We start from the raw sequence: 144179 nt of genomic DNA on the forward strand, positions 1-144179 counted from the left end.
GGGAAGGAAATGGTTAATAGAATGTGCAAATCAACAGTTGGATTTTTTCCTACAAGATGTGGTGGAGACCAAAATACAAACAGGCTCCAAAAGGGAATAGATAAACTCATGTAGTAATGGGCTATCAGTAATTATCAAACACAGTTATCTGGATGAAGCTTCCGTTTAAGAGATCACCAAAACACAAATTGAAATGCACCCTAACTATCTCAGGGGACTCGCTGTGGACTAGCTCTAGCCTGGTGGGAGGTCTGGACGCCCATCAGCAGCCAGCAGGCGAGAGGTGCCCGGGGAACACCTCTGCTGGTTTCGTTTCAGCTGAGAGGACTCCAGGTCCTCTCTTCCAGCACCGCTCCGGGGCACAGACCGAAGTGCAGGAAGATCAGGAGATTTGCTCCAAAAGCGCGCTCCTGATCTGAACCGCAGCACTACTGAGGATTCGCTGTTACGCAGTTATGGATGAGTGAGTACCTTGAATGTGGTGGATTCGTTTTTCTGGGAAGCGAAGGATGGAAGAAAGACCATCCTCTTCCCATTAATATCTATATGGGGGTCAAGGTGTGATATGCATTTAATGCATCTAAATACAGCAAATCACTAAAACATGTAGTGACACTGTGCAAACCATAGAGGTGCGTTAAAGGTGACCATGTATAAGCTCRGGGTGTGTGTGTGGGAAATACGCTTGTCGCTCATGGCTGCCCCAGAGGCTTGAAATTTTATTCCTGCAGGAACCTGATTTCATGGCATGTGTGTCTCCTTCTGATCCAACAGCAGAAATCTTAAGGGTCATAAAATCGTAAGGGTCAAGTGTTCATAATACATAATACATAAAATCATAAGGGTCAAGTATTCATAATACACTTGGCTGTGGATTAGATTCAGGCTTTGAATTTCCTTCCTTTCAAAGCAACTCAGCATGTAAAAGCTATCTTGCTTTGATATACCAGAAACGGAGAAAGAAAATAGAGGAAAACCTTAGAAATTCTGAAATTTGGTCCTTTTTCAGTGAAAAGATATACTGCTATTTTTCACAATTGTTTTAGCTGTCCTGCTCTAAGAGCACCTCACAAAATGGCTGGAGTTTTAAAATTCAGAATATAGGTGGGAAACAGTGCTTTTCTCCATTAACCAGCTGCAAATGCCCCAGTGACAGGGTAGGACAAGAGCTAGTCATTTCTCCTGCCTTGTGAGTGCTGCTTTTTGGCTGAGTGCTGCAGTGACTTGTGTCAGCTGATGAACATTTATTTCTCTTCAGCTATCACGCGCTTCACTGAAAAGGACAAATCTCTGGTTCTTTTAAGTGGCATGATCCAATACTGACTTCGATAGTACCACATTACATCTGTTTGAAAAACTCTTAGAGAAAAATATAAGACAGGCTTAAAAGATTTCCAGCAAAGGAGCACAGAATTCATAAGGGTTAACAGTAATTTTAAAAAGGAATCTTTTTGCAGCTGAGATTACACCAAGTTACAGCAATAGCCACTTCTGTCCCTGTGTAGCTCAGAGCCTGGTTTTGACATGTTTGATGTTTCCTAGGTATCTGCAAGTTTTTGCAATGGTGTGTCATGTAATGATTTGTGACCAGATATGTGGCTTCAATAGATGCACTCAGCAAGGTAGCAAGTTGGTCTGGGCTTCTTGCTTCCTACAAAGAAGAAAAAGGAGCAAATGCTTGTGGAGGCAAGAGAGAGATGCACTGGTGTTGGTTCTCATGGTTTTGATCCTGGTTCCCAGCTGGTATTAGTTAGGAAATTTTATTTCCAGATCATGTATTTTTATAATAATTTYACCCTTCTTTCTTTCTTTTTTTTTTTTTAAGAGTCTCTCTTCCGTGATTGCAAGACAAATTGAAAATGCAGCCAGAATAAAACATACAGGCTCAGGCAGCAGAAATCAAAGAAAAAGATATTAAAATATTTATTTAAGTCTTAAAAGGATTACATCAGTGGTTGAATTTTGTGGCCTGAACAAAGATCTCTTAAATGCTGCTCTTCACTTATTACCTCTCCTGGGAACGTGTCACTACAGAGCTTGCGACGTGCAGGTCCTGTGGTTCAGTGGGAGACCTGGCAACTCTCTCCTGCAATTGTGAGAAGCAGAAACTCGCACTGATGTCTCATTAAATTCACTGCTAAGTCACTGGTGACTTAACATGAAAATCAGATGCTAAAAGCATTTTAGTAGTATTCAGTTGATTATTACACATAATACACATATTTACATCAAATTGATCACATTGCTAGAGAAATGTTAGGAGGTGGGTACAAGGTATGGACAACAGGTTATAAAACAAAACTGACTATTAACCTTCAGAATTTTATTTTAAGAACCTAGTCTGGGGAAATCAAAAGGTAAATAAAAGAGGAACAGACCACAGGGTAAACCTGCAAGATTCCTGCCTGCTTCTCAGTAGGCAAGCAGTCAAAAAAGCACATTAAAGGTTGTTGATGAGATGCAGTATTCTGAAGAGCAGCTGGTTTGCAGAAACAGTGATTTGAGTTTTGCATTTTCTCTCAGAACGAAGCACAAATTTTATTGCAGTCAGCATGGAAGAACAGCATCAGCACTAATTTCCCTGGGACAGAGATGTTCAGATCCACATGGCATGCCAGTTCATTCCAGCCTCTGGGAGTCAGCAACGCCTACTTAGTTTTTCCAGCTCTTCACTGGAGACAGACTGATGCTAAGCATAGCACGTATCCTGACTGAATTGTGTAATAACTCCTCCAAAGCATCGGGCAGCACTCAAGGTTCTTATGAATTTGTTTTTACAAGCCCCTATCAGGGAGAGGACTACTGTCATCACCGTTTTGCAGGTGGGTACCTATGGCACAGGAAGATGAAAGCCAGCCACACAATCATGGCACTGTTTCAGCAAACCCATGGTCCTTTTTTGTACTTGGAGCCTGTGGCAAATGTATAGTCTGAGTTTGTCTAATCCCAAGTGAGGTGCTAACCTGACTTGAACTGCTTCATTGGAATTATACTGGAATAACTGTCTTGCAGAGATACATCATTACGCATAATGAAACAAAGATAAAATAGTTCAGCAGCTGAATAATTCTGATAAAATTCTTCAGTTAAACTCAGAAGTGGCTTAGCCAAAACAACTGGGCAAAAATTAGAAARGGAAATGTCACTTCCAGAGCATGAAGTTACCATTTACTGAGTTACCGGAGATGGAGAACGGCCCACAGTGCTTGCAGGACGACGGTGTGCACTGCCTCTGAGGGTAGCGCTCTTGTCTGAGTCATGATGTCTGCTGAGAGGCATAAAGAACTTCAATCTACTAGTTACTAAGGAATCAACCAACTGAAACCCTCACAAGTAAGGCRTCTGAAAGAAAATAAAAAGACAAGCAATATGCCCTCACCAACATATCACATATGTTTGGAAAGAGGATGTGAATGGCTTTTATATTAAGACCAGTCAGAAATTTCAGTCACTCCATTTCATGTCTGATCAATAGGATTTCTCCAGCTCTCGATAATTTTATTCTTTTGTCAATTGTGCGAGTGTGTTCAGCCCTACAAATACACAAAACTGTGCCAAACAGAAGGAGGAAACGCACAGCTTGACGCTGTCTTCCTACTACGTTGTTTCCATGCAGGAGAGAAGACCTTTTTCCAGCTTGATGGCATAGTATTGTAATTCACTGTTGGAATAAATGCATTCTCTGCTAGATATTCAACATTTCAAAGAAGGAGCTGAGGAAACTCATTTTTACCGTGGTTAAAGGATTCTGAGATGCTACTGGGCATCCATTTCCATGGTTACTGCATCAGTGTTGTAACTGGCCAGGCTGACTGTAAAGAAAAGACATGGTTGTTGACTGAGTCTAACAAAGTTTTTTGATGATTCGTAGTGAAATTATATGAAAGGGAATTAAGTTATTCTGTGTAAAAAAAAGAGACTGTAAAAGACAACACAAAAAGATGCAACAAAACCCTCAATATTCAAAATCTGCACCTTGCATTTGTAATTCACCTGTGTAAATGCATGCTTGGTGCCTCTGCTATTGCAGCCTCATTCCCTAACACCTCTAATCTGAAGCACAGACGTATTCCTGAGCTCTGAAAAACCATTTTATGTATCTGATTCTGAAACATAGTTTCTGAAAACCCTGCTCAGATGCTGATGAACTTTTGAGGTTCCCAGGACAGTTTTATCTCTCTCAGTAAAGTTTCCTGCGCACCTGAATGTCTTTTTCTTAATGCCCGTAAGTCTCACTCTTGCTAGTGCAGAACAGCTTGTTAATTAATGTGTCATAGGCCGTTAAGTTTTCCAAGTTATTCCTGACCTGGAGCCAATAAATTTTGTTTGAATAAAGTGATATAACTTTAAAACCATTTTTTCACAGCAGCTATAAAACATAGTGCTAAAATTTAAAGATCTGACAATTTAGGACTTGTTAGAGTTTCATGTTTCTTAGGAAATGTAAATCATCACCTCCCAGGACAATAAAACTCTAATCTTTCTTCTTGATGGTTTGTATGCTACAAAATCTTTTTTTGTTGATAGTCTACAATATCTCTATCGAAACATATCTAATAACCTAAGACAATATTCTCACCCTGTTGTGCTGAGACCAGAACAAATATATAGTTAATTTATGCAGAAGCCAAAGATGTAAACAAATGAAACAGATAAAAGGAATATTGTTGTCCCATTTATAGATGCACAATGAACATATTAGAGTTTTTTTAAAAAAAGGTATTTAAGTTATGTTCACATGACTGCAAGTGACTGTGGTAGCATGCATTTTAGGTCATACCACAACTCACCCAAAGCCACCTTCAGGTGAGGTTTAAACTAATCCATTCTGTTTTAAGATGACACCAGCAGAGGAGTGTGCACATGGTCAGGTACTGTGCTGCAGCTGAGGTGCAGTGTCTTCAACTCGGACAGCTCAGTCGCTGGGTGGCCACAATTGCGCAACGGGAATGCTCTTTGGCCACCCAACGTATGGAATCTCCCCCTAAAGGATTTTCCAGCTTCACCCACAAAATCCATAGGCAGGAATAAGTATTAAAATGCCAGTTCCAGTGCTTTAACCTCAGAGAGAGACTTTTTTCCCCTTCGGTTAATTCAACCAAGACATTGAAGAAGCAATCTATTGAATTGTCTGAAGAAGAAGTGACTGAAGAACTGAAGTAAAAGGTTAAGTGTGCACCTACAATGCTGCAAAATTGTCTGATTGGGTTCAGTTCTCACCTGGAAAGTTGTCTGAAAGATTCACTGTTTCTACCTCCCATCTTCTGGTGCCTATTTTTGTACACTTCTATTTCCTGACTCGGATAGTCATTTTGCCACAGTCTGAACTCCAAGTTCCTTGTCCTTGCAATTGCAGGAAACGACTTGAAAAATAGATCTAGTGGCTCAAATACTCAACAGAAGGCCAAAGAAAAGATTTTTTTTGTCTAGATCTCACAGTTTTAAAGACACAGTTCTGCGCCTGATTCCTGATTTTTGAACATTTAGGGTTAGAGACAAGCTCTAGAATACAAATACGGGAATAGTTCTGCTGCGAGCTCTTTACTCAGAGACCAGTGTATCCATTACTTATAACTTCTGACAGATTTTTACTCTGTGGAGAATTCCTCATGCTGCCTAGAAAATACCAGAAGAACAGCAGATCACCAGCTCCGCTGCTAAGATTTCATTCCCAGTCTCAGTGCAGCCCTGGGAGCTCCTGAGCAGACAGCTTGTTGGACTGGACTGAATTATTTAAGCCGCAGCTGTAATGTGCAGTCTGGTCCATGATCCTGTATCCTGCTGCATCTCATATGAGAAGGACTTACAGGCTGGAAGCTGGGAGAGATGCGTCAGGGTCATGGGAGACAGTCGTTCTACCTTTTGTGCATAAACTGTTGGTAAAGGACGAGCGTTGTGTCAGTTTGCTGCCTGGCTTGTTGGCCACAGTGAAATCTAACCCCCACCGAAGTGTCCAGAGCAGCTGGCTGTGCAGAGGCTATATAGGATGTTTTTGTATAAAGGATGACTTCCTAGTGAAATGAGGCAGGAGCACCTACACCAATGCGGTTTGCTCCCAGGTGTGAAGTCCTGCCTGGTGGTGGTGGCAGGGAAGTGGCAYGCTCCTGTCCCCTGCACGGCCTGCAGAAGCCCAGCGCGGCCCTGGGCARCCTGACGAGGGGCAAAGGGTTGTGAAGCAGCTTTCCTGGGGCAACRCAAGGGATGGGGACATTTGGTCCAGGGGACCAGACTGAAACTCATCAGAATTAACCCCGCAACCACACACACTGTAGACAAAAAGGGCGTCACCGCCAAATGCTCTGATGTACCAAATTACTTGCTCGTGTAGGCATTGCTACTGTGGGCCATGCAATAACTGCAGACGTCCTTATTTTTAAAACCATGTCAATTCCCCACTCTCTGAAAGACTGTTTGAATGACTGTGGTTGTGTTGTATAACCTCATAGTATCCTATTTTCCCATCTGTAAACCAAAAATAGTAGTGCTACACCTAAGCACAGATGTTGTGAAGCTAAAAATAATTCAGAGGCCTGGCTCTCAGCAAGAGGTAGAGTTCAGGGCCATTGCCTTTGATGATGCTACTCTCATATCCATCCCTGTCTCTGCCCTATTGACTGTTTTCTCTGATCTCTCTCCTTTGTAGTAGTTCTAGGTGTTAGCTATAAAATAAATGGCAATATATTTTCAGAGTGAAGGGTGAAGCCAATATCTCCAAACATTCAAAAATCAGGAAAGTGATAAAACCCCACAAGATTAAAAAAAAACAACAAAAGCTGAATTACTTTCATTTACCATCTATTTTTTAAATATTTATATGGATAAATATTAATGTCAGCAAAGACTGTTAAATAATTTGGTGTGATGTTCTGAATGGTGGAAGCTTAGACTTTCACCTCAGGACTCTTGGTCCAAGCCTAATAGCATGTTTTCAATAAAAGAAGCCTTCCAGAAATGCAGTCAGTTCTGTTAAGAAGATTTCAAGAGATGCAGAAGAGTCTCAGTTCCACACTAAGGGTTAGCATGGAAACCATTTAAGGAAAAAATGAGATTCTTTCATTACCAAATATGACCTCAACATCAGGGACTTTCAGAAAACAACATTTTAAAGCCATGAGAGTTGGCAGCTGCAGGAATTTTAAATGACTGCCATTCACTTCTAGGTTGCCTGTGAATCATGAAACAGATGTTTGCACTTCTAATTGCATGCAGGCTTTCCAATTTTGCTCACGTCCACATGCAGCGGACAGCAGACTCAGGAGTTCTGGCCAGGAGAGCACAACCTGAGACAGGCCTGCGAGTGTTTCTATAAATTTTCTGACTTGCCCTGAGCCATGCCATTGCAGATGGACAAGGTTGGCTGGCATTCAGGACTCCAAACCAGAGCTCCCCTGATCTGGAGGCAAGGTCGTGGCTCCCATTTCTAATTCTCAATTCACTGATTTATTTTTTGGAACACGGACAAAGCATCACTTTATCATTTTATCCTGCTGGTTGAACCTACCTGTGTGAGCAGGACTTCTTGAGCTATTGCATGGCTGGCTCTGCTCCAGTTCCTGAGAGTGGAGGAAGAGTACCTACATATTTTCCCCCTCTGGACTGACTGACTGTATTGCCATAGTGCCTAATCATCTTCAGCATAGTCCAAGCAGTGTATGCTACATGGCAGGTATTAGTTCCCATGCAAATAGAATGAAAAAGACAGCCTTTATGAATAGCGCATTGCAAATACTGCCTTATTTCATGCTTGATAGGTCAAAGTTGCAGAAGCCAAACATATCAGTGTGAGGAGCTCACTTCAGCCAGTGCTGAAACCATATTCACTTGTTATCTTGGTATTTAGCGGTCTGGCTAACACCACACGCAGAATACAAAGTGTGTTATGCCACAAGGCTGTTGCTGCTGATTGATCTTTGGTTTACCAGTGCCACAAAATCTCTCCCTAACCTCCTTCTGCTTATCTATAGTGTGGAAGAACAAGCTGAAGGCATATTCTCATCAGGAAATAAATTTTCATCTCATTATGCAAGTAGATTTTCAAGCTCCCAGTCCTGTACCTCCTCCACATCTTGCAAAGTCAGGAATGGCATGGGTTTTTTTTGAGATATGCCTGTTTGTCTCTGACCAAGCCACCCCTCAGTGCTCCTGGTGACAGTGCAAGCAATCAGAGCCTATGCAAGAAGTGGGATTTTGCATGGGTCTTTTATGTTAAGTTGTGTAATTGATAGTAGGTTTTTCAATGCTATGGGAGAAAAAAAGGAAAAATGATTGCAAGCCTGTTTAGAAATCTGTCTTCATTGCAGACTTTGTCTGATTTTCTGAGTGCAGGGTAAATCATTTATGCCATAGATATTGAATAGTTTTACCATATGATCAAATGAATGTTGTGGACAAAGGCTGGACTTCTCAAAAGATATGCAGGGCTCAGACAGTAACTTGACAGCTGAGGCCCAACAAGTCACTTCCAGTCACCTGAACTGAAGTAACTGCCCATGTCACTACAGTAAGAGGTGAAGCCCAAAAAAGAGGCGATAAGTCAAAATTCAGTAGAAAAGAATACAGATCAACCTTAAGCAGAGCGATAAAGGCTTAAATCACATTACTTTCCAAGTGGGGAGAGCTAATAGATTGTCCATAGTCAATTATTGATGGCCAAGCAACAGTGTTATTAATGTATATTAAAATCATTTAACTTTATATGCTCACAAAGCAGCCTGGCATCTCATTCTATCTTGATAGTCACTGAAGATAGAGACTTGTAGCGAATGATTCAATCTGTCTGTTTTAAAAAACATTGTAAAAATAGACAAAATGCAGCTTCAATCTACCCAGTCCTCTCAGCTGACTCTGCCGGGTGTCCAGATGAGCAGTTCAGGTGGAGACATGGGGAACATAGATGCCAGCATTTCGCTAGATGAATCCTGTCCATACTACCTTGTTAAGGCTCCTTAACATGGTGTATAGCTGAATTCTAAACTGCTTAGGAGCACATGCCTCATTTTGGATCAGCTGATCTGCAAAAATAACAAAAGTCTGGGTGTTTTTCAAAGTCCTGCCTACAGACTGGAGAGCCAGTCCCAAACTCACCCACCCTCCAAAACGCTAGAGGTAAGTCTGAAAAACTATTAACGTAAGTTCATACTGATTTTCAGCAATAGTTTATTAGGTTGAAAGGTACCCAGAGGAAAAATGTCATTTAGTAGTAATCTTGCTCTGAAACAGAATTCAATTATTCAAGGATTTTAAGAGCTTTTCTTTAAGTGGGACTCTTTTTCCAGATTATGCACATTAGAAGCTTTATTTTCAGAAAGTCTTGTACGCTATGCACAAAAAAAGTGTGCACAACTCAGCCCTGATTTGTCTGCACAGTCAATGCAGTCAGATGCACAAGCCATATATTTTCTTGCAAGCACTGAGCATGAATACAAGGAGCTATTATCATTTCATGGGTACCCACGAATGTGGCTTGCCATTTCCGCATTTCTAACCTACCGCTATCACCAGGTCCCTAAGTCTCGCAGGATATATCTGCACTGCTTTTCTCCATTGTAGGAGTTTAAATCACTTAGTGTCAAGTCCTACCTTATGATTCAGGCCACCTGTTCTTTGGATCTGTCCTCTTGTTTATTGCTAGCCCCAAGTTATTTGATATCACTGCCAAATATGATCGATATTGTGCTGCCCTCTTCTCTCCAGCCCCTGAGTCAAGAGAATCACTCTCTCACTCTAATTCAGCCCAATACTTTCCTTTTCCCTTCAGCTTGTGTTTAACTCTCAAGAGCTTTCTGCAGTTGTGTATGAAAGACAAAAATGTAAAAAAAAAAATTCTTCCCCAACAGTTAGAACAAATATCCTCTTTGTCCTGTCTCTTGCTGCTATATCCTCTGTTTCCAGTAAGAGTTAGAGCTATTACACCTGTATTATTTTAAATGGCTGCTTGATGTGACCACAGCACTTATTAAATGGAGCGCTGGCAAGCAAGCAGACTATACAGTGGGTTTTAGGTTTGAAATTGTGTTGGGAGAATTCCTGCAGGCTGGGCACACATTGATAAAGAATCATTGCCTTTCGTTCATAATCTCTGTACAGAATAACTAGCCCCTTCAAAGTTTTGGGGAAATTGTTATTTTCAAATAATTTGTTAGGGAGGAGTAACCAATAGGCTCCTTGTTAACAAGAATGGATYTGATTCTCCATTAACCCCCATCTTATCCAGTCATTTATTTCAGTACAAAGTGAATGTAAATGCCTTCCAAAATCAGAACAGCAGCATTTCTTGCTCACTCCCTGCAGTGGGAGCTGCACCATAAACTGCAGGGCTGCAGAAAATCAGGCCCTTTGGTCCCTAAAAGTGGGAGTCACCACCCTTCATTTTATCCGTCTGGAAGTTAGACGTCAATCAAAGGTCAGTGTCTGGACCCCCTCTCTAGGCCAGGGAAAGAGGTAAGCGCTCCTTATCCTGGAATAGTCCTCTGAAGTCRGTGGGACCTCCTGCCTGCCTGCAAGTGCCTGTCTCTCCCCGTTCTGAATGCGAGCCAGCTACCCACATTTGATGCAGGGAGCCGTAGTTAACTGCACCGTGTAAAAAGATTGGATGTTGCACCTGTATTACCCAGACAGAGAGGAAAACTCTGCCCAGTCTGGTCGAACGAAGGGCTTGTTTCCTTAGGCAGATCCAGCTCAACAGCTAACCATACCAGTGTTTGCACCGGGCAAACCAAGTCTGCACTGGCCTCCGCCAGGTTTGGGTTCAGCTCTGGAAACGCCGGTGTTTCCCAGGGCCCCTCAGCATTTGCAGGCCTGAAGAGGGACCTGCCGTGGGAGAAAAGGACGCAAGTGTCCCACRTCAGAGGAGGACACCGAGTAAACCTTCTCCCATTGCAGTTTTGCCCCTCCTGCTGGTCCCACAGGATTTGGCCCACCCGTTCCCTGCTGTGCTGCATAGGCAGAAAGCAGTGTATGTCTGGATGTCCTTGAACAGTCTCCCAGCACATTGCGCAGTTGTTGTGTAACTATGAACCAGAAGGTACGTGACCTCTGGGCATCTTGGGACAACATTTGATACTGTCCACATGCACTTGCTGGCATGGTTAATGCAGTCGTTCTGCAGCCACTTTAAGCTCCATACCTGTGTGCAGTGCGACGAGGACCAGTGCAGCGGCGTGCTGAAAGCAAGGGAGGCTGAGGTGGTTTTAAAGACTTCTCTACCGCCCTTGCTATGTGCTCTAGGGAAGTCAACATCTGACATACGGCAGCCTGCAGGACAGTCCCTGAGGAAGAGGAAGATTTGCAGCAAGTCTCACACCCACTCATGACCACCAGACTTGGCAACTATGAAAATGAGCTCTTCACAGACGATATAGTGAAGCTGCTCCTAGTCTACCAGGTTCCCCTCAGGCTAGAGAAGGTCTTTCTGGACTAAGAATGAGATCCTGGGTCATGCCTGCAGCACATATGGCCACAGAAATCAAATATGAAGATCGTAGTTAAAGTAGCGTCAGAGGTAAKAAGTGAAAAATATAAAATAGCAATCAGCAAAATATAGTGCACTTTGCATCTTAAAGATGTTACAGAAGGATAGGGATGCATTTCTCCCTTTCATTTCCCGTCACTTCTACGCAGCACATGTAGATAAGGTACTAGAGAAACAGCCTACCGAAAGTCATATGATGGCAGCAAGACCAYAACACATGAGGAAATGTAATCCCGAACCCAGAGCAGGGTGAGACTGTAGAGGTGATTGTAGCTGTGGCAATTCCTTACAGACAGGAATTCAGCCAGTTTAAAAATAGAAGTTGTCAGGAAAAACAGCAAGTGCTGGAGGCAAACAGGTGGCTGCAGCAGATTTCTGTTTGAAATGCTAAGGTAGGGGCATTTCCATCTTCATCCAGCCTTTCTGTTTCTTGAGAGTCAGAGGAAGACTGGAAAGCACATTGAAATCTCTTGGTTTCCCACTGAGCATCCCCTTTCATGGGAAAATGAAGCTAAAGCACAGTATGAATTGTCGCCACTTCTCCAGTCATTATATTGATGTTCTCTTTGCTTCCACAGTTCAGGAGGTTACTTAGAGGCCAGGTACTTCTTATAAATGCAATTTACTGCCTGTGTTAAGTCATACCTTTTTTGTAGTTTCTCCTGCGCTTGGAAACACACATCTGCATCCTACTGATGTTTGCAGCCAGCTGCTTCTGACAAGAAAGGAATCTGGTCCTAAAGTACCCAGATCATGTCAGAAATGGGAGTGGGCAGAAGCAGACAAGCAACAGCCAGAATAATCTAATAATCTTTCCCAACGGGCACTTAGCAACAGCCTCAGTGCCCTTGCCGTGCAGGAATTTACTGGCAATGTCATCAAATAAAACTCAATACATTGCAAGAAGAACAAAGCCTGTTCATTGATTATATGCTACATGCAAACCAATAAGCAAGTCCTACAATGACATGCTTTTGCAGGTTATTCATTTTAAACTGATTGGGCATAGACTTTTGTGCCTAAAATATATCTGCTGTGGTTAAATAAAGAAAGATACATCTTACGGTTTGGATGGCTGTAGTGCACTTCTCTCCATCTGAGCTCCTCATCCTAGGCTCCTGCTATTGTCAATGAAAAGAAAAAAATAGGCAATTTTAAATATGATTTTTATATCACAGATACTGACTTTAGATACTGACTTTAGAGTGAGATAACAGACCTTGCTATGCCTGGTTCTCTCCACTGACTAATAACTAAGCTAGATGGGTGGCTCTGATGTGCTCTTCTCCACCTTTGATCAGATGAACCCCAACAATGAGTAATTATCTGAACCTGCAGTGTTTGCTGGTCCTCTGGGACAATTTCATGGATCTGCTAAAGCCAGTAGTGTTTGATCTTTGTCTCAATATTCCCAGGTAAAACAGTCTTTCTTCTCTTACACATAGCAAAAGTACAGCAGAGGAAGGCCTTGTGGGCAGGCTATGGCTGGGAATAAATAGACCATCTCTGGGCAGCACCATCTGAAGCAGGTCTCTTTTCTGGACTTTTGATTTATATCTGGTATCTTTGAGGATGCCAGAGCACTGCCCCTTCCACTTCCTAACGATATTAAGGACCATAAGAACTGTACTTCACAGAGCACATTACAACATATTGCTAAGAGGACAAGCAGTCTAATATTTTCTCACTCTGCTGAAATAGTTGTTGATAGCAGTATATCAACAAAACTTTTGCCAGGAGAGATTTCAGGCATAGACAAAGCCCCCCAAAATCCTTTCATCTTCTGTAGTCACAGTATTTAGGTGACTAGTTTCCACTTGGCTTCTGCTGCAGATGTATTCTGCTCTTCTAGTCTTTCTCCTGAAGCTTCTTGACAATTCTTTATTTTTCCTTGAAATTTCTTCACTTTTCTAGTCTACATCTGTTCAAGGGGGTCTGGCCTGAAATCAGAGTTTGAGAGAGGATGTGACTGCTTCATTTCCATCCTTTGAGCTCCTCAGGAACAGCAGTTTCCATCACTGGGAAAAAATAGCATTTCAGACTTTTCATTTCATTCCATATTGGAAATATGAAATTTTTTGCTAATACAGACATTTTCAGCTGTACCAGTATGCCAGGGAATTAAGAAGAAAGTTTCGATTCCACAAAATAAGTATTTTCAAAGAAAAATTGCTAGTTTGGGTATTTTCAGCTACAACTTAATCAAATCTATCTCTTCATTCAGTTCTGATTTTCTTTACAATACTGACTTGATGGGATATTGGCTTAAGAAAGCTGTTCACAGAGATCATTTTGCCAGCACGCTGTTCTGTAACATTTGCTAATGTTACTCAAATAATAGCTTTTCTCCAGATAGCCCATTGGTAGCTGGAATAAATGGTAGGATATATATTGTGAGTCTTCTTTCAATTTCAAAGCAAGATTAAGTTTATTTGCTGTTATAACATCTCCTTGTCAAATGGCTTCTGGTCATAAACCATGCTGTAAAAGATGGACTCATCTTCTGTGTTTGTGCAATTCAAAAGTAAAGATCAGTCTTAAAAAGTCRTGATGCAATGCCAGTAATGACCTTATTTGCACACTCAGTTGATTATTTTCCCTGTATTTCTTCTTATGCTAATAAAGTGTCTTTGTTCTAATCACTGGCTTTTCTGTGGCAAAGGTACGAAATGCTGGATGCATCCGCAGTGTAAACCAATGTATTTAAATAAGGGACAAATTTGATTCAGTGGATCTGAAGAGCTTTTCTCCAGCTGATAGAGAGAAAATATGGATATGAGAAATCAAAAAGAGCACAAAGGGATAGAGAGGGATTTTATTCTGTGCATGTGTTAGAGAAAGCAATGTGAGTGCATATATTTGCATGCTCGGGATACACGAGGGAGGGGACTTTATATGGCAGGCAATCAAACATTAGTTTTGCAGTACCCTCTGGGTCTTAACTAAAGTCAATAGACCTCTGCCTTGTGTCTCTGAGTGAGCCAGCCCTGCTGGGATTGTAAAGCTGTCACCTCGCTTCACCTCTGTCTTGGCCTTCTAACGTTTCCAGCACGAGCTCTGCTCATGCCAAGGCTTCACTGGCACCCTGTTCCCAAATCACCATATGAAGGGATCTCCTTGGCAAAATGCCTTCAACCTTTCCTCCTCCTCCTTTCCTTTCTTTTCCACTCTGCTCTCTGCACCTTCAGCCCCCAAGGAAGAAAATTGTCTTTATGACATCTGTAAGTGAAATAATAATTATTATTACTATAATAAAAATTATAATATAAAAATTATAAAAATTATAATATATAATAGCTCATATCTGCCACGCTTTTCAGAACACTTTCATAATGCTTCTAAGTTGGCATCTCATTCTTTTGAGGCAGAGGTCTCCATGGTAGAAGGTGAAAACAAGGAATTTAGGGCAGGTTCTTTGTCAGTCTTTAGACATTTAAAAGTTTGTGTGTTTAGTCTTAACTGGTTGTGTGTGCCTCCTCTATAATTATGGGTCACCCAAGAGAGCAATTCTTATCTCAGATGGGGATACGAATCACCCTACCCAACTTCAGACATCTCCATTTGAACTAACCACCTCAGATTTCTTTTCCGGTCAGTGGAGAGAAATGGAGTATGATTATCATGTCTGCTATAGGATGAGATGAACTGCACCTATCTCTCTCTATTGATTATAAAGGTAATCTAGTGATGACTAGCTCAGTGATAGGTGTCTATATCATAAAAATAGATGTTTGGTGAGTCAGATTTCATCCATTGTGATAAATGCCACTGTTCTCTGAGATTGTTTCTGACACAAGACTCAAGTCTGCTTGCTGGCCTGAGATGTATGCCATGCTCAGACTCTGCCACAAAGTACAAATCAGACTGTGTGATGTTGCCTGGTCATGGATGCAACTTGTAGTTCTTATCTTATGAATTCAGCAAGCTTCATAACTAAAAAGTTTTACAACATAGTTGACTACAGAAGCCACCCAACACCCAAAACTTGTGGGTGGGAGGGTAAGAAAGCAAGATAAAAGAACCATTTTTTTGTTTCCCRACATTCTCCAGCGTTACAGTGAATTTTAGAACCAATTAGCCTTAACTAAGGAGGATAAATAAAAAGAAAAAGAAACAACTGGACAAAAAAAAAGACTTGTAGACTGCTGTAACCCTTGAAAGCCATGTTGTCCCAACAAGAGATCCTGGTGTACCTCTCTGAAGGGATCTAGACTTATCCAAGTTGGGGCCATAACCAGTCCCAGGTAAGAAATGTCCTGTTCTGAGCTATTACAGCTCAGAATTACTAAGCTTACTTAGTCTTAGCCGGTTCACCAGAATCTGCCTTTAGTCTTGCTGGCTGTAGAGGTTTTGGAAAACATTTGTAGGATTGGTCCTGTGCAGAGCCAGGACCTCTAGGTAGTATGAAAAGACATATTCACTTTCTATTTTTTTCTATTTTACAATCTGTATCATAAATTTAGAAAACTTGGCATGACCTACACTGTATTAAAATTAAGTCCTTTTAACTCATTACATTTTCCAGTGAAGAGAAACCAAGCCACCTCTCCTGAATAAGCAGTGTAGAAAATGGCTCATAACTGAGACACCTCATCTCGGCACAGCCAGCAATCTCAGCCTGGAATGATTTGCACCTTAGAAACACTCATCTCTCTCTGTACAAAGAGTCTAGATGACTAGCTTTCATTAACTACTAATTTTTAGACTAATGAAATCGTGTGAGGTCGATCCTGTCCAAAAAGATAAATGTGAACATTTTGGTTACCACCAATTGAATGACTCAGTTTCCAGAGGTCTGACTTGTCACATCTCATTTTCCAGGCCCGAACAGGGAGAATAATGGAGTGTAAGAACCATCGTTACATCTTTGCCCATGTAGCCACTAGGATACACATCTTCTTAAGGTAGTTATTCTCAAATCCCATTTGAGTCCCTCCCGATAGTCTTAGCACCACAGGATTCATTTAGCCACACATCAAAGGGGCATTTTGATTTAACTAGAACAACAGGGGAATAACAGGGAAATAAAATATTATTGTTTCTTCCTGTTTAAAAAAAGATGTCTCAGAAATTATTTTAATGGAGTGGAAGAATAGGTGTCTTTGAAGAATCAAATACATTTGGCTGAATTTATTGCTGAGATGAAAATTCTGATTTAATCAAGCAAGAAAAATGAAATCACATTGAAAGGCAAATACTGTATTCAGAAATCAGGACATTTATTTGTACACAAGCCACAAAAGAAAGACAACAGAGAGGTGGATCTGTGGGCATCCATCTTGATCATTACTTCAGTTTTCTTCTGTCTCTTTCAAAAGATAAGGAGTCCATTTCTTCTGGGTTAAGGCTTACACAAATGTCAGCTTTGCAGGTCAGGACAGCAAAAAGAAAAGAGTAAGCTGACATGCAAAGGAGGAAYACATTTAGTCTTCACAGCATTGTTATGACTCTCTGGAATAATTCTTTTCAAAATTATTTTCATTTCACTTTCACTTTGGAAGTATTCATTCCTTACTGGCTTCTCCTTCTGGAAGAGTAGGTGAACTATTGGCTTCAGTAAGATCTGTGGAGGTTTGACCATCAATTTTGTTAGATTTTCGTCCTTTGGTGTTTTTTTCTGCACAAGGGGAATATTAATTTCTCACATTCTTAAATAAGGTMTAATTAAATCCACAAGCCTATTCAATTTGTGAAAAGATAGTCACTGGATTTGACTGATTTGGTAGGTGTCTTAATTTTCTAGCCCCACAGAGGGAAAAATGTATGCGAAGCTGCTCTGTTACTTCTCCACTACTAGGAAACTCCACCTGGAGCTGTTTTCTTCCAGGTGGTGTTTTCTCCAGGAGTCACATCCAATTCTACAGCCATATCTCTAACATAGTATTACTCTCGAGGTTCCCAAAGGTCCCCATGCTTCTTGCCAGCAGACCAAAGATGAAGCCTGACTCCACAATTTCAAATATATCACTCTCCCCAACAATATGGGTACACCAACGTAGAACAAAACCAATGTGTTTGTTTTATTCACTGTACAGAGAGAAAGACAGTCACAGAAAATGAAGAACCTCTAATACAGAACCATTTATGTAGGCTTGGAGAGTGCAAGAGGTCATCTGGTCCATTCCCCTTGCTTCTCCCCAGTGCAGGGAGAGCTCTACCTGAGCCACGATGGATATGAAATCATATCCATTTCCAAGGGAATTGCTGAATAAGCCCATTTTGTGGTTATTCCAATCTTTCCTTATTCCTCTCTTAATTTAAACTGATTGAATTTATAGCTTTACCAAAAAAAAAGGGTGAGAGGAACTAAAAAGCCCAGAAAAAAAAATTTAAATCTTCTGTTCAGCCAAGTGTCCCAGTGGACTGACATTTTCTTATAAGTCACATACCTTCTTTAGCACAAGTAACTCACAACTGACACACTGCCAGCTCTCTCTTCTCCCAACGCTCATTAACTGACATAGGTGTCTTAATACAGGATTGCATTTGCTCTAATAAGGGCATGAGCAGAACAAGCAATTTCAGACTTCAGGCTGTGTTTGCTATCTAAAGGTCAGCTAGCTGGTTCATTGAATGGATTCCTTCATTTTCTGGGTAGAGTGGACTTTTCCAGACCTTACTTGCTTGCAGCAAGTGAAAGGAAAGATGGGGCATGTTGTGCTTGGAAGTAACCAAAAGATTAGTATTAGCTATTTTCAGAAGTGGGTTTCTGAAAAGCTGGGCATGCCTTAGAGTCCCTGGTACTCAATCCAATCCCTTTGAGAAGTCCATGGGGAGGCCTGTGTTGACTTCAGTAGATGCTGGATTATGCCTCAGTTCCCCACAGARTTATGATGGAGGATCCAAATCGCCTATTGACGGATTTTATACATACTGCCTGCCATCTGCATAAATAAATGCCAGATTTCCACACACACATAAATGTAAAATATTCCTACGTAAGGCCTTCTAATGCACTAAACTATTTAGTAGTGTAAGACATGTAAAGTATGTCACCAGACACATAAAGAGGTAACAAAGCTCTCTTTCCGAAAATTGCTGGGTACCTGTTATGTAAACAGGTTGTGATGGGGTAATGTGAGCAGAAAGGAGGAGAAGGAGGGACTGAGAGTGTTTCACGTAAAGAGGATGGGAAATCTAAATAGGTGACCTGGAGAGAGATATAGGATAAATTTCTGGCTGGAGCCCATCTTTGGCCCATCAGCCAGTTATATTCATAAATCTCCCTCCCTCTAAGGGAAGACTTGGCTTCAAGGCTGAAACTTTCCAGTAGATGGTTGGCATGGTAAAGCTGAGCATAACTGCATTTAAATACCTTTGAAGATCTGGGATCCTGTGATTCCCCAGCTGAACTGCCTGTGATCTGGTGATGGAGCGACCAGGCTCAGTGGGGGCTGTGACACATCTGTCCATAAAGGCAGCACTGTGCAGCCATTAGGGAGTGAGGGAGACGCTAATTTCTTTCGGTCCTTCAGTGTTTGAGGAGTGTCATGTGATATCTGTGCACCAGAGCTCCACAGAGAAGGTGCTTGCAGATGGCTGCAGATTGAGCAGTCCCTGGGCAGCATGTGCTGGAGAGAAGTTCATGCTCCTTTTGTGCAGCACTTTCTATTAACTGTTCTCAAAACACATCCAGAAAAAAAAAAAGCACGTTTCATTTCACACTGAAATTCTTTGCAGCTATATTTTATTTATTTCATAGCTGTGAGAGTGAAGACATTAATGAAGGCAACATACTGGGGAAAGAGAAAAGCACATGTACATTCAGTTGGGAGCATGAAACAGGTCATTTCCATCAAATTCCAAGACTGCAGTGCAGAGGGTGAAAGAGATGGGAATCCTAGTAGGCACACATTTGCTACTCTGCTCCAGTGTGTAGAAGAGTGCAAACCTGGCTAGAGATGTCCTAGAGAAGAGTAGTTGAACCCCTCTTTTCCAGGAAAGGAACAAATAGGATATTCATGTTGGATTTGCAAGTGCAAAAAAAATATTTAATTTTATTTTCCATGGAGGAAAGTTAGAAGCAAAGGAGAGCAAGTCACGAACCTCAAAGTGGAACCAATATTTGCTGGTGGATAAAGAGACAACTCACTCAAGTCAACAGAAGACCAGTGACACAGGTGGAACTAGGCAGTGAGTCTTTCACATCCCAAACCAACCTATTCTGCCTCCSTTGCCCCTCTCATTCAGCAGTTCTCCTTCCTGGATCAAAACCACRCTATATCCTAGAGCACTCATCACCTGCCATATCACTTGGTCAGAATTATGTGGGAGCTGTAAATGAGAAATTAATGCCTCTATACCAGAAAGAAGAGCTGCTTGTGCAGTCCTGCTTTCATGATCCACATTTTCCAGATGTTCGCCCTTTTCCTTTGTCCTACAATCACCCATCTTTTCCTCTCTGCTCCTTCCTTGAGCATTTCATTGCCTCCTCCTGGAGTTGATTTTCCTCCCTCTACCTTCAAAAACAAACAAAAAAAGGAGGCAGGCATTTTAAATGGCTGAGTTTTATGACTGAAGAACACAAGTCTGTGAACTCAGAGGAAAAGGTAAATTTCAAAAATTTCTACAGCAAAATAAATGCCAGATACTGTTGACTAAAAGAAATTAAGATTCAAGAAACTCGCTGCTGGGAAGGGGGTTTTGTTGGCATTCTATCCTCACTGAATTCTCAGTGCTGGAAAATGATGAGCTCTTCTATCAATGGAGATACATCAAGGATTAATTTGGTCTTTCTTGTTGCTTTATAATGTCACATACAGTGGATGTTACATGACACAGCCTGAAGTATGCAGTTTTTTCGAGATTCCTGCAATTACCTGCTGCTTCACACAGCTTAGAGACAAGGTCTGTACAGTGTGCATTTGCATAGGAGGACCTCTGCCTCCTTCTTCCACAAGCTCATGTGTCAAGGGCAGTAGGCTGAACCCTCATGGAGGGAGGTTCTTCATCTCGTTCCAGCCCCATTTATATCGATCTGTTGCTGTGGGACGGCTTGTTTTGGCCGAGGTACTGTGGGAACAGCTTTAGGCTGCCCTTGTAGGACCCTGTTCCTGGCTTCAGCAGAGGCCTCAGCAGAGGCTGAGGGGCCAAGAATGTCAGATGCAACCATGGCTGATTGAACCTCCRGACCTTGTGTGGCCTTTAGCTCAGTGTAGAGGAGGCTGTCTTAAAAGTCAGCTATCCTAATCTAAATTAGATCAAGAACCCCAAACCAGCCAGAAAAATATTGCTATATTATCCTGTGGCAACTATTTGAATAAGAATGTGAGAACCCCCATACCAGCTCAGAACAAACACCCATCTAGCACATTTCTGCCAGGAGCCAGTGGCTGATGCTTAGGAAAAAATACAAGTCTCAGGGAAACAGCAGAGTAATGCTTCCCTCAGTATTGCATTTCCAGCCTCCAGAAATCAGCATTTGGGGGACTCTCGGTGAGAGAGGTTGGATCTGAACTATCATGTTAAGTGGCTTCTGATGTATCTATCCCATTATAAATTTCTTCTGGCCTTCCTTTTAATACTTTCATATATTTTGCCTCCACAGCACTCTGAGGCAAAGAGCTCACAGCTTGATTCGCCACAGTGTGAATAAATGCTTCCTTTGGCGATAGGTGCCAGGTGTAGGAATTAGGTGAGATGACTCCCAAAGAAGAGGTAGAATAGGAGATAATAGACACAGGCAGCCTGTTTGGGACATGCCAGAAAACAATAAAACAGTACTAACCAGTATGTAAAGCAACAGTCTCAGGAGATGCATATTGTAACCTATGTTGAATGTGCTGTAGCAAAGGGGCAGTTTAAGGAGGGAGCTGAAGGAGGAAAGTCAGTCAGCTCTAGGGTCAAAGATCAATTCTCCAGCCCTGGGGCAGGTAGAGCAGGGGAAAACACAGAGGTGCTGTGAGCGATGGAGACTGGCATGATGGTCCTGGGAAAGGTGAAAGTCCAGCTCTCCACATGGGACTGAGGTGGACAGAGACTCGGGTGCAGACAGACTGATCAGTCAGCACTCACCGTGTAGATGTCCTTGGGACCACATGAAGCCAGGCTTTCTTCTACATGGCAGAGGGCTGTGCTCCCTGTCTATGGAAATTCACGCTTAGAGCATTAAGTCCTTCCTTGAAACCAATTATTAACTTAATGTGGGCCCCTTTTCTACAATACAATGGCTTGGAAAATAGATTTTAACTTTGTCCCCTCCACCTTGTGCATTCTTCAAAAGCACTGAAGCCTTGGTATGGTTATTGATTCAACTCCTTAGCACTTGCTGGTTATACAAGGTTAGATGTGTAAGCAGACATTGGCAACTACCACAAAAGCTGGCAGACACCTAATAGCACTGTGTAGAGGCATGCATCTGACAGCCACTACGCACATGCCCTGATCTGGAGTACTGGTTCTCCTGGGGACTGCCACAAACCTACCCAGCCCCTTTGATTCTCAGTTTATGAATGTGAATGTGTTATGTCCATGTGAAGGGATACCTGATGGATGTATCATCAGTCCGCCCATCTCGGGGGAGACATGAAAGGTTTTCTTTCTCAGCTATCCCATGTGTCAAGCTAATTATGCTCTGTATTTGTGTGTATCAGCATAACAGGTAGGTCTGGTTTGCATGTATATGGCCCCTGCCACCCACCAATTCTTCACATCTTTACATCAACCATCATTGGATGAAAAAAAAACCATATGTCATTCTGGGAGCTTTTAGGTCCTTCTGGCTAAGGACCCTAACCATGAGGCACCTTATGGCCCCTGCGTTTTGGTTTTCTGGACACATAGCAGCCATCAACTACAGGCAATTTGCTGAGGTGCTAAGTCATTTTTACCATCTGACTTATGTATCACAAACATAYGGGCCTGTAAGTTTTTCTGCAAAGATGGCAATACAAGGATCAACTGTGATGTTATGGATCCTTCCAGCTCCTGCCCATTAATGGAAGACTTATAAGAAGCACTATCAGAGCTCATTTAATCTGCTAATTTTTAGGTAGAATTCCACACTGAAATGGTTGTTATTGGTGTTTTAAAATAGTGGCATTTTAATAGCCTATGTTTTAACAAATATCCTTTGTAGACTTACTCAGGCCAACTGAATAGTTGCTCCTAACCTAGCCAGACCACAAAAGAGAAAGCTTGGACCTGTCTCACACTAAGGACATGTATGCAGCAGGGAAAGTGCTCTGCTGTGCGTTGCTGATTCCTCCTGGGCTTCAGCAGCACAACAGCCACAGGGGAAATACGCAGTGATTCTGAGAACAGCAAGAGGCATGTCTTTTTGTGAGAAAGAATAAAAGAAGATCTTTTTTTTCCTTTTCTCAGGAATAATCACTCCAAAGAAATGTCTGGGAAAATCCTATTTAGAGATCCCGGTCAAGGCCCATTTGGGGAGTGATATTAGAGGAATATGTAAATGGATGCCCATGAAAATGATATGGTTTCTTGTCTGGGTGAAAAATTGAAGATGTAGCTTTTTTTCCTGATGCTAGATGAGTCTATCCAGTTTATAGTTTCACCAACCCTCTTTTCCACATGTTTTTTACTGCCTGGTGTTTTTCATCTCACATAATTGATAAAGCTTTTAGAGATCTGTTTTGTATTCTTGTGTTACTCCTGCTGTACTCAAAATTCTGCAGAGATTTTTAGGAAGCTTGTCCCTCTCCAGATATGGTTATATTGCATGAAATGGTCACTTCATATGATTTCCCTGCCTGGAGGGACTGTTACACCAGGATTCATCATCTCACTTTGATGAAATGATAGGAATTGCATCAGAACATCCTCTCATCCTGCTGTTACATCTTCCTGAGAAAATCCTTCATGAAACCTAGCTGGCACATGTATAACCCCCCTCGGGTCCATTTACACACAACTGTCAGTAAAACTGGTGCTTTCCTTTATGTGTGTTTTCTTCTTTATGGTAATATAATTCTTTTTTTTTTTTTTAGTAGAGGGTTATTGAAAATAAGCATTAACATATTGATTCCCAGTATATCCAAACTGAGTTTACAACACTGCTGTTATAGGTATCTTACGTGATCAACGCTGAAAGCTGGAGCATCCTCCAGAGCAGGTTTCTTTCTCCAGAAGCTATTCCATGGTACTTCAATAACTGCAGTGCTTGAAGTTGTGTCCTGTGCTCAGGATCGCCTCTAGGTGCGTACGCGCTCCTACGCACATGAGGCCATACCCTCTGAATGTCAGCATATCTGGGCCTGCACTTCATGCCAGCAGGTCTTTGCAATGCCAGACTTGAGAATAAAATGGGGACTGTCCCAGCTACCATAGCATCATCAGCCATAAGGCCATCAAAATATGGCTTTGGATTAAAGTTGAAAAAAAAAAAAGCTGGGTCTTGGAGATTATAGGCACAAGGCACATAGAAAAGTTACAATTACTGTAGGGCAACTGACTTTTTGTTTTTTTTCTTCAAGTGATAGTTCACATATAATTAATTTTACAGGACTAGCAACCAGTTATTGCTTACCTGAGTGTGGGAAGAAAGGTCCTACTTAAAGAATTAATATATAGCAACCTTACCAAATTTAACATATGGTCTAGACACTTTTATGAGTGAGAAATGGGACATAAATGCATCACTAAAGGTCCAGATTATAACCTTGTGGATTTCAGGTATTGATCTGTCATCAAAATAAGCAGAAGAGGCTTCCTGAACCCTGGAGGATTTTTTCTAATGAAACTATAAAAAGCAAGGTGCAACTAATGTGACAATGTTTGGACAGCTGCCTTAGGATCAGATAAAATTGTACCCTCGAATAGGTGCATCGTATCAGCTCCAAGGGAGGCCTGGTTTGCCTGGCTCTGAGGTAGGCACCTATATTTATACAATGGACATTTACATTTAGTCACTTGAATCCTGCCACAAGCCTTAAGGCAGCTAGCAAGCCGGGTGGGCAACCTCTGGATGTCCCTACAGGATGTTCTAGAAAAGAGAAATATGGTGTAAGAGCCAACCATTCAGTAGCAGTGAAAGGTTTTGGTGTCCGAGTGTCTACTGTCATGAAATGGAAGCAGCAGTGCTGTATTTTGGTGTTAGCTAGCCCCCGTCCCAAGAGCAGAGTCACTGGTGCCAAGGCTGTCTATGCCACATGGACCTTCCCAACACAGAGCAACATCTGATGCGGAAGGAGCTGTCAATGCTTGTTTGATTTTCTTGGCCAACCTGGAGGTGGAGATTTCTCCTGGAATACAGAGTGAAAGAAGTCTTGTACTGGAGAAAGTGGATCCCCTCTGGAGCGGTGGGGGTCCTTCCTTGCATTCCTATGGCTCAGAGAAGATGGTCTGCCTGCTAACCGTGACCAGGGAGCCCTGAGCAAGAAGTGAGCGACAAGGACTTTCAACCTGTAAATTTACTGGAACTGAAAACAGCTTTTCACAATAGCTGACACTCGTTCTTTCCCACATGCTGTTTCATGCAGGGAGCCTTTTCCACTGTGGCTGCACATGTCAGTTCACTTTTAGGTGCTTTGACAGAACTCCATACATTAAGTACTTCAAGCTAATAAAAAAAGAAAAAAGTTATTAAACTAAAGTGAAAGTTTCAGCTGCGACAAGTCCCCAAGGAAACACAAGTGGTGTCAGACTGAGACTCCCTGAAATGCCGGAAGCATTTCAAAGAAGAAGATTTATACTGGGGACTCGTCTGCTCACTCAGGTTGATGGAACATATCACAATGTGACTTACAGTGTGCTTTTTCTCAGGGCCTGTGATTTAGAGGAAGTCTGCCCTGGTCATAGGGCTTGTTCTGACAAGGCACTGCAATCAAGGATGAAAAATAGGCATGAGCAGATTGTGGGTGTTCACCAAGRTGTTACTGAGAGAGAAATCATCTTTATGTGCTCAGAGATGGTATCTAAATAAGACCYGAAAAAGTTCTGTGCTGGGATGACTTGGGGAAGTTGCAGAGATTCTGTGGCTTTCCTTGGCATACTTTTGTGCTATTGAAGAAATTATTTTCTAAGGCTGATTTTACAGCTTCACAGGAGGTTCCTAAAAGCTGAGTCACTGGTGAGAAAAATGCCTGATTACATTTTGTTTCTTAGCATATAATCTCAGTTTTATACATAAAATCACATTCAGCCAGGAAGTCGCATGCAGTCTTCCCTGGGCACTTGAGACCTCCAGGCAGCTTTGAGAGTGGGGTCAGATCCTTCTCCAGCAGTATATATCAAATAGCAGCTTTGGTCCATTTGCCAGCTGCCAAGGGTTTGCAACACTGCTCTTTGAAGCTAACAGGCCAGCCTGAGCAAAGTGATGGTCCCTTAGCTGTGGGAACAAGCCTTTGAAGAAGCATTGCAATACAGCAATGGATGGGGAGACAGAAATCTCAGCAGCGCCAATAACCTTGTAATGACTCTTGACTGATAAATGAAGGAGTGCAGTTTCCAGTGCTGGCAAGCAGCTCTGGCTCTGAATGAAGGGCTGGGAAACAGCCCCAGTCTGATCTCCTCACCATGCCTTTCAGAGGAACACTGTGCAGGTGCAAGCCTTCCCAGGCTACGTGACCATCTTGCTTCCGTGGCTATTAAAATAGATCTCCTCACTGGGTGTATAGTAATTACATCCAAGTCCACAATGGATTTTTTTGGAGCTGCCCTCAGACAGATGTATTATCCTAAATCCAATTAATTAGAATTCCTCTCCTGGAGACAGAATATCTCTTTTAATGACAAAGACACATATAACCATTATATAGTAGTTGATTCTTGGCCAGCTTGACAAAAATAGCTTAAAGAGGCTATCTTTACCACAGTCCTTGGTAGACAGAGCCAGAGTCAATGGTCTTGGCTTTGTGGTGATGTAACTCAAGTGCTTGCAGTAAGGTTGTGCCTGATCTAGGGCAGCTGGAGTGGTACCTGAGATATGGCTATATAAAGTCATGCCTCTCTGCTGACTGAAGAAGAACATTTCATGGAAATGCTTTCAGATTATGTCTCTGATATTCAATAAAACCAGACTCAGTAATACAGGTTCCATAACACCAAATGACATTACAAACCTGCTTGAAGCCTTGCTTTAGTTGATCATTCCTGTAAATACAGCAATCATTACTCAAATAGCCTTTTTATTTGACAAAAGCACTGTGCCTCCCGGGGGAATGTTCTTATTCCTAGATAGCATGTACAGTATCTCTCAATCCCCAGTTTAAAAGCTTTCTATTTTACGTATGTAAGCAAGTAATCACGGAACCTGTTATATCATGGTTTTAGCTGTCCAGACAGTGATAACAAGGAAAAGCCCAGAATCTTGTCATAGAGGTTATTTTAACTTTTTGTCAGATTAAACAAAACAGAATAACAAAACAGTGTATTGTATGTAGTGGATGTACCTTCTTGCTCGTGACCTCACTGGCAAAGTTTTTAGCCACAAGGCAAGGTTAATTCCTGCAGCATGCTTGATGATTCATCAGTCTCCAGATCCCAGCCTCTCTTTTTACTGGCTTTTGCCTCCAATTTAAATATTATTAACATCCAGCTGGTTATATTTAAAAGCAGTGTCATGGATGAATCCTAAATAAAGTGATTTCTGTCCACCTTTCATTTTCTTTACTGAGAAATTTTGCATCTGTGACATTTTGTCTCATTAGTTGTAGTATCATACCTTTTATTTTGCTGTGTCTCACACTTATTTGCTTACAGTATTCCAGCCACAGTAATGAAGGCTCTGACTGAATTTACATCTCTTTGTATTGGTATGGGAAGAGTAAGAAAGACAGCGAGACAATGTGATGTCACCCACTCATTTAAGTAAAATGGAGTCTGCATGCACAACGTGACATTACTTCAGCTATATTCAAGCATACAGAAGTGGCTTTTTCTTATGGGCCAAATAAGAACTTGGACAAAGTGAAAAACTCAGATTCTAGTTTTGACTACAGAAAAGAAAGAAGCAGGATTTCTACCTCAGCCTTCCGCAGGTGAARTCTTGCCATTGCTGGGCGATTGCTCCATTTAATGAGTGATGGGACACAAACGACTTCTTTCGCTGGTTTGCTTGAGAAAGGACAGGCCTGACAGAAGTATTAACTGCAGGGGAAGATTTATAGAGAAAGGTGTGTGCAACCTGCGTCCTCCCTGCCACATGCCCCAGGTGGCTGCGGGAATGCTTCACTCCCTTATTTACCAGTCTGGCATTTTTGTGACCTCCCTTCATGCATTGCATTGAGAATTTGGGTTTCCAGCCCAGGACGGGGACTCGGTGCCAGGACAAGAGGCTTRCCTCCTGGCACTGTGATGCCGCATGCTGCAGGTTCCCTTTGTGGTCTCACAGATCCCTCTGGTGGATCTCACTGGCCCCCTCTGTGGATCTCACTCTCTGATCTTTAAGGACCTGCCATGCTGGCTCACTCCCAGTGCCTGCTTCATCCAACCTCCCATCTCTGGAGGTTGCCAGCCTTAAACGCTTTAAAGCAATTCTGGTCTCTTCCTGCATTGCTCTTAACCCTCCACACAGGTGTAAGTACCTACCTCACTGTACATGAGCATAGCGGGAGCCAGATCCTTCCACACGCCACAGAGCAGAGAGTCACATCTAAGACCACGTTCCCAAACTGGATGCACATTGTTAGCATTATCTTTACTCATACCCAGGGTAATTTCTGTTCAAGATAAAGGTAGGAATTCTGGCTAGCTAGTAATTCACAGCATATACTCTTTTAGAGCAACTTTTTCTCAGAAGGTTTAACAGTACATTACAGGCATCTTCATGTCTTCAGCGTGCAATTGTCATGTTGCTATTATACACTCACTAGTATAAAGCTGCCTTTCTGTAAACATGTTTTCCTTAAAAATCCTCTGAGCCTGACCCATTAACCTGAAATACTATGTAGCTAAATCCTTTTAATATCCATTTTACATTTCCTTCTAGAAAATGTAGTATCTATTTTACAACAGGTACATTCTTTCCTTCCAGCTTGCAGAAACCAGCTTCTGTTACACCTTACCTGTCTTTCAGGCTCTGAATATTTTCTTGCTGCATTGCCACACATAAAGAAGTTGCAGTACTCTGTAGAAAATATGGAAAAAGATATTAATCTTTTATTAAACAAACGAATGCATTAAAATAGAAGTAGACTGTTCAAAAAAGCTTCATTAGCTAGGATTAGTCAGCATAAAACCTCACATAGTAGAATGCTGGTATAATTCTACTGGCTTTATAGCGGGTTTACCTTGGATAAAATAAGAATAACTGAGTAGAATTTTAAATGGATTCAGCAATCTCCTATCCAGCAACATTTGAGCTAGAATTAGTCAGTTTAACTAAGCCCTTCATTTCTTTCCATTCACTGCTCTATGGATAGCTGAATTACTGCCTTTTATCGCACCAGAAGAGGGACCATAAAATAACTGATAGGACTAATCAATCTTCTGTATAGCCTGTCAGAAGTAATCCACTATTGACAGAAATGGGAGGCTGAGTTTGCTTTAGAGACAGCCCTTTGGGAATACTGTTATGTGGTCTATTTTATGTCTGATCTACAGAGATCACCTAATAATTACAGTCTGATCTGAGGTCACTATAAGACACAGAGTTTAGATGACAGGCAAATAAGCCACATGCCTGCCCTTTTCTTGCCTTTTGGAGGGGCCGTGTTCCCTCTGAATCCGTACAGGAACTTTTCTCTTGCCACCACTTCTGCTCAGATTCTGCCTATAAGTCCACTCTGCAAATAATGATACAGTGAAATAAAAAAAGATTTTAAAATGACCTGATACAATGAGGTATCTTCCATGATTCAACATGCTGTGCACACACGTTCTTATGCTCCCCAAACACCTTTCAGCTGAAAGGTTTTAAGGACGGCTTTATAGATCCACTGAGATTAATGATGGGGAAAATAGCATTTTTTGACCATTTCCTTCTTTCTCTTCTGTGGTATATGTCACAGAAACACAGAAAACAGAGTGACTGGACCTGCCTGACCCCACCTCTGCCTTTTCCTAAGCATTAAAGCCTGGGATGGTCACACCAGGCTTTATTATTTATTATAATTATTAATTTAATTTAATAATATTGAAATTATATTTATTATTATTTATTATAATTATCAAGGTGACTTTTGTCATTAGCCTGTGAGATGCCTGAGGTTTCCCTGCTGCTCTGTTCAGCAGTGAGGAGGTCTCAGCTGGAATGTGTGGATCCATTCAGAATCATGAAAACAGTCTTCAAATACACATCAGATTGCTGTGAGGAAGAAGGGAATAGCCCCCATTTTTGTCCCATGATGGATAGGGTAAGAAGTAATGCTTTGAGAGTGCATCAAAGCAGGAACAGGTTGGAGAGCAGGAAACACTTTCTATGAAAGCAACAAATGACTGGTATAGACTTGAGGTTGTGGGTGTCTCCACCATTAGATGTCTTTAAGAAGTTACAGAAGCATATATGAAGAATGACCTTACCTGCCTGCTTTGAAAGCAAGATCCCTTCCAACCCTCCAATTTGCTTGTAAGGATCTGTCTCCTATCCCTTGTAATTTTGCCTAGTGGTAATTGTTTGGGCTAAAATCTCCCAGCCTGGGAAATCTCCCTGGGCTTGAGTTTTAGGGAAAGTTTCAGCCCAGGCAAAGACAAAGGCAAAGTTTCAGTTTCCATCACTTCTCTTTTCTGTGTTGCTTATTGACTTAGACTGGRAAGACTTGAGTTTTGGAAAACTGCAGTCTTTACTGCTATTGATCATCCAATCCTAAAGTGGAGCAGCTAATTAAAAAAAAAMCAAAAAACAGTCTGTTCATACGCAATAGCAATATTTACGTTTTGTGCTTATTAAGCAGAAAGACTCTGGGTTGAGGGAAACAACATGAGCCCCTAACAGCTCTTGAAACAAGCGATATTCGATCAAGTGTTGGAGAGGTTCCTTCTATTGCTACTTTTTGCTGGACATGGAAGTCACATAAGATGCCTTTAACGTTTCACTTGCAACTTCTTTTCCCTCTAAAATAAGTGAAAAAGTGACACAAGTGTTGCTCTCTCTCCAAGGATCGATATAGGACCTATCTCAGTTGATTATTTCTGCTACCTTTAAATGCCCTCCTTGCATTTGGAAACTGAGATGAAACATAAGCCTTTGACATCCATTTGATGTCAGTCTGACAGTGTCACTGGATCAGCTGTTCCTGTTGCTGTAGTGCAGTACAAAGTTCCCACACCTTCATCCAGCATCCAGCTTCTGGTTTGGTTTCATGGTAAACAGGCTCTACTTCAGCCGAACACTGTTTGAAGCACAATTTAATTCCACAGCTAGTTAGCTTTAATAATAGTAATTAGCAGATGGTAAAAGTGCACTTGATCTCTGAAGTCTCTGCATTGATTTTCCTGCTGACTACTCGAAGAACAGCAATGCCCTGAAATCCGGACAGGAGTAGAAGAAACTTCTGTATAAGAACAATTATCAAAATGAGGAAATGATATCACCATTAGAAGAAAAATAAACTGACATCTCTTTTTATCCAAAAGTGATTGATGAATAAACGCTTTGGTGATGGAAGGATGATGGTATTTTCACTTGGTCAAATATGGAGGTGAGATAAAGCCTCCTTTTTCAGTTATCTGAGATACATCATTGACTGACACGAGGCAATGCAGTCTGTGTGATGCAAAGAAGATACCTGCTGGGGCAATCATGCTGGGCCTGGGCTGTGATTTCAGCAGGATCACAACAGAGAAAAACAATTCTGAGGCATGAAAGGCCCAAATTTTTTTTTTAGACTGTCTTGCACAGAGCTTTCCCTTCCTTCAAACAAGGAAGACAGGTGTCAAGAGCAGGCAAAGAGAGAAGGGTGCCTGGAGCTGGAAGATGTCCCTCAGACAGCTGCCTGAAAGAGACTTCTGTGTGGGAGCTTGCACCAGGAAAAAACACCTTGTGTATGGGCCTTTGAAGCTTTGGAGGAGGCGTGCCATCACTTCTGAGATCTCCAAACTCATCCTGGGTCGCAGGTCCCAGTGGTTCTACCTATGCACATCTCTAATTCTCCTTGTTACTGCTGAAGAAGCATCCCTAGCTTTCAACACCAGGCAAGGCAGGGACAGCAGCATGACAGGTTTATTTCAGCAAAGCCGAAGGATAGGTAGGTGCACTTCAAGTGGGGGAAAAGATTGCAGAAGAGAAAGGCAGAATAAAGGAACCCAACCTCAGATTGTACCTGACACAAAACGTTCCTGCCTGGTTGTCACTGAGAAATCCCAGGTATGTCTCAGCTGCCAGGGGGAACAGAAAGAGCAGTGCAGGTATCACGACTCATCTCCCTTAATACTGCTGTTCAGTGTCAAATCCTAAAGCCAGCCTGGTGTCTTAGCCCTAACCAAACACATTCCCCGTCTCTCTCAGGGCAGCAGTGACTGAACTTTCTCTTGCTCCTTCTATCAGTGATGGACCTTCTTTCACAGCCTTATTTGAATTCCACTTGCTGGTTCTTCCCTGTAGTAGGGAGGTAGTCTCAGTGATTCATTGCTATATGCGGCCAACTGCTCTGACACCTTTCCCAGTCATGTCTTCTGGAGACAGACCTGGACGTATAAAACGTAAATGTAACAGGAGCTTCCTTGTCCTCCTAGGCCGTCCGTCAGCTCTAGTGTCTTCTTTGGCTGTGACATTCATTCTTCTTTAACAAATCACACATTGTAAGGTATATTCATTGTACGTACATTGTAGGCAACCCAAAGTCCTACTGAGCTTTATCTGTCCACAGAGACTGAGCTACATCACTAATGCAGCAGACGGAGGTGTCCAAACTATTCACTCCCACATCTGCCTGCATACATACAACAGCATGTTCACTGGTAAGTTGGTACTTATTTATTGTGCAGTGGGGTGTGTGGGAAGAAGCTGAAGGGGTTTTCATCGCTTTGGTCACTACCTGAGAGCAAAACATTTTCTGGGTTGTAAATAACTGTGAAGGGCCCTATTGCCAATATTTCTGAGTGCCTCATGCTCTTGAAAGAGTTTTAGCTTCTCCTCACCTCTGTGATACAGTGTCACTCCTCTGATTTTACAGATGGGAACTGTTAAGGATAAGTATTAAAAAGCCAAAGGCATCCTGGGCTGCATTAGGCAGACCTTTGCCAGCAGGTCGAGGGTGGTGATTCTTCCCCTCCGCTCAGCACTGGTGAGACACGTCTGGAGTGCCGGTTCCAGGGCTGGGCTCCCCAGTACAAGARACATGGACATACTGGAGCAAGTTCAGCAAAAGGCTATAAAGATGTTTAAGGGACTGGAGCATCTCATATGAGGAGAGGCTGAGAGAGGTGGGACTGTTCAGTCTGAGCAAGGGAAGGCTTGGGGAGATCTTATCAATGTGTATAAATACCTGGTGGGGGGAGTAAAGAAGATGCAGCCAGACTCTGCTCAGCAGTGCTCAGTGACAGACTGAGAAGCAATGGGCAGTAATTGAAATACAGGAAATTCAATTTAGACATAAGAAAGAAAACTTTTACTGTGAGGGTGGTCAAACACTGGAACAGGTTGCCCAGAGAGGTTGTGCATTTAGGTGAAATGCATATGATGGGTACTGAATTTCATATCTGGCCTACAAAGAAGTGGGTGCATTTGTAGCTAGGACAGGTTCTGGGATGGTCTCACACTGGGTGTTAATCTAGAGTAATGCTCACTTTTCAAAGCAAATGAACACCATTTTGCAGGCACTTAAGGGAGCTTGTTTGAGGTTGGAGAAAAAAATCAGGTTCTGAATGCCCTGGTCCCTGTAAGCCCTGTCACCCCGCTATCAGTTGCACAGCATGAGCGTATGCTACACTCATGAGAGTGCCACGCACACTAACCCTCTGTTCAATAACAATCTCTTTCTTCATGCAGGACATGTGCTGGTTGTATCAGCATGTTGTGGTAACTATAAAAGTAAGATCTTTATTTTAAGGTTTCTAGGGGGTGTCTTAATTTAATTGCAGCAGGAGTAGGCGAGCTCAGCCTCTCAGCTGAGTGGCAGAGCACAGCTGTTCAATCATTCTTATCTAATTAACTTACACTGTGATTAATTGATCCAAATTGGTTGCACATAGTCCCTCACTAGTCCACCTTCTTTCTTCTCCTGCCTGTTGTGCCAATAGCAAAGAGTCAAACTCAGCGTTGCTGCATCCCCATTAAATTCACTAAATTGGTCTAAAGTGAAAGTGGGAACAAAATGGGGCTCAGTATGGTATGTTTCTGGGTTGGTGGGGGAAGACTGGGACTCTCAGGAGGCTGTAGTAAGTAAAATACAACAAAATTGAAAAGTCCAGCAGTGTCTGTTACCTGCTGGGGACGTTTCCCCCAGCGATCCCATTTAAYGAGAACTGTTTCCTTATTTTACAAGATCCCCCAAACACCATGAGCAGCACAAGGACTATTTGCTTCTGCTTCCCCATAAGAAGAAATACTTTGAAAAAGACAACGCGAAGCCAGAGCCATGTACCTGCTCTGTGACAACAGCTCCGGTATCCCACAGGGAGCAGTGTGTCACTGCAAATCATTAACTCAGTGTTCAGTGCAAAAGCTATTGCAAAGGGGAATGACTGTGTGCAACCCTGCACTATTTTTTCTTAATAAAGTGTGGGAATCCAGTCTCCTGCATTAATTACCTAAGCCCTAAGTGAAGGGGAATGATACGGACATTTGGAAAAAGCCCATAGTGGTGAAGGAGAAAAAACAACCCTCAGATTAAATTTGAGATCCAGGCATGCTGAGCACCCATTCAGGAGATGAACATATGGTGATTTTTCAGCAATGCAGAAAAAAAAAAAAAGTTGTTCATTTTTCAGAAAAACAATGGTCCTTGGAGAGGTTTGCAGCTGCAGTAGCTAGACTGCAAAGATTTGTTATTTCAAAATATTAATTTGCAGACACTTCAAAGGACAAGTAACTTTCAATTGTAACTGTATATTTTGAAAATAGTGAAGTGATTCCCAAAGCCAGCACAATATAGCTAGTATAAGCATGGTCTGGTTCGAAACTCCTATTGCTTCACTGGACTTTTGGTGGACTTGGCACAGAAGGGGCCTTATTATTTCTGCTGATGGACCAGATATGAGTTTTCTGAGCTGGAAGAGGCTATGGTGCTACACTTGGTAGCACTGTAGAAATCTTTAACACAGATGATGTAGGAAAATCAAGCTACATTCAATGTGCAGACCACTCAGTGCAGTGAGGAGATGCTTAGGAGCTCCTGAGGATGATATTCAGGGAGTCTACTAAAAACATATTAGCAGCAGGGTAGTCTAAAACCACTGAGGTTACCTATCTYTAATTTGGGCAATACAGCACATGCCCTTTTTCACAGCCCCTTCTGCTCTCCACTGAAGCTGAGATTTGGCAGCTCTTCAGTAGCAGTGATCTGACTTGTTCAGTGCTCTCCCAAAAGTATTCAACGGAGGGGAAGAGGATAGGATGTTAACTCTACCCACACGTCAGAGATTTAAGTGCATTCCTTTCCATCTTTCATCTTTACTTCAGTACATCTCCCCCCCAAAGTGACATAGCGTATCACTTTTGATTAGGAAACAGGAGAGTTGCTCTTATTCCCTTGTCAAAAAGAAAAATTTGCTCCATTGTCTCCCCCCAAAATCTGCTATGCCTTTTTCCTTAAAGGAAAATGAAAAGCAAACTTGCAGCTTGGAAGGATCAGCATAGTTATGTGAAAGCTCTCAGAAGTCTTCAGGTTTTACAGATCATTTAAAAGTGCCGCAGGTTTTACAACTCTTTCTTTCTTCCAGACAGCATGTTCACCAAGCTCCCACCTCCAACACCTTTCACCGGTACAGCTAGAAAAGGGTGGAAGTCAAATGAAAGCGTCTGAGTTGCTAAAGGTGGTAAATTTATTTGAGCAGGTTATGGTTTCTTTTTCCCCAAGAGACAGCCTTTTATAAGTCAGCCGCGGGAGGGCTTGGGTACCCCCTGCTGCAGCTACTACCGTTTTTTCAAAGTTGCCTTTGTGCTCAGCTACAAATCATATCTGAGTGCCCAATTTCACAGCATTCAGCCTCTCTTCAGGATGCTGCAAAGTTGCCCAAATTTTCTTTTTTTTTTTTAAGAAGCAGGCTGTGAGGAGAAGATTAAACCCTATTTAACAGCACCATTCTTACAACTTTGAAAAAAGGAAAAAGAAAATAAAAAAGAAACTTCTGTAGACTAAAAGAGGCTTTGTCCTTGCTATTCTATAGAAAGATAATTCAAATGGGACTCAGCATATCTTTGCTTCCTCTTGAAAGTCAGATGTGTCCGTCTATGCTTCCTCTCCTCTCCTGGTGGCTTGGGAAGAGGAGCATTCGCTGTGCTTGGCAGCTCTCACACCTCCTCAGAGTGCTCTGTGCTATCTGAGACTCGTTTAAATACTATAAAAATAGGTTTATCCCAGGCTTATTTTCATTTGAGACTTAGGGAAAAGGCAGGTATTTGCCTCTGAATGAGTCCATTACCATACAAACAAGTAGGGGGCTGTTTTTATTTCTGGGAGACAGCGTATCTTAATGGCAGCCTGCCAAGAGTTTGAATTAATTTTCTCAGAAAGCTTCCTATTCGTCTGTTTGTTAGAGAAGGCATCAGTAGCAACTTCATGTTGAACCAGTTCTAAAATCTGAATTCCACCCTGTCTAGTCTAGATTACAGAGAATGGGTAGAATAAATGGGAATTCTGAGAAGAGGGAGCGAAGTGAGCATCTTCTGCGTAGCTGGAAAGCACCAGGTCCTAGCTCTGGTGGCTCTTTTGGATGCTAAACTGCTGGTTGCAGCTTGCAATTGGTTCCCTGGCAGCCATCATTTGGTTATTTTGAAGCTGTAAGAAATGCAAGGGTCAGTGTTAACACAAGGGAAAGCTACAGGACTTTAGTTGTAGGATGGGTAGTTGAGTGTCTTTCAGACTGTCTTTGAGTGAGTCTCTCAACCAGTAAATGATTTATTTTCCCCTGCTGTAAATGCTAGGAGTAAATTGCACTGACTTTCTCCCTGCTCTTTCTTGTTCTCAGTGCAACATTTTGCTGAATTGCAGACTACAGTTGTCTTTGTGTGAGCATCAGAAATCACTGGGTAAAAAAAAGCCTCAGTACAACCGCAGGCAGTCCCCCAGAACAGAGATGTCAGTCACAGTTTCAAGTCCACTTCAAAGGGCACACATCAAACAGGCACTTAATGAGGACATGTAGAGCCCATGGTGAACGCAGTGAGTAATGTGAGCAGGAAGGACATGAAACGCCCTCCACACACAGCCGTTCCTCCTGTTCCCGGGAACAACCCATTTCTATGTACCCATTAGACAATGTCTCTCCTCTAAAAATCTGTTCCACCATCAAATTTCTTCTTCCCCCCACCCAAATCAGTTCCCAGGAAATGAATTTCCACACAGTAAGGACGCTCCCTCTGTCCTCCCTGAAATTAYTCCCCATCCAAAAACCCTATGTCTATCTCCTGCCCCCACCTTGGGCAGGCAGCTCTCCTGAAAAGCCCCAGCTTTGTAGAAGCCTTTTTGTCACTGTTGCACAGCGAAACAAGGATGGGGAAGGATCTAGAAAGCCAAATCCTCTCAAGGAAATGGTGGGCAAGGGATATATATCTCTCTGCTTGCGGTTTGCCCTGCTTTCTGCCTCCACTCAGCTTTTAGGAGGCAGGCAAGCCCGGCAAAGAGAATCTGAGACTGAGAAGAAAGGGGACAAGTTCCTCCTGCTCCGATTACTTGTTGTCCTAGCAAGGTTACCCATGCCCAGCCTCACAAATTGCAGCCCCTAAAGAGTTTTGGAGATATGAGCTTGGTCCTACAGAACTGATGTATTTTTAATCTGGTCCCACCAAGGTTAAAACAGCCACTTCCGCTTCCAGTAGCCACATGGGGCAAATACTGCACAAAGCACTGAACTGGGCAACACAACACATCCTACTTGCTAAATCCTCTTCACCCTGCTCCACAGAGGTGGCAGAAAGTAGCCATGTTCCAGGTTTTCTAAAGTATTTTGCTTTCTCTTCCCTTAGGAAATATCTAYGTCACAACCTTTCTCTCCTTCCTATTAATAACTTTCCACTTGAGAGATACCAACCACCTTTCCTTCGGAGATGGTCTAACTGATATGTAGCTAATCAAGCTATGACAAATTTCTCTGCTTGTATTCATCTTTGAATCCGCTGCTTTTATTGCAGATCTGAAGAAACTTTTATGTGCCCAAAAATGGGCTGATTGGTCTAATAAAAGATGGTGTTTTTACTTACATAGACTGTCTTGCATTAATCATTTGAATATTTTTTATTTTTAAAATAAATGTTTGCATGGGGATTTGCTTTAGGAAGCCAGAATGTCTGAGCTTGGTGCTGCAGTTTATCTGCAGTATATGGAGTGACACAGTTCATTACCACCCTCCTCATTAGCCTGGGTGGATTTACAGGCTCCTGCAGTGTGGTAGCTACACTTTAATAACAGTTTTTCTTCTAAAGGATTTACTCAAAAAGTATGACTGCCTATAACTGTGAATTACTTATTCTACAAACAGGAAATGGAGAAAAAGGAATAGATGTTAATGCTCTGGGTAGGTGACTTAAGTTTTGTCCTTTAATGGAACCAGTCACTTCATGCTTTATAAACTGAGTCATAGTAAGTCACTATATAAACTTTCTGGGAGTGATGATGAGATAAGGCACTTCTAGCATGAGGCTGCTCCATTTCATTCAACAAGTGATCAGTGAAAGCACAGCACACGTTATGGACAAAAACTGACATTCCATTAAAAATGTAATAAAAATGATAGATGTGGCTGAAAAGCACAAATGACAGGTAGAATCTTCTCCATCTCATTCATTTGGTCTTATTGTTTATTTTTATTCATTTCTGAACTGAAATGCTACTCTTTTGCAACTGCTGAGACATGATTTATTTAGAATTTACATAGACTGCTTTTCAACTTTTGCAATAAAAGTAAAAGATCAGTAAATTGGATGAAGCAAGTTTGTCTATTGGCCTAGTTTTGCTCCACTGAACACTCTGGCTGTTAACTCAGCACTACCCCATACCCATGATGGTTTGATTCTTAGGTCTATTGAAATAGCTTGTTCTGGGTCTCTGCTGCAAACCGCTCTGAACTCAGTGGATCCCTCTCCACCATCACTCAGAAAGGCTGTCACGGGTGCTCCTCTTATCTGGTGCTGAGATGCTTTTGACTAAGAGGGTTCAATTCTGCAGTCACTGACCACTAAAAAGGCTTCCTGGGATCACGGGTCCTATCTCAATATGGCCCTTTAGGTGTTATGGCAGCAATGGCTCATATATAGGCTTGGAGCAGCATCTGCACATGCAGAAAACACAAATCCACCGGTGAAGATGGCAAGGTGTCCCCCCACCAGGGCACTAAAATGGGGATGGTGGGGTGAGTGCGAGCGACTGTCTCATTTCCTCCTTTGCCCCACAACACCTGCTCCACTGTAACAGTACTAGAGGGGCGTCCCGTGCAGACCCTGCCTYGGCATCCTGCCAGGGACACCCTTGCATGCTACCCGCTCCCCGAGAGCTGCACCCTGCGATTCTGGGGTGAGCCAAGTCGGTCCCCAGGGCTGCGATCTAACTGCAGTAGGCTTCAAGTTTGGAGAGGCCTTTTCTTTCAGTCTTCMTCTTGAGTCCTACAATACAAAATACAAATCCTGAACCCACTAGAAGCTTTTTTATAATGGTGCATTTGATCACAGCAGCTTCTTTTTACTGTGTTTTTAGTTTCCTCCAACCTATAAACTATCATAAACACATATTTTCGATGAGAGGCAAGAGAGGCTTTTCCTAAGCCTTCAGCAGGGAAGTTACTTGCTCTCAATCTGTTGACCTACTGAAGTCAGTCAGTCTCAGGCTCTACATACATCAGGTGCAAAAACTCCCACTGTTTTAAGTGACAGCAGAATTAGTTCCCCATGTAATGCTTTGCTAAACCAGTTTTGTTAAACCAGCATCTGAAAGCTTGCAGAGAGTCATTTCACATTAATGCTTAAGCTGTGCCCAGGATGATTGACCACATAAACCATATTGCTTATTCTGTAATTAGTTTAGCATGCATGATCTGGCATACCAATGTTTCAAGAGCTCTGCTCCGACTTTGAGTTTCACAAGGAAAGCTTTAGAAGGTGCAAGTGGGGCTTGCTATGGCTGTGTGCAGCTCAGCAGGTGACTCACAACTTTACACCAGCCAGTCAGAGCCCCAYTCAGTTTGCTTACCTTTCAATTAGATGCGTGGTAATACCTTGCATGTAAACCCACCTCTCAAGAACAGTTGTGTAAAAGATCTTAAGGCCCTTGGATGRAAGGCATTTTGATGGATTAAAAAAAGAGATCATAGTGATGCATGCTTATAYGTCAAGAGCTTGGTTAAAACTCTGAGTTAATGTAATTATAAGTAATGCAATCAAAGAGCTATCACRTCCAAAGTACTCCCAAGCTGTCCCAGTTTAAAATAACATTTTTCATTGACAAAATTGCCTTGCCTCCTCAAAAGCACTGGCAAAAAATACTGCCTGGATTTCTGAGACCAAGATCATGATTCATTTAACACAAATACAAGAGAAACTGCCATTGGTTTTGAATTGCCCAAAGCCTGTGAGAAACTTGCACAGAACAAAGAACAGCAAAAAGTGCTGGAATGTCATCAGGGCCACAGAGCTGGGATTAGACCGAGTCACCTGGGGGTGGGCTGGTGCTGTTAAATGCTGATCCCAATCAGTGCTGAAGTGCTTCTGCAGCATCCAAGTCAGCCCTCTAGCACACATCCCACAAGGCACCTAATCCAGCTGCTAAATCTGCTCCTGYCAGACTCAAGCTGCTCTGAAACCTGCAGCTAGCAGGGTCAGCTGTGAAATTTGGAGCTGGTTCCTGATCTAAGTTGCTTCTGTGGGTTAGGGATGCTCAGGAATTTGGTTCAAGTTCTGGCTTCAGTTTGTGCTTTCAACTCTTCTTGCAAAATACCCTTTTTGTAGCTCATTTTCACATATTTCCAAGCAGGGTGCATGTCTGCCAATCTAAATGACTGTAGAGATGTGATASACCTGCTTTTATCCTTCCATTTGCAGCCAATTACCAAGGCAAAGATAAAAATACAGGTTCAGTAAAGAGCATGCTCTGAGTGCTTTGTGCCACACAAAGCAACTATGAGCCCAGATAAACCAGGTGTGCATCTACTTCTCATTGYTGATGGAACATGAGCTTGCTGGATCAGCTTTTAAAATGAAACAGGCACTAAGAAGCCATTAGGCTACTTTCTTTCAAAGAGGATGAAATGACTTGTCCTTGCAGTACAGCGGCTGGGGGGCATCAGGTAATAGAAACAGGGTTTTTGGCAGATCAATTGACAGTGATGAATGYCTAATTTTAGCAGTGAGTGAAAGCTGGTTTAGAAACCGTGTTGTCCTGTGAGCAGGACTCCAGGGAAGGCCTTGTGCCCTCAAAGCGTGCAAGCAAGTAGTCTGAAAGCTGGAAGTGACCCAAGATAATTAACTGATAGGGTGAAAGCAAGTGTTACTGTTTGTATTGCATGATCTGTTCATCCTTAAACTCTGTCAGATGGGATCACTTAGCAAAGACGGGATCAGCAAGGCATGTTTAATATCGCAACTCTTCCAAGAGCAGACCCAAAGTATGAATCAGTATTTCTCTTCCCACGTGTCCATCCCCCAATCTGTCTGGGAGGGCTTCAGGCTGCTCTCCAGATGAGACGGAAGGAACTTCCTCACGGTGAGAGTAAAACAAATCACAGTAAATTCAGAATCAAACCCTTCACTCTTTGTGAAGCTATTGAAATGAAAACAATGGCAGCAGTTACTCTTTAGTTTTGTCTGCAGCAGGATAATTCTCTCACAATGAATAAATTAGCATATCTGAATACTAACCAAGTAGAACAACCTTTCAGGCAGATGTTAGACCTTTTTTATTCTGTTCCTAATAAATGTTTTTACTCTGGCAAAAGTATTTGAGTGTCTGAGGTCTGATACACCTCCAGATGCCATTCAGCACCCCAGTGATTACTGTTTTGCAGGTGCAACTTACCTTTTGGTCCAATGGAAAAAGCCCCTCAGAAACTGGGAAATAATTAGTCCAGTGTAGTCAGAAAAGGCTTTGGCAATGAGGTTTTCAACAGTGCAAGATCTCACAATCTGGAGTGGAAAGCTGGGGTGGAAAGCTGGAGTTGACATCTCACAGTCTGATCTGTTATAGCAATCCCATGTTTTAGTTAGTCTGCACTTTCCTTTTCCAAAATCCACCTGATTTCTCAAACCAATGAATGGAAATGGAAGAACTAAAACAAATCCATAAAATTTCAGTCTCAGAATCAGAAGTAATTTGGAGAAAAGTAAAGTTCTGGAAAATAAAGAAGATATGGGACTTGAGGAAATTTAGGTGTTCTACAATCACCAGAACTTAAGAGGGCTGAAATAGAATTTGGACCACATTTCTTGGCARACATAGGTATTTCCAAATTTGATGGGTCATATTCCTTTTTAACTGTCTACACAATCTTTGTTCTTGCAAACCAAAGGCCCCAACCAAAGCCCATGGAGTCAGTAGAAAGCTTTCAGCCTTTCTGTCTTTCCTCTCCATCACATATGCGATAGCAACAGAAAAAAAAGTTTACAAAGAATCCCGGCCTCACTTTTCAGAGCAGGAACATTTTAGGCATGTCCAAAGCTCAAACAACTGCAGGATCTAATAAATTCCTATTTCTTGAGCCCATGTGTTGATTCTGCCCTCCAAAGGTTTATCCTGGTGGGCAGCACGCATCATCCATGAGAGATGCTGGCTACCCAGCATCATATAGACTACCCTGGAAAAGGAAAATATTCAGTCGAGGATCTACCACGCTCCTGGGAGGGCAATCACAGTGCCTGGCTTTTGAATCCTGAACTCCATATTCTCATGTTTAAAGTATCCAGTCCATAAGTGCTCCTCACAGACTGCATTAGCTACTCCAGCTCGTTGTGCTGTGGTGCTAGCTGTTGTGTCTGAGTGGGAAGAATTGACCCTGTTATGTTAAAGTCAGCGCAGGCTCCCAGAGCAGTGAGCRGACCCTCCTTGTGGTCACAGATGCTGAAGGAGCATCTGCATGGGCTGCACCCTTTGCTGAATCAGTAACAACCAAGCCTGGGACATGCAAAGTCACCCCAAATAAATATATCTAGGGAAGGAAATGTGTGATTTTAGCAGAATAAGATGAATCCCATTAATCATCTGATTAATGGTTTTAATCGTTTGTTTAATATATTGACTTTATTGTATGATATTTATTCCTGTGGTGTTTAAAGGTTCTGAAATAGCCTTTGAAACTGCTATAGGGTAGCACTTTCAGACAAGCTGTGAACACTCATCTGCATTTATGGTACTGGAGAACTGTTGCTTTAAGGTATTCACATGCCAAAAGTCAAGAAAATTATGATGGTGTCATTGGCTTTTGAAAAGTGCTTTCTTTAGTGTTTCAATGAGATCTTATTTCAATGGCTAATTRAAAGTTTATCAGATGCATTGAACGCAGCTGAATTTCCTTTGCCATACAGTAATATCGAAAAGCAAATGCTTCATCAGTGTATTAGAATCGTGTACTTGTTTCTAGAGGATTAACCATTGCTTATCTGTCAAGAAAAAAAATACCATCACCAATAATTAAGTAAATAAATAAATATATCCTTATCTGTTATGATATACAGGCAGTCTTTGAGTCCCTCTGGCTTTTGGCACTTTTTCTAATGTTTTCCTGAAATCTGGCATGTAATCTGCAGTGTACAACTCCCAGGTTTGGACCAGTRTGCACTGGGCACAAAAAATCTGTCCGGATTTCATTGTGTCGGAGAGCACACCTGTCCTTTAGCACAGCAGGGACATGCAGGTGCAATTGCTGCTCCATGGATGCGAGGGGCTTTGATGAATGGTGAAGGCTGGAAAGACACAGGGTCCGAGGAGGTATTTAGACTGTCTGTAGCCACTTAGGCTGCAGGTAGCAGAAGTGACTGAAGGAATCCAATCTGAGGTGTGATACCCTAGAGTGATAGACTGCTCAGATTTGAGGCACTAGAGCACACAGATACCCTTCAGGATAAGAGGGATGTGGCACTACTGGAGCAAGTCCAGCGAAGGGCTACAAAGATGATTAGGGGACTGGAGCATCTCTCTTATGAGGAAAGACTGAGAGAGCTGGGCCTGTTTAGCTTGGAGAAGAGAAGACTGAGAGGGGATCTTACTAATGTGTACAAGTATCTGAAGGGAGGGTGTYRAGAGGATGGGACCAGACTCTTTTCAGTAGTGCCGAGCGACAGGACGCGAGGCAACGGGCACAAACTGAAACACAGACACTTCCATCTGAACAKGAGGAAAAACTTYTTCACTGTGAGGGTGACAGAGCACTGGCACAGGTTGCCCAGAGAGGTGGTGGAGTCTCCTTCTCTGGAGATATTCAAAACCCGCCTGGACGCGATCCTGTGCAACGTGCTCTAGGTGCCCCTGCTTGAGCAGGGGGGTTGGACTAGATGATCTCCAGAGGTCCCTTCCAACCTCAACCATTCTGTGATTCTGTGATTCTGTGAATTTAGTATTCAGTACAGCATTAATGCAGTTTAGCTATGAAAAGCTAACCTCAGAAAGGTAACCCCACCAAAATGAATCCAGTAATCTATCCACAATTTCTACCAAATACATTGTTATCTTCATTTTAAAAATGGTTGCAAGAAGTTAAAGAAAATAAAAAGACTAGACTTTCAAAAAAACACTAAGCATTTCCGTATACACTGAGAACTGGAAGATACATTTCCAAAAGTTGACCTTTCACTTTTTTCACAATTTGTTCCCTAGTTAGGTGCCTATATGGGAACTTTTTCAGATTTAATCAGTTCTTGATGCTTTTCATGCTTCACATGAAAACCTGACTTGCTGTGCCTTGTTAAAAGCCAAAGAGGGAATCCATGGCAGAACCAGGAAATGGTGTCAGATCTCCCCATTTAGGGTGCTTTCCTGCACAGAGAAACAGAGGGACGTACCATTGCCAAGGGAGTCTGTGCCGCGTCCAAGAGTCCACATGACAAAGAGAGGAAAACAGGTCTCCAGAGCAGATTGCTCGAGAGAGTGATAAGCTGTAGACGTGAGTGTAGCCCCTCTGGACAGCAGGTGCACCAGCCAGGTCCAGAGCTCTGCTGGGACACGAGCTCGTGGCATGAAACGTAGACTAGCTTCACAAACTACAGAAGCTGAAGAGGGCCCAGTGAGCTTTCCAGAAATGACTTTGCAGATGAAGGTGAGCGTGTCCTAGCCGACCCAGCATGAACCTGGGCCTGAAACCTCATCCTCCAGCACAGCCACAGAGCTGCGCCTTGCCAGGGCCTGGGCCTGCTTGGGGACACCGTGGTTGTCATGCGCTGCTGGGTGTCTCAGCACCATGGGGGCTTGGCGGGAACTTGGCTCACAACGAAATCAAGCACAGCTTGTTTCTGCCTCACCCAGTGGGCAGCAAGGGGGAATCAGAAAGACAGGGAAAAGAAATTATATTTTTCCCCGATTCATTTTTAATCTCGTGATAGTTGAAAGCTCCTGAATTGTGGTGACAGCAGAGAAACCTATGCTTGAGCTTTTCTGCGGGTTTTCTGAGGGGCTGCRGCATTATGAATTGGGAACGGCTGCTAGTGGGGCTGCACGTGGCCCCATCCTTAACTCCCCGTGCGTTCAGCGATCATTTCATAACATGGTATTTTCCAGAGCAGCAAACATAAACAGTTGGTCTTCAACAGACCTCTGGGCTGAGATAGCTTTTGCTTACACAGGCAAATATTGTTTGGTGTTGAATATTACCCTAGCAAGAGTAAGGAACAGCATGTTTATTCTTTGGAATTTGCTGCATTATGAAGTGTGAGTGGTTAAGATATTTTTTTGGTCCTAATAAGCTACATGGTAACACAAAACTGTCAAAATACATCAGCACAGCAAGACGCCCTTCACCATCACCTACTTAGTAATCATGCAGCCAGATCAGTGGTAACAGCTCTTCTCTGCTCTCAAAGTAGGAAATGAAATGAGACTGTGGTGACCACACCATGGTGGTATTACTGGTAACTGTCTGATTTTACTGGCCAAGAGTGTAATGGTCAAATCCTGCCTTTGATTATACTCTGTGGGTCCAGCTCAAAACATCTGCTGCTGCTTAACGTTTCATGCTCTCRCTTGCCTGTAGTATTAACRTGTCAGTGTATATTCCAGAACTGAGCCRAAAGAAGTGACAGAGGTATAAATGAATAGATATTTTCCTTGAGGCCTTACAATTCTGTAACCTGTTGAGTTTATATGATACTGTTCCCTTTTATGGGAGGCCCTGCTGGCAAAGATCTGATAGTGTTTTTCTATCACTTCCATTCTGCTCTGTTAAAGTGAGTGGTTTTTCACATCTCCACTCTGCAATGGCAGTAATGCTCCCTCCTCCTGACACATGTAATAACAGCGTTTCATAAAGATTTCATTTTCATATGCCTGTGAATATGCCTGGAGCTGAGCTTTTTCTGTAGAGGACCATTCCTCTTTTATTAGTTCACTTTATATCTTGATTATATCTTATTTTTCCTACTTAAAAGTAGACTTTCCATTTCCATTTCCTTTCCTTGGATTTTTTTCAGCTATATCATCAGAACAAGGCAGAGGTCCATCCTCCCCTGTTGTGCTGTCTCTGCCACTGCGCTGCTGGACATCTGCTGGGAGGATTTATAAACCTATGCAATTTATTTTGAAGCAAAGGTGCTTACTACTGACTGAAAATGCTATACATTCACTTAAAAGCAATGGTTGCATGCGTGGATGATGACTGACTACTGTTTGCTCTTCCCATTCTCCCATTCTCCTGACTGTGAGCTGAGAACTGTCTTAGCTTGGTGTTGTGTCCTGATGCACCCTGTTGAAAGCATTTCCATGTTTCCATGTTTCCAGACTAGAGCTGGCTTCAATCTGGTCAATACAACCCTCTRGCATGTCTGTCCTCAACCACCCATCTGGATGTGCCCATAGTTTCAGAAAGGTCTAATCAGCTGAAGACTGGAGGCTAGGGGAGGAAGAACTGCTCAGTGGTCCTCTTGCTCCACAGCTACTAAATGACAGGACTCTGTTTCTACTCTGCTCCTTAGTTGCCACCAGGAGGTGGGTTTGCATCTAAAAATCAGACCCAAGTTACCTGAAATTGAGAACTCAGGTGTAATACACCCCAAACGTGAATTCATCATCAACAGTTTCGGCATCGGTCTCCCTATCTTTTAGGTTTGGGCCCCAGAAGGGTAACGTCTGCTCCCACCTGAGAAGCTCTTTGGAAACACAAAGCAGTGTTTATTGTTGCAAGCCATATGACTCAAAGCAGGACGTGCCTCTTTAGATCAGCTGTGGCAGGCTATTATTTCCAAATATTTTTAGGATGCTTCCTATTCTGAGAGCATAGCCTTACACCCACAAATCTTGTGTTTGCCAGTGGCAGCACTCAGCTATTTAATGAGCTATTTGTGGTCAGAAATCAGTTGATAAAAGTCCAAGTTGTACCAGCTGGCCTCAAAATTGAGCCAGCATAATTGCAGACCAATGTTGAGATAACTGCTCAGGACAGGGATCTCTTCTTTCTGTATGAACCAGATATCAGCACTTGACAGTAACAACAGTCCTCTGTATATACCTCACTCCCTATTAAACACAAAGCACATGTCACTATAAACCCACTTAAGATGCAAAACCATAACATCTGGCATCTGCTTGAGTAGCCCAACATTGAGAGATGCTATATTTTGTCTCTCTGATACTTACTGACAGCTCTACCTCTCCAGCTAATTTGCAGCCATCTGGAAGACCAAAAAAAAAGGTATTCAATTTAGCTTTGCCCCATGGGACAATGCTATCCATATCAGCTGACACGTGTGGAGTTAAGTGATAAGCCTGAACAGTTTAAGACTTGTGGAGGATTTAGCTTGCTTACTCTTTGGCTGAGTGATGCCTTTTTTAGCCCAGGCTGCTGGGTTGTCCAGAGGCATGGGGACACTAGATCTCAGCAATAGGAGAGGTTCAGGAATGGCTGTGTTGCAGGGGTTGAAGACTCCAAGGGCAGCAGGGCTGAAGGGGGTGGCTATTTGCCCCAGGATACGAGGGAAGGAGCGGGACAGTGTCAATGCAAAGTCATGGCTCATCCAGACTTGAATCAGGACTTGAGCGTCTCAGTCTCTTCCTAACAGCGCTGCCACTGTGTATTTGCTGCTGTGGTCCAGAGCCAAGGCTTGGTACATGGAGTCGTGCGAGGGAGTGAACACTAACCCATGTAATGTGGTGCTTTGCCACACATCAAATTGTAGTGGAGTTATTCACATGTCTAAATAATTCAACCATATTTACCAAATACTTAAAACATGAAAGTCTGAAGAAATATTAAATGCCATCATGTGCTGGATGGGATGCTTTCAACTTACCTTCAGCCATCTGCCTCTATCAGCAATGGAAAGAAGAGGCACTTTCAGAGGACAATTCACCGCATCCAAAGAAAAGCCTCTAAAATGCTTTTAAAAGGTAAAGCATTTTCTCTGTGGGGGTTTCACTGCCACCCATTTTTCAGAACACTGCAGGCACCTGTGTTGTAGGCCACATGGGATAACAGAGCTACTTTGCACAGCCTGAAAACAAGCTGAGTACAAACTGAAGCCATGCCAGCATCACATGAAGTGACCTCTGAGAACGATGCCCGTGCTTAAATCTTCATTTCTGCACCCTGAGCTTGGCAGCATTCTCAGCATTTCTAGGATTTCTTTTTCTTCCCCTTTGATACTTTAAAATTTGCGAAGGGTGAAGAGAGGCTCAGTCCTGTGTAAGAGCTCACACTCTCTATTGTTTGTATCAGAGGAGCATGATGGAAAGCTTTTTCTCAAAGGTTACCTTATGACATGTCTAACCACAGATGAGGCCAAAGAAGATTTTTATAGCTACTTCAAATTTACGTTCACTCATTTTAAGGCCAGTGGGACCATTAAATTATTGAACCTTACCTTGCGTATGACACAGGCTGCAGCATTTTCTGTATTCTCAACATTTGTTTGAGATTTTGACATGGACAACAATTGTGCAAGGTTTCATTAATTGTTTTCTTTAATCCTCTGTGACTTGTTCCACTCTGCACCCTTTCTCTTCTTCATTCTGCTTCTCCCCTTTTCATCTAGCAACAGGAGGCTCCCTGTTCCTTCTCCTTTACAAGGACCATTTGCTGCCGTGGTGCCTGCAACTGAGTCCATCTTCCTGCATCCCTCCAGCAACCTCCTGCTCTTTCAAACTATAGCTGGAAAAAGGTCTTTCCACCTCTGCTCCTTCCTCCTCCCTTCACTGCCACTTTTATCATTTACACATATGCAATAATTATGTTTATAGAGCAAAGAGCTCCTATTGAGAGACGCAGGAAAAAGTCTGCACACGACACCAAGTGAAAGAATTTAATTTTTTTTTTAAATAAACTTTTTATCTCAAAATAATGGCACCCTTATAAAGTCATTGAAAACAGTTAAAATAATTGATTACAAAATTATACAAGGACTGAACTGTAGATCTATCTCTGTGTACAGATTTTGCTCTCAGTATTTATTCACTTATATAATAATAATAATAAAAATAATAAATACTTAATTTGTCAAGTTTCTGCATAGTATTAAGTAATTTACTTTCAAACTCAGTCTTAGGTGCAGAATCAAACTTTAATTGTCACTAAATCTACAGTGGCATCTTAATGATAATGCACWTTAAGGTTGAGTCCGAATGAGTAGCCAAAGAAGTAAAATCTTAAACTATTCTAAGACAGCTCCAGTTTCTAGTTCAGGACTAGTTACATTTTCTATTTACAATGAATGAGAGATGTTTCAGGCTCATTAATTCTGTATGCCTGATTTTTATTTTTAACTGAAGCATTTGTGTATGATTAGTTACAATGAGAGCCATACGCCTATGATGGTCCTACAACTATCCTACGACTGATCGCACCTGGCAGCGTGTAGATGAAGAGCACCAAGAAGATAACGATAATAAGCAGAATTATGCCGATGATGATGTACTTCTTGTAATTTCTCCAGATCAGGTGATACAAACACTTGAAAGGATTTACAAACCAAGAGAAGGATGTATCTGGTCGGCTAAAAGGGAAGAAAGTAGAAAAGAAAGAAAAATGTTGGTAAAAGCAGGTCCAGATATTTCCAAAGTGACCCCACTGCAAAACTGAGTCTACAAGGACGTTTAACTCCTGGGAGCCCACTCAAGGGTTTACGAACTCTCCGGAGGGAATTTCTATGAGTTTTACCTACTCTTGGGTCACTCTTCTTCTATCAGCCCCTGAGCACATGCTCCACACACCACTGGAAATGAAATTTCAGTTCACACTTCATAACTATTCCCATTTAAGACAAGATATGGAATTCAAGATTACAGACAAGACCACCATAGATCCTAAAGGAGAAATGCAGTTATCCTGAGCTTCTTGAGTATGAAGCTTTCTATTCACTGCAATGAATTTAGCATCGCAATAGGACTAAGGAGCCAGTACAACAAATCTGATTCCTTGGTGATAGTCACAGTGCCATATCAGGCACAGAGACGGCTCAGGCCTGGCATACAGCCTGAAACACCGTATTTTCAGAAGGAGTTTTAAAACAGGTCACCTGACAACAAGAGATGGACCCCAAAAATCTGCTTAGTTTGTCTGGCTACATAATGGCAAGAAGAGCCACTTTTTTCTGCACTCTACCATCTTATTTTTTTTCCAAATGTTGTCCCATGTCATATTCTCCTCCTAAAAAGCAGCCTCATAACTTGAAGTCTCTTCACACTGTGCAACAAAGCTGGCTGAGTACAGAGAGGAAGACCACATTCTCCTTAGGAGAAATGTTGACTTAATCTCTTCTCTGCCGTGCCACACAGCCTCGGAGGTAATTATGCCTCTGACTTTAATAGCCTTACCCTTGCAACGAGCTGCGACAACATCTGTCAGCTGTGTATGATGGGATGACCTGCAGAGTACAATGGTGCTGAGCAACATTACCAGCAGCAAAATTGGGTGCACATTGTCTTTCCTATCAAGTATTACTACAATTGTGCAGATGGTGCAGTAGGGAGAATAAAATTAAGACTAGACGTCACAAAGAGCAATGATTGTGTCTTACTTCAGAAAGCTGTTAAAGGAATATAAACAATGTTGCAGTCATCCTGAGAATTCAGTATTCACCAGGACGTGGAAGTAAATGCCAGTTTGACAGAAAGTCAGGAAATCGAAAAGGCCAATTGAACATCTTTTAATTAAAAGGGTTTTACACTGAGGGTGGACATGGCTCAGAAATAAATTGACAAATAAACCCTCCAGATATACAGGAGTTCTAAAAAAATTGATACTATAAATAGTAAACCTGATTGAACAAGAGACTTGAATAAGAAAACCGTTATTCCATGTGTTCCAGCTATTCAAGGGCTTTCCATAACTTTTACAGACAGAAAAAAACCAAATCCTGTCTCATTTAACTAGCTTCCTGTGCGATACAGGCAATAGAATTTCCCCTGCTCAGGCTTTGAGGCTGAAAGCTTGYGTATCAGATCTGCCAGAAAAGCATCCTGTCACGATCGGCAGCGTTGAAGAGATGGATAACCTCGTGGTGGTTTGGCCAGTAGGAAATTACCCTCACTGCTAAAAACAATGCACCTTATTTCTCATGTCCATGTTTTGCTTTAGTTCCCATTTAATCTTTGTCAGCCCTTATTCTGGTACATCAGAGTCAGCTACTCTCTAGTAGCTCCTAGAAGATAATGTAGTTCTTGAAATTATTTTGTTTCTTAATTCAAAAACTTAATTATGCAAAACAAACTGAAAATTCCTGTTCCTCTCTGTGTGTTTAATAGCCAAAGTGGGAACCTACAGGTGATGTAGGATGGAGATGTAGAGGTCCTAAAATATACTTCCTGAGACCCACCTGTTCCTGGAAAGAATTCATTTGAAGTGCAGAAACAACTTTCCMTCCCTGTCAGTTGATTTTGATTACTGTGCTTGCACAAACCTCGTATTCCACACAGCCCTTGGTGGCACTGAACTGGTAAACTTTCATACCCTGTTCATGTGTGTTTCTGAGCTAATATAAAGAAGAGTATTAAAAAAACGTGTGTTTTATTGAACTGAGGCATGCAATGCCTTGAATAATTAGTTTATTTTTTTGCAGTGTCTGACTATCTAGCCATTTACTAGCCAGTATTTACTATCTATCTGCTGATATAACCTTATTTACTTTAGGATTTATCTTGTCTAGCTTTAAAAGTTAGGTGTCTGGTCTGGTGAGTCACGTGGGCTGCCGGTACAGCCAACAGGGAGAGGGAGGATCTTCCAGAGGACCATTCATTTCTCTCCCCAACTTCCTGGTGGTGACTGCTCTCATCCTGAAGCAGCTGTGTTAGGTAAGTGGGCTGACTCCCTGCTCTGTACACTAGCAGCTGTAAAAGAGGACTGAGAGATTAGCCTTGAACTTAATGCTGTCTTCTGAGATGGATAAAGTTAGATGAGACTATCCCCATCCTAAATTTAGTTTAATTAAGGCATACATCACAATTAAGAGTAGAATTGGGTCAAGCCATGTGTTGGCTGTGTATTTTGTCATAAAAACAAATAGATGTGGAGCCTCTCCAGTAAGTCAGAACAAGATCCAGAAGATGACTCTGGTGTTCTGGTTTCTGGGCTGAAGCACCTCAGGTCTGGCCGGGCAGCAGAGAAGGGGACACCAGGCTAGTGACAGCCCTTTTGTACACTGACACCTTTACAGCTAAAGTGTCCTTGAGGTGAAACCCAGGGAGCCCGGGACCACCAGACCGCCTGGGGTGCACGGACTGAGCCTGGTGATGTGAGCTTGGAAAAGGAGAGTCCTTTCTGGGTCCTGCTCTGGGCATGTAGACTTTTCACTAAGCAACTACACTCCCTCTTAAAACCGCCTGGACTGCTTGTTTCCCCCACATGTATTTCAGAGCTATCCCAGACCTTCATTCTCTGTAAGAAAGCACCTTGGTTTTCATTACTGGGAATCTTTCAGACTGACATCTGTCAGGGATAGCTCATCCCGCCTGTGGTAAAGATGTTGGATTAGATGTTTGATTGAAGTCTTTCAGAGCCTAATTTTCAATGAGCCTCTGATACCTCTAATTTTCAGCCTAAATTTATATCTTTTTTAGAGGTATGGGCAATTCCACCTTTATGATCTTTTACCTTTTTTAATGTTTATCCTGAGATATATAACATGCAAACAAAAAATAAATGGAATATGCCACCATTATCATTATCACTTTCAATTGATCTTTAGAAGAAAAATTTCTTCTTTAGGAAGAAATTTAATTTCAATTTTTTTTTATTTAGCTCATTACTATATACAAAGTTTATGAGCTGAAATGGATTAAAAGTATTTTTTTCCTGAATACAAAAATTTCAATTGATAATTTTTTTTTTAGTGTGGCAAATACTGAAAGATAAAGTCCAGATCCGTACAGATCAGCTGCCCTTTTTAAATCACTTAAAATATCCTCATTAGAAAGTCTTAYGTTGAAAAATAAGTGGCTTCATTCTTTGATTATGAAGTCCAGTAAAATCAGAGATAGATTTGTTACAGTTGTGTGATTCCTATATGCCCCAGTTTTCATGTTTTATGTGCCTTTATTTGCATGTGATCAGTTTATGCAAAAAGCACTAGACATAAACAGAAGTCAGTTTTTTGCTGGTRTGTAGCAACTAAGACACTCATATGTGTGCAAATAATTCCTGTTTCCTAATGCTAAGAGTCTGTCTCCTAATGGCCAAATTAATAAAAAATGGTCATAGTAAATGCTGAATACAATCATTTCAAAGCACTTAAACATTAACCACTTATCCTCTTAGTAGAATGAATATCATCCCTCTGATTTTTCTACATGGTCAAACTGAGGTGTCGGGTTTATGAATAAATTACGATGGTGTAAGAGCCAGGTCAGCTGTGAAATTGGCCCACATGTGAACTCCAGCTGAGGACAGATGGAAAGTAACATGATTTATTTTGGCTTTATTTTGGCTGAAAGACATTTCAGCTCACCTGGAACATGCTGCCAGCCCTGATGCCGCCAGCCCTCCCTGTCACACGGGCACGCTGGGACTCACAAGTAGGCCAAATGGCTTTCTCAAGGTTACAGCGTGAAAGAAGAGAAAAGCCAGGAGAAGCGCAAGGAGACCTGCTATTCCCTGCCTCTGGCTGAACGCCTCTGCCCCCAGCTTGCTTAACGAATATGCTCCTACTCACTTGGGTTTTTCCAAGGGCTCGGGCTCCTTTCGAGCTTTGCCTACAGGATTCTTCTCAGCTTCTTCTGCTGTGACTAAGTGAAATTCAGCTTCCACTTTGCCCTAGATCAGAGAGATCATACATAAACATCCAACACTGTTATTACAATTAAATCTCAGCAGAGTTCAGCTTGTGGAGAAATAAGGGAACCAGCCAAGGGTGAAGGAAATCGATTAAAGAAAATAAGAGAAAGACTTTGTAGCTAAAAAAAAAAAAAAAAAAAGGAGAACACAGTCACCAAATTCCTAAAATATGCTCAAAGACCATGAGGAAACAGAGGTAGGATATTTTCATGTGGACCTATAAAAACCTCTTCTGCTTCCTAAATTACAAAGGAATTGATCTGAAAAGACATTTTGCAAAACCAGTTCCTGTTCACCTCCACTATCACACATCTCTGCAGAGCTGAATGATCGAGTTGGGAGCTAGGAGGCTGGAGAGGACAAGGCGCTTTGCAGCAGTGGGGGGGAAATTTAGCCAGCCTTGTAGCTGGAGCAGTTGGGCTGTGGCATCTCAGCTCTCAAAARGAAGATGGCTAGAAATGAGATCTGTGTGCAGAAATGTCATGCAGTACTAGAGCAAGAAGCAATGTTTGGACTCTGTTCAGGTAATAAAAAGGCTAAAATAATATGGGTTTGACAAGTGGATCCAAAGTCCATTGGAGGTCCTCCAGATGGCATCAAAGCAGGGGTCTGGGAGGGCAGTCCCTTTATTAAACCTGTGGAAAGTAAGCAGTCATCCTCAGTTTGAAGAGGGGAATGAATATGAGGATGATGCCTTTTATTAAAACATTCTTCTTGCTGGAAAAGACAGAAAGACGAAGGAGAACGAGGTTATAGGAAAGYGGATGGCAGGAACCCTTGGAGAGTCAATGAAAGTCTAGAGAGGGAGGCAGATCCCCTAAAACAAGGCCACAGAAGGTGAATTTGGAGAAGAGGGTTATTTTACAGGAATCTAGCTTGTAGCTCTTGGTCTCTGTCCTCATACGGATGGAGCTGAAAACACTTCACCYGTGCTAAGCCCAGAACTGAAAGTATGGGGATGGGATGCAGAGAGGCCCAGGTTCAGCTCTAAGCTCCCAGAGTGCTCTGTGGCCATGTGAGCTCACCAGCTCAGGTCTTCCTTCACTAGCCTATGCAGCTCTGCTTCATGTTTGGTTTCATGGTAGACATGCCCCAAAGATCATGTGTAGAGTTAACTGTCAGGATGTACTTCATGGATAGATTCTGGCACTGTACCTAGGAAACAGAGGAGTAGAGCTGTCTTTCACTGACACTGAGACTGCTGTGCTTCTGTAACAGCACAAAGGAGCCTTAAAGAGAGGTAAAAGGGAGAAGTTCCATTAAACATTGAGAATTTCACTGTAGTTACAGATTATACACAGGAAGCACTCCAACATTATGGAGAGAAGTTGTAGCAGAAAACCCTGAGATAAATGGGTAGGTAAGTGCTGAGTGAGATTTACACCCTGCTGTAAGCACTGTTACACTAAAGGCTTTGGGTCAATGAAAGTTAGTGCAGCTGCACTTCTAACCTCCTTAGGAGGCTACTTCTTACATGATGAGACTTGTAGTACTTTGGGGAAGCTGTTATTCCCCTTTGCATTCTATCATGCCATTAAAACAAAGAGATAATTGGCTTAGGGAGCATATTTCAAGAGGAAGAGTAGACTATGTACTTTTCACTTGAGATGTGTCACTAGCAAGGAAAGTAATGGTAGACTCCAAAATCAGGTCCTTCGCCCTGCTTAAAGTGTGAAATAAGTAGAAAAGAAATAAATAAGCAGATGAGATTTCTCCCACAGATTCCTCAGCTGACACGAAGTTGGCTGGAAACACCTGCTTCTCCACTCTACCCATCCAGTGTGCTGGGAGAAGGAAGCAAAGGAAAAATATAAACTGCTCTGGTTGCCTGGGATCATCAGAACCCAATCTACAGAGGACCATTGAAGCATTTGGAGAAGTCCTATGGATTGCCACTGGTGATTGTTCTTCAGCTGACCTATGCAAAATTAGCATCTGTCTCTTTTCAGGATCTCAGCGAAGCATATCAATCCAAGAGAAAAGCTTCTATAACTCTCTAGTGAGCTGCCTACCGTGACCTCCCCAGCCTTGACGAAGGGCCACCAGCCTCTGACACGCTTCTGCTGAAATATGGAGATCTTGTTTTCTTCACTTACTGCCACAACCGTGTTTAGGTCACAGCTCTTGGCTGTCTTGGCTGCTCGAGGGAACCCATTTAGGTTCATTTCAAGAGTGCCTGGAGGGAGAAATAAYGCAACAACACTCAGAGACCAGACAGACACGAAAATACTCAAACAGTAGTTTATAGCTAAGATATGTGGAGCAACACAGCAGTTTGGGCCCAAGCTGCCTAGCTGCGAAGCTTTCTGCACCATCGGCCATTCATTCATATTGCCCTAGCATAGTCTCATCTGAGTTTCTAGTTATTCAGTCTCCAAGAAATGGTATAAGGTTGCGGTTTGGTACTTCAGAGAAATACAAGCAAACTTTGGGTCCCAGACATGCACCTTTTATGTACCTCTATAAAAATAAGGGTCTGGGGAAACCTCAGATGAAGTTCAGACAGTTACTTTGCATACTTACCCAAGAAATCATCTGAAGACAGTCTTTCAAAGTCCCACACCTGAAGCACCAGCTCAGCAGGTATTTTGCGCTCTGTCTTCTCCAAGGAAAATATGTTTTCTCTTTTACTAACCACCATTTGTTTCTCTGCTGGGAGATAGTGGAAAGGGAACACAAAGCGCCAGTTGAAGTTCCCCTCTCCTGTCAAGGAGTTGTAATGTACATCTGTCTCCTGTTTGTCCTCCTCCAGGCCCTTTATCCACCTACGGCAAGCACATAGATGAATACATGGCAGTCACCAGGGAAGCTTGAATTGAGGTTTTTAGCATTCAGTTACAAGAATGATCATTTCCTAGCTCKTCCCCAAACAGTAGGAAGTAACAGCACAGTTCAGGACTGAGGCAGTGCAGTGATGGCCATGGCTCAGGGGTCTCAGCTATTGTGGCACCGGATGCTACCATGGCCAGTGATGATCAAAACTTGAGAGCGAGAACATGAATTTTATTTAGATCAGACACAAAAAATTCCACTTGGCGATTTGCTATTGGCCAGGAGGTCTCTCTTGTTTTGGACAGGCTAAGAGAGCATTATTTTTATATCCTTTGCTAATCACACTCTATTCATGTTGTGCCATGCTAATAAATTTTGTGACAGTGTCCCAGGGTTGATTTAAGTGCTTGGTGTTAGAGTCCAAATTGTTTGCACTTGCAGTTTAAGGGTGTAAACGTGGCATAAACATGGCTGGAGAAGTCTCTGCAGTTTTTCTTCTGTTTTTCTCTTKTTTTCTGATACAGTGTGAACAACCTCTGATGTGCAAGATATGTTACAAAAGGACAGTGCTTTCCTAAGCATACATTATCTTCTCTTTAGAAGGTAATGATCCAGCTATGTATGCTTCAGGTCTGAGGATGATTTATTACAGCTTGAGTACAGATTAAAATTTTTTGCAGTGCAGCCAAAAAAGCAGCCACCTCCCTGCAAGCCCCATTATTTCAAAAAGAAATGGTTAAAAAYGGTACCAAACCCAAGCACAGCACAGTCCTTAGTGCAAATCCATGCCTGGTAACAGATTCTGGTGTCTGGGCTGCTAAGTGCACTACCTGAATGTAGTAAGTTTTATGTCTTAATCATTAGGGCACAGAAGCAAAAAGTTCTCTGCTCCTGGCTTTCCTTGTCAGCCAGTTCCGGTGCGGCCAGCAATGCTGTCGTACTGTGATGCAGCTCAGCCCGAAGGGACTGCCTGGTTATTTCCTCAGTTTCTACCCTGCACCAAGTTTTGTGCTATTGGAGCTGCTCTGATACTATGCTGAATGCATTAACTTAATGCTAAGGTGGGTGTATCTGTGTGAATGCAAGTAATTTCAAATTAAACTCCACTGAAGAACTGCCAGGGAGGATTTGCTTGGCCAGTCTGTGCAATAACCACGCTTGCTGTGTCCCGGGAGCCACGTGGCTGCGCTAGTGCGTGTCACCTGGGCTAGTATCGCCTACTCCAAAGGACTGGCACCGCTCCTGCTGCCCCACATAGCTTGGTCAGAGCTCGCYCAGGTTTCTCTGGCAAAATGCATGTAGGTATACCCTGCAAAGGAATAAGAGCTGCTACCAGCCTGCTCTGTCCTTATGCTTATTTTGTTTTTTTTATTATGTTCATTATGTTCATTTGACTCTCAGAATGGGCAAAGTGGAAAACAACCTCCCTACCCCRCCAGTCAGTCCTAGTGCCCCTCCTGCACCTATCCGCATCTGTTCATTGGCAATGCAGGAGGTGGTAGGCAGGAGATTCACTTTTCCATGTGCCTAACATCCTGGAAATTTGTTCTGGTATAATCATCTCACTCTCTAATATTGGAAACACAATAAGAAATCTAAGACCAGTCTCTCACCGGAGATTTCCAATACTTCCTGCTTCCACTTACACCATAATTTCTCTCTCCCCCCTCTCTGATTCTGAACGAGGGACTTGACTTAGTTCAAGTCCTGATCAGAAGCAGAAAGTGCAAAGCAGTACTCCAAAAAATGAAAGTAATTTTAAGCAGTAATGTGCTGCAATATCAGGAAAGAGCTTATTTGAGTGCCAGGCTCCACTTTCATTCTCTCTTCATTTATACAAGTGAATTCCTTCCCTCTTACTGATTATYGCAGTAATTGCTCTGAAGCTGACACAGGCTTTTAGGTTGTGGCAGCATCAAGAGGGAGAGCAGTAGGAGTCAATGTAAYGTTCTCCCCACCGTGTTCACGGTCACTCACCCACATAAGGAGTAACTGGTTAGAAAGAATTTCCCATAGGAATATCTTGGGATACACCTGCTTTCTTGTTTTAATATGGTCAGAATTCTTTTTCTCTAATTATTTCTACCTGTCTGCATCTGTGTAAGCCCTTACGGTTCAAATTCTGTAAGTGTTTGAGCTCCTTTGCTAAACCCAGGGCTTGGTTCTCTTCTTATGCCATCTCTGCCTGAGCAGGAAGTAAGGACTAATGGCATTTTATAGTTATTTGATTTTAAGAGAAAAAAATGATGAAGCAGTATCCAAAATAGATGACTAATTTGAACAGGAACTCAGAGCAAAGGACCAAGGTCACAGAAAAAGCTCATGACATATTYTCACAGTGCCATTTTTCTGGTTGATTTTGACTCAGATATTATTTGTCCTTTCAAGGAACAAGCAGCATTGGTATGATGATGGCATCCTGAARAACTTACCCTTTTACATAGATATCACTTGATTTTTGCCCTGTAAAGATATTTTCATCTTCTAGAATTACATCCTCTGTATTCCAGATTATTACCCTCAGTTCGTAGCTGGAAAAGAAAAGAAACAGCATTTTACATAGTCGAGTTTAAGATCACACTAGCAAAAGGTCTTCCTTTTTTTCTYTCTCTTTTTTAGCAGATRTGTATCACTGAGCTGTGGTCAGACACTGGTGAAAAACTGTATCAAACTGTATCATGTTTTTGTAAAGTGAGAAATGTTGTACTTGTGCAAATCTCTCAAAGCAGGATCATCCTCAGGCCCCTTCTGTTTATTAGAGTGTCTAGTGATAGAGCGGAGACGATGACGCCTCTCAGCTCGCTGGACATGCAGAATGACAGAAGGTATTGCTGCCAGCTTTGGAAGAGGGCAAGAGTCCTTGCTTTTTTACCTGCATGTTCCTTTTCAATTCTATTCACAAAAATGCTACAGTGAAACAGGGCTAAATTGGTCTGAACAACATCACCAGAGCAGCCTCCAAAACAGTGAGCTAATAAAAAACAGAACTCCCTGGGAGGTGCTTTTCTAAAGAAATGACCAAAAAATATGGTATTCGGTGCAATCCAGTGCATTAAAAGGCAAGGAAAGTACTGTTTAGAAATACTTGCAGTAAACAAGTTCAACCATCATCTTTAGGAACAACAATAAAAGGAATTAAACTTTTTCATTTCTTCTATGTACAGACATTTATAGTGGTCATCAAGTGCTCTGGAAGTTTGAACTGAAGTATAGGTGTTGCAGGTGACAGAAAAATTTGGTATTTGAAAATCTAGGTATGCCTTGAGTCATTATGTGAACTGCAAAATAAAAGATATGTTTGGAAACAAAGACATATGATTTTTCTGAAATGGCATGTGCTATGTTGGAAATACCCTCGCTCTCAGGTGTGAAGCATCAGTTTGCCCCAGAAGCTACCAGATATCCTCGCTCAGCAGCTGCAGTCAGTTTTGCCATGAAAACTGCATCAGAGAAGCTCTTGGGCTCTTGCAGATTTCTAGGCCAACTAGAGGCCAATCTCGAGGCCCTCTACTTGGAAACTGGGCAGCATGAGCAGCCAGTGTGTCCAGGAGGTCCAGGAGCCTGCGGTTCTGCAACCATGGGGCTCTTTAGGAGCTGTGGACCCTGAAAACCAGATCTCTACCCTAGACAAGGAAGATTTCCATCTGCAAGGCTCTAGCAGACTCTGGTTCAGTCTAAGATCATCAACAAGAAATGTTTTCACAAAGCACCCCTGAGCCAACAGAGCCTGAAACCTGTATTGCTGCATCAAATCTGCACTTCTCTTCAAAACTTGTAACGCATGTTTGCATATTTATCTTCTTTCTGATAGTTAATGATTTAGCAATATTTTTGTCTGTTTTTTTTTTTTTTTGTTCTTGCAAGTATTACTAATTTTAAATCTTTTTGGCTTGGCAAATGCCTGTTGTCAAGGTACTTTACAGAAAGTTCTGGTCTGAAGAAAGTGATTGTTACATAGACTCTTGGTTTTGTCAAAGCTTGGCTCTTTGTAAAAGGAAAGGAAAGGAACCAGTTTTTATTACATCATTTCTTGTTCAAAAATAAATAATAGAGTAATGGTATCTGATGCTGCTTCAGATATAAAATTCCCAAGAAAGACCTTGTTAAAATATTGGAATAAAGCTGATAGGGAAAGAGCTGAGAACTCTGTTGATCATTTTTCATCATTTACAAACATTTAATTAGTTTGAAGAGCTCTGCATAATATTGCATATAAATCTGGAGAAGTATCCATCTGAAATGAGAGCGACTGCTGTTCCAAATGCATCTCTGTCTGCTGCTGCTTTATGTGCTTCTTGAGCTTATTTTTGAACCACGTGCTGGAAATCCAATAGGTGCAATACTATTGCATCCAGTTAAAGATCTCAACCAGTGGTCAAATACACTATCTAGCTGGAAGAGATAACGAAAACAGAATTACTCCTTTCAGCTCAGAAAATGGATGATGATATCAAAATTATTAAGGGACTCTTGCCTCTAGCCACTTGAAATCTTATATGAAAAAGGGATATCTTTCTAAAAGAGGTGTGATAGCCCTTGATGCAAAAATTGCCAACTGTTCTTTGACTTGTTTAATGTAGGAGACTGAATTAGACATTCTCTTTTGATTTGAAGTTGTGCACATCAAGGAAAAGTTTTCTCAGGGTCACAGAAATCTGCAATGATAGTTCTTTTAATAGTTCTTTCCAGACACTTAAGAAAAACTCAGTCTTTGAAGATTTATGCCACTGCGTTGGGAGGAATGCGCAGGTTATTACCCTTTGGGTTTTCTTGGTGAAATATCCACTGGAGGTCCTGGCAGAGGCATATCTTTAGGAAACATATCCACCCACATCTGTACACGACCCTTGAAGAAAAGAAATAAACATCTTTTTTATTCTTATGACTTGGGCAATTTAGAATTCTCCTACTTTTTACAGATGCCCACACCACTCAGTTAACCCATCTCCTTATATACCAATCATACCATGCGTGGCTATCGTGAGTCTAGGTAGCTCACTGTATACCTGTGTGTGACAATTTCCAGGCTGATATTGTGTGCAGTCTCCTGCATGATATAACACCTGAAAGCTGTCTCTGCAAGTCTGCAGATACTAACAGAAACCAGAGTAACTGGATGAAGACTGGTCTTGGGTCTAGTGACACCACCACCTCTGAGTGGTCCTACCTGTTCCATGCCTGGTTTATCCTTATGAAAGAGAGGCCGAGTCTCAATGTGCTCCGGAACCAGTTTGTATCCAACTCCAGGGATTTCTTCCCAAGCATGTAAAACCTTTAAGGAGAGATGTTCATATGATTCAACTGGCTCCTCTATGGGAAAGAGCAAAACAAGAAGAACAACCAGAGATGAATTAGCATTTAAAATCCCCGAGTAATATGTTCCATTAATTATTAAAGATGGTCATTAAAAATTTGCTTGAGTTAAAAGCAAGTTTTTTATGTGCCCCAGCTAAGAAGAAAGGGGTCTTAAAACACATTTAGTTCCTTTAAATAAGTGTACCCACTGGAGTAACTAGAAGATTAGCACTTAGGTGGTAGTTAATATAAAATACAATGCATCATTTCACTATTACAGTAACTGCTTCTAACAGGAAGATGGAAGCATTCTGTGTAACTTCCCTTCTTCTTACAGATAACTGCAAATGTGAGACTTTTTTATGGCCTGTGAAAGACAATGAGACTTGGATTTTGATGGAACTGTCAGAAATTAGGCACTAGGGATTATAGCTATACCTCATTTTGCCTTATGATGGCAACAGTAAAGACCCCCCCCTGGAGAAGCAAACCACACCTCAAGGGAGGAGCAGTGATGTGAGGGCTGAACACCATGGGCAAGCACGTGTCTCCTTCTGAGAAACAGTGTGCTTAGCTTGGCCACTGTAGGAACAGGAGACCCAGGTGAAGGGCTTCTCCATGAAAGAACTGTCCAAACAGTGAAGATAGGGTGGATGTTGAAAAACAGAGAAAGCCTTTGAGCCTCTCTTTCCTCTCTTTTGTACTGCACAAAAGGAACCTAGAGATCTGAAGAGGGGATGTCTCCCGGATTAGAAGATAAATACCCAAGTGAGAAGAAAGTTAGGATCTCTTTGTTTTAGCAAAACAGCTTGTGCTTTTCCTAGAGTGTTGATGTCAAAGGGCTTGTTTCAGATAGAAACAGTAAGTATTAAGCACTTCCTAATAGTTCAGAGATGGAGGAAAGAGGATCCTATGGTTGTGAGAGCCAGCCCTCCTCTGAATACTGGCATGCATTTGAAATGTGATGCATTTCATCTAATTTTAGCCAGCTAAAAACAAGATTCACATACTCAGATACTCAGCCAGGCATCCTCCAATGACAAGTGGGATAGATGGTCCCTTGATAACCCATCCTCTTTGTTTCAAACACCTTTCTAAGGACAGATTTCACCTTCTCAAGATAGATAGCTATTTCTTTCCACTGGCTACAGATAGACAAGCCCTTCTAGACCAGACCAGGACCAGGATAGATGTGTCAGAACAGCAGTTTGGATGAAGAGAATGCTGTATCCTATTTTTTATAACATGTTGAAAAACTTGTGTGCATAAGCTTTTCAGGAGGCAGGCTTTGCCATCTGTCTCTGCAATTCCTTGCTGTTGGTTTTCATCATCTTGTCTGATGTTGATTGGTCTGAAGTTCATTTTAGTGAACCAGAATTTTCACCTAGAGATCCTGTTGCCAACAGTCACATTCCCTCCCCTGCCAGGGAAGAAAACTAGCAGGAATACTGGAGTCATAAAACATCTGGCCAACAAACTAAAAATGGATCAACTCTTCTCCCTCCAACAGTGCTACCTGAGCGAGGTGTGAACTATGCTTTGTATCTRTCAAAAGGAGTTTGACCAAAGAAGAATATATGCAAAGGAGCGAGAAGTAGAGGTTGTCCTACGCTGCCACAGTGTCCACTACTGTCTGCGAGTTCCTTACCTTCTTGGCTTTCCAGTGTCCACTACTGTCTCCAGCGCCTTTTGTTCCCACTTTAAAGTCTCCATCCTCACATTTCTTTTACTTACTGTAAGTATAAAGCTGAATCACTGATGGCTCTGTCCCACTCCACCCATTTGTGATATGGACGTTCAACTTCCTGGTAGCTTTGCCCTCCTTTTAATCTGGGAGCCCTGAAAGCAACTTCTGTTCTGCCCTCTGGATTCATGGACCCCCAGATATCTAGATTTACACAGCATAATGTTAGCGCTTAAAAAGAGCAGTCAGAAGGGTAATAATCAAGAGGAGGAGAATAACAACCAAGAGGAGGAAAGCCAAGTAGGTAAGGTAGGACTGGCAGGTAAGTGGCCCAGAACCGAATCATGCACTGAACTTCTCTGATCTTGAACAACTCACATCATTACCTCTGGACTTGTTTTCCCCCTTCTTCTCACTGCTCAGGTATGTCTACACTAGTGTGTTAATTCAGATAGGGATTGCATTTTGAAGAGGCTCTGCCAGTTATCCTGACTTCCCCTGCTTTTCTTTGTTGTGTGGAGTGGTCTCAGGGCCTGCAAGCTGCACTCCTTTCATATGAAGATAAACACGAAGATACGTTCCAAGAGCATCCCATGTCCTCCAGCTGCTCCTGGGCACTTCATCCTTGGGACCAGGCAGGAGCTAGTTCAAAGCACCCCCACCACCTAACATGTGGATGTCAGTTCCTCATCAAAAGCTATTTCACTCTATAGATTTTCTCCCATTAAGCTACAATACTAGCTAACACAGACATTGCCTTTATCACCACAGTTATACAAGTATTTCAGAGCAGAGATTGGCTCCAGTAAGCAAACTTCAGAGTACATAGCGCAACAGGGCCCCAGCTGCAGCAGGGGCAGCCTCTAGGTACTACTATAATGCAACCAAAGAACAATGAACTACTTCATTACCGTTCTCATCTTCACTGAAGATTGTCTGTCCCTTAAAGACTTTTGTTCCTACTTGTATCTCTCCAGGCCTCATGAAGGGCCCACTTATTCTGTAGTCCTTACACAGCTTAGTTAGGATCTCGCTTGGCTTGGTTGCATCTCGCCACGCATTGTACCCTTCTCTGTAAGGATGGAGTAGAGAATGGAGAGGAACAGGTAAGGTTTTCCTTCAGTAAAGTGTTCTGACAGTTCCCAGAYGGAGATCTGCTTTGTGGCCAGTGGTCCTGCTATCTGCTCAGGCAAGCTTTTTCTCTGGATTGTCCAGTGCTACTTCTTACGTGAGATACATCCCTGTCTGATCAGGTCCTGAAGCCAATACTTTTTTTGTCTTTCCTTTCCCAGGACTGAGCAGGGCTCACTTTTTCCTTTTAAAACACAAGAGAAGTTGGTGCAGCCTTTATCCCCAGCTCAGATAAAATGTCCCAGTCATTGGCATGCTCCAATTGTAGGAGAAGAGCCCCAAACCCTCACCTCCTAGGGAAGTGCCCCAACCTCAGATGTCTAGAGTTATTTTAGTTTGATTTTCTCTGCATTAATCAACCTTCTGCACAATGGCACTGTAAGAGCCAGCAGCCTGGTGTGACTCCTGCTCACCTACTTTCATGTGCCAAGACACCCAGGCTTTGCTGCGATTACTCCAGTTGCAGCTGAATAATGGAGGGCAGAGTTGAGACCTTTCACAGTTTCTCTGACAGATTATTTTTCACTTGCCCTTTCAGCCTGTCCAAAGGCAGTTTGTCAAGCAGAGAAGTTATACACAGACTGTTTGCCATCTTGAACACTTYGTGAACAAACAGTGGTATTAATTTTAAAATACCCACTTCGTGCTCAGGTTGGCAGCTACCCAAAGCCACTGCTGAGCTTTGTGATGAAATTCAATTAAAATATCTCCTGTGACTTTTGTGCTGGGAAAAGCATAATATCTGGCCACATCTGGAAATTCCCCTTCAAGTACCTCATTCACTATGTACTGCTCTCTGTGGCAGTCTGAAGAACTTACATTTCATATTGACTTTGTAACCCACAGGTTGCTCGATGCCTGCTGTAGAAACGATTTTCCAAATCAATTTTAGTTTCTCCAATGAGGTCATCTGTTCCCACCAAGTCGTGGTCATAGATCAGGACCGTGAGCAAGGAATCGTTGGGGAATGTAGCCTGGATTTCAAATGATCTGCAGCAAAAATTGAGAAGTACATGCTAGTCAAATTGGCTTTGAAGCCTAAAAGACTGAGGTAATGAATGTTGTGCAAACAACATGTGGACATTACGCTTACCCTGCAAATTGTGTCATCTAATAGGCAGTGTGTTTTTGTGGGTAGTGCTTTTTTTTTTAAATGAAATATCTGAACATACTGGAAACATGCAGGGCAAAAGTAATTTCTTTCTCCTGCTCTTCTATCACTTCCCGTTACAGTTCTAAGCTTGTTCCCTGCTACGGCAAACAGAGCAACGGTAGGGAGCTGGTCAGCTGCACTGGTTTATCCTGAAGAGGTCATATCCTTCCAGTGGAGGTGAACTCATGAAAATTTTGAGGTTAAAGAAGCTGTCTGTATGAGGTTCTTACACATTTTTCAGAACACCAAAAGGGAATGAATCTTTTCTGGCTTCTTCCAAAAGCTCCAGATTGTATTTCGAATATAGGAATTTGGGGGCAACCAATGAAATGAGCGGGCAAAAGTTCTAAAACAAGTTTCAAAAAAGCAAAGAATAGAACCCCCTTTTCACTCAGTGCATATTTCAATGGTGGCAATCACTGTCATGAGAGGTACAGGGAAGCTGAAAATACAAAGGGATTTTAAAAGGGATTTGATAAATCAATGGAAGACAGGGCCATCAGCACGATGTTTGCTCCAGGTTTCTCCACAGCACAGGATAAACTGAGTTTTGTCTCCTGAAGAAGGAGTTCAATCCTCCTTTTCAGAGCAGCCTAAGTCAATTTTGCAGCAGCAGCAGAGCAGGCTGTGGGGGGGGGAAGCAGTATGGGAAGGCTCTGGGGTGGCTGTGGGGCCAGTGGGGCCATGCTGATCGATCCCAGAGCTGCTAGGGCAGTGAGAGCTCATTGCTGTTACTGATATCACTGCTGGGAAGGGGCTGCTGGTCCAGCCACCCCAATGTTTCCATTGGCAGCAACAGTAAGAGCAAGGACTATCCAAGTTAACAGCCAATTCCTAGCTTGTCTGGAACAAATAAAGCAGGCAATTTCCCATTCCATCTATATGCCTAGTAATGGTCATGCATTAAGGTTTATCAGCCGTAATGGCTCAGTTGCAGCCTACTGAGGAAGAGCTCTCCAGACTGAGAGTTTACGATATGGAAGGACCGCTCTATTCTTGTCTTTTCTTCTTACACTTTTTTCTTTAAGCCTCTGCTATTGCTTACAGGACACTGGGATAGGGGCATTTCAGTCTAACCTAGTACAGTTTCTATATCCTAATGTTCTGATAGAATAATTCCATCCTGATTCCAAACATTTTCATCCTTCTGAAAACAGGCAGACTTACTGAGAAAAAAAATCATGGGTAGCAGAATTAACACCATGAAATAAGCATGGAGCATTTGATAATACAAAGTTGATGTTTACTGAGAGCCTGCCCCTGGCACTCACATTTGGAAGACTGGGGTTTTCAAAAGCCTAGTGTTTTTGGCCTAATCCTAAATTTATGGGATTTATTTGTCACTCTATTCAACTTGAAATGTCAATAAATATTTTGAAATTACACTTTACTGTGCTGATATTTATTTCAGCTTAACAGTTGCATTAATTTGAGCAGACAAGATCATTTGTTGCTTCATTTTCTCTCATGCATTAGTTTACAAAACCTGTCACAGATTGCATTTCAGGATGTGTTTTGACTGTTATAAAAATGGAATAATTTATAATCATACAAGGTGACACCAGTTCTCAACGTTTTAATCAGTACCATTATAAAACATTCAAGCTAGCAGTCATCAGCATATAACAACCACCCAGCACTTGCAGTAGCAGCAGCAGAAGTGGTGACAAATGACAAAGCAGAAATTACCCCTAAAAATGAAATGAAGTAATCACTGACCTTCCAAATACTGGGTTTAGCTGCTTGGGGATATAGTTTTCCCTGTCTTTAATTTCTGTTTTGCCCAGTCTCAGCACAATGTAGGGATCTGACTTGCCATCTGGGTCAGCTGGACGGAGGTTAAATGCCTGTTAGGAAGAAAGACCGTGTCGTCAAGAGGCTTGGTTGAAAGCAGTCTGGTGATCGCGCAGGACTGTGGGTTTCCYGGCAGGTCCTGGGGTGTCTTGGAAGTGAAGGGTAAAGCCCAGCTTGCCTGGTGTCATGCAAATTCTGGCATTTGGGTTTGCAGGCTATTGGGGAAAGATGATCTGGAGGAGGACAGGGTTTCCAAAGGTGGAGCAGATGCGAGCCTCATCCCTGGAGACCACCACTGCTAAGGGAAAAAAGGCAAGAGGGAGAAGCAACACTGAGAAAGAAGCTGGCTGCACTCGTGTATGTGGGATCCAGGAAAGGTTTTCCATAAAGAAATGGACCAGATCTTTGAACAGTGTAAAACACCACTTCCCAGACTGCCCCACTGTATTTAAGAGAGAGCTTGGGAGACTTTACACTCAGGAAATAAAATAACCTCTTCTTGTTCTTCTCATTTGTTTTGTTTGTTATCTTCTCTTTACCCACCATTCTTCTCCCCTCTTAGATCATCTGAATCACTCCTGTTCCTCTGAAATATCCATCTCCTTCCATCTCCTCCTTTCAGTTTTCATGTTGAGCTTCTTCAATATTTGGTCCCCTATATTTCCACCTCTTTCCCCTCCCAGTACCTTATCCACAACACCTACCATTTTGGTTTCTCCCAATTCACAGCCCTCACAATATATTCTCCCACTTCCCCCTTACAGAGAATGTTGTATTTATATGTGTGCAAATTCAAAACCACTCTCCTGATTAAAACTGGCTGTATTTACATAATATGACTGGAACATGTTATCTGTACTACATTAATTCCAGCTCCTTATGTCTGAAGAAGCAAAGCATTTCTCCAGTCTGAGCCAGCATCCTTGTGATTTATCGTGAGGAATGCATAATATTTTCTATTCTAATCATCCATTCCTAGAATATGAAGTATTGTCTGAAATAAAACAAAAAAATTCTGCCACATGTATGAGGTTTTTTAGAAGCTCCACTGCAAAGACACTGGAGGTAAACTGAGTTGAAAAGCAACCTGCAGGTTACTTCAAGGTTAAAAGAGCTTCTGTCTACTTACTGCCACAATGTACACCCTGATGAGGACTTTGACGGAGTGGTTTGGCGGTATCCCTTGCAGAACACGGGGCTGCCCTCCCTCCAGCATGCTGCAGTCCTCAGGGCTTGGGTATATGCACAGGCAGCCCTGGGAACACATTTTGTTTTATATTTCCATTGAAAATATATCAAGCACAACGCAAAAAAAAAATTGAAGGGAACATAGGTTCAATGTGCTAGGCCTGATCTTTTCAAATATTTCTCTTCTATAACTTACTACTAATTACTGTTGCATCTAGATCACTGCAAGAAGTACTTGCAAGCTCCTAGCTCTCCATTTTATTAAATAAATACAACAGCTGCAGGTGTTCTAGGTCTATTTTTCTAAGTACTGATATTCTAAAGAAAACATTTTGCTCTTAATTGCGTATCTGTAAATTGATAATTCCACTGAGTTAGATTCAGTCTGACTGGAGCCCAGCTTGCCCTATATTTTTGCAGTCACTATACAAACCATATAAATCAATATTGACTCATGCTGCTGAGTAGATCATACTGCCTGAAAGCAACTGGCAAGTCATTTGAAGAAAAATTTGCATTGCAAACTAGCTGAGGTATTAATGAGTTTAAGTTACCCATTCCTCTGCATTATGAAGTGCTTGAAGTCCTGCTAACATTATTTATGCTTTGAACTACATTTGCAGATTGTTTAATGGTGTCCTGGATTAGGCTGTGCAATTGTCTCCAAATGGAGCAGCTGTAAGAGCCTTTATTTAAATTATTCAAAATTACATACAAAGAACTATAACTGACAATGTAGAAATAAAGTTGCATTAGCGGAAACTGGACTACGTAATATGTCTCTTTTCCACCTCTGTGATTTAAAACTTTTTTGTAATTCCTTACTTCAAAACAACAGTGAACACCTGGATTTGGTTGTTGCTTTCATCTATGAGACAATGGGTAAGGAAAAATATGATTCTAGATCCAATAAAAGAGGTAGCTATTTATAACAGACTGTCAATGTCTTTGTCTTTCACCTTCAGTATACCTGAAATACGCATGAAAATATACAGTCTCTAAATTATCACCCATCTAATCAGCATTTGAGCTCACCTTAAATTTTCCTATTATTCTGTCCTCAGATTCAGCATGAATTTCATCATTCGATTTTCCTCTTAAGAGCTGGAAAGTTTTCACCCAGTCTTCAAAGTTATTAAATTCACTCTCCAGGTCTCCTTCATAAATCTTTGAAAATAAGAGAATGTTTATTTTGGTGGCATGGTGAATATATTTATAGCAACTGTTTTATTACAGAATGACTTGAAATCCAGTTTTGACACAAAATACAGGTTTTAACAAAACCAAGGTTTTACACAAAGCTCCTTGAGGAAAAGTAGTCCATTCCCCACACAGAACAGGAAGAGTTTTGTTCTTAACCAATGTCCTGCCCAACTACTGGAACAGTGCATTAATGTAGCAGATAAAAGTGGCTCTAGAAGGATCAGAATGGATATTTATAAGCACTGGTTTGGGGAAAAAGCAATGCGGATGGCCACTCTTTCCTTCGTGAGAAGGCTCTGCAACATGCCTGTGATGTACTTTTACCCTTTTTGACTGTTATGTTAATGTATCACAACAAGACAGCAAAAGAGACAATGATAAAGTGTTGTGGGGACAGAGCTTTAGCACAGGTAAAAAGACAGCCTTTAAAAGGACAACTTTATCCTTCGCCCGCTACTTGTAATTTAGGAAGTGTTACTGAGTGTGAAGGTGAGGGGTCTAGTTTAATGCCATCTGTTGAAAAATGGAAACAGCATTAACAGCTGTTTCAAACTCTCCTTTATTTGGCTGCTGTCTAATCCAGGCAGTCCTCATCTTTTCAAACCTCCACACCTCTCTAGTTGTTCTGCATGACCCATAACGTTTTCTTTGACTTCCTTCTGTTGTTGCTCAAGTTTATCTAACACAAGCTGAATATTGCCTCACCATCAGGGAGGATGCACCAGCAGTAATGTTTTCCATATTCTTTTTAAGCCTTTCTTAATTCACTTCAACCTTTCCAATGTGACATGCCCCAGAAACTACATTTCAGTGCTGGCATCATTCCAGAAAAGATATTTTTAAGCCAAACTATCAAAACAATTAAGTGAATTGGCTAGGTGAAGTGCTCTCATGTTGCAGAGACACATTTGATTATTTATATTCCAAACATCACCACAACAGAGAAGAGAGAAGAGAGAAGAGAGAAGAGAGAAGAGAAGAGAAGAGAAGAGAAGAGAAGAGAAGAGAAGAGAAGAGAAGAGAAGAGAAGAGAAGAGAAGAGAAGCCTGATATTCACAGTGAATTAATTCAGGTAACAATTCAGTGTTTTACAGAAGGAGAACACCAAAACTGAATTTTGCCTGAGTCTCACCAGCTACCTCTATATTGGTAAACTGAAGGCCAAGTGGGCCTACATGGCCTTGGCTCTCCTCTGGGCTCCATGTGCTGATGTGCACCACCATTATTGTGTGTTTTATTCAGTTTAAAGTGTCTGAAATAAATGTAAGGGGGAGTGTTATTTAACTTGGTCCCGGAGGACAAGCTTTGGGAAGACAGTGACTAGCATCCTTATCTGTTACCTTCTCTCTTACCTTCAGTGTTGCTAAGCTGGGAGCCTCTTCCTTCAGTTTCTTTTTGAATATCTTATCCTTCTTCTTTTTGTCTGGATCCTCTTCTACATTCAAGGCAATGTGGTCAGAAGTCTGCTTATCTGCAGAGATTTCATGACACCATTTAGGTTTTTAGTGATGGATGCCCACCAGATGTTTCAGATAAGAATTGAAAAGGTGAAAGAAAATGGAAAGATTTTCTATTTTCAGATGGAAAACACATCTTGAGGATTCCCTCTCTCTCCTCCTCCATTCACTCTTGAGCTGCCAAACAGCAGGTCCTCTCTTTTCCCACGACTCCTCCTAGACAGAAAGGTGGCACTTTTACCCATCTGTGGCTGACTCAGTCTTCACGGTAAGCCTGGTGTATCAAGTCYGATGTTGTCCCATCTCATTTCTTCCCTGCTGGCCACCTCCCATAATGCTCCGTTCCTGCCTCTCTCTGTCCTCCCAGATATGAACTAATAAATCTTAGTACCTTTCATGCAGAATTTAAGGTTTATTTAAAAGCAGAAGTCACTTTCAGGCTGACTGATTTCAGACTTCCAAGTCACCGAAACCTTTCTCTTCTCAAAGGCATCACAAAACAGAGCTTATCTCACCTTGGGAAAGTCCAGTAGTGTGAGAAATGGGAGGAAGTATCATCTGATCAGCCTCAAGCCAGACTCCAAACACTGAGAGGGGGCTTCCCAACAAAAACAGGATGAGCCCTCAAAGATGGTTCCATGATGGTTCAGTTCTTGGGCTGAGGTCTGGATTTTGAGTTCACTTCACTTTTGTTTTTTGAGTAGTTCATATATCTTTGATATCAATAGCATCAAATATTTAGAACTATATATATGTTTCTCAGTGCTTTCATATATGTATAATGCTTATGATCATAGGTTAAACTACATAGAAAAAACTATCAGAAGAGATTTTACAAGGTCTTAAGTCATCAGTCAAAAAGAAAAACCACCACGACTGCCTGAATAGCATGTGGGTGGATATCACAATATCAGGCAAAAATCTAATTGTAGTGGAACATCACACCTTTGTATAATGTTTTCTATCTAAATATTTCTCCCATGTAGATAAGTGAGCTCTGCTCAGACACTGATCTTTGCTTCGTCTCTCAGCAGCACTGATGATCATTGAAACACTGTCAGCTGCCATTTCCAGAATGATAAAATCTGACATTTAGATTGTGCCTTCCACTCAGAGCAATCACCACACCTTCTTTAAAATAGAAATCACCTCAGTCTCTGGTGAAATACAGTCAGTCCTGGCATAGGAAGATGCTATAGTTTAAGTCTGAATGGCTACTCTGTGCAAAGAATGAACATTTGTTTCCTTTCTCAGTCTGCTCAAGCGGTTGCATTAGTCAACACAATYTGCTAGAGCTCTGTTTCTCTGTGAGGGGACCTGTTAAGCCATGAAGTATTTCCTTCTGGTTGTATATATACATACACACACACACAAACACACAGACACAGAGGCAAATTCTTTTAGGTTCTTGTCCAAAAGGTTTTCCACTTGACCCTAAGATAGACGCAAAGCTTAGCAGCTGTGGGAGTGACACACAAGATTTTGGACTCTCCTAGTAGAATCTGTTCCCCTGTCATTGATCCTAAATTGGATTCAAAATGGAGAGAAGTTTCTTTTTCTGAACCTGTTACAAATGCAACCTACAGTTACAATAATCTCCACTTTCCATCATTCAGGACGTGGAACCTGCAAATCTTTGTGCATGAGATTTGAATGTTAACCCAATATTGCCTGTGAAGTTTTAATGTACCCACCATGTAATCAGCTATAGAGGAAAGTCTTACTGGCATAATTCTGTTATCAGACATTTATTCTGAACAGTAACATAGTATGGAAGCAAAGTATTAGTAATACAAAATCCAAATAATTCACTCACTGTTTTCAGGTTTTCCCTCACTGGAAAAAAGTCCTTTTGCCTTTCAAAAGAAAAAGATGATGGACAAACTCCTTAGTATGAATGTAATAGCAAAAAAAGAATCGTTTAGCTGTAAATCTAGTTTTATAACATTGCTCATCCATGTGAGTTTTGAGCTGCTGGGTGACTTACTTTTTGCATTTTGAGCACAGAAGCATAGTATTTTGACCACCAGTCAATAACATTTTCAGCTGATTCATCTGCAATTGTTCTTTTTTTCCTCTTTGTTGACCGTTGGATGGATTTTTTCAAGTCCTAGCAAAGCAGAAGGAAAACACTGTTGAACTGTAGGACTGGTTAAAAATCACCTGAACCATGACATCAAGCTTGAACAGATGTATATAGTGAATATTTTGACCCCCAAGAGCTAATTAATATGTATAAGTTTCTCTGTATGTTACAGGAGCAATCCACACAAAAATCAAATCTACCCAGAGAAATGGTAATGATGTTTTAAGGATAACAGTAACGATACTTTAAGCATCCTGATATAAATTGGTTTCTCCCACCTTGAGATCTTTAAGTTTGCAAGTATTTTAAGAACTCCCATTATTACTGTATTGCCTTTTGGAAGAAGAAAGATTCCCAGTAGCTGCTACAATTCAACCATTTTCTCGTTATAAAAAAACTAAAAAGTCTGATCCTGAAAGTCACCTGCTAATGCAGCAAATCATACTAGCTTCATTCTTGTTTAAGAAGATTTGCCCTTGTTAAATAGAGTGTTTCATCTTATACCCTCACCAAGAGTTGCCAGTTTGGCTGTGGAGGTAGGAACGTAGACAGAAAGGTGGCAACGATAATTAATATGACACAGATGGTTAAATTACTGTGTTACATCTAGGAATCTTTTCTTGCTATATTTTGCCCTTGCACATAAAAGTTGTTCTGTAACAGATGAAAGATCCAGACTAGGTAGCATCCATGCAGCTTCCTTGACCTTCTAATTATTAAGCATGCTGGAAACATTGGAACATCAATAAACCAGGGGCTAAAGGAAGAAGTGGATGCTTTATGCTGCTGCAGAAACATCTACTGAAATGAAATTCAGAGCAGTTTCCTCTGCTTTTATTGTTGTCAGTGAAAAAGTGATTGTGATAGGAGAAACTACAGAGACACAAAGAGCTATAGCACATGCATCTGAACACAAAAAAGTGTACAATCTAGAACACATACTGTGCTGTAGCTGTCACGCTGACCAGAATTGCTTTGTTTCCCTGTGCTTTCCTGTCTGCTTGTACCCACCGACTGACACCAGTTTTATGCTTTGACTGTAAGCTCTTTGGGACGCAGACTCTTTCTGCTTCATGTTTGTACAGCATCTAACACAGYGGGGTGCTCACGCTACCTAAACACCACAGACATAGAAGCAGCCATTCACAGAGACAGTCTTTCAATTAAGTGGATTGTTTAAGGCCAGGAAAAGCAAAAATCCCACCACTCCGGTAGTGCTTGTCTACAGAATGAACATCTGGCACAAAAGGAAAGAGAGACAATATCTATTAATGGAATTAGAATGATATTATGTAGGGTTAAAGCAGCTTTGCTAACTAGTTCTTTCAAGGGCCAGCAAGATACTGTGGGTGTTCCCAGCCATACCCAGAATCTCCAGCAAGTTTTCATCTGGAAAACAGCTCTGTTATTGCTACAGCATCTGAGGATGTCATAGCTAATCCTGAGTTTAAGATGAGAGATTACCATTTTATAGAGAAGGACTCGAGTCTACAAGACTGGAAATAATAACATTTCTAATTACAAGGTAGCTGGCAGCTTCAGCTATGCTCACCTTCTGTTTTCTGACTTTCCTTGACTGAGAGCCAGAGTGTTCTGGTTGAGGAGCAGGAAGTGGTGCAGGATCTGCTTTTGGCTCTACTACTGTAGATTCACCATGCTCCACCTCAACATAGATATGATCCACTGAAGATGCTTCTGCTAGTGATAACTCAGCAGCCTGGGAGGACTCAGGTGAAGCTGAAACTGAAACTTTGCAAGTTAGGTAACATTTGACCCTACACTCAATCCCAAAACAGCATGTCTTCTAAGCACATGCCTAGCRTTAAGCCTCTGAGCAGGCCCCTCACTGTTTTCATGAAGCAGTGCTTTGTCCTTTCATTCGGGGTCAGGACTGGACATTTACCTTTGTCGGTTTCTACAGTGTCTAGTCTATTTGATGTGTTCTGAGGACCCAGCTGGGCCTTACACAGGAATTGCTTAARGCAGTTTATGGTGTGCGTTCCAACAAGGGTACTCCTCCCAAACGCTCTCCAGTCRACTACGCAGATACTCAGTGGCGGATGCAAGAGCTCGTTTTCAGGCAGTTCCTAGCGGAGGAGGACAGACAGCAACATGAAAATTGAGAGAATAGAGATCATGCTGTAGGATATGTGTCRTGCACAGCAATGAGACTGGTGCTCCTCCCTCCCTTCTCCTCCCCAGCTATTACTATACTCAAAATGAAAAATGCGTGCAACCTAGGCTGTGTTACTGAGTCCAGTCCTGTGCTGTCGTAGACAAACACATCATATCAGCCCTCTGGGAGAATCAGGAACATTCAGAGGGAATGAACGTGGGTTGGAGGTTGTATTAATGCCTCTGCTCTGGTATCCAGGCACTACTGTTGGGGTTTTGATATCCTTGTGCCTTATAGATATACTTTTACCTCTGGGGATGATGCCAGCTAGAGCAAATCAGATGACATTTTTTTCTCATATTGATCTTTGTCCAGTGAAACTACCAGCTCTTATAACCCAAACAACAGAAAAATAATAAACCTCCTAGTCCATAACAGCAAGGCTTACAGCGTGAAAAGGTCCACAGCTCATAAGCCAGATATGATCCATTCACTTAAAAGCCCAGTAGTACACAAGGGAAAATTAAGAGGACTGAAAGAAAATATAGGAAATTGAGCTCTACCTTGCAAAATAGGAGAGGAGGAGGAGAAGAGAAGTACTAAAAATATCCCTGTTATCTGGCAACAAGTTCCAACCTATCAGTAAAAGCTTGATTGCAACATATTTCCTTGCCTTCCTGAGACATGATTAGGAACATCATCTCCTTTTATCATACATTTGTAGCAGAGGTCTTTTAAAGCATATTTGAATCATTAGTTTTTTACATAAGAACTGATGTTCCTTAATATTTAGTCAAGACACAGAAGAAATGACTTGACAGGAAAGGATGGAAATCAGTAATTAGCACCTTGTCTACCCAGAGAATGGACAAGCAAGGAGCAGCATGTTGTACGCACCACTTCAAACCAGTCTGCAAGGACATTGAAATTAGGATTTTTCTTGTAGCTCTGGATGACAGAGGATTTCACCCCTTTCCCTGCACATTCGATGAGAACCTGGGGACGATCTACAGAGAGGAGCTGGACTTTCTTCAGTTCTCGGACACCCCAGAACAGAACCTGTTGCAGGCAGAGAGAAATTATCAGAAGCACACAGAGGCCCCCAAGTATGCGGGAAGTCTCTGCTGTGAACCTGTCACCTCAGATCCCTTTGGGAATGCAGGACTGCCAGGAAAAGAAAGCTGAATCTGGTATCCAATAACCATCAGGATTATGGTGGAAGTTAAAGCAGTTAACAATGTCAGCCTGTTGGCAGGGGGGTTATTGTCATCAGCAAGCAATAATAATCACATTTGCAAAAGTCTTCTTTTCAGCAGCGCAAAGGAATTATCAATCTGAACAGCAGAGCCTCATTTTGTTAAAAGTGGCAGAGCTGTTGAAGGGGTAAACAAATTGCACACAAGCAGAGATGGCTAACAGTGCTCAGTTAGCCCTCAGGTCTGCAACAGATGGGGGAGGTCTCCAAGCAGTTTTCTTTCAAAGGACCATTCTCCTGGTTTGGAGGAGACTGGTTCTGTAAACTAGGGACGTGCAAGAAAAACGGGGCTCTGTATGGGATATGCTGGAGGGTCTTGAAGGAGAGGACTGGGGCTGTAAGGGATGGACAAACTGTGGTTGGAGTTTTCTGGAAAGAGGTAAAATTAAAGGTTAGTGAGTGAAGCTATGAGTCTCATAAGTCTGAAAAGAAGATTGGAACTGAAAGTGAGCGTGAGGGGTGACTTGCATGCTAGGAGGACGGGGGACTGGTGTGAGTGGGATGCAGCAAGTCACACAGGACCCCCAAAGTCCCCTTGGTGGCAGAGGGCCCTGGAGGAGCATGGGGGTCTGTGAGCTCCTGCTCTATTGCCAGGGGTTCCCGGCTGAAAGAGGGGCACACTGCCATAGTTACAGGGGCTCCATGGCAATTTCCTTTGGTGTGGAATATTGTTCATAGTATCTTGACAAAAATAGGTGTGTTATCTTTATACTGTTGTATCATTTCCTTGCTGTAAACCCTCCAGAACCCGTGTTTCACTATATAAACATGCACTAATTATAAACCTATTCTCATGGCAATTAAACTATCCGGATCTGGATGCAATTTACCTGATTTTAAGGTGCCTGAGGTATCACACTGAGGAGTGGAGTTGCCCCGGGCTCCCTCCACAGTCAAGTGACACAGAGAAGCACTTTCAAAGCCTGGTTTAACCTATTAAAATCTGAACCAYCCTGTGAGGGTGGCTGCTCTGCTCAGCTGACCAAACGAGAAGCCTACAATGAGGATGCTTCTAGGATGGGTACCGCAGAAATAGGTGGGATGAATTTCACAGCAGTGTCAAATAGACAGTATTTAAGCAGCGCAAAGCAATCCTATTGCAGGGGCAGTGGGAAGCCCTCAGCACAATACTTAGAAACACCTAAGTTTCAGGATTTAAGTTGTCCCTTTAGCATCAGTGCAGTAGCTCATGGCCTCATTTACCTCACATGCTTGGGTGTAAAAGAGATACTGCTAAAAAACCCTCTTTCCTATGCACAGAGAACAGTAGTTAACTAAAGGATACRGCAGAGCTAACTTTCCTTTTCACCGCTCAATTGTTTGATCTTTGAAGGCAAAGCAGGAGTAGCTTCTGAGCTCCTGCACAGGTATTTCTTGGGAAGTGCCATCAGGTTGCACAAGCAGTCTGACTTGGCACAGCAAAGTGGGCAAATATGCTGCTCATGCGAAGGCTGCAGGATGAGCGACAGGGAGTGGTGAGGTTGGGCAGGATCCAGGCATTGTCCCAACAGATGAAAAGCTGCCACTTTTCCCTGCTTTTTAACATAATGGGACAGTGGGCTCAAATAGTAGCTGACTGAGAGGAGCAGACAGAAGGTGCAAACATTCATAGACAGGCAGGAGACATCACTTGGCTGAAAACTGGGTCCCAGAAAAGGTGGTTGATGCTGCGCTTCACTGCCAGCGAAGTCAGCTGCCAGGGGAAGGTCTCAGTTTCCCACAAGCATTTCCCGCGGCCACGCAGAGCGCAGGAGAGGAGAGGTAGGACCAGCAGGCACACGCTGCCGCGTCAGCCGTTGCCCCCCCGCTGGCCGTGACTGTCGTCTAGCCTTGACCACTTGCAGGAAGAAGCACTGCCTTGCATGTCCAGCACTGGAGAATCAATCGGATCTGACCTTACCCCATGTATTTTGCAAGTCATATGCTATTTTTGTATTATGCGATTCCTACTGATTACAATTTAAAGATCATCATCACTAYATAATTAAAGCTTTACAGTTCAGTAGGAGAATGTAAGGATCTGAGATTCCAAAACAGTCAGAAATATTCTAACTCACCTCCACTCTATATTTGCTTAAAACAGGTCGGATGTCTGCTGGAACTGGGTAGATCTGGGTAACATCAGGTGGATCCACTGGGGGAAGACTGTCTGGATCTGACTCAGGAATCTGAAAAATTCAACAGAAAAGGCTCAGCCTGCTTTGTGGAAGAATAAAACAATATCAGAAATATCTGTGAATGGTACTTTAAACATCAATTTAATGCAGCTTTTCAAGACACATTGCAGAGCAGACAGGTTATGCTGTGAGAGTAATGTGACTTGGATTGCTATCTGTCCTGCTGCGATGCTAAAACACTTGGCAGGAAGTGTGTTCAACAGACTCAGTTAAAGCACCTTTCCAAAAAAAGACTCTTTTGTCCTAGCAGGACATAGTCTGTGCTAAAGACATGCAGGTACTGATGAAGCATGGTAATTCTATTTAATAAAAATCCTGAGTAAAAGCTGCTGAGAAGACTTTTGTAGGAAAATTCTAGGTCTGATTCTAGCTACAAAAAGGCTAATAAGTTTAGTACAGATGAGCAGAACCACACATTTACCAGATGGACAGAATGCCAATACTTTTCAGCCATATTATACTTTGGAATAGCAATCCTGCGTTATTTTGGAGACATTATTTTAGCTATTTGGTCACACCTACCATTTGCACCTAGCACAGATCAGGAGACCTGCCAAGCTGGAAAACACACTGTCACAGCATTTGAGAACATGCCAGTCCCATTTCCAATATTAAGACTGTGTCCTCTCTTTGTAACTGCAATAATCTTGCTGCGGGCAGTGCTCACGTTCTTCATTGTGATTGCGCATAAATCTGTTCCACATTCAGGAGTGTATTCAGCTGTACACCGTGGCCCTGTGTTAGGTGAATTGAGGGGCACATATGCCACCACGGCTCTGGGGCTTGATGATCTCACACTGCTCTGTGCCTCTTKCCATGCTCCAAGCCCTTCTCCCCGCATGAGTCGCCTTCTGTGGGAAAGTTCCCTGGCTTCATTTCCCAATCCCTTGCTAATTTTCAGCAGCATATTGCTGACTCCTGCTGATGGAGCAATTAATCCTGGATACCATTTCTAAGTGCATGAGGTACAAGAAGGTGATCAGGAGCAGTCAGCATGGCTTCACCAAGGGGAAATCACGCTTAACCAATCTGATTGATAGCCTTCTATGATGGAATGACTGGCTGGGTAGATGAGGGGAGAGCAGTGGATGTTGTCRACCTAGACTTCAGCAAGGCTTTTGACACTGTCTCCCATAACATCCTCATAGGCAAGCTGATGAAGTACAGGCTAAATGAGTAGACAGTGAAGTGGATTGAGAACCGGCTGAAAGGCAGAGCTTGGAGGGTTGTGCTCGGTGGTGCAAAGTCTAGCTGGAGGCCAGTAACTAGCGGTGTCCCCCAGGGGTCAATGCYGGGTCCCATCTTGTTCAATTATTCATCAGTGACCTGGATAAAGGGACAGAGTGCACCCTCAGCMCTCAGTGCACCTTTGCTGATGATGATACAAAACAGGGAGAAGTGGMTGATACACCAGAGGACTGTGCTGCCACTCAGAGGGACTTTGAAAGGCTGCAGAAAGGGGCAGAGAGGAACCTCATGAAGTTCAATAAAGGGAAGTGCAAAGTCCTGCAGCTAGGGAGGAATAACCCCATGTCCCAGTACAGGCTGGGGGCTGACCTGCTGGAAAGCAGCTCTGCGGAGAAGGACCTGGGAGTGCTGGTGGACACCAAGTTAAGCATGAGGCAGCAATGTGCCCTTGTGGCCAAGAAGGCCAATGGTATSCTGGGGTGCATCAGGAAGAGTGTTGCCAGCAGGTCGAGGGARGTGATYCTCCCCCTCTACTCAGCCCTGGTGAGGCCACATCTGGAGTACTGCGTCCAGTTCTGGGCTCCCCAGTACAAGAGGGATGTGGCACTACTGGAGCAAGTCCAGYGAAGGGCTACAAAGATGATTAGGGGACTGGAGCATCTCTCTTATGAGGAAAGGCTGAGAGAGCTGGGCCTGTTTAGCYTGGAGAAGAGAAGGCTGAGAGGAGATCTTATCAATGTGYACAAGTATCTGAAGGGAGGGTGTCAAGAGGATGGRGCCAGACTCTTTTCAGTGGTGCCCAGCGACAGGACGCGAGGCAACRGGCASAAACTGAAACAYAGGAAGTTCTGTCTAAACTTAAGGAAAAACTTTTTTTACTGCAAGGGTGACAGAGCACTGGMACAGGTTGCCCAGAGAGGCTGTCGAGTCTCCATCCTTGGAGATGCYCAAAAGTCATCTGGACAGGGTCCTGTGCAACATGCTCTAGGYGACCTTGCTTGAGCAGGGGGGTTGGACTAGATGATCTCCAGAGGTCCCTTCCAGTCTCAACCATCCTGCGATTCTGTCATCTTCTAAGCCCATGTAAGGCAGATCTGAAGCCTAGCCTGGTCTAGCAGATTCCTATAAAGAACAGCTAAACCCATGACATGATGMTCACTCCTACCAGAGACTCAGGCTGTGATAGCACATAAAAATAGGAACATTGGTTTAACAGGTGAACCGACAACCTACAGGCGTAACTCTTTTTGGCTTCCTTGTGAAGTACAGTACCTAAAGATTACTGAATACATACAGAAAAAAATAGTAAAGGAGACAGATGCAAAATATCTTTGGATGAATTTAAAGGAGAACAGATGAGCCATGCTGTGATATGGACCAAAAACCTTTGAAAACATCTGGGTTCTGGGAAAAAGAAACACAACTTTTGGAGTGCTTCATAGTTATTAAGCTAAATTGTCACTGTTGAAAGGTAAAGCATCTGAGATACAACTCTAAAGGGACCTGTAAARTTGAAGTCTTCTGCTTCTTTTAACTGGGCCATCTGTCTGTTTTATACAGCTATGTATTGYTGTGTGGGATTTTAATTAGTATAAAGAAGAAAGGATATGTTCCTTAGTACCTTGTGGGTGAGGGAGATGTGTGGAAAACACATTTCCTAGCATAGTACCTGCAGCATGTGCTAGTAATAACATAATCAACAGCCATAATTCACATGCATATGTTTATTGCCTTTTATCCGTAAGAATTCAAACCAATTCATTTAATAGATTTCACAGAATTGAAGGCCAGAGAAAAACCTTGCTCTGACCAGGTCAGTGACTCCCAGCACATTTCCTTATGTGTCCCCATGGAGCAGCAGGGCCTTGAGGAGGGTCTAGCATGTGCTATGGACTATGTCTAGCACCTGGGACATACCATGGCAGTATCCCAAAACTGCAGGTGAGGAGCCAGGAAGATATAACCAAATGGGGTCTTTCTGAACCTGAAGTTTGGTAGGCATGGCAGGGTGGTGGTAGAGTACCTACCATTTCCCCGAAGATGGTCTGGAGACCATCTTTAAGTGACTAGTCTTTAACCATTAAATTTCACTCAGAAATTCTGACATTGAGCCCAAAGGCATTGCCCCCTTTTTTTTTAATTTGTGGAACCATAAAAAATTATAAATTAAAAATAAACCTTTTTAGAAATTTCACATACAGAAATTGCTGTATAGTGTAGATGAGCTTATCTTTCTTAATTACCTTTCTGAAATCCCTTTAGAAGTTCAGGCATCTACAGATCTCAGGTTGAATATCACTAACATCTTCAATAAAAGTATCTCCACTAGCATCTTAGCACTAGCTCATTATCCAGTTGCTAGTAGAGGTCATGTAGATGGCCCTGCTCACTGTTAGCTCTTCCCTTTGAGTTCTGGTAATGAAGCATTTCAATCCATTTCAAGTTTTTCCTTGCATCTAATGCATATTTCTAATCAAAAAGAAATGTGCTTCTAAGGARAATGTTTAGGATAGATCTAGTTTTGTTGTATCAATGCGTCTGTTTCTATCACCCACTTCTGTGATGCTGTTCTAAAAACAAACAGAAACACACAGCTTTGGGAACTCTACCTGTCTGTCTAGAAATCCATTTGTCTGGCTTTAATTATATTAACCCTTTTTTAATTCTGCATTAACGGACATTAAATACTCTAAAATTTATCCCATAATAGATTAACTTACCCTTTGAAAAAAAAGAATAAATGGATAAGAGGCAAAGACCATCTGAAACAGATCTCACGGCAGATGTTGTGYCCCAATTCTGCTCTCAGGGTTCTCAATTTCATTGCACTATCTGACTTAGATAATGATGACAGGTGATCAAGAAAACTATGTTCATCTACATGATAAAGTGACTTATGCACATGTAATTCCTAAACTGGTGTATTTATCGTATCTTTTTTAAAATTGAAAAACAAATGGCTATTTGTCTCTTTTCTTACAGCTTGGGAACATATAACAAAGGCTCAGCTTAAGAGAGGAAGGCTGGAGAAATCTCCTGTCTGAGGACAAAACAGCCACATAAAGTTTTTTTTTTTTTAACTACTGGAACTGTCCCCTGAACTCCAGGACTGTAAACCCTGTCCAGACCATGACAAATGGTCATGTAAGACTGATATCAAATCTAGATTCCCTGGATTTTCAGCAAATCTTGAGCCCCTCTGAGCAAAAATCAAGGCTCCTAGTATCCATTAGTTGGTCTTGTCTTAGTCTCTTATTTTTATAAATGRCAGGCTGCTTTGTTATATCCATCAGTTTAGCTTCTAGCACTGACCCAGCATACCAGCATTATTTTGACAAAGGATGGTGCAGTTCTTACATACTGCTTTGTCAACTGGACCAAATGGTATCTGGAGATCAGAACTATCAATCAAGTGCATTAAGGATTATAGCCGAAGCAGTTAAGGGGTTAAAAGAACAGGAGAATGAATYAGTGATTAGAGATTTTCATTTCCCTCCTGACACAGAACATCATCCGGAATCCCCTGATGCTGGAAGGAGCGACTGGCACAACAGCTCTGAGTGCTTGGAAACCTTGCAGATGTTTTAATGTGCCTTTTCCTGAAGATTCCTTTAAATCTATGTTGCTATTATCTGCTGCGAGAGGTGCTCTAGAGTGCTGTCACTGAGAAGAATATTACAGAGCATGAAAATGAAGACTGCAAGGTCTTCACTTACAGTTGTTTTCAACTCTCTAGTGCAGTCTTAGGGGTGTATTTGGATATATCACAGAAGTTGCTCTGCTTTCCTCGTCTCGTAAGAGAGCAACACAAAACAGAATGCTTTCTTTGTTCACTGGAAAGGTGGATTTCAGTAAAAAAGGAGGGGAAATAATGGCTAAGGTAATAAACTATCCCCAGGTATACGCCTCTATGAGGATAGGCTCCACATGGTGTCATATTTCCAACTTTCATCAAGTACATAATTAACCCACGGTGCTTAAAAGYCCATTTTACCTCAGGAATATCATGTAAATGGTGTCACAGAGCCCCCGTTTTTCTCATTTCAGATTTCAAAATAAACTTTTGCAGGTTTCCAGTAGAAAGACGTTTCCTCTAAGTGGCAGCCCTGCAAATTCCATGTGTGCATCTAGCCCCAGGGGTACGTAGAATTTGCCTCGCAGTTGGAAAACAATGTGACATTTCTCTAAATATGTTAGGTGTGATTGAAAATCCAGTTTCCCTAATCCAATTCTTATTATCCACTGCTCCCTTTTAYGAAGAGAGAAAGTGGTAGTAAGAGAGTTTGAGGTTGCTGAAGCTGGTGCTATACATGACGGTGCAGAGCAGGTCATTGCAGTAGCAGTGGTATTTTCACAGTTGTCCCACAGGCCAGAGTCCTACGTAGGGTGTAGTCACTGGAAGGACAACAGGGCGAGTGGGGAGAAAATGCAGGACAGAGCATGTGAAGGGCTGGCAGGGCTGTGTGGGTGGGCAGTGGTCCTTGCTGCCCTGGCGTGATGGGAGGAGTGACACTCAGAGAGTGCAGTGGCAAAATGAGGCTGCTCCGGTTGCAATTCCCACCAGTTTGGGAGGGTGGTGTGCTCAATACCATGGCTAGCTTTAGGAGTCCATAAGGTAAGAGTCCTCAAGGAGAGAACTAACAGTCCAGAAAATCTAATTTACCTCCAGAAGCTCAAAAGCAGCAAGCAGGTCTCCTCCAGAAAGATTTCCACAATACACTGGGTGGTAAGAAAGTTTAGGTGGTTCATACTTTTGATCAGCCAGTCTCACCACAGGGACAGCCACTGTAGACCCAATATATTCTGCTTTACCCTAGATAAAGGAGAATACATGTGTCAAGTATCTTTGAATTTAACAGCTCTCTCAGGAGCCAAGATGATGCAGAGTTTAGTATTTGTGACAAAAACCTTCTCCTGAGGTAAACAGCAATATAAAATGCAATTGCAGCTACGAAAATGAAGCAGCAGTCCTTTTTACCTTTACAGGCATCCARTGTTTTGGAGTGCTACACTAAACTAGTGAGATTGTGTCAGAGCTTGCATGGCCAGAGATAAATCAAGGTCTCTCCAGACATAGATACAATATTTACAGCTGTATATACAGACCGGGGAAGATGCTTCTAATTTCTTCAAGCCTGTCTTTGGATGGAAGATTCACTTGGGAAAAACAAGGCCACAGCTTTGCAAGGATATTAAGTGAGACTTGGGGCTATATTCAGCTGCAAACTGTTGTAACATTGATCTCTATTCAGGAAGGTCATCCAGATTGCTTGATAATTTTTTTTTAATGCTTATTCAGTGACACAGCTTTGTCTTTAAGCTGTTGATAAGACGTAACAGCTCATGATTTTTATTAAGAAGGATTTCAAGTTTACCACTGCGTCATCATCGTACAGCTCTATGACAATCTCTGGGGGGAACTGAGCAATTTCCTCTCCGTCACCATAAAGCACGACTTTGTTGAAGAGCAGCATCTGGTTCCAGGTGGGGGATAACGTCTGAGGAATGATCTAATGAAAAACAGGAAATGTTTAGTATGCTATAAATTGATTGACTGGGAGTGGTTCAGCAGGACATGCTGACATGCTGGTGACGTCCTTTCCCATGGCCTGAACAACTCAGTTGTCTGAGCCACTGCATTTTTCAGCAGCTATTCCCACCCAAAAGAATATGATTAATTTGCCTTGACACCTGTATCTCCTGTTCCTCCTGAAGGCTTTTTGTTCTCCCATTCCCTGTTTGCCTCATGGGCTCCACTCTTTGTGTAGACAAGACTCTGAATTAAATTAAGAGGAAAGCTGTTGGTTTAGAAAAGCAGGGTCAGGCCCAAAGCTGTTAAAGAAAGGCCTTACTCAAAACTGAATCCAGTTTTCAATTCTTGAGAGTACATTTTTTCTGATTTGCTTTTTTCTTCAATATAATAACACATACACTTTTATAAAAACAAGGTATTTTATTGAATCACTCATAATAAATCACTAGTTTTTAGTTTGTTATACTTTAACGTACAAGGATGCTTATGGAATTTCATCACAGATAATGTTTTAACTGCCTAGGCAGGAAATATATTTAACAAAGATAACATTTAAAAAGGAAAAAATATGCCAACTGCAAAATGACTCATAACCTTCTATCATTCTTTTCAATGGAAATAAGGCTTTTGACTACAGTTTATCGTCACTTGGCTGACGATCTTCCAAAAACATGCAAGTTACTGCCTGCAGTATTTTATTCAGGCGGTGAATAAACTTTACACTTCTGTGCCCATAAAATGCTGTCTTCCTGGGCCACATTCTACTTTCCTGAATCTGGTGCATCTAAACACTAACTTCATTAGCTTTATTCACCAGCTTCTATTAGAAGTTAGAATCACATCATTGAAGAAAAAACATCAGTTCATACTCTCGAGGTAAAAGCAGCACAATCAGGCACTCACAGCTTCCAGCAGAGAAAGGGTTTTTTTGCTTCTCCCTCCCCTAATATACGCTGCAGAACTTTCTGCCAAACAAAAGGTGTTAGAGATCATTTTACAAGGACAGTGAGGACAGCCCAGAAATTACAGCTGGGTTATGTTCTAAGTCAGGTCTTTCCATCTTGCACATGATCAGCAAATTCAAGGTGCCGCAGAGCTAACAGGTGCCTTTTCACACTTGTGCAACTCCACGGGCCTCTGATGATGAGCTCCTTAGAGCACAGCAGACGCTGTCATGCATTCACTAGGAGTATTCAAGAATAGACACCTGCTAATTAAATTTAAACAGTCTTCTGTGGAGGCTTTTTGGGGGAGAGGGGTTGGGTGAGTGTTTTTGTATATACTTTTTTCCCCAGGGGAGACCATATTTGGCCCAGCATATTCTGCTTATGACCTAATTTTCAGAGCTCCAAACTCCATTTGAAATCTAGGACAGTTGTAGAGGGCTCAGGACCTTTGAAAGTCAGTCGTCCTGTTCTGAGATGGACTCTCTTCCTGCTCATTTGTCAGGGCCGTATTTCAACTCCTCTTGCARGAGCTGTGTGGAAGTTCCTCCACTGTCTCTAGAGGCTCCACTGAAAGCCCACATGCTGACCATTCACCCCCTGGAAATGCCTGAGAGAAAGGTGAGACCATTCCCCATGGCCACACTTCTGCAGCATTTAAGGGGTGCGGGTCTCACATCTCACTACACTTTCAGCTCATTTCAACTTTGCCACCCTAAAACCATCCTTGTGCACTGCTGAATTCCATCACCAAGACCAATACTGACCTACTGTTATGGCTACAGAAGCCATATAAAGCTCTTCTTCTTCCTTTCCTCTATCATTGCACGTATAGATAAAAGAGAACCATGGAGGATCATCCTCACACCAAGCAATGACAATGGCCCAAACTCAAAAGAAAGAGATGGAGAGAAAGGTAATTCACTTGCTACAGAGGCCCAGTAGACCCAGAGAACCTGACATCTAAAGGAGCTGAGATGAACAATGTTACTGCACCTCCCATTAGAGTAGCCGGCTGCGCTTACACATTTGCCTTGCTCACAGTGAACTGTCAGGAATTGCTCTTTAATAGCAGGCATCTAACTTTTCTTGCTAGGTGTTTCCTTGCAAAACCAAGATTTTTTCCTTTTCACAGCTTGATTGAGAAAACTGTTGACATTTACTGAAAGGGACTTTGCAACTTACCTTCGTGGTCTGGCAGTGTGACGTGAAAGTAACTTTTGCAAAGGGGTCGGAAAGTCCAGTGCTGTCAGCTGCAATGAGCCCCCTCGCCTGATACATGTGGGCTCTCAGCTGGAATTGGTGCTGGGCTATGTCATTACAATGAAAACAGTAATGTCAGCTTCATGGAAATGATACAGCATGTATGTAGGAGCGGAAGCTCAACCACCCGCCGTCCAACCAGGAGTCTGACAAGGGGAATTGTTGCTAGCACCATTTCTCTAATGAAACACCTGATACATTCAGAAGTAAGACTCCGGTGTTCACTTAAAATCAATGCCTGAGAAGTCTTTACTGCAAGATTGTTAATTGCCAGTTTTTATCTCCCGACACTTGTTTACCTACTAGATATTCAACAAGGTAGCTCCATCAGGAGACCTGAGGGATGCTTCCTCATGATGAGAAGACAGAACTGTGGGATGGGGAACAGAAAATATAAGATAACAGTTCCCTTCTCTCTTTGTCAGTGGCAGGACTGAGGACTCAGCAATGACACTGGTCTTTTGTGATCAGAAGATGCTAAACAATGATAATCTTGAAACAGTTACTTTAAGCAAAGGTGTTGCAGCCCTCGAAATTAGAGGTATTTAGGCCATGTGTTTCTTACAACCCTTCCTACATTGCTACTATRCAGAAGAAACAGTGTCTTACTTTCATACAGCAGGCAGGCAGGTGGATGCACCGTGCTGTGCCCTGGGCTGGTGTTGGATGGTGTTTCTGTCTGATAWCCTACAGGCAAGTTCTCCATGATGCTCTGGGCATATCTGGCAGGTCCAAGCCACAGGTAGGTGTCTACTTTTGCTTGCACATTCCAGCCTGGCGGGCGTTTGCCTGGTAACTGAGGAAAAAACACCCGTCATCAGCAAGCTCAAGATAGGGGGATGACTGAATGCTGAGTCCTGTCAAGAAAAAGTAGGCTACTAAAATAAAGGAGCATTCATGGAGTTGATAAACTGATAAATGACATGTCTCCACAGTGGGTGGCCCTGGGACCCATTTAGCACAAGGAACGTCTGTGATTCTTAGGGAAGCAATGGCTAATTGACTCAGTTGAAGGCCTGCATAAATGGCACACTGGCTAGTATGCACAGGTTTGTGCAAACTAGTTAACAGCTGCAAGCATGTCAATGCTATTTGATATCCTACTTTCCTCAGACTTTGGCSCACTTTACACTGCATGCAGTTTTGTTGGTCTCTGATAGCTGGTCCTGTGCACTACTAAAAATATTATTTCATGGTGCAGGTCAGAAAATACATTCCAATATAAAATATTAYTAGTCTTGACAAAAAATAGCAATAATATTTCCTTCTTCTCCCCTCTAACTTAATCTAGGTCTGCTTAATTCACGGTTTTATATTATCTATTCCTAAGGTAATTCTTGCTATGGATGTGACTGGAGAATGAATTACAGTATTTTTTTTGCTTATACAGGCAAAGAGTACTGTGCTTAGCAAATACCCATGACAATTTTCAAGAGGTTAGGTATTTCTATCTGCTCTTTAGCTATGCTTTATGGGAGTGCTCCCAACCAATCCAGATGAAAAGCTGCTAAAAAGTTGCTATATGAAGTTACTATTGCCTAATATTGTTCAGGCTTTTTCTTCTGGTCATAGTAACAATTCCACTGCATAATATTCCACTGCTGGGTACTGCAGGTCATATTGCCTTTGTAGGAGTATGATATCCACTAAAACTTTCCTTCAAAATAAGTAATATTATGCAATATTGTGGACATGTACTACAAACACCTAGACACATTTCAAGTAGCAGACATAAACTGCTATAGTACATCTGAATATCTAGGTTTCTTTGTTATCCGAGCTGAGTACATGCTCATCTCTCACCAAGCTCCTCCTGGGCTTCATGTGCTGCTTTTTGATGTCTTTGTCAGGAAAGAGGCTGTGCTTTTTCTGTCTGTTTATATATATATCTACAGACAAACCACAGATCTTGCTATAACAAGCAGCAAAGGAATGAATCACTCAGACACCGAGAGCCTTGCCGTGATGTTGTGGTTAAAAGAGGACAAGCATAAATAGAAGAAGTAAGCATTAATAAAAGATGGAAGATATAAGAACATATACATTTTTAGTACATTACAAAGACTAACATGTAAAATACAAACCCTGGGTGAAATGTGAATACCAAGTTTTCCCAGAGAGTTACGTATGTTCAGAGGAAGTCCCAGACTTACTTTCAGGAAATGGGTTTTAATCTTCCCACAGTCCTTGCCTCTTTGCTCTTTCATTGGGGAATAGAGTATATTTTTTGCTGGCACTCTCACATACGCGACTCTTTTGTTGTTGCTGAGCATCCAGATGAACACGTCAGGCACTGTATTCTGTGGCTATTAAATGACAAGGAATATTGAACTAGCAAACCGGATTCTTTCTGCAAGCCACCACCATCACAGTTTGTTAAAACACTAGCTGCCAAGAGCCAACTCCCTCACTTCTCCGGCAGAGCGGCACATGTGTGCTCCAAATGGGAGAGGCTGTGAGTTCACGCGTTGCAGTCCAAACCTCCACTCCTAATCAGAGCCAAAGGTGAGTGCTTTGTGGGGGTGCTGAGGGAGTACTCGCTCCACAGAGTGAAATTTCAGGGGAAATTAAAACTAAAAATCTGYGTGCGACCCTGGTTCAGGAAGTCCCTTAGCCACAGAGAGTGGAAGCTGGAAGTACCTACCGGGGAAGTATCACCAGCTTCATTTATATCAGCAAATCAAAAGGAACCAGGGACAAACTCAGGTGCTGGCACAGGATCATCTATTCTGCTTGTTAGGATGCTCCATGGCATGGCTTTGCCCTGCTCCTAATAACATTTCCCCAAGAAAAGCCTGAGCGTGGTTTGAAGCAAAGAGCCAGCCAAGGGCTGTTCCCAGGAGACCCTATGGACAATATCACTCTGTTTTGGGAAGGAAAGAGTTTGGCCACAGGATGCAAACCACGCCAGGCCATGCCACTTGCTCTCTAAGCCCTGTTTAGTTTGCTAGTGCAGACACAGTGCCTGGATTTGCCAGCAGACCACTCTCCGGCAGTGAACACTTGACCAGCTGGATTTTGGTCTGACCAGATATGTTCTTATGTTATCTTGAAGCTTAATAGTATGTGTATACAGTGTCTACACAGTGAAGGATAGTGTAGAGACCCCTGAGCTCACGCCAGTCCAAGTCAGTGTGTCCATACAAGCGGAGACATGAATTCAGATCAGAAAGCAGGCTGTCTCCAAACGACCAGAGCAGATATAGGATGACTTTTTTTTAAAAACAAAGAAACAAAAAAGCCCTGGCCTTACAGCCTAGCCTTTTGTTTTCTACCAGTCCATTAAGAACTCCAGGAATTGCAAAATAGGTTTGGGGCCAGATATCCAAAGGATAACTCTTTAGATAACTAGGTCAGGGCTTATTATTCACATGGGACTATGAAAATCAAAGTCTAGCCCTGGATTTTAAACTTATTTGAATTTCTGTGTGATTTACCTCATCAACCAAGAATCGAATTTTATCTATAAAGATCTGAGTCTCGTGCATCATTTCCTCCAGTGATACCTTCTTTTTCTGCTGCTGAACAATTTCCTTGGCATCACTGGACATTGCTTCCTGCAACCAGGAAAGACAACATGTATTTTGTATGCATTAYCATGCAGTTTCAACTGTACACAGAAGTAGAAAACAGTTTTAGATTCAAGTTTAAAAAAAAAAAGCTAGAGAAAGGTTCAAGGTTACAATCATCTTTGTCACAACAGAAAGGAATTAACTCTTGGGAGCTGAGTGTCCCCCACCTTCTTTTTGTCTGTATGTATACCGGATTTATGTAAGTCTCAAGAGATGTGTGATTACTACCTAGAATTATAGGACCTTAGACCTGAGAGAAGGCACCACTGAATGCTGTGCTGCAAACAGAAGACAAAGYTAATATATGTGCAAAAGGCCTGTGTCCAGTTTGGTTTCTTCTCACCAGTTTCCTTGAGATGGTGACTAGGGCCTCACTGCCCATAACGGAGTTAGATGCTTAAGCCCAACTAATTCATATGTGCATCCTGTGTCTTGGCATTCCTCACTGAGAATGGATCTCATCCCTCCTAATTTTAGACCACAACAATGTAGGAACTCAGAGCTTGCTTTATATACAGTGGGGAGAAATGGGTGCCTTTAGGCAGTGACTCGTCTGGCATATTTCAGATATCTGCTTTAATGGAAGATGATGATAAATATGCCTTGGTAGGTAATAGACAGACAGACATAATCTTAAAAAAAAAGACACATAGTGTAGGCAATTCCTCCTTTGCTCTGTTTAGCCTAATCCAGATCCTCACTTATGCTCACGTCCCTCTAACACTTAAGGGAGGGAAAATGTGCCAGAGCATTGTAAAGGAAGCTTAATACTGTAATGTGTAAATAAAGAACAGACCCAAGCTAGAGCACACAAAAACATACTGAAATCTATGTGTACATTTGCATGTGTCCAGGAATACCAAATGTCAGATTCTACTAGTCTTGGAATTTAGCTCCACCACAGTAATTAAATGCCTAACAACAGTGTTAATTGGGTATTATTTCATTGAACTCAGCGTCATCCCATTATAAGATACATCAAAAAGAAAAATCAGCTCATTATTATAAAAGAAGAACATTATTATTAAAGAAGAACAAGTTCTGAACTATTTCAGGGTATCTTAAAACTCTTCATCACGCACAGCAGACTTTAGTATAAAAAAAAAGTACTCTTGGATACTATATGCATACTAATTACAAAGCATTCCAGTATGGTGAAGTCAAATACAAATTAACATGTATACAACCAGCGTGCTTTCGGTTAACATCACTGCATCAATGCTTGAAGAAAAAACATTCATACCAGCTCTTGCTTGAACAGCATGAGTCTCTTTTTATCCAAAGCAGTGTAGTTCAACCCTTTGGGCTTCTTTTCAGCATTGCTAATGAAGGCCCTGGGACACAACAATAACAGATTCTTTGTGTGAGTTATTTCTGCTAAGATACATTGGAATGAAATGTTCTCTATCTGCTGCAGTGCATGAACCAGAAGACAGAGATGCTGAAATCCTCTGGCTAAAATAAATATTGAGCACCTATCTAAGAGTCAAAGAAAAGAGCAAAAAAACCCTCTATACCATATTCCATAAATCAGGGTTAATATCTATAAATTAGAATCTATATCTATTTTGAGCCCAGTCATAACATCTGGCACAGACCCCACAGAGGGGTTATCCCAACATGTGAAATCCTTTGTTTTTATTTTAACTCTGCATAATTTTACAGTGTGTCTATCAATTTATTACTTCCAACTTATTCCCATATACATTCTATTCTTAGAGTCCAGAAAGCCAAAATAATAAGCCAATGATTGTCAGTTTTCTATTGTCAACACTGAATATTGAAAATAACAGTGAAATATTTTCCCATGTAAATAGATACTGCAATTTGGGAAGCCCTTTGCTTTTATAGCAGAATAAAAAAATAAATCTCAGTTAGCTCACTGTGTTTTCTTTTACTATCACCAGCTTCCTAGTCTAACCTGGAATTTGTAGGCAACATATAAAGTTGATTTTCTGTGTGCCTCTGGTAAATGCAGTTACCTGCTTTGATGGATAAAATCATTTATGGTCTTCCTCATTTTCTCCTCAGGTGTAATCTCTGAAACTTTGATCAAGTCTTTTACTCGTTCTAATGACTCTTCCTAAGAAAAAGACATGAAAAAGCTGTTATGTAAAGGAGGGCACTTTGTCGTTCTGCCAGTGTTATAATACCATTATTCACCATATGACTATCAAGAATGAGGGAGGTGACTTTGTAACTCRGCAAAACAGGACCTTTGAAATATCACTAAGCTTGAAGCGCACAAAGAGAAGACTCCAACTGCATGATTTATTTTGACCTTTTCCGAGGTTCCCCAGCTACTGCTTGGAGCAGCTTTGGTTTTTCACTGCTTTCAAGAAGACCAGTGGGTGGAAAACATTCTCCACTAGTGAGACAGAAAACTATAATTCTCCTTGGTTTTGTTTATAGCCCTGCTGCTTGCTTTAGCAAGTTTCCTGTGTAACTTCTCAAAACTTAGTGGGCACCTGAATCCATACACAGGTCTACCCTGACACCTGCTATCATCATCGAGAACTGGAGTCTGTTCTCATTTACTTAAATAAATGGCTGGATTTCCAGCAAGACCTGTGGGTGTTCCCATACACTGACAAATATATGTCTCTCTATATATATTCAGATGCTTAATTTTCAGTCACTCTGGTTTGAAAATGTTGGCCTATAAGCCACTTGCTTCTCATGATACAAGCTTGCATCAGTATGACTTCAGTATTGTTGTTCGTGAGACTATACAGCTTTTGGTATCTATCAATGTTTTTAGGAAAGTTAAAAGCATCCTTGAAAGTGTCTCCAGCCTAAGCACATGTTAAATCATATGGACTGGGTCAGAAGATGCCAGAGGAAGAGGCATAGGAAACAAAACAATTCTAAATGCCACATTTTAAATGTTTTGCTGTTCTGACAAAGAATAAAATATTTTTAAGGAAAGAAGACAGCCCTATAGCCAAAAAAAGTTTCCCCTAAAAAGTGTGGTCAGGAATATTTGACTAGCTCTGACAGACAAAAGCAAATTTGGAAAAAAAGAAGGGACTAATATCTACTGCTTTTCACAAACCGAATACCAAAGATTATAGCTGAGGGAGTTTTCAAGGCATGTTTTGGGGAACATGACCTTTCACTGGCATACTCTGCTGAATACCTGAGCCTCAGAAAATGGTTGCAACTTACCAAGTGATCTGCCATTTTCTCAAGAGTGTTGGAAGAGTACAGACGAAAGGTCTGGTCTCCCCAGTAGCTCTTGACACAGATGCAGGGCTTCCGCTCATCATATGGCAGGTACTGATAGTTCCTGTGAAAATAAAGTACAGAGCAGAGCATAGGAGTAGGGAGTTTGGGGGAGGCACTGGAAGGAAAAACACTTTGATGTTCTCTCAAAGCACAGAAACTGAAGATGCCACAGGATGTGTTCACACATGCTGCCCAGTAAATACATGAGAAGAATGAATGCAAATATCTGTTACGCTACCTGTGAAGTTCCTGAAGAGAAAAAGCTGGCAGCCAGTGGATCTAATGTTAACGCTTTCCAGGGCGGGGAAAAAGCCAAGCAAAGAGGCATGCAGAGAAGCTCTGAAACGTGGTGTTGTGGGTGGGAAGCAATAGGGATACAACGCACAGCACGAAAGGGAGCAAAGAGTAAAATCTGGTCACCTCCTCAGAGYGTACTATTTAACAGCAGAGGCCCCATCATCTTCCCTGTCCCTAATGGTGGGACAGTGGAGAGCTCCTTAATGAAAATGGAGGTCTATCAGCTGCTCTATGCTCTTCTGGGAATGGCTCCAGTGCTGTGCCACCAATACATGCTCTGCAGCACAGAAGAAGCTGTACCACAGAGATATTTCTTGTGTGTATTCTTCTTGTGATCTTTCAATATTTCCCCACAGAAAATAAAGAATAAAATTTCCTGAGGGTCCTGCTCTTCACTACCAAGACCTTGTTCAACGGCTGGCAGAAAGAATAGTTGCAAGGAGGTTCTGGGAGAAGTTGTGTTACCCAAGAAAGGCAAAAGTGCTTGGTATGGAGAGGAGACTTGACTTCTCCCATTTCAGTATGTCTATCTGAGCAGAGGCAAATTTTTAGAAAGTTTTGATCATCCAGCTCCTGAAATCCAGAGCCCAAAGGCTGAGTTGCCTAAACCCATGTGGGCCCAGAAAGGACTGGATGTCTCAGCAGTCCTGTGTCATATCTACTTGTACAGATGCCTCAGATACCCTAGATCATTTCAGATAAAACTGGGCACATGTTTAACCACTGAATGAAGCCCAGAGAAACCAAATCATTTGTCACTCTTGACAATCCTAGCCATAACTTCTAGTTTCCATGCACCGCTAATAGGTTTCTACAGGAGTTTTTCTGTTTGAAAGAGATGACAATCATCTTCTCTACAACCTCATTTGATTGTCCTATGGGATATCAAAAGAGAAATAGAATTTCCTGTCTACTCTCTCCTAAATAACCCACAGCAAAGTGAGTATTATTCATCAAATTCTGTGAGTAGTAGTGCCACACAGGTCTTGGGCAATCATACATTCGGTGGTTTCATGGTAGGGAAGAACAATCCAGCTATTGCCCACTGCCAGGACTTCACAGAGCTTATAAGTCCTTTCACGGAATTTGTTATTGAGGAAATTATATGGCCATGAAATAGCTCGTAAGGATTGAGTTTTCCTGTCTATTATTCCCTCTATGAGATTTGGGAGGGACCATTTTTTTCATTGTTAGTTTATCCTTGCTATATATTTTGATATAAATAGGAAAAATCCCTACCAATTTCACAGTATCGTTTTGGTAGTCTTATTATTCTGCCTGTTCTTTTAATTAACTAGTGGCTTTAATCTCCAAAAAGGGCTTCTGTTACTGTTTTCCACTGTTCATTTATGATAGCAAGATGTAGTGTTTATTTAATCTACTGAATATCCAATTAAGAACTGATTAGTGCTAAAAATAGCCTGTGGTGAGACCAGTAAGATTCCAATATGAGGCGATGGTCATAAAGTCACTATATGGCATCTGTGGCTGGCCAAACAGTTACAGACAGCACAAGAGGGGGAAAAAAGACACAACATTTTACATCTCCATAAATCTGAGGAAAAAGGGTCCTTAACGAGGGAAAGCTTTAATACTGGAGTGAGCCAAAAAGCAAATTGCACATTTGAAGTATGATTCATTCTTTTACAACAGTTCTTTAAATCTAAATTCTTGCTAAGGGAAAAACTAAAAATCCCRTAGTCTGCCATGGAGGATAATAAACCAGCATGTACCCAAATCCGCAGTATTGTTAATGAGGAGAAGCAACAATTTGCTGCAGAAGTGAAAATTTCTACCATGGTATTTTCATTCTTGTTTTGTTTCACTAATTCTTATTTAATTTGATTGAACCATTGATCGCAAGAAAGGATGAAAATATTTTTTGACTTTGTGGAGGTTCAGAATCTAAACACAAATTCATGTTTAAATTTCTCAGAGTTCTGTGCAGTGAGGCTTCGAAACACAGCTCCTCACCTGTTCCCATCTGTGACTAGTGGCTTCTCGGGGTGTGTGGTGGATATCAGCGGTACTCCAAGGTCACAAGAAATTTCATCCTTCCCCTCATGGAGCAAAGGGTCACTTTCTTCCACTTCTCCATCACCATGTGCCTTCTTTTTCCCTCCAGTGCCTGCTGCCGCTCCCTCAGTAACATTTCCAAAGTTGCCTAGAGGCACAGGGTGACCAAAGAAGGGACGAATGAATAGGAGGTTACGAACCTCAATAAGGCTTAAAAAAGGGAAAGAACAATAATACCAGTTGAAAATCTTTGTCACCTCCTGTTCATTAGCTGTTCTGGCCCTACCACAGTGTATAAAGGTCCTGCAGGGTATGTCAGTCCCGCTCTCTGTTCAGACTGCACAGCAGAGCCGTGCTTCTTTACCCGCCCTGCCCAGCAGTACTCAGACACATACTACCCCTGACTAAGTCATGACTTCTACTCCCTTGCCTAAGTGATGTGATCCTCTCGTTGCTGGCCCCAGGAAGACCATGGGATCTTCTGCTGCTTGCTAGAGAAATTCCTGGTATTTCTAGAACCAGAAGCCTCTATGTGTTTTTGATTTAAATAGCAGTTGTGTCTCTTTTTTATATTACAAAGTCTGATCTCAGAAGTGCTAAAGCTTTTTTACAGCCAAGCAAATTTAGCACAGTAGGGTTGCAGAGGAGCCTTTACTAATAACAACACTTTGAGGACTCAGCTTCATGCCTGAGGCTGGATAGTTCTGCTAACAGTACAGCCGTCTTCTCTGATAGCAATTTGCCTTAAAAGGCACTAGGAAAGAGGTGCATCTATCAGACTGGCAATTATAGATTTTATTAGAGTTAGATAGAAAACACTCACTGGGGGAGAGGGATGTGCTGAATCACCCCATACAACAACCTGATCTCAATTTTGATTCAGCCCTTTGTGTAAATAATGGTCATTTGCTGAATTTGGTCCCAAATTTCAACTGTAGAGGAAGCTGGCAGATGTTCAGGTCCAGACTTCAGAGCCAGACTCATCTTCACTATTAATTTCAGCAGTATCATTACTTGCCCAAGTATACAAATGAGTTTCTTGTTATTCCAGCCTTGCTTCTCACCAAGGTTTCAGCGTGAAGCAGTATCACACACTGATCTGTGTTCGTCATGGAGATCTCTCCATGCACAGCCCCCCACAACTGCATGCACCCAGGTACACAGATGCAAAGACAGCAAGTGCCAGAAGGCTACTGTGCACTTGGGCTCTAATGGGGCTAATACAGAGATGAGCAAACTGCTGCAAGGGAAATAAGGCCATTTAATGCTTCTCTCTCCAGGGAAATTTCCTCTGCTTTGAAAATATTCAGTCAATGCTTATGGAAATGTCTTCATTTTCTCTTTAGTCTGCTTTCAGGGACAATTCAGCCCACCATGGGAAGGACCCTACACGGTACAGTTCTGCTTCACACAGAAAGACAACAGGATTTACCAGGAGGATTTTAGAGGACATGCTGGCATGTACATTCTCAGGCATGGCTGTACATCACCCCTATGCCACCCTCACATACTCATCATATCTATACATCAACAGGGTTGGGCAAGAGGGTCCTCCCTGCAGAGGGGCTCCATCAGCACTAGGGACAAGTTGCAATGGGCATTGCTGAATGACCTCCACTCTGAGAAAAAATTGTTCGAGCTGGGTCTCCCAGGAGATTACAAGGCTAAATACTGGGTGAGTAGCTGTGCATTGGGTGAAATGGTATATATTAATAAGGGGCGCCTGGGAGTAAAGACAGCTAAATCRACTTGACTGGAAGAAGCATGGTACTATCCAGAAAAATGATGTTCACGGTTTAATTCAAACGTGCAAGTTTTATCTGAAGCTGACTCCTGAGCTCTGAGACACAGTTATCAATAATACGCAGTGTCCCCTTACTACCAAGACTCCCTCTCTGCTTCAGAGAAGAGCTTAAAACACTTACCGACAGAAACCTCAAAGATTATTGGCTTGTCTCCTATCTTCCTATCAATCATTGTGGCTTCAAAAAATGTCCCAAAGAGGAGAAATTCCTCAAGTTTCTCTTCATAGACCTATTGGAGAGGCATGAGACAGAAAATTACATTTATTTTACCTTCTGGTCTTTTTTCCAGCCCAGAGAAGCTTTTAGAAATCACTAGCAGCTGTGTGTTGTTGTAAATCTGTTGGTCTGAGGCTGTCAGCAAGAAAAAATTTGTAGGGAGAAGTAATACCTCTTCCTTGAGAAACTTAAATGATTGGAAAAAGAGACCAAGCTGTGTGCCTTCAGTTTTGTCAGCGTTATCCAGCTATAGCAGCCAGTCAAATAAAAATCATCACCTCCCACTTTGAACTCTGTCTCACCAGTAGTCTCTACTAAAGGATTTCAGTATCTTCACATACTATTATACCATCATCCAAACTATATATCTTTAGCAGTTCAAGGGCGCAACAGCAACAAAGTGTCACCATCCTGATATAAGTCATTTTACAGTGAGTGTGGCAATACTGTTTCTTTGCATTGCCCTGGTAAATGCTGACATTGTCATGCATCCAGGCAGGGGAATGTTTTCACAGCTCTGCTTCCTGGGTGAGATGATTTTAACCTACTGGCCATAAGTTTGTACTATCAAGACTTTGATCTTGCTCAGGGACACTCAGCTCCTGGTGACATCAATAGGACTTGAAGATCTCCGGCATCCTTGTTTTATTAGACTTCAGCCTTGGGGCAAAAGCCTACTGCAACCAAATAGATTTATGCTGCTGTGCTCTGATCCACAGGCACAGTGGTGGGTTCGCCATGGTGCTGTCCTCTGCGATTTGCTTTCCCTGGCATCACCACACAGAAACTGGTAACTCAGTTGTCAGCTTTCACAAGATTTGGAAGCAGAGGAAACAAAGGATCCTGACACAGCAGCCCATCCTGGAAAGCGTAATGACCTCCCATGGAGTTTTGAGACTCTGTTTGGCTCCGTATAAACCTCTCRGAAACCCATCATCTGCTTGCCCCAGCGCACACTTTCACTCAAGGAAGGCCAGCTAAACCTCCAGTGCTCTTGGGTCATTAACAAAACAATCTGCTATCCCCAAATCAAGACTAAGCTCAGTAGAGCTCAATTGTGTGGTTCGAGTTCTCCCGATTTACACCCTGGCTGCCTCAGTCTCCTCAGGGCAACCCACTGATTTCACTGCAGGAATACCAGTGTACTGAGCCCTACAGGCAAGACCAGAACTAGCCCCTTTTGCAACAGAGAAGAGAGCCAGACAGTGGATAAGATACCAGCTGTATCTGAATGTTTGTTCCCCAGCCTTTTGCAAAGCAGGGAACAGCTTTTGACACAGCCCATGGTCTCTTCATTTTGAAGCACCGCTGYCAGACACAGCAAAGGGGCATAGGTCTTCAGTGACAGCATTAGCAGCACCTCTTATCAAAGCTAGCACTAAAACAGACTGTAGCTGCAGAGTAGCTTTAGCTCCCCTGCACCTGGGTTATTTTCAGCATGAACACAGAGTATAGTGTGCTTAGTAAAGCTGAGGCTCAGAGACCTTGACACACACATCTACCTCCCTTTATAAAGAAAGCAAATTGCCAATATTTAATGCCTTCTTGCTGTTGGATTCAGTCACTAACGGGCTGTAGGGCCAGGTAATCAGAGGCTYGATGAAACATTTTTTGCCTTACTTCTAATGTCTCCTGTTCCTACTTTTCCTTTTAGAAAGTCGTAATGCAATTACTGTGTCTACTGTAGCATGAAATATTGTTGAATGTCAAAAACAAAAGAATATCAGGCAGTGCCATATTATGTTGTTGCCTCTTACTCATTCTGTATTTGAAATTCAGACACAGTTAACAGAAAAAAAMCCTTATTATTACTATTAATATTTATTGGTGCTACAACAGGCTTTGTTCATCTGCGTGAACTATTTGGCTAGCACCTATGACAAAAGTATTTGAGTCAGTCACAGTAATGCATTTCTTCTATATAGAGAAAAATAGAAATATGTTTCTTCTCATGTTACCTCTAGTGCAATCTTCAGAGGAGAACTGAGGCACAGAGGCAATTTAAATTTATACAACTATATCAAACAAGACCAGGACATAGGTTTGCACACTGGCTTGCAATCATCCATACCATTTCATTCTTAGCACGCTCCCTAACATGGTTTTGACCTGTCCCAGCCAGCACTCATGCAGGCAGTGATGAGGCACAGCCCAAGGAAGAGCACTTGTCAAGGACCGCTCCCAAAAGGTGCTCTGGGTATTTTCATTCACTTTAGGGAGAAAGAGAGTTGGGGTACACAGATGCAAGCAGGGCCATGCTCCCTAGTCGCAAGGCCAGAGAACAAACTCTCTGGTTTTATTTACTAGGTAAGATGCAGTCAAAAGACAAAGAATCAGATCCAATACAGGACTTAAATGTCTTAGGCAGTGAGACAGGACTCCCAGTACAAACATCAAAGTTATGATCAGTGACATACTGAAGTGGGAAGAAATTTGGATATAAGACTATTTTTCTTCCCATTTATTGGGTAAAAAAATGAAGTTTGTATATTTAGCAATCTGCTGTTGCTCCCAGACACCGTGGTGTGATGGAGCAGAAAATCAAAGCTGTGGTTCTCGAGTATTTGCTCAGCACCTGACTCATGTCTTCCCACAACTGGGCAACCTTCCCAAAGTATTGTAGCACAGGTTCTCTGGTGGTGTAAATCAGTACAACAGATGAAGTTAGGAAAGTTACATCAGTTAACACCAGTTGAGATTGACAACGTAATTTGCATCCCCTCTCTTTAAGAGACTAGCAAACTAAGAGATTAGCTATCCTACTACTACCATGAGGGGTTAAAGGAGAAATAAAACATGCACCCAGCTAGGCTGTATCTCTTTGCACTTGCCCCAATTTTACATCAGTGAGCCCCTACTGACTTTGATTGACGACTTCTGATTTTCTCCAATAAAAGCAAGAAATCAGACTTTAAAATTACCAGCTGTCCTCTTTGGCTCTCTATCATTTAGCAGGTATTATGTCGCTTAAGTTTCCAGCAAAAACACATGGATGCAGCTAGTACAGAAGGGGCAATAAGATAAGAGGCTAAGTTTTATGGGAACAGAGTAATGTGGAAAAACCTTACCTTAACACAATACTCATGGCTACAATAATTGCCATCCTACTCAAGCTATTCTATGAGTTACAGGTACACACTAATGCTCCATTTGTGCTTGCATTATTATGGAAAGGTCCCAAGACTATGGAAACATGAAGAAGCTAGTAGGAGGCACATAAAAGCAGTATTCCACAGCCTGAACCCAAATACACAAATCAGCATCTACCTCAGAGGTTTAGGGATGCATATCAATCAGTCTCTTAATCTCATACTGACCTCTGAAGGCACATCGAATGGCTCAACTTCCACTTCAGTTGAGTTTGTCTTGTCTGAAGGAGAAGCTGACTTTCCATTCTCTCCTGCTTTGTCAGTTTTGTCTTTTCCTTTAGCTGCTTTGGAGTCTTTATCTTTAGATGGCAATTTGATATCTTTGACAATCCTTGAAAACTTTGACTCACGGGCTCCTCCTGAAAGTATCTCCACAGCGATCTCAATGAAGAGACGTCCCCTGAAGGAGACGCCTTCTCCAAAACCTTCATTAAGCTCCTGGTGGTCATCCATAAGGCTGTGATTCCTGGGTGAGCCGTAGAGGTTGATCCAGGCAGGCCCAAAGGTAGGCAAGAACCCTGGAGGTAAAGTACATTTTCAGCCTTTCCCTTAGATTTTAGCAAGCTCTCTCTCACAGTCTACCCAAAGAAAGCCTGCCTCCAGCACACTAGAAGCCAACCTAGACCCATTTCTATACAGGCAGGGACCATTTCATACAGAACACTATTTTGCAGGGGATACTTAGGTACTGAAGAGAGAGAGGGTGAACCAGGGACACTGCCAACGTGAAGCTGTTTCTCAGGAGGAGAGTACTAACACTCATGTGCTGGAGGCATGAGGCTGATGGCAGTTCTTGAGAAAAAGGACTTGCTTCCACAGACTGAGGACTGAGTTGTGGTGGGAGAGGAATGAAGGCTTTCTCACCATGTACAAATTGTTCCCAAGCCCATGCCACTACTCACCTTAAATGATTTATGTTTTATTTTCTGATTAGTGGCTCAGATACACATTTGAGTTGCCAAGTTTAGGGAGTTATTGTGCCTTTGCTGACCATGTTCCACACTGAGATAACGTATCATAAATAAGATTATACACGTAGGCTCAAACATAAGTGAAAAGATTTCAGGTAGTGAGCTTTACCTCACCTATGTGACAAGCTAAATCACTAGCCTATGGTAATTCCTTGAGCTGTGATAACACTCAACCAAGCCCTAACTAAATGCTTAGCTCCTACTGGTTAGATCAGAAATACAAACCTCCTTGGCCCCAATTTGCACTTTGTACTTTCATTGCCAGACAGAAACTGGCACAATCAGTCACTCCTAACGTATTAGAACAAATTATTGCCACAGTCGCAAAAAGGTACCACATTATGTAGTGGTCCTGTAAGCAAGAAAGGCAGTGGCAGGCCACCACACACCAACAAGCACAATGTGACATAACTTCAGTTTAGGCTCCCAGAGCCAACAAAAGGGCTACATGTTCATGTGAGCTCTGTGCATCCCTTAGGTGGGATTAGTCAGTGCGCAGACCTCAAGTAAGTGGATTCTACCCTAAGGGTATATTTTGGAACAGACATTTCCCCCTTCACCTTTGTCACCGTCTTGCTCATTTGATATTTTCTTCAAGTCAATGAAGTGGGTGCCTAAGGCCACATCATTCATGCTGCCTTCATCCCAGACCTGGATTTTGACTCTTCGGCAGAGTGGAGGGAACATTTCCTTGAAGACGATCTGTTCATGCCATACAGGATCTGCACAGTTTTTCTGCACTGTTGTCCGACCCTGAAATAAAAGTCCAGCAACTTTAACCCTAGCATTTAGGTCAGACTCTGGAGAACGATGATAAATCTAGCTCAAATTGCACTTGACGGCATTTCTCCATTCAAYTTTTAAGCAAAAAAATCCTGTCTAGTATAGGTGAAACCTGAAAGTACCTCTGCTTTATTACTAGCTAGTCTTAGCGTAGGGCATAACATTGCACTAAAGTAACTAATGCAGGTGATGTTCTTGTTTATTTCCCTCTGTATCGGAAAAAAGACTACATTATGGCTTATGAATCCTCACTTGCACACAGCAGAGCTGGGAATAAGGCCTAATTCTTCAGGACCCTTATGCACAAAACATATTTGTGCAGCCAGACCTTGGCATTTGTGTTACAAACTACACATCTTTAAATGGCCATTGAAATGCCTGGATAGGAGTAATCCAGCATGATTGCCTTGTAGAAGATGGAATGCATTACAACTGCCAGGCTGTGTGTATCAATGGAATTACCTTAAATGAGGCAATTTGTCTAGTATAACATACAGCTACTGTGGCTCACGTTCTGGGCAAATGCCTGCATACTAGGGATTTAGAGGCTGGAGCTATCTCTCTAGGCCTGAAGGAGATGGCAAGGCCGTATTGAAGACATCAGTGCAGCCACAGACTGTAGCAGGTCTTCTACATTCATATTCAATGAGAGAACTGAGTCAGGAATCCCATCAACTTCTCTAAGTCCCCATGTTACACGCCAGCAGGCAAACTCACATCAGTGACCCATTCTTACATCTTCTTCAGATCTCTTTTAAACCTGAAGTAGCTACATGCATCTGATCATACATTTTAACCCATATTAGTTCCAGATGTAATACTTCACAATTTGGCTTCACGGTAAAACACAGAGTTGGCACCACAGGCCTCATTCACATACCCAAAACTTCTGTAAAGGACAAACTGGATTTCTCCCCAAAGTCTCCTTGCACACAGAAAGTGTTGCTGGCTTAAAAATGCATTCAGTTTGATTCTTTCTTTATTTAGACCGGTAATCAAGACAAGCTCCTTCTCACAATGTTACATGGGTTTAAGACAAGAACTAAACCCTGAGGCCTCATCTGCAAACCACCTAGTCAGAAGGGCCCTCTCAGCAGGTCTCTGTAGCATCACATTAGGTGTTGCAGTAGCTACAGGAGCAAAAACACCAAGCAACACTGAGGCAGTGTCTACTCAAATGTTTCCTCTTCTGCTGCCCCCAGAAAATTTGCACTGGTCCTGAAATACAGCAGTGTAATTCTCTAGTAAATACAAAGCCCTAAAATCCAGGCTGAATCATCTTTACTGAGCTCAGTCCCATTTACTTTTTCACCCTAAGGAGACCAGAGTAAATCACTGTCTCATAACTTGATATTTTAGTAACAAATTTACAGAATTATCTGTCCTACTGCCATCTGACTCTAACCTACTGCTATGCTGCTGATATTGGTTCTTCAGCTGGCATTAGATGTTTCCTTCACTTTGTTCCTGCATAAGTTAGGAAGTGAGGATTTCTTGCTGATGAAAGAAAAATCTGTTTTCCCTGATATACATAAGAGTAAGTAAGTGAAAATACCTCAGCTGTTGCCTGTCCCTAACACAGCTAATAGGAAAGAAGGCCTACATTTGTGATCAAGAAGATCCTAATTACCATTTGACCTGCAAACATGACCACCACATAGGGATCTACAAGGTCCTTACTGTCACCTATGAATGCTTTGGTGACATTGGCCATGATGCTAGAGTTCATCTTCGGAAGCCCTTCTGCTTTGTAAATTCTCACATAAAATCTGGCCCATGGTCTTTCAGATGGAAATCCTTTGGGGATCAAGAGGTTCCTGAAAGGAGAAAGAAGCCATTTTCTTAAATGGAAAACTCAGACAATGAAGTGATATTTTTTTCACATAAAATTGTAACTTCAAGTTAGCAAGGCAGGGACTGAAAGGAAAGCAGAGGACTTCTGAGGTATTCAGTAAAAAAGGAGGAAGGAAGAAATAAACTGTTGTAGTACTTTTCAATCTGTTCCTCAGTATCAGTTGTTTTCTGAGTGGCTTGTATTGTGTCTCCTTTCCCAATCACACAAATGTCACACTTCAGGTATCCCTTGGCTCCTGTCCTAATGTCAGCAGGGTCTGTGAGAAGAGCCCACTTGTCACAAAACTGATGACCTGTAAAAATATAAAAGCTCAGATGGTGCAAACAATGCAAACTCTTCTCCTCTTCATCCCCAAGAAGGACACTTCTGCAGCCGGAAAGCTGCAAACAAGGTTCGTGCTTTCAGGAGGATCGTGCTGAATTACCCTTGTTTACTAGATATATTTGCAAGTTCCAAAATGTTGTGTGACCAGAAAGACAAATGAGAGGACTGATCTAGAACTCAGCAGGAATAAGCTTATTTTCATCAAGGGTTGCTAAGGTCAAGGACTGAAGACCAGTGGAGGGTTGGGTGAAATTTCAGCAACCAAATTAAGGCTAGGGCTTTATGAGGAAAGGCCATCTTTTTTGATGAGAACTGTTTGGAGATCTTAATACTGTTCTATAGAAAAAACCTAGCTGGGAACTGTGGGAGGGTGGAGAGCCATCAGAAGAAGAAGCCAGAAGCAGCCTCACTTGAGCTGCTCTTCTCGAGGAAGGTCCTAAAACCCTTCCTGGTGATGGGTATAGACAGGGATGAGACTCACTGGGCCAGCTGCAGTCAGGAATATCAGAAGGAGGGACAACGCAACAGAGCGGTTTCATTGTACAGCACAGTCACAGGGGGTGAGGGCAACCCCTGTGTTGCTGGGGCAGGAGGTGYGGTAAGGAAATGTAGCCCCCAGCCTTGCCTTGGCTCTCCTCTCTTTTTCCTCATTCACACTTACTGCTCTGTTTTCCCATCGCCTCTTGGTTCCCAGTACGCTTACATCCAGCCATTTACATTAAATCCTTGGCCGTTAGCTTGGGTGTGTAAAGGAGAGGGAAAGAGAGACTAGAGTGCACTAGGCTGCTCTGGGATCTCAGGGATATGAGCTCAGGATTGTTCCTCAGACCCAGCCCTCCTGTAAAACCACATGCAAAGAAATATAGGGCAGAATTCAGAGACTAGAGCAGTAGCCTGCTCACTTCAGTCAGGTTCTTTCTGTCTATCCACTATTTCCAGAGCCCTGAGAAGAGAGTGGTCTGAAGGACTCATTGCTCTTGATTTTAGATGCTTGACATCTATAACAAGTGTCCTAAATACATCCATTCCTAAAGACTGAGAAGAGACCTTGAGTAATTAGGGAGGAGAGAAATTCAGGTGTTTTGTGGATGGCTATAAAAACAGGTAGGGGCCAAAAAGGGCTCTGTGAGCTTTTCTAAGTTTAAAATTTCAGAAAGCACTGGGCAGGTCTGAAGATGGCAAGTCAAGTGGAACCACACTTGCCTAACTTTGTTGTGTCCTTCTCTCTCCCCCTTCCTGGCTGGCCTCTCCTCTCACCTCCCAGTTCCTTCCACACTCCCTCCCTCCTACCCCAAAATGCGCAGCAGATTTTCAGCTGCTCCATCATGACCAAGTAGGGTCAGGCTTTCTAAGCATTCAGCTCCCCACTCTGACCCCCTAAACAAAAGCCAGCTTTGCAAAAGTGCCCCCAGATCCACAGTTCTCACCAATGGGCAGATTTTCAAGGCATTTTCACTGCTGAACTCCCTTTCAAAAATTTGTTGGTACTCTGGCATCTAAGTAGGAAAACAACTCTTCTGAAAACCTTGCTTAGCTTACCACATGGCATAAACCCTAATCATCTAAAGGAAAAAGCAGTGCAGCTCCCTCTCCCCTCCTCCCCTGCACCCTTATTTGACAGAAAAGAAGGCAGAAAAGGTAACGCATACCTGGCTGGCCGTATACTGTCCCCAGATCTACTTTAAAGGAGCCTATCAGCACACTTCCGATCAGTTTGTTATGCATAACCTGTTAGAAAAAGGCACATGAAAGATTGTTGTTCTCTCTCTTTCCAATCAACATAAGAAACAACAATCCAAACAACAATCACATTTAGCTCAAAGGGAATAAGCAGCTACGTCCAGCAGCAGCCAAAGACAAATGTACTTAGCCAGGAACACAGCAAGTATTTGAAATATGATCTTCACCCAATTTTTGTGCCAATTTAGAAATCAGTACAGCTATATCAAGTGGAATCACCCAGCTTCATCACAGGTCCCAGGGTCAAATAGACCAGGATCAGATGGATGTGTCTTCAGAGCAGATGCAGTTATATTATTTTTACTGACTCTTTTAAATAAATTATAATGCATGTAAACACATGGGGTATAATTGGTTCTCCATAGGCTGCATGAATTATATCTTTTTCTACACAATAGCTAAATTTCCATATAAACTGAGTACATCTGCAGGAGAGAGAATTGAAGTGTTTCTTTCAAACATTTCAGTGTGCACATAAACCAAGAGATTCAATTCTGATTTGCCATCACACAAACGTAATGAAATCAAAGCAGTGATGTAGATGTAAATGAGTACAAACAAGATGGCAAGCAGGCCCAGCTGAGTCTGTCTTATTATCCTTCTTGTAAGCAAAGGAATTTAAATTAATTTAATTCAATTGATTAATAATGTTACTTTATGAAATAATTCCTGGATCTATATACTTTTGTGTCTAGTTTTCAAACACATGCTTTCAGATTGTTGTGAGTAAACATGTGCTTCAGTTCACAGACAAGGCAGAAGCTAGCAACATATCCTAAGGGAAGATTGGCTCTAGAACTGTATTTTTCAAAAAATAGACATCTCACCTGGTTTGAGAATGGCTTAAAAGGTTGAAACCCAGTCCTCACTTGTGGAAAAGTTTCTGAAAGTGGGCTGAATCTTCTGACAAACCTTGGCCAAACTGCAAAGACAAACTAAACCCCTGGGATCCAAGGTCACAGGAGCTAAATCCAAATCCTGGAGCCAAACATCCCAGTCTCTGAGAGCATTTCAGGAATCTGGAAGGATTCACACCCTGACTTTGGACTTGCATGTCCTAGATACAGGACTTTTTTGGATTTAGCTTTGAATTTGTCATGTGATTTCACTCTGTGCATTTTTCTCCAAGACCAGGAGACGTATGCTCCAAAGTAAAGATCACAGCCACCATCGCCAGGTTCTCAGGAAAACTCAGGAGGTTGCCAATTGCAATGTTGTGTCCTTTCCCATTAAAGGCCTGGGGCCACTGTGCCCCTATGATTTAAGGATCACGCTCACTTGTCCTTGCCAACTCCTCACTTCTATGTGGAAAGAGCGTCTGGGACTGAAAAAGTCAAGAGCAGACAAAGGAACAGTTTTATTTGACCCTACTATTGAAGATAAAACTTAAGTGACCTTTGTCTGGGAGAGGAGGCAGTGTGACAGTGAATCCCTCGTGCKCTAGCACTGCTCTCCCGAAGCCCTGATCCGGCCAGGACCCACCAGGGCACCAGCCTCCTTCTGACCACCCTGAACTGGAGCCCTTGGGAGAGGGACCCACAAAGACTGATGAGTCCCATTCTGAAGCCAAACAAAATTACAGCTTTGGAGGAGCTGTATGGGAATAGGAGCTTGCCCAAATCAACTGTTTCCAACAGAAAAAAAAAAAGTAGCCTTAAAATGGTGCTGACGGAATACTTCACTGTTTTTGTTAGTGTTCTGCATCTCTCCTGGTACTTCTTTTCAAGCATACTTTTTCTAAGGTAACAAAGCAGGTAAGCATGGATTTTATGGCAAACTTTTTTCATCTTCTCCGAGAGGGAGCATCAGATCTACATCATACCTAATTAAAGGTTTGCATCGTTTCAGACTTGATTAAGGATGACTTAATGATTTTCTTAATGTTTTCAAAATGAGGACAAGCATGACTAGTGTTAAAAGGGGAGGTATTTCAGTACTGGAGATAGAGGTTTGGGATGAAAGGGGCCTCTCAGTTATACTATGGCATTGCTACAAGATTGCTGGAATACACTGGAAGATACTAATTACGAAAAAATCTATTCATTAGCTGATGTTGAGAAATGGATACACTTATTTTTCCTCCAAATGCAGGATTTGAATGCAGCTAGATTAACTGCTGAACTGATAAACAATAGTTTGATACTTTTTTGTTTTCCTTGAGCTTCCAGATGCAGATTTTTTCAGATACAGATTCCAGATACAGGGTTTGTTTTCACAGATTAAGTGAATTCAGTGCATGAATGATTGCTAGTAAGGGAAGCTGTCCATCTTTGTTTCTCCCTAAGTGAAATTGAGGCTAAGCAAGTGCTAGGAAACTTTCATCCCCCAGAGTTTCCTTCCTTACCAGCACACATTTCCTCATTCATTAGTTTCTATTCCCCTGATACATTGTTTTCTCCAAAACTGTGTTCCAAGGTATAGAATTTCTGTTTTCATTAGTATATATGAGCATTGCACTGGGTTACCATTTCCTTTAAAAATATCATTTTCATCTAGGAGAGCTTCTTTAAATTCTTGGTGTTACACCTTCACCTGATATAAATCAAATACTTTCTGAAGTATGAAGTACATATGAAACTATGCTGATTTATACCAGATAAAGCTGGCATATTCCCATCTACAGCACACTTGGAAAACTGGTGTTTTCCCTTTTATCACTGGATATATGTAAGCATTATCAGAAGAATTTGAGATCCAACAGACCGGCCATATCTTGGAGAAAAATGACTCTACAGCCCAAAGCAGCAGCAGTTCACAAAGATTTAATGCCCCTTGGGCATTATCAGTCCTGACCTTAACCATGTCAGAAGCTCGGGGTCATGTGCTGTGATACAAGCCATAACTGTGAGATGGCACCTCCTCCCATGCAAAAAGAGGAACCCAGTTTAAGCAACAGTATCAGAACTTTGTCCTCAGGGAGAAGTGAAGGTTAGATGTGCAGACACCCTACGCAGGTATGAATTTTATTTCTGTGTATTTGAGCTGTGCATGTGGCACAGTGGATCTGAGCTAGACTTTAGGATATAGACTGTTAATTTACTAACAGAATTAAACACCTAGTTGTCCAACTGGGCATGTGTAAATGAAGGGGGTTGATTTGTGTAGTGAAGTCATTTAACTAGATGCTCAGCAGAGCAGGTACATGGTGAGTGTCTCTGAGGAAGTTTCACCCAGACACCTTCCTATAGCTCCTACACATTGCCTGACTCTGCCAGGTTGGCACAGACCCTTTCCTGGTGTACAGATTTCCTGGAAATGGACAAAGTCCTTCAGGGGAAAAAAAGGACCTTCCCTGGGGCAGCAACTCACTGATCATTTCTCTGGCCAAATGGTGGGACTTTTGGCAGTAGAAATGCAGAAACACCACATGAGGGGCTCAGTTTATGATATTTGTAACTAATCCAAGTATGGAACTGTCCAGAACCTCATGAGCTCTTACTGTGCTCATCTCCTTGTTTGAGGTATGTATTCAGTTTGCTAAACGTGGTGATAAACCCCTCAGAGCCTCAGCTAAGACAATTAGCATGACTTCCTAGACTCAGCCTCTTAGACTGTAAATCAGTACCTATCCCCCAAATCCATGCTTCTTTTAGACATTCTGATCAGGGGCAGGTGCAAGTCTGAGCTGGCTGTGAGGTGGGGGCAGAGGGGATACACAGAGCCACATGGCGAGGGGACATTCATTTCACAGACCGTGGTAAACTGCAACCCAGTGTCTCTTTAATCCCAGCTGGTGACTTCACACTCTCTTGTCACTTCGAAGGAACTGAGCTTGTGAAATGCTCTGCCACTGGTTTGTCTTCACCAGTTTTACACCTGAAGCCTGTCAGTGCTGTAGGAACCCGATACAATCTTCGCAGCAGTTTTTAGGGGCTTATTTAGGCAATGGATTGACAAAAGGAGTATGCGTGTCTTCCATCAGGGCTGCTCTGAGACGCCCCATTGCTCCCCCGGGATCTGACTTGCTGCAAGCATTGGGAACAGCACTGAACGCTCAGAGCCCCCTTTCCTAATTAACACCAGCGGCTGCTGAAATTCCCAGACAGCGCGAGAGCTGCTGCTGAGGATAAGGTACCTGGATATTTCTAGTCAGAAACCACATTGAATTGGAGGAACTGAGATAAGCCAGAAGTTTCAGCTCAGTAATTTGAAATAAGTGGCAGCTTGGAAATAAAGGGATGGAGACAATGCTGAGGACTCTGTCAAACAAGGTGAAGTTTTTCCTTCTACTTTGCAGGGCCAAGCCAGCAGCAAAAAAGCACTCTCTTCCTGAGGGTTACATTCCTTCAAACTGTCCCCTGCTGCCTTTCCTCCTTTTCCTCTCCGCTATCCGTTCCTGTTCTTCAGTACACTTCATGCTGACTTTCTAGCACTCTTTGCATCTAAAATTATTTCTCTTTTTAATTACACCAAGAAGAATCATTTAGAGCTAATGTGACACAAACAACAATTGATCTTTACTTACAGTGCTGAGCTTTTCTATGTACTTACAGAGATGTTGATAATTTTGTCGAACAGAAAGACTTGCGGTCCGACGAAGTCAAACACAAAATACTGCGGGAAAACAGGACAGCGGATCAGAATCACCCTCGTTCTGTTAGCCAGCACTGCCAGCAACCTGGTTTGGCTTTCTGGGTTATCACACACAGCCCTGGTGAGCTGCTGGGGCAACGGTGGGCACAGCAACCCCTTTCCCTGCTCCCCGCTCATCACTGCCATGGCCCGGACCTGTTTGCCACCTTTCGGCCTCTCTCCTCCCCCTGCTGCTGCATGGCGCTGCCATTTGCAAGTACTCCTGGCACTCACTCAGCATCAGGAGGTAGATTCAAAAGGGACGGGGGTACTCAGAAGCCCAGAGGAGCATTTTGTTTTAGGAGCTGTTTTGGTCTCATTTATCACCAGCTGGGAAAAGCAAGCTTCAAGGAAAGGTTTAAGTGGAGAAACAGTAGAGGAGGGAGGTTAGGGGTCAGTTTAGAAAGACCTCCCAAATGGGTAATTTGGAAAAATGCACAGAGGCAGCAGTAGCAGAGATGTGATGGGGAATCAGGATGGACAGAGCTTGAGAAGACAAAGGCTGAAGAGAGCTCCCAAGGGAGCTTTTGCCTGTGCTTTGCCAAGCCCGAAACTCAAGCAGCTCCTGGACAAATGTCACTGCTTAGATATGTAGGTGCTGCCAACTTAGTTCATCTCTGTTCGAACTACCAGGAGGTGGTCACCACAAGAACCATCAAAGAAAATGCCTTCTCCAAGACAAAGCACCCACCTCATTGTAAAAAGGGGCATTCGTGCCTTCCTTTACCGTCGTTTGCTTCTTCTCATCACCGATTTCTATGATCACCATGGGGTCGATGTTCTCACCCACCAGCTGCCTGGCCTCAGTGATGGTGATGGCAATCTGTGGGGCACAAAGACACCATTTGCGCTCCTGGGCTCAGATCCAGCCCACCCAGGGGTTGCACAGGCACATGAAGACCCTCACCCCGTGCTCACCTGGTAGTTCTGGGTTTTTATCTCCTCCCCGTGAATTCTGGGCACCATCTTTGCCCTGTTTAAATCACAAATCAGATTATTGGGCATCTCTAGGAAAGAGCTAGTGCTTTGACATGCATTAATGCGTTTGTGTCACTAAGCCTGCATTGTTTATGGCAGGTAGTTTTGTTATGGACTATTAGGCTTGATTTCACCAGCAGTCACTCTAACACCATCACTGGGATATGCTTTGTGGAGAACAACAGTCCAAGGACTCAGACCCAAGGTCAGATGACAGCTGCATAGCAAGTTGAGCCACAGTAGCTGTCCATGGACAAGACCAATGCAAATGGAAAGCAATGCAAAATAGCTTCCTCCTCTTTGATTTGAAGGCTACACTGTGTTGGCTTGTATCTCTCAGGAGCTCAGAGCACGTGCAAGGACACTTACTGCAGCTCAACTCTGAACCCAGCAATTTGGTAAGCACCATAGTTTGTACTCGAGCAATTTCACCTTTCACTCAGAACAGCACCCATTGTGTCTTTAACCTTTTCTTATTGTTTATTATGAAACATAAAAAGAGGATGGGAGGTTCTTATGTGTTTCACATAGATACTTAACATGGAAGAATTTGGTATCATTCTTTGAGTACTAAAGGATTTTATACTTGAATTTGCACRACATCACTCCAGATCTCTCTCCATCTCTCATACATTTGTTAATGGGGAAATACTTTGCATCTACACAGTCCAGTGCTGTGTCTTGCAGGGGAATGATTTCACCTGTTGATCCCATTAAACCTGACTCTATTCCTCCCCCATATGAACAGCTACACAAACACATTGGCTGCTGTCCCCTTTGGTTCATTTTCAATAGCAGCAYGGTTCAGGCTCTCTCAGCATCCACTTCAATCTCTCTCTGCAGTGGATAGTATCTGGTGACAATCTGTCTTGAACCAATAATATTTTCTGACAAGTACATTCCACTCTGTCATGTGGAAGTACAGGGGTGGAGAGATGAGTGCTGTCAGCAAACAGATTTTCTGTCAGAAGATGTATTGCTTTGTGCAATATCATTCCAGAGAAGGACACAAAACATGTTTTGGGGGATGTGAGGTAAGGTATGCCAAGCAGCACCTTTTCTTCTTTGGGCTTAAGGGTGCAAAAACACTGGATGATGCATCATTGTTCGTCAGGTCTTCCTCTCCCTCTTCTTGTCTTCCGAGAGTTTCATGGTGAAGATTTTCACTTTCATCATGATCACCTGGTGAACAAAATAATCAAGAGAAGAAACTCCCCTCTGATTTTTGCTTGCAAAAGCTAGCCTGGAAGAGAGCAGTGAATTCAGCAGCATGAAATGAATATTTTATTTATTTGGGTGTCCCAATTAGAGATACTGAAGTAGTTTGTGCTGTGCGGCATTGACGACAGCAGCATCCCCCTTCTGTTCAAAGCCATATACTCTGTATAAACAGTGCCTGCATCCCCTCTCTTCACCCCATGTGCACCCACACCAAGCACAAGCACACCAGAGGCACCCGACTACCTCACCTCTCATCTGGTAGAAAGATGGTGGGAAGTATGTGCTGGTTTTTGCATGTACTACTTCATAGCTGTTAGTCTGCCATTTGTGGTTTGACATAGCAGTATGAGATCCTCACGTCCCTTCCAAATGACCAAAATGGAGCCTAGCTTAGAAATAATTTCTCACCTTTCCCCTTTGCAGAGATGATGGACTGGAAGACCCAGCACAGAAAGAGAGAGTTGAAGAGCATGATTCATGTGATCTCTGGTGGAGGGCTATAGAGAGATGACATGAATTGCTTCCAGAAGTGCCTGGGTTTTTTTCTGACCGTAAAGAGAATCTCAGCAACTAGCTCAGATGTAGGCATCCACATTTGGCCGGAGGAGCCCTCCCCACACTGCTCTGTTTTGTCCTCCTGGTCCAGCAGAAATCCTGCCAGGGTCTCTGTCCCTTGTCTAATGTGTCTGTGTTCAATGCCTCTCTGAGGAAGGGAGCTGTGTGTTCTGAGCAAAAGTTTAAAATTCACTTGCAATTCAATTTGATATTAATATTTACAAGTAGGAAATGTTCAGTGACTCTGGACATGAGCAGTCTCTGCTCTGGAGGTTATCAAATGGTATCCACAACAGTAAGGTTGACTTGGTCAGAAATACCCAGTGGCTTAGGYGACCTTCTGGAGACATCCCTGCATTAAATGAGAGGAAAGACATCCAAGTGCATTTTCTGTAAGTACCCTATGACACTGTGCTCCAACTACAACCCTAGAGAAAGGGTTGTAATGGTGCTTTCCTATCTCTTTGCAAAGGTATAGTCACTTGAGGGGCACTTAGAAACTGTGGTGATGATAGCAAAGGACCATGCATGGTACAGGAAAACTCACTTGGATTTTTTAATTATAGCTTTCATCAGGTCTGAATGTACCTGTACCTTTTTTGGCCTACCCCTACATGGAGTCATATCATCACAGGCAGGTACAGACAGATGTGACTTTTGTCTGTGCTCCAAGGTAGCCAGGCATGAGCCAGCTCCAGCTGAGGTGTCCTGCTGTCCCATTAGTGCAGCTCTGTGTTGGAGCTGATATACAGAGTCTATCAAAAAAGATCACTACACTAGCAATATCATATACCATATATGGTTTCCAACTGCCCCTCTGGCTCTTGTCCAGCCTTCCCAGGACACAGGGAGAGTGAACTCGTCTCCTTATCCATGTGAGCATAGCCTGCTTTTCACCCCTTAAGGGCATGGTGTCTCTCCGCAGATTTGTTCTGCATCTGTAGCACCACGTTCTCATGGCTACCTCCCACATCCTGTTTACTCTAGAGCAGGCTGTTTGATTATAGTCTTGTAATACCCTGTATTATTTGCTTTGTAGGCTAAAGCAGATAAAACTTCCAGCCCAGCTGGGACTAGGCATGTGTCAGCACGACACGCTGCGTGGATCAATCTTTGTAAGTTCCATTTTGTTTCCATTAAGATGGTCTTCTTAAAGTTTCTTTCCCTTTAAAGTTTCATTTTCTAACATTTTAACACCTGAACAGGTATCTTTTTTTCCTCAATAACCTTATGTATGTTGTGCATAACTAATCAGCAGGAATTATCCCCCTGTGTGGATCCAACAACGGAAAATGAAAAGGGTGCAGTGAGCAACCACGTTCCCCCACTGCACACACCCCTGGTAGATGAACTAAGCCCAAAACCTCAATCAAGAGAAGAGATAACCAGTARTTTCCATATCTTTCCTAGTTCAGACTCTTAAGCAATAAAGACACTAGTGAAATATATGAAGATGCAGCATTAAGACATCAATCTATCTAATGATTCAAAGACAGAATCATTTAAAATAAAAGGTTGCAGACGTGTGGATGCTCACAAGGAAGACTGAAGCAAATTAGAATACAGTGTACCTTATAGAAGATGGTATATCTTATCAAGTGTAAAATAAACTTTAAAATATCTGTAATTACTGGGAAGTTTAATGGTATTTGGTTTTCCCTGCTCCAAAAGCCCATAGCCCTTGCTATAAAGGTTGAAGGATAATCTTTTTAAAAGYAGCACCCTTCAGCTAAATAGTGCTTATGACACAAAATACATATTTCTGTTTCTGTCCAATAGTGGGTCAAGATACAGATGGCTGGTTTATTGCAGTACTATAATTCATGGGCTGAACTAAACACACAGGAGTCCATATTTTAAAAGACTCCATGAAATTTGAGGCAAGAAACTGCACCATAGAACTACGGAAGGGAAATAATTTGCTCTGGCTGAAATACCAGTTGTGGTGAAGGTGAACAGGAGACTGTTTGGATAGGAAAGAGCAAGGACCATGGGAGGGTGTGCAGGAGAACGGCTCGTTAGCTTGGAAACCAGCAGTGCATTCGGAGGAAGAAACATGAACCTCTGTGTGTCTTGTGGATGTGTCCACACCAGTTAGATAAAGGTAAAAACCAAACCCTTGCACACACTGAAGAGGAGAACTGCTGCTAGAWAAAGCTCGCAGCCATCACACACCACTCAGGTTGTGTCCTTACAGTTTCTAGCAGAAACAGATCTTCTGGATGGAATTACATAGCCGCAATAACTTATCTATCTCTAGAGAAGAGAAAAACCTTTCAAAACCTGTTGCCTTTCTGTGGGAAGATCCAGGCTATCATTTTTATTTTGCTCTATCAGATGCAGCAGTCTGGACTCGCAGGATCTAAAGGTGGCTGTAACAAAACGGCTAACGCAGAAGGAATACGCTCTCTGTTTACCTGGCAGYGRTGAGGAATTTACTGCCCATTTTATCAATTACTAACCCAATAGCCCTAAGACAATTCAGATGTGTTCACTGTGAAATTAGATGCAACATATTCCCTATCCTGCTTTCACCAGTTGCAGTATTGATTTATGAGGCCTTACCCAGTGCGTCTTTGTTTGCAATAGTTAACCCTTTTTCGCCTTTTTTCTTCTTCTTCAGCTTCATGCCAGCAAATAGCCCCTTTCTGAAAAAGTAAAGAAAAGCCATCATTGCAATACCTTCCAGGCCTTTTCTGCGCTGGAATCTAATTTAATTCAAGGATCCGTTAAGCAGGAGTTTTAATTTCCCAGTGAGAACATTTTATTCTGAATTTCCTTTTATAGAAAGCAAACTAGGGAACACTCTGGTTTTGTGCTTCACCTAATTTTGTTTCGCTTTAAAATTTGGCAGCACACAGGGGAGCATACTGAGAGAAGAGCTGAAACTTCTTTTCAAACCAAGACAATGAACAAGAGGCAAAGAAAGGAAATCCACAATTTTCTCCAGGCCTGTTGACTTCCCCCCGCCACAGTTCTTCTCCCTCTGAAGAGACCAGAGATAAAAGTMTCTCTCGCAAATAACAGGTTCCAGGTCAAAAGCAGTTTTCCAGTGAATTAAGATAAGCGTAAAAGTGTTTGTTTAAGCTTCCTTTGTGACACCCACTGGGCCAGTGGCACATACACCATAACAGCTGTTGCAGTCTATTTATTTATTTATTACTCTTTACTTATTCTTACTTGTTACTTTGGTGGTTGGACAAGGGCTTTCTCCTCAAGCTGCATTACAGGGCTGCTTCAGCCCAGCATCAGTTACTGCTGCCACCAAATGCAGCCACTCTGCCTCCCTCGCCTGCCTCTAGTCACTTCTCCCTAAGCTTGATTAGGGGAATAAACCAGCCAAAAACTGACCCAGTTAAAGCTTTGGTGAGGATTTAGCTGGATCATTTCTCAGATCATGCCTGGTTAAAGTGACTTTATATGCACGGCCTCATTAAGGCTTCCTTAGTTCCTGTGTTCACCCAGTTTTGGTCTCAACACCTTGCCACATGCCTAGCAGGCTTGTSCAGGAGCAGGGAGCTTTCGTGAGGTGGGACGTATGCACGGCCACAAGCATGCAGTGATAGACTATCCGCACATTTTTTCCCCTATCATTAGAGGAATTATATGCCTAGATTGCTGTAGGAATAAAAAAGAACTTTTCTGGAAATTACCCAGCCCAACTAGCCCAAAGCAGCAGGCACCCATGAGTTACGTAAACCTGATAGCAATCAATGCTCAGACATCCAAAATCATATGCAAACTCCAGGTGTATTTAGCTCTAAAGGAAAAGTTATTGAAAACTGGAAAGGGAATCTGATAAGGTTTAAACGTCCTATTCCGAGTAAGCAAATTCAGTTGAGTTACCAAGTCCAAGAGGAATGTCAGCAATGCTTGACTTTATAGCAGAGAATGGACAACTTCCATATGGACTTTGGCAAAAAAAAAAAAAAAAAAAAAGTTCATTACACACACAGGAGTCTGGAGACAATCTCTTCCATACAGGTCTAAGCTAAGTAAGTGGTATTGTCAGGGAATTGAAGGTGTTTATCCTTCACAATAGGGACAATCCATCACCTTAATACGTAAGCTACTTGTCATCCAGTGATAGCACTAGTGCTCCACAGACTGTGCCAGAGCCCATGGGTAACACACCTGATGTGCTTAGAAAAGTCATTAAAACCTTTTGAGACTGTTCTATGGAAATTATTTTCCTGACAAAAAAAATTGTTCTTTTGGAAAGAAAAGAGTAAGCTTTCTCTGAATTTCCACAAAGGGTGTTTCTTTTCACCTCTGCACCAAGATATAAATTTGATCAGCTGCTGAAAACTGGAAAGTTATTCTTTCTTTCCTCCCATCAACAAAATTGTGAAAATGTTGCCAAGAAGAGAAAGTTCCAGGCTTCCATACAGTTTCACCAAATTTGATTATGTCCCATATATGGGTTATTCACACCCATTTGTTAACCCTAAAACAGGCACACAGCTGTGCTTGCAACCTCTAGGAAGATGCAAAGGTGTCGCGAGGAGGGTGTCTCCAGTGCTCCTCGTGTAACCCCCAAGGCCTGGCAGAGGGCTGATGACATTACACCTAGGGTGATGGACCGAATGGGGCTGTCTCATTTCATTCACCTTCACTCCACCACCTCCGCAGCTCAGTGCTGGGGCCCATCGTCCCATGTCTCATAGTGCAATGGCACTGCCATGTACTTGAGTGGTGTCCCATGGGCCTCAGTGTCCCAGCAGCCTGCCTTCTCCCAGGAGCCTGCCACAGCACCCCTGGAGCAGAATAATCATTCTTATTCCTTTAAATTGCGTTGCCTGATTAATCAAAAGTCTACTGGTGCGGGAAAGGGGATAAGGGATTCTGCAGACACAAGCTTCAGTAGTTTGCCAACCACTGAAGTACAGTACCTGTCACAGGAAATGACCAGCAGCAGTAATATTTGGGACATATTTTCCATCTAACAGTGGTTCAGCTGTTACACAGAGCTGCTGGCTTGGTCCCAAGCCAGTGCCCTCACGTATGATGTGCAGGTATTCTTGACTGGTGGGATTGCAAGTTGTCAAATCCCTTTGACCAGGGTGCAAGAATGTGGACAAGTCAGTGCGACACTCCCAACTCCTTCTCCTCCTCCACTGCTGCACGGCTGCCACCACCTTACTGCTGCTGACCATGTCTCTACGCATGGTGCACGCTACAGATATCTTCACCACAGTGAAAAGCAAAACTGAGAGTTAGCAGTATCTCCTGGCTGTCCTCAATGAAGAAATATGGCACTGGAAGAAACTGGGACGTCAGGAGAGACTTGAGCAGATCACGTGGGGTGCAGGAAAGGTCATTCATCTCTCCTTGACCTGTGGTGAGGTTATTGCTATTGCAGTAGCACAGTAGCACTGACAAGATTCAGTGAAGATTCAGTCCCCATATACTACGTGATATGCAAATACAAATAAGGATTTTGTTCCTGTCTGGAGCCAACAAGCTAATTTAGGCTATAATAAAAGAAATTCATGTCCAAAGAGAAGGTGGAAGAAAAGTTCCTATAGGCTACTGATATGCTTAACTTGGAGGTTTCCCATTGAAAGTGCTTGATTAGAAGCAATTTAAAATCAATAATCTCAGCTAATCAGGAACACTGCTTAATACTGCTGGGGCTGAGTCTCTCAGCTCATTCCACACAGGAACAGTTTCTTAGATTGTTATAAGTCCGGAGTAAGGACAACTTCCTTCTTTTGCACATGTATAGTAACAATATGGGTCCTAGTTTATGACTGTGATTCATTGATCTTTCCCTGATACAAAAAGTAAACAAGAGTGAGACACCAGCCATACAACAGCTTTTGATTATACTCAGACTGTGTTGGATTTGATGCAGTGATCTAGAAGTACAAGGGTCCATTTCCCATTATCAATGTCACAGGCCTACTAGGTCTCTGAATTCACTCATTTTCATATTCCTCTCTCATCAAGATTTATCCATGGCAGCTTTCATCTTTCCCGCTTGTTAGCATTCCAAAAAAATCCTTTTATGCCCTTTTGTTTTCATTTAAGCTGTCCGTTCACAGGGTCTTCATAATCAAATCTTGTTCTGCATAATGTTCTCTCAGCTATCATTTAATTGCAATTTGAGATCTAATTTAAAGGAAAGCTGTCAAAAAAGCACTTCAGACTTGTCAGTAGGAGAGTAAGAGCAACCTTACAAAACATTGAATATACCTAGAGTTTTTTCTCATTGTATAAATTTACTTTCTTCTTCCAGAATAACKTTCCCAGTAGTCCATGTCCTATGAAAATTAACACAGGAGAAAAATACCTTTTTGCTGCAGGAATAGTCACACATCATACATTCAACCTTCAATTCAGGACAAGCCCAACAGACTTCATCCCCTTACCAGCAGGGGAGGGATTCATCTCACCTGAGCTAGAAGTCTACCTCTGCCATCCTAGGTACCTTCACAGTTGGGGGAGAGAAATGGGCACTTCCAGGGTGGGGGTTATCTGACTCATTTTAGGCATTTACTATAGAATTACAGGAAACGTATTTCTCTCCATTGGTTATAAAGTCAGAAGAACAACCTGAGCTATCTAAATTCAGGCATGTAGTCTAACCTCACCTTGTAGCTCAAGGAGGGACCTTCGGTACCATTCTACAAGGCCTTCTTCTTTACACAGTGTTCTACCTCTAGGCAAAACCAGCTCTTGGGCTTAACCTTGCATTAGACCAAGATATTTGTCAAGGCCTGTTTTTGTAGGCATGAGCCTTGTGATGGCCTTCTGGCACATGGACCACACTCCCAGTGACCACAAAGGAGTGAAAGCCTGAAGGCAAGATCTTCCTGGCTAGGATGGTGGCCAGGCAGCAACCACATGTTTGTGCTGCCATTCAGAGGGACCTTGACAGGCTGCAGAAATGGTCAGAGAGGAACCTTATGAAGTTCAATAAAGGGAAGTGCAGAGTCCTGCAGCTAGGGAGAAATAACTCCATGCACCGTACAGGCCAGGGGCAAACTGGCTGGAAAACAGCTTTGCAAAGGAGGACCTGGGGTCCTGGTGGACACAAAGTTGACCATGAGCCAACAGTGTGCCCTTATGGCAAAGAAGGCCAAGACCCTCCTGGGCTCAGGGATATCTTATCAATGCGTATAAATATCTGAAGGGAGGGTGTAAAGAGGACAGGGCCAGACTCTTCTCAGTGGTGCATAGTGGCAGGACAAGAGGCAATGAGCACAAGCTGAAGCACAGAAAATTCTGCCTGAACCTAAGAAAATACCTTTTTTCCTTTGAAGGTGGTCAAACACTGGAATASRTTGCCCAGAGGGACTGTGAAGTCTCCATCCCTGAAGATATTCAAAACCCATCTGGATGTGGCCCTGGGCAACCTGCTCATGTTGGCCCTGCTTTGAGCAGGGGGTTGGACCAGAGACCCCCAGAAGTCCCTTCCAACCCCAACTATTCTGTGATTTTGTGGTTCTGGGGATCCTTGGAACCACAGAGGCCAGACATGGAAACAATTTTATCTTGGCAAAATGCACCTCCAGAGACCATCCAAAAGTCCTCATAGGGACAGCGTGAGTGAGCTACCACCATGTTCCTGGCAGCAGACAATCCCTACCAGAGCAGATGCCCCACTTTCCCAGAGAGTCCCTTCCTCACTGGAAGCAGCAGTTTCAGTAAACTTTTTGGTACCATCAAAATAATTTAGTTCTAGAGATGATCAAAGGTTTGTGCAGATCAGATCTGAGCCAGCTCCATTGTCTAAAGACTGTCAACCTGTGAGCACAGCAACTGCCTTGACATCTGAGAAAATGTTGGAAATTGAAGAAATAAGAAAAGTACCCTTCCGCATTTTCACACATCAATGTAAAATTTGTCAGATGRGTTTGTATTTTTACATGCAGTTTTGTGGCTYCTTAAAATTCTGCCTCTCTCAATAAAATTTAATTTTCCACAGAATTTTGCAGTAGATCAAACACTATTGCATTGGGGAATAATTAACTCCACATGATTAGTTACCATTTTCATGGAATAAACCCAAATGGAAAGAACCTAATTCTTTTTTTTTTTTAATGTAAAAATGTAAGAAAGATTCTTGGCTCCTTTTATCGCTTCCACAATACATAATAGTCAAGGAAATTGAAAGGAAAAGTAAATTATCTCATCATTTAAACTAATCATTTCAAATAGTAAAACCTAATTACAATGTGAAAATGGGGCTTCAGAATAAAAAGCTTAATCAGCCTGAAACTATAATGTAAGCAAAACTGGTTAATTCAGAAACAGCTTTTATTCAGCTAGTATCTCATTTGTGTTAATAAATGAAGTCCCATGGAAAAAATTTATTGCATTAAATTTAACTGTTGCAAAGGGCTGAACAAAACAGCAGTTATATCCTTGGTCAAGTGGAAAGCGGGAAGCACCTTAATGAACAATTAACAAAGTATTCATTTCATGCATTCTTTTCTCAGGATTACAGAAGTCAAAGGAAGTTTTTGGCTGTTTATTCATTTAATTTATCTCCCTTGCCAGTGCAGGGTTGCTTCATACAGCATACTGTCAGGTACTTTATCCTGATTCAGTAATCAGACTCCCTGTGTTCCAAAATCCATTATTTCTGCTGCTGTTCTTTCATAGCCCAGCAGATCTTACTAGCTGTCTTAACTTGTTTCCATTTTTCCTGATTTCCCACTGTTTCCTGTATTTTGACAGGTCCAAGGATTTGTAAGAGAAAAGCTTCAGTTTCTCAAAGAAGCTAGATACACAACTCTGTGTGACAAGCTGCTATTTAAAATACTTGTGTGGCACACACACACACACACACACACACTAGTATCTGTTCCGAAGCTTGAGGTTTTTCGCATCTACATGACAGCATGATATAATGTCTTATCTGAGCTATTAATATCTCTTAATATATCAGCAACGGCAAGACACAATTGCAAGGTGAAAATATGCTGGTCAATGTTAGTTATACACTAACTGTGTACATGCAATAATGAGCTTTAAATTAGCTATTACAACTCAGGAAAGAAATGTTACTCTCTTTGTGGATAATTCTCTGTAGAACTTCAGTTTAGAGCACTAAAAAGTGAAATCAGATGTTAGAAAATGTTAGAAGAGGGATAAGAATGTGACAAAGAATGTCATATGCCACTAAATTATTGCAGTTTGGCTACTACATGTTGCTCCAATCAGCTGTCTCTCAAAAAGAATATAGAATTTGGTAATGGGCAGAAAACAGATGATAGAGAAGGGCAACTAAAACAGTCAAGGGGAGGGAGAAGCTGCCTTATGAGGAGAAACTAAGATAACTGGAATTCTTCATTTGGAAAAGAGACAGCTAAGAGAATATGGTCAAGGTTCATGAAATGAAGCTGGTGAGCAAGGTGAATGCAGAACTGTTACTTACCAAATCCTGCAATACTAGAGCTAGGCTGCACTTGATGAAACAGGTCCATAAATACTAAAAGGACTAGGTGGAAATATACCCACTAACACTCATCACAAAAACATTGTGGATGCTGGGGGAAAGGATCACAKACAGTGGCCAGGCTCACATTCTCTCCCTAAATATCACCTCCTATGCTGGAGACAGAATAGTGCTAGATGGATACTGGGTCTGACCCTGTAGGGTATTTCTCATGTTCTAGTGGTACTGGATCATAAATACCAGATGTGCACATTGCTGAATCACCTAGCAGTCATGCTGCATCTGACTCAGGAATGGGTTCATAATCACATTTTGGTCAAAATGATCAGAACATGAAATACAAGTTTACGCCTAACCCAGTATAAAGCCTCACACCGCAAAATTAATCCATTCTTGGAACACATTTGAACTGGAAAGTGAGTTTATGCCCAATTAGCCCTGCCTCATGTGACTACCACATTCTAGATCAGGTGCTTGGGTTTACTATATCATCTAACTGGAGCTGAAGGGGAGTTGGGAACAGTTACAAGATAATGAATGACACGGAGAAAATGAATAAGTATTTGCAGTTTCTCAGTTCTGAGACCACAAAACAGGAGCACAGCATGAAAGTATCAGGCAACAGGCTTGAAACTAAAGAATGGAAATGTTTTTCTATAAGGCACTAAGTTGTAACACACATTGCCAGGAACGTTGTTGAGACCAAACAATTCAAAAAYGTTTCAGGTCAATGTATGGAGTTTGCAGACAGGGATGCTGAACATCCGTCCAGCTCAAAACTCCCCCACTGCAGGAGACTCCTAAGATTAGGATCACTCTATTCCCACCCTGTTTCACAGACTCTTTCCCCAGGTATCCAGCCTTGGCACCTGTAGGGAGGCAGAAACCAGGGTTAAGGAGACCTTACCCAGTTGCTCCCATGTTCTTAGTGCTTTAATTCAAAAGTACTATTTCTGTAGATGCTTTTATATGTTGATTAACTAAAAGATAATCTGAAAGAGGAAATACCAGGTTTATTCAAGCACACCCTGCACAACTTGTAATTTGAACCTTTTGAAGCATGTACAATTCTTTCACAAATGAGATTAAACTCAAAACCTCCAACAAGGTTTACAAGACAACGGAGCAGCAGCAGAGACCCTCTGCAAATGTGGACCATTTACCCGGGGACATATAGCCCTGGTTCTTTCAAATCCTGCCCCTCCTGCAGAAAAGCAACAGCTTTTTACTGATACRTTTAGCATTCTTATAAATTGTAAGTCATGATAGCAAAGAGGCCACATCCTGAGTGGGTGTAAATCAAGGGCTGTACTCCATAATTATTCTTGTGTCAGRGCACAAAAGCTGGGTAATGGACCTCCTAAATATGAACACACACACACACAAATAAAAAACAGTTATTACATGCAAGGGGTTCATTTCGCTTGTTCCTGCACCTCTTTCAGTCATGCCCCCTTTCCAAAGGGGGCTTGAGTCATCAACTGCTGGTCYGAGAAAATCTTGCCTTGACTTTGTACAGGTAGAAATTAGTATAGAAAGCATCAGGCAGTATGGAATAGATAAATACAAGCAACAGTAATTACTTCTGCTATGAACAATAAAGCATTAAAGGGCTTGTTTATTTTCCTTTCCTTCAAGAAGAGGTCTTTAAATATGATTAGCTGAATTTAAAATCAGAGCTTGGAAGGATCCCCTACGAGCATTAGACGTACCTGTGGGACTGCGGTGTCATTGCTGAGGGCTCCATCCTGCTCGGGAATGTTTTTCCTCCAGTTTTTCTTCCCTGTTACACTGTGAACAGACTGTCCAAGCTCATATTTGTATTTAAGACTCATCTACTTGCCTGTAGCAAATGTAGTGCCTGGTTAGGCAAGTCGGTAAACACTGAACCAGAACCAGGAAYTCTCCCTGTGCAAACATTAACGCCTCTCATGTCTTGCAGTGATCTGTGGGAGCACGCTAGCAAGCCACATGCTGTTTACAGTAACATCTCCAAGCTAAAAGGACATCGAGATCTTCATGCCCACCAAGATACTTTAAAGGGACTGAGCTTTTAGATAGACTGTGCAATCACTCTCTGGAAAATTAGGCCTTCCAGTATTGAAAACTGAGTAGTCCTCTGCAAAAATGGAGGCATCTGACCTGATAACTGAAATTTTACTTTTCTGCTTTTTGTGTCCCTGTCATTTCAAATTATCACTCTGGAACTCAGCAGGAAGCATTGATTTCAAGTAAATATTTGAATACTTCTAGATATTACAATTTGCATTCATGTATGCATATCCAGTTACTATTTAATAAGAATATCTTTTCATTTTATCTATTTTCTCACTTTTTCCACCCATAACTCAGCTACCACTACAGTCCTTGCAGAGAACAGGTTACAGAAGYAAAAGACCTCCTTTGTTCTGCCACTTCCCAAAAGACTATTTTCATACTCTTCTTAAGCTTTTGTGATGCAAATAAGAAGGAAGTCACCCACTGAAAGGGCGGTCTATTAGCACTAGGCTAAACATCTTTTTAAGGATACYTTTGGAATTATGTACTCAAATCCCAGCAGGGTGAATTCATCCTTCCCAATATACATCATCAAGTTCACTGTAGTACTGAGGTTCACAGAGTATGTGAAGCATCTGCAATTTTACTCAAATAAGAAGTTCAGCAGACAAAGAAAACATCATTAAGTGTTTTTAGCGCAAGCGATCAGCAAAGTTCAAAATTCTTACTTTAATTTCTGTCGGACCACTTTAGACAGCTGGCTGCCTCCGAGGGCCTACAGTGTTGGCTCTGTCCTGGTTCAACAAGGGACGAGCATCCAGCCTAGCTCCCAGGGAGCTGCCCTGCCCTCAGTTAACACCAGACATGCTCGTGGTCAACTTGAGCAGTTGGGCAAAGCTCTGTTACAAGGAGAAATTGGTAATTAAATTTCACACAATCCTACATTTTTTAAAAGTGCATACAAAATCCCATGTTCTGCAAYGGAATGGAACAGAAAATATTTTCTCCATTCGCCTTTCCAAAACTCACACTTAGCCCAAAGTTCCTACACTGCCTTTTTGTGGGAAYGCTTTTCTTTGACTCCTTTTTCCACTTTCTCTCATCCCCCTGCTGTTTCTCACACAAACATGCCATCATAAAAAAGAAATCAATAATAATAATAATGAAAATCATCACCAGCACATGCCTCAGTTTGGGGTTATGACATGTGCCTATGCTCTGGGTGGTGGCCACCATTGCTTTAGCTGTCTAGTTCCCTCAGAAAACTTCRTAACTTCTTCAGTACAAAATGTCAGCTACACCAACACTGGTAGAGTATAACAAAGTATATAGCAGCACATCTAGTCAGGGAGACTTTGCTGACACCAGAACAGTGTCATCTCTGGGACATACCATATAGCACTGTCACTTTAAAACTCATTCACCAAAGTTGGTTTTAMAGCAGTCTGTTTCCAAATGAAATCCTAAACATTGTGAGCAGCTCACAAAAACTCTCAGGGGAAGGTTGCTCACAGCCTGGTAACATCCAAAATAAAGAGCAATATCAAACTTCTAACTTTCAGAACTTCCAACCATGTTTCTCCTGCAGGGCTGAGTTCAGAAATGATTCATTACCAATATGTGATGGTTTCACTACATTGCCCTAAAATTTGCAACTAGATAAGCTGAACTGGCAACTTTGAAGGCAAAAAGCTGTCAGGGAGAGGCAGCCCTGGACACGCCAAATCCCCTGTCAGTAGCTAATGAGTTTTGCTCACTAATGCCCCAGGAGGCAATCAAAATTTCCTTGCTGCAGATGAAAGCCTCCATGCTGGACTACCAGCCTGCTAAGCCATCCAGGTCCCAAATGGCTTCTTTCTTAACTGCACAAAACTTCCCAGATCTGCAGCAGGTCAGCAAGCATCTCCTTTGCTCAGCTGGAAACAGTGACTCTTTCTTCAGCACCCAATCAGTACTTGAGCAGCAAAAGCTGAGCCAAATTTTTAGCTCAACTTTAGCTTTGTCCTAATTAAGACTTTTCTTTTTCTTTTTTTTTCTAAAGAGGGCAACAAAACCAGCTCTTGATTAAAAGATATAAAGAGGAGACACTTTGTTAGGAAGAAGGAGAAAGTGGAGATTAGGTGTGTTTTGATTGTTTCTTTTGCATAGGAAATGTTTCAGACTTACTAGATTTTAACAGCCCAGGTTCAATGTGCAAAGAGGAGCAAACCAACCACATTCAAAGATTTTTACTGCATCTGCCTTGCTCAAGGGCTGTCCACTCAGATTAAAAGACAAGGCTCAATCTTGAAAGATATGGATGTAAAAATGGACATGGATCATCAGTCCATGTGCCTCCAGACTGGTCAGTTGGCATGAGGAAGAAGTCCTACTGATAATTTTATAATTGAATAAAATAACAGCAAGAAAAGGCCACGAGARTGGTATCTTCTCTGCTCATTGCCAGGAAGGATCACAAATCTGCTTTGTCCATTGCTATCCTTTCAACAGTAATTTCTGTTCATGTTTCCCAAAGTTTACAAGTCCAGAGCTACCGTGCAACAAGTAGGGCAGACGCAGACTGTCTGTATGTGACTATATATGCACTGAAATCAATCAATGTTTGTAGAGCGCCAGGATGGAGAATCTTGTCCTAGGAATCTCTCCTTTCCTTTAATTATTAATCACTAAAAAAGTGATGGCTATTATACAGAAAGCAAATGCTGAATTACTGAAATTACTCTGTGTGTTGTTTCCTTCCTGTACGACAGTTGTACTGATAATTGTTTTCCCCTCACCCTGTGTCTGTCTTCACTAGTGAGATTAAAACTCTTCAGGACAGAGACTCTCTCTGCCTGTGCACAAATCCTGGCCCAAACGGTGGGGTCCTGGCCTCCAGCTGTCATCACAACAGGAGCAATGAAAAGTGTCCCCAGAATAATTCTGGCTCTTGCTGCCACACAAAGCCAAAACACCCCAAAGGGCACCACGCGTATTCCAGGATAGCAGTCTTCAAGGGGTCAGACAGAAATGAAGAGAAGCAGTTGGTTAAAATCACCACGTTAAAATCAGTATAAAATAAAGGGGGCAGTTCTAGCTATGGTGTTAACACTGGGAAGTGGCACTGAACAGCTACAAGGACATTGCCTTTGCAAAACGTTCATCGTGTATCGCAAAACACTACCTGGAGGGCTGCGTTTCCCTGCACYGTCCCTCTCTTCTCCCCTCCCCTGGTAAATCCCTGCCTGATAATATTTGGTGAACTCATTTTTTCCCGCAGCACCCAGAGGGTGACTGTGCGCTTCAGCTCCTGCTGCTGTCAAACAGAAAACCCCTCTCGAAGAGAAGCAGCGGGCAGCGAGCGGGGCACCGGGGCTGCTTCGTAGGGCGATGCAGAGCAGTAATTAGCCTGCCCGAGGATCTGCATCGTACCATGGGGACAGCTGAAAGCACCCCAGCGAGCTGCAGAAGGGTGGGGGTTTTTTCATTTTATGAATCTGAGGCTGAACAGAAAACTCTCTCGTATTTACAAAGGAGGCGTTTCCATAAGCTGTCTGATAAACTGAGATGGGGGTTGTGCCCAACACCAAGTCATAAGACATTTAGTAGCGTAAAGGAACTCGAGAGCTTACATAAGGGGAGGTTTTCAATAGTCAATATGTTAAAAAAGTGACTCAGCCCGTCTTCTCTCATCAAACAGCAGACCAGTCTTGGGCTAAGCCAGAATTTGCAGGGAAATAAACGGGTCTAGCAGTGTGGATAGGAAGAGAAAAGTCACAATATGGAGTTTATTGCCAGCCTCACTCCTGCCACACCCCAAAATGTGACGTAGCTTTGGGTGGCCCATTCAGTTAATGAACTTAAAATATTTACCTGTCCCATGGGAAGAGCGTCAGGAAACTTCAGTGTCATTAGAAAACCACAGTATTTATAGAGATGGGCCTGTGTATATAATAAAAACTCCCTTGAACAAAATGCATCCTTGCAACTAGTATAGGCATTCAGAAATCAAGCATGTTTTGGTTCAGGTTTCTCGAAAGTAAGAAAAAGTTTCTGCAAAATATTGTTCTCAGTCATCTTTGAACTCCTGAAGGACCTGATGCCTTTTGCTGTGTGGGTGCTGGACTGGTCCCAGGCTGGGCATGCTGCTGCCAAATGCAAGCAACTATAAACTGAAGAGTTAATTCTTGTTGTGGTACATCTGAACACCTGTCCCGTAAACCACCCACTGCTGGGGAGGCCTGGAAGTGTTGGAACAGTGTTATCTGAGAGCTAGTAATACTTTGGCAAAAAAACTGAGACACTTAAACAGGCAATCTCCTCTGCAGGTATAAATTGGTGCATTACCTCAGTGATAGCATGGCCCTAAAAATGAGATTACTGTAATTTTTGAGGGAGTAATCCATGTGTCAAAATCTAGGCAGAGGCATCTAGCTAATGATCCAACTGAAAAAGAGTAAAGAGGTCTGATAGAGCCTTTTTTAAAAAGCGGCATTTGACTTTCGTAAGTGATGCTTCAGAGCTGATCATGAGCCGAGACGTGTGGATCCAAAAGCACCTGTACCGGACCATGGCAGCCAGGGTGCCTGTTCCTGAGGCTCCCAGTAGCTCTGATGGACGTGTTAGAGGTTGATCGGCAAGGGACGGAGAGCCAGAACTTGCCGACGACCRCGGGTCTTGGCTGGCACTGGGGAATGCTGCCAAGGAGTGCGTTTCTTATTGAATATCAAACTGCTGGATGCTCTGATGCATGGAAAAAGATGTCAAATTTGAAAAACAAAATAAATGCTTTGTGAAAGTGAAGAATTACATTCAATGTCCCGCCCAGGGGGACCACGACTTCGTGCTTTACCAAGCAATGTCACCTTTAACTCAGTCTTTTTGCACTTGCTTTATTAGCAAGCAGCTCAACTATGCATCTTATTTCTCCCCTAGGGGCTTGTTATTTTATAATACTCCCAACATACTTAGTCTTCTACTTTCCAAAGACTGTTGACCAGAGTTGTCAGCAAAATACTGTGGAGCAAGAAGGGGAGAGGAATAATTAAGTTCCATCTGGATGGATGAGTGCACAAAGAGATGCAAGGTTTGGACACAGTTGTGGTGATCAGTCCTATGTCAGATGTTAGTTTTCTCAGGATATGGACTGAGCCACAGAGACTGAACTCCTCTTCCTCCCTTCTCCCATCCACACGTCTGCAGTCATCAAAGGCTGCCTCGGCTCTGAATGCGAAACATCCTTCGGGCTGCCCTATTTTATGCCAAACCCTGTCAGCCCAAATTGGGTTCAAGGGCTGTTGCACCACCAGCCATTCCCTCATCATGGATAATCAGAACCATAAAAATATACCTCCAGAAGGAGAACCATGATCTCTCTCACGCTCTGATGGGGAAATGAGGCTCTGCCTCTCACTCAGTACGGTGCTCTGCATTTCACTGTTAGGATAAATGGCCCAAAACTGCAGCCCATTGATACAAACCACAACCTGCTGGCTGGGTCTCTGGGAATGCTCCCATAATGCAGTGAAATATTCTGGGAATGCCAGTCAAACAAGGGCATTTGCAAAGATGCTTTGGTTTTATCAGTACCTTGTTTGCACTGGAATACAACCATTGACTTTTCAGCAGGGACATAGTAATAACAAATGAATCCTTTCTGGCATAGGAACAAAACCAAAAAAAATGTTTGCTGTAGGAAACGCTCAGCATCTGAGCTTATTACATATGCAGTGAGAGCCTCTATCAAGTAGGCACGAAGTTTAAACAGCGTTCAGGAGAAGGAGCAGGTTGGTTTCCATAAACAAAAGTGTCTAAACACAAGTCTTCTCGAAAGTCCCTCCATCCTACAGGCAGCCTTTCAGACAACCTTTTTCTTATTTTTTCACTTTGACCTCAGAAAGGTTGTAGTTCACCTTACCGAGTCCACGACAAGTACAAAGATCCAACATCAGGAAACCTGTCAGACACACACAAGGGCCCTGATGGGCAGCTGCGGTGGATGAGGGATATAGGTTAGCTTCATGGAGTTTTAACAAAAGCTACTGCCAATTTTTGAACATGTGATGTAATTCCACACTTACAGCTGCATATGTATGAGATCAAAGTCGTAATTTTTGCACTGCCTGTATGCTTGCAAYGCTCTCTGACTTCCTATTTCCCTGTAATCTTACATCGCCAACATTGGATCTCTTTTCTTTTTAAATCTACCTTTCCATCATAAGTCTATTCTAATTGCGCCTGCTTCAGTCCCAGTCTGCATAAGTCACAAAATAGCTGTTAACCAGAGTAAAAGACACTGTTAGATAAAGAGGCTAGTAGCAGGTATTTCTGGTACCTCTTCAAACAGGAATCCCTCTTTTCTTAGAGTGCTAAGCATTCATTTTTTATTCGTGGTGCAGCTCAGTGGGGCTATGAAATGCTAGACCTTAAAAGTCATATCTTCCAGAATATCCTCTTGTTCTGGAGAACTTTGAAGGTAAATTTCAGTATGACTGTAGGGGATTATCTTCACAACAAATYTGTCTTTTGAAAGTCTAGAGATATTGTGTTTAAACTGAGCATTTTATGAAATAGTTGGTACTGCAATCCTGGACAACTTAGGATAGCAATCATTGCAGGATGATTTGATTTTTATTCTGGATAGCCTGTACCCTGCCAGGCCAAATAAACTCCTTCATTTTCTGGTCCTGAACTAGCCATGAGAGAGAGAAAAAYAGTATCACCTGGAACATAATTATTTGTAGAGCATTAGATTATTGCCAAGCCAAATCCATGGGAGCTTCTAGAGCCCTGTGCAGGCCAAGGAACTGCTGCCACTCAGCGCCAGGTGGCCCTTTGGAGGTGCTGACCAGGGAGGTAGTGGTGGTCAGCCACAAGAACGAGCTCCACGCTAACTCTCACAAACCCAGTACACTGGAGGTGAAATCAGTCTCTTCATTGGTTTTACAGAAATTCAGTTTCCATTTGGTACCAGYAAATTGAAACTTGTAAAAAGAAAGTGTGCAACCTGCCCAGGCTTTCCAAAGAAAACCATTCAAAGCAGACTGTACCTTGCAGATAAGAAGACCTGAAGGTTTTCCAGACAAACATCTCTCTGCACCTTTGTCATGGCCRTCAACGTATTATCATCCATGGCTATTGCTCCTTTATTGTACTGGGGTTGGGGGGAAGATGTTCAAACAAAGGCTGTATAAAATAACTAGAGCACTACTAGTGCCTCAGATAAACATCTTTATGTCTCAATATTTGCTTCTCATCAGTCTCTCCTGAAAGCAGCCTGCCTTGACAGGGTGCWACTCAAAGGAGTTTGCTGTTCTGGAGTATGAATCACCCTTTGTCAATAACGAGTACATTTGGTTGACCCAAGCAAACACTTTCTGTCACTGTGGTACTTCTCAACAGGTGTTTAGAAACAACCAAACGCCCTCAGTCGCAACCAGCATTGTTAGTATCAGAGATGGGAATGACCACTTAAAAATAGCTGTCTGCATAGTCTGGCGAGGATCCTGTCTCCTGCGTAAGAGTAAGCAGGAGAGCGATCCATACTACAAGTCCCCATTGCATTCAGATATGGCTCAATGCTAAATTGATGGGAAATAAAATGTCACGACTGTGTGTTTTGGGGTCGTGAACTGTATGTCAATATTTCAGCCTTGTGACCTAATGCACAGTGAAAACAAAATGCTGAAATATCAGAATTTTCTACAGGTTGAAAACTGTGGTCTTTTTCTCAGCTCAATGTCCTGTTTTCAAAGAAGAAAAATTTGGAATGAGCCTCCTCAAAAAGGATCAGATCTGCAATTTTGTGCTTCAGATTTCACTAATATTTTACTGGGATCATTTAATAAAGAAGAAAAGCAAGCAAACGTGAAATAAGATATAGATTATTATATGAAGAAAGATTGTTGGAGGAATGACTAATGTGCCTCTTTCTGTATTAACACACAGAGAAATAATTAATGTYCTATTCATATTACTCAGAAGGAAAGCAATTCATCACTGAAGACATTTACCATATCCACTATTTTGAAAACATATCTTCTCTAGCACAATTGATTCATTTCTCCTTGTGCAGCACTCCCTAATAGAACTGCCGAGCAGTAATAAATAAAATTATTGCCCCAACCTCGAAATAAAAATCACCCACTGTGTTTGCCTTTGATGGGGTCAAGAAAGGGATGGTCTTACTGCCCATCAGTAGTCAGGCTCCCTCGCAGGCCAGTGAAGAGGGAGAGACTCTTCCAGACAGCATTTCATAGCAAAGGCTTAACCGGTATTATCTGAATTGTTCTCAGGAGGAATCCCGCCCTCCTATGACAATACAAGGAGCTTGGCTCATATTTAATACCTAAAATTAAGCCGTGTGAATAATCCCACCCAGATTCCAGGAGAGTTTCTCTKGGAAACAGTGATAAACCATTTGAAGAAGAAGGCACTTCTTTTTGTTTATTCTGAACGCGCACCTCAGTAAAGCAGCAGAAAGAGCTATCTGATAATAACTGGCAATGCTTTTTTCTGAGGATTTCAAATGGATTTGCAAGGGCAAGCATAAATTCATTTTCAAAGATAGCAAAATCAAGGAACAGAGAAGCTAATGGTCATACAGAGCTAGAATATAAGTCACAGCTCACGATTCCTATTTGTTTKCCTAAAAGGCAGGCTTATTGGGGATGTAGGTAAAGCATGTGAATAAAGAGAGGAGTGAAAGCTGATCTGAGCTTTAGAAAGGATTACTTATTTTTGCCACAAGCTATGCATTATAGCAATTCTCTTTTTTTATTTTCTATAATTCACCACCACCAATAAATCCCCAGTAGGAGCRAACATTAGCAGGAACGGTGTGAGAAACGGACAGACGATACGCCTGTTTGCTCTGATTGGTGATACAGTCCTGGAATATCTCTCTCTTGRAGGAAGCCAGCAAAATTTCTGATTTCTTTGCCATCAGCAGGGACATAGCAAAGCCTAATAGTTTTTCCTGCTTGGAGTTCTTTGTAGGAGACACATGCCTTTGTCAGCCACTTCCACCAGAGCAGTTTTTCTGGCAGTGCTGGCTAAAYCCATCTGCCTGCAGGCCAGGGGTATCGTTTTAGTGCCATCCACAGCTCCAACCTGCAGATGCACTGGATGGTTTAGAAGAGACACAGTCAATGTGAAAAGCGTTCAGACACACAACTGAGTTGCCTTGTATCAGTACAGACCCTTAGCTGCAGGGAATGCCAAGTAATTTGACTTAACTTAAATGTCTGTCATTGCAGGCTAAAATAAATCAAATTGCTTCGTATTTTCTAAGAGTACACAAGACCAGGGTTATTACTTATGAGATAGAGTGTGTGTGTGTGTGTGTGTGTGTGTGTGTGTGTGTCTCAGTCTCTGGGTGCATGTACAGATTGAATAAAAGGTTATTTTGATAGTGCTTTCAGACTTTATACATGGCTCCAGCCTGCACAACCAGAAGCACCAAACTTTAAGATATCCATTGTCACTGAAAAGAGCATATATTTCAGAACTCCTATAAAACACCCAAAAAATCCACCTCATCTCCTCTGAAAGCAGCAATAGTAAAGACCTAGCAGGGAAAATACACTTGGCCTCATTTTTGACATTTGCAAAGGTGCAGCTTTAAAAAAAAAAAAAAAAAATCCCAGGAAACAAGACCTCCAGGGTGACTTTCACACTGAAAGTAAAGTAAGAAATATGAATGCATATAGAAAAAGAAATCTAAGCCAAATGCTCAGCTAGTGTCAAAGAGCACAGCTCCCCGACAGCTCCACAGGTTTCCTCACTTACRCTAGCTGGGTCCAGCTCAACCCCCTGGCCAGCACTTGCACCAGAAAGCATGGAAGTGTTTTTGTTTGCCTTAGCACCTTCCTTTCCTTATCCTTCTGTTGATCCCCCATAAAGTCATAAGATGGGTTTTATCTGAGTGTGATCTGTTGCTGCAGATCTAGACACTGGTGACAGATTCCTCTCATCTAACCTCAGACACCTACAGGGAGGCTGCTACCTCCCAGCCTGTCGTCCCAGGTGGTCGGCATCAGGTAGGAGTCAGAAATACATCAAATGAATCACGCTCCAGCAGCATCCATTTGTCTCCATCAGCTGGAAAGGGAGTCTAGACGCGTGAGACATCTACATTCATCCGGATGAATCCCACGCCTGTGGAGCAAGTACAGCCTAGGCAACAGGTCATAAAAACACCAAAAATACCACGAAACTTTGCAAAGCGACAGAAAGATTTCAAACACAGAGAGACTGTGTAGGGTGTTTGTGTTTTGAGGAGAAAATTGCTTTTTTTTAATTTTGGGGGGTTTTGTTTGGAGAGCCCTGATGTAAGGGATTCACTGCCCTTGCACTGACCCTCGCATGAGCTCAATTCATCTTTTATGAACATGACCAATTTAGCTGTACCTAAAGGCTCTCTGCCAAGCAACTCGGTGTCAGCTTTGCCCTGAGTTGATGAAGGGGGATGAGAGCTGTCGCAAAGCTCCAGGGGAGCACAAGGGGTGAGCTCTCACCCACTTCTCACAGTAAAGCAGATTCCCCCCCTCCAGCACGAGAGCTGGGATTAGCAGTCACCCTCCTGAGGGAGAAGTCACAAAAAATGCAAACCCTACCTGTGTCACCAGCGTTTTGTCCTCAAATGCCACCTGGTGGCCCCTCTTCGAAGCCCTTGCCTTTTATACCCACACGGGTCCTTTTAGTCAGATCAGACCGCTGGATCCCATGTGCATCCTAACAGCCTACATTTGGGCTGTCTCCAGGTGAAGTTTCAATGATACCTCTAGTTGCTTCAGGAGGGTGACATGAATGCCAGCCTCCCAGAGCTTTTGCAGTAGCTCTGTGATAAACAATAAAATGGTGATAAAATAAAAAACAAGGAATAAAGTAATAAACAATCAGGAAGGAGAGAGATGACTCGGTTCTAACAACAGCAGTTTCACTGTTGCATTCCTCATAAAAATGTATGCCCCCGAGGCTTCCCACTGCTCGTTATGTTCTGCCCTCATGGTCTGACCAGGATCTGCAGCTTTGGGCTTACCACAAATGCCAGTTAGACAAAAAGAGAGCAAATTAAACTGGGGAGAGATGAGAATATAAGTTACAAAAGCATGTAAATTATTCAAATCTTAACACATGCAGAGAGCTGAGCAACAACGTAATTTGCAGGGGTTTGGAGAGTCTGTCCCCTCAGTCTCTGCTCCCTGGGACCCAGCCCAGCAGGGTCTCACTGGAGGTGGATACTTGCTCTCTGATGTCCCAACATCACCCCGATCCTGCAAAAACGCCGTGGAAAAGGATTCAAGGCATGGAACGAGGAAAAGGAGGAAGGCTGCATTTTATGCATCCCTGAGGCAAAAAATGTCCCAGAGCTATTTGTTTGAAGTACTTAAGAAACCTACTTGTTACTGGCACTGTCTGGGTCTCATAAGCCACCACATTTTAGCTAGGCACATAACTAGCAGCAGGAGGTTTCCTGCTGTGTCGATGGGCTCTTTCTGTACAGACGCACCATACAGCTCTTGAGCTGGCTTTCGACTTCCCCAAAAAGCAAAACTTGCATCCACATCTCACAGCTAACCGTGAATTAAGAGCACTTTGAGCACGAGCCCAGCGCCCCTCGGAGGCCAGAGCTCTAGGTCAGAAATCTCGAGCTTCATGCGTGCTGGAGACTTTCACACATGGGAGCAAGGTGTGTTAAGAGACAACCTGAGTCCCAGCAAGGGGTACCAGTGCTGCTGATGGCTGACAATCCACAGAGGGGTGCAGAAAAAGGGAACAGTTACAATTCCCTGAGTGCTCACAGAGAGACCCAAAACCTTCTCCAAAGCAGTGACAATGTCAACGGAGTCAAACGCTTCCTTGTAGCCTCACAGAATTAGCCAAGGGAGATTTGGGGAGGTCTAACTCCTTCCTTGGTGTGTTTTGTGGTTATTCTGACAAATTCACTGTGCCTGCCTCAACCCAAAGCTGTCTTGCGATGTGGGTTTCTTTCAGTTGAATAAAAATCCGTCATTTGCACCTTAATAAAGTCGCATCACTTAGTGGATTAAATTCTGCTGTCGGGTATGCTGATGTAAACACTGAAGCAATTCCTCATTTCTCTAGAGCTATCTCAGAACCGCAGCTGAGATGAAATCAGAATCAATATCTAGAAGACTGGCACTAATAACATATTATCAATATTTCCCTACCTGTAGAAACAAGGTTAACTTCAGAAGCTATAGTAGCAGCGTGTAAGAAAACAAGATAGCATAACTGAACAAAATATGAAACACTTTTGGTATCTTGTTTGTACACAAATCCAGCACCCTCCAAGTAAAAATTCTTTTGATGTCAAAAAAAAAAAAAAAAAAACTGAGCAAAGGACCCACTGTTCTGCAGGAAACAAGAAATTGGTATTAATATTTCTTAGACTGGATTCACATCATTGTGCTATTTTACATTTTCATGTGACTGGTTCAAATTCCCAGGTGCTTTAGCAGTGGCTGTTTATAGTGCTTTGGATTGTGTGCAGCTATGGTTTATTAAAAATCAACTACATTAACTGAAATAAAATATATCAAATCCACGAAAACAAACCCTTACTGTTTTTCAAAGCTAATAAACTGCTTAGAGCCAATTTTAAAGACTGTGAGCCTGGGAACTCTCTAACACAGGGACTAATCCAACACCTCGAGCATCTGATGAAAAAGATTTCTGTTGTCTGCCGTAAGCACAGGATCAGATAAACAGAGCAGTAAATGACTCAGACTCCGACTCGGCAGAACAAATCTGTTTCAATAGAAGGAGTAGAAATGATCTAAATCTTATCAGAGGTAATGCCAGATTTGTTTTAGGTACATTTTCTTACACTGTTTCAATGAAGGAAGCAAACTAGGGAAACAGAGCATGCCTTTCTCTTCATACACAAAATGACATGCAGCAGTCCTAGAATTTAGGACAGGCACAAATTAAAAATTGTCACTAAGTGAAATTTATGTAACTATTACCATTAATTCACTATTTATATAAGTTAATTTATGGCAAGTTCTCAGGCAAATCCTCTAAGCGCTTTGGCCAAGCTTTGATCTCAGTTCCACATTTGTGAGTCCATAGCTACTCTGTAAAACCCATGGTCTGTTACAGGTAGGGCACCATTTGTTTGCCAATACTGCATTCAGCTCTACTGCAAAAGAAGGTAGAAACAAGAAATACACTATAAGCAGGATATGCTACTTAAATCAGCTTATTGTGAATGGAAATATAAAAATATATAGATAAGCATGTATACATACATACACACACACACTCTCATAGGCATGCACAAACACCCATCCATTCTCTCTCCTCTTCCAAGAAAAAGCCAGTATCCTTTCCTTGTGGAAAAAAAAGCACTTCACAAATTAAGGAAGATCCTCAGCTCATGAATTGGATTGATTTTGGGAAGCTAAGATTATTTCCAGTTGCTGATCATCTGTTCTGTACCTAAGCACTGAAAGATTTAAGTGTCAAACTTTGCCCTTAGATGCACCCTGTTGGAATCAAAAGAAGTTTTCAGTGGGCAAAGTCAGGTTTACAAGCATCCATCTAAGAAACACGGCATGTTGTTTCTATGTACTTATTCAAGGCAGAACGACAAATCTGCAGGGAGAAATACCAGTTATATTAGAACGATTGATAGGGCTGTAGAACCAGCCCTCACCCCTTTGAGCCCCAAGGCACCAGACCCGGGTGCTCTGGGTGATTTCTGTTCTCTTACTCGCCCCTTTGGGCTGGTGCAAGTTCTCCTCCTTGCACTACTGGGGTGATGCACACCAGGTATGAGCCAGGCTAATTCTCAATATATTACATTTCTAAATAACGGTGGACAGGAAAAGAAAATCCTGAAGACACAACAAAATATGCTTGTCAAAGACAGTCATCTCCTCCCATTTGCAGTTCAGTGTCATTAATGCTTTTTCCTTAAAGACTTTTAAAGAGTAAACAAGTACTAATACAAAAACTGCTGATACAAATGAAACCCTCACACAAGCACATCAATGTTAAAATTTTAAGTCTGTAAGTATTTCTAAGCCTCGTTTTTCTCGGTCCAGAATGTCTTGCATTTTCACTATCAGAAATAAAGGAAATAGAGACGAGACATTACTTTGGCTTTTTGTCGTCCATCTCCTATGCTTCCTCGTTGCACAGTGTCAGACTGGCCTTCAGCAGCTCATCCAGCCCCTGAAAGACGTACCACTCTTCTCCTCTGGCTGCCGTAGGGATTCTGCCTGTGTTTATGATTAACCCACCGAGATATCCGTCACTCTAGGGTGAGGCTGTTTAAACACTTAATTATATTCATGACTCTTTTCTTATTCTAGATAACATTTCCCAATGCACTGAAGTGTACAAGAGTGGTTAACTGTTTAGTGAAGCCTCTCAAAATTTAGTCATTTTTGTGCACAGCACTTCTTCACAGAGACGTTTTTTTCCTCCTCCCACTCCGAGTGGGTTCTCACTGCTGCGGCAGTCAGGTGGGACTGGCTTACCGTTAGGCAGCATTTTAACTCATAAAACAGCTGCAGAAACACAACAGCCGGATGTTCTGCTGTGCAACTGTGCCAGAAATGGGGTATGTGTTTTCTTTCGCAGTTTCATGCAGTTCAGGTATTCGCTATGCTGATACAGTTTCTACTCCTTCTCCCTCTCCACACTTGCCAATCCAGCCTATTCTCCTTAGTGTACAAATACCCCAGTGACATCAGTGGGAGTTTGCTCAAGATAGTGGAAAATAGTGGAGTAGATAGATAGGCTCAAAAAAAGCTCAGAAGTTCAGTTCCCTCAGGGATTCAGAGATATTTCTCCCTATACGTTCTGGATACGGAAAAAAAACCTTTTCATGATGAAGACAGTCAAGGATCAGAACAAGCTGCCCAAGGAAGTTGTGCAGTCTCCACCCTTGGAGGCTTTCAAAACCCGGCTGGATAAAGCCCTGAGCAACCTGGTCTGGTATCACAGCTGACCCTACTCTGAGCAGGAGGTTGGACTAGTGACCTCCTGAAGTCCCTTCCAGCCTGAATTATCCGATGAGTCTATCCTCTGGTCCTGTATTCTGATCCTGATAATGGCATGTGCATGTATATAAGTATTCACAGCATGGGCTGAGAATGAAATCTGCTCCATTTACTGATGTTGATGTTACTGTGACTGCACAATTTATTCCTCCTCTCTGAACTAAAATTCATCTCATGTGCAATATGGGAATGAGTCTAGTTCCTTATTTATCTAGGGCATTTGTGAGCACAGTATGAAATTTTGAGATGATTCATACAGCAAATGATACTCTGCAGTGTCACAGCAATACATCAGATGTGGCATTTGCATTAGTCCTTAGACCAAAAAGAATGTAAACTTTGGCACAAAGCACAGGTGTATTTGAGATGATGAGAAATGTCTTGTTCATCCTGGTTAAACCAACAGAACATCAACCTGCTGACCAAATACGAAGGCAGAGGAGAGTGATCAACTGGTCATTTCATCTCCCAGATCAAAAGTGTATACAGGTTTTCTTGTTCTGTAAAGTTCTTTGACAGTTACTCTAATTCATTTATTAAAAAATGCTGTTAATACAAAAGGATAAACAAACTGATGCAATTAATACAATCAGCACAAAAATGGGAGACTTGGCTCATTGGTACTCAGTTCAGTAGCTTTGCAATTCACATTCAGGTGTTGCCAAAGGGTCTTGTTCAGGAGCTAATGAGGAAGAAAAGCAAAGCCTGGGCTCTTGATAAAAGGAGTGTTTACTCCAGGAAAGTTAATTCTGGACTTTCCAAATAGAAACTCCTCTCCAGCTTGGTTAAAAACAGGTTGTGGCAGAGCAACACAATAAAGGACATCAGCATCTGTTGGGATGGTTTTTGGATTTGATTTTTCAGATTATATGGCTGTTTCAGCACTTGGCTAGCCAGCACAGATGTTCTAGGTGTTATGGAAAACACACAGGGACTTGTTCGTCCAATCTAATTTAGACATTTATCATCGGGTGGGGCAGTTTCAGCCAATTTAACAGCTCGCTGCTGCTGAAAGGGGAGGGACGTATTACCCTCCTTTCCTAATCTCTTCTTTTTTCTCTCAACCGTGTTCCTGCTGCTCATGTTATGCCAGCTAGAACAGCACTGTTTAACTCACTAAGCCAGCTCATTTAACTCACTAATCCAGCAGAAATGAGTGGACATTTTTCTGCTGGGCTCATGACCGGAGCTGGCTTGCAGCAGGAGGCAGGGAGCATGGAGCCAGAAGAAAAGGAAGGAGTGCAATCTTGCATGTGATCACGCAGCTGGGAGCAGGAGGGAGGACTCAGGTCATGGAGCCAATGCAACAAGCCATCAGACTTGCCAGGATGCTCATGAAACTCCTGTCTTAAGAGCTTGATTTAGGTTTACAGGCTCCTTGCATGGCCTATGAAGACACTGTGAATGCTGTTCCTTGCCTGCTTTGCCCCCAGTTAAGTTTATCATGATAAAGTAATTCTGATGTTTGAGGAAAGGCTCTTCCAGCTGCAGACAGGAGAGGGCTCAGATACAGACATAGGAATGCAAAGGGAGCAATTCAGCTACCTCAGCAGGGTCAGCCAGTGCTATCTATGATGCTTCATGATGTCCCATTTGGTCTCCATTTACTGCTCCAGAAACCTGTGGATGTCCCATAGATCTGTGGTGTATCTGCTGGCCCTTGTAGATGTCATAACATGGGATCGCTGGCATCTCCAATGGCACTAGATGCCTGTGTTTATGCCGGCCCATTTTGCTTGTGGTTCAGCAGACTAGAGGGTGGTTGGGTGTGACTTGCTAGTTTTTGGCAGGTGATGCTGCGAGCTAAGCTCCTGTCACAGAGTTTCTGCCAGCGACCAAAAAGCCATGCCTCTGGTGTTTGCCCTTTACAGTGCTGAATGCTTTTACTTTGTATTTGAGGCATATTTTTGGAGTTTAGCTCAGTGGATATGATTACTGGGGTGGGCATTACATGACAGCATTGATATACTTTCATTCATATTTAGGATACTGATACACCTGCAAGGAGGGAGGATCATCTTGTGCAATGCTAGACACCCATCGCACAGCTGTTTCCATTGGGTTACCCTCAATCCAGACACTTTTGCAGCACAGCTCCGGGTGCTTCCTAATGACTGGTCCATAGGAGGCCAGTGGAGCTGCACTGTACTGCTCTGCATGGAGCAGAAATGGACTTTATGAGATTAAGTGACATTAACCTCACCCTAGCTATTTTTTTTTCTCTAAGCACCTGGAAGTGGCCAGTCTCCTGGCTCTGTGAGGAGGTCACCGAAGGCTTTTCTCCACAGGGTGCCCAGGAGAATTAATCTGCATTAACTTTTAACATGGACAAATTCAACTGCATTAATCTCCACATAGAGACACATGCTCAGAATTAATGTGA

The 144179-nt window shown here is 42.3% G+C and overlaps 1 protein-coding gene across 1 annotated transcript; it reads right to left on the bottom strand.

The window, feature by feature from the left end:
* Window positions 1-49390: 49390 nt before the first annotated feature.
* FER1L6 (fer-1 like family member 6) lies at window positions 49391-118043 on the bottom strand. Its single transcript, XM_026074647.1, has 40 exons — window positions 117938-118043; window positions 114652-114778; window positions 113537-113591; window positions 113310-113441; window positions 112538-112600; window positions 107956-108034; window positions 106118-106274; window positions 105758-105944; window positions 103905-104097; window positions 102542-102891; window positions 99129-99237; window positions 97162-97351; window positions 94831-94951; window positions 93645-93745; window positions 92906-92996; window positions 91528-91647; window positions 90244-90396; window positions 88700-88886; window positions 88013-88137; window positions 85726-85860; window positions 85014-85163; window positions 79043-79153; window positions 76628-76789; window positions 75518-75701; window positions 75167-75351; window positions 73516-73638; window positions 73345-73384; window positions 71424-71542; window positions 69904-70035; window positions 68810-68935; window positions 67606-67733; window positions 65553-65723; window positions 64514-64674; window positions 61791-61933; window positions 61381-61469; window positions 59056-59154; window positions 56375-56616; window positions 55864-56027; window positions 53730-53830; window positions 49391-49577 (listed from the first exon to the last, which is right to left on the bottom strand). The coding sequence occupies exons 1-40, from the start codon at window positions 118041-118043 to the stop codon at window positions 49391-49393; spliced, it is 5598 nt and encodes a 1865-aa protein (XP_025930432.1).
* Between the last annotated feature and the right edge of the window lie 26136 nt (window positions 118044-144179).

Source organism: Apteryx rowi, unplaced genomic scaffold, assembly GCF_003343035.1.
Source record: "Apteryx rowi isolate R43461 unplaced genomic scaffold, aptRow1 scaffold_394, whole genome shotgun sequence".
NCBI lineage: Eukaryota > Metazoa > Chordata > Aves > Apterygiformes > Apterygidae > Apteryx > Apteryx rowi.